Source organism: Hyla sarda, unplaced genomic scaffold, assembly GCF_029499605.1.
Source record: "Hyla sarda isolate aHylSar1 unplaced genomic scaffold, aHylSar1.hap1 scaffold_467, whole genome shotgun sequence".
NCBI lineage: Eukaryota > Metazoa > Chordata > Amphibia > Anura > Hylidae > Hyla > Hyla sarda.
In genome coordinates, this window is record NW_026610480.1 from 1 (window position 1) to 118,478 (window position 118,478).

Genomic DNA, 118,478 nt, shown 5'->3' on the forward strand with positions numbered 1-118,478 from the left:
TCACTCACTTCCACAGGCCTTGCAGAGTGTAAACAACAACAACCCAGCTTTGTTGTGTATGTAACCAAAGGGATTTGTGATGTCACCTAGAACCTTCACAGCAGCGACAGCTTTATGAGGAGCATCAGCACTGCTCTGCCTGAGCAGAACCATCACCGCCATAGGTTGTCAAATAACCCGGATTTAACCCACACAGGTAAGTCCAATGGGGTGCAGGCATGTCCTCTATGCTTACAGCTTCCCGTGGGTGTTGGTTTGATACCGTTTGGGGACAGCCAAGGAGGCATCTGCAGGCAACAAAGGTAGGTGTGTGCTTGTGTGTGTGTTTCCTATGCAGATCCTAAGCCCAGTGTCACATGCAAGTAGGAGGAGTAAGAAGGGTTCCTGGCAAATCCGGGTTATGGATTGCATTTAAAAAGGCCCCGTGGGAGTGCAATGGGCCCCTGTCTTGCTGCTTAGCAATAATGGTATGGGTTTAGGTTCTGCTGTGTGTACTGGTGGTTGACTGCCCCCCAGCCCAGAGTGTGCATGGAAAATTGTCTGGCAGCCTCCCTGACAGCAAGCAGTGATAGTGCCCATGAAGGGGACCTTGTTGGGCCCGCCCCTTTCACGGTTATCGCTTCTCGGCCTTTTGGCTAAGATCAAGTGTAGTATCTGTTCTTATCAGTTTAATATCTGATACGTCCCCTATCTGGGGACCATATATTAAATGGATTTTTGAGAACGGGGGCCGATTTCGAAGCTTGCTTCCGTCGCCCTATGCATTGACCCGATATGGCAGTATCTTCGGGTACAGTGCACCACCCCCTTACAGGGTTAAAAAGAAAGATTCCTACTTTCATTGCTACCTGCTTGCTGGCTAGCCAGCTAGCCAGCCCTGTGGGCCTTGCTGCTGCTGCTGCAGCCAAAAAACAAAAGGTGGTGCTGCTGCTGCTTCTGCTGCTTCTGCTTCTGCTTGTGTCTGGCCCCTGTTGGAGCGTCCAGGCACAGGACTTCTGCTGCTGCTGACTAAATGGCCTCCTTAATTGGATCATTTGAGTAGCCAGCACACCTGTGCAGGTAGGGCATGACATGATAGGCAGCTGCCTTGATAGCGGGTGGGTGCTGAATGTTCCTAATTGACAAAATAAGATTAATGCTTATGAAGAAATATAAAATCTCATCCCTTCCCCAATATCGCGCCACACCCCTACCCCTTAATTCCCTGGTTGAACGTGATGGACATATGTCTTTTTTCGACCGTACTAACTATGTAACTATGTAACATAACATGGGGGGGGGGGGGGGGGTCTCCTGGCTGTTCACACAGGTGTGTCATTGCTGTACATTGACCATGCATTGCTTCTGTGGTATTGCAAAGGCAAAGACAAATGCTTCCAGCCATCCATTGCACTAATGGATTGGTCATCAGCTGGCTGTCTATGTCCCGCATCAATATAGACCAAAGTACAGAGGGTTAGGCTATGCTATTGTGCACCTACCTGATGCATCAGAAGGTGCGAGGCCCTTGCTAAATTCTGTGCACAGACTTTGAGATCTATGCTTTAGACTGTATCTAAACCTGCTCCAACATGGACTGACATTCTGGCCTACTTTCAGCCGATGCGACTTGTCTGTCGCTGAACAGTCGCTTTTTATGTATTCAGCACCTATGTATAATGTTGTAAAAATGCTCTAGAAGCTAAAGTCGCAGAAATGTCACACATATTTGGCCTGCAACTTTCTGTGCGACAAATTCAGACAGGAAAAATCAGTATAAATCCTTAGAAAATTATCCCCCAGTGTCTCCATCTGCTGGCGGTATTGAATAAGCATTGCTGCACTGATGGGGTATGCATTAGACGAAAAAAAAGAAGAAAAAGAAGAATAATACGCCCAGAAAAGAGGCGAAAAGGAGAAAAACGTAAAAAAACGTGAAAAAAAAGTAAGAGGAAGAGAAGGGAAAAAAAGGTGGAAATGGGTTTAAAAGTGATTTCGGCGGAGAAATATATATATATATATATATATATATATATATATATATATATATATATGCGCACACACACACATAGATATAAACGTATTCTCCGTTGAGATATTGCAGCCGCTGCTGTGTCCAGGCCCAGGAGCCTTAGCACTGTGCTGTGATGTCACTCAATACCACTGACATCACTAGGTGTAAACAACATCTCTCCTTTGCTGTGTATGTGACTATGGAGCTGTTTGGTGATGTCGTCTATTACGGCCTTCATAGAAGCAACAGGAGATTGTTGCATCCATCTTGAACCCTCAGAACTACAGTGCTATGATGTCACTCACTTCCACAGGCCTTGCAGAGTGTAAACAACAACAACCCAGCTTTGTTGTGTATGTAACCAAAGGGATTTGTGATGTCACCTAGAACCTTCACAGCAGCGACAGCTTTATGAGGAGCATCAGCACTGCTCTGCCTGAGCAGAACCATCACCGCCATAGGTTGTCAAATAACCCGGATTTAACCCACACAGGTAAGTCCAATGGGGTGCAGGCATGTCCTCTATGCTTACAGCTTCCCGTGGGTGTTGGTTTGATACCGTTTGGGGACAGCCAAGGAGGCATCTGCAGGCAACAAAGGTAGGTGTGTGCTTGTGTGTGTGTTTCCTATGCAGATCCTAAGCCCAGTGTCACATGCAAGTAGGAGGAGTAAGAAGGGTTCCTGGCAAATCCGGGTTATGGATTGCATTTAAAAAGGCCCCGTGGGAGTGCAATGGGCCCCTGTCTTGCTGCTTAGCAATAATGGTATGGGTTTAGGTTCTGCTGTGTGTACTGGTGGTTGACTGCCCCCCAGCCCAGAGTGTGCATGGAAAATTGTCTGGCAGCCTCCCTGACAGCAAGCAGTGATAGTGCCCATGAAGGGGACCTTGTTGGGCCCGCCCCTTTCACGGTTATCGCTTCTCGGCCTTTTGGCTAAGATCAAGTGTAGTATCTGTTCTTATCAGTTTAATATCTGATACGTCCCCTATCTGGGGACCATATATTAAATGGATTTTTGAGAACGGGGGCCGATTTCGAAGCTTGCTTCCGTCGCCCTATGCATTGACCCGATATGGCAGTATCTTCGGGTACAGTGCACCACCCCCTTACAGGGTTAAAAAGAAAGATTCCTACTTTCATTGCTACCTGCTTGCTGGCTAGCCAGCTAGCCAGCCCTGTGGGCCTTGCTGCTGCTGCAGCCAAAAAACAAAAGGTGGTGCTGCTGCTGCTTCTGCTGCTTCTGCTTCTGCTTGTGTCTGGCCCCTGTTGGAGCGTCCAGGCACAGGACTTCTGCTGCTGCTGACTAAATGGCCTCCTTAATTGGATCATTTGAGTAGCCAGCACACCTGTGCAGGTAGGGCATGACATGATAGGCAGCTGCCTTGATAGCGGGTGGGTGCTGAATGTTCCTAATTGACAAAATAAGATTAATGCTTATGAAGAAATATAAAATCTCATCCCTTCCCCAATATCGCGCCACACCCCTACCCCTTAATTCCCTGGTTGAACGTGATGGACATATGTCTTTTTTCGACCGTACTAACTATGTAACTATGTAACATAACATGGGGGGGGGGGGGGGGGGGTCTCCTGGCTGTTCACACAGGTGTGTCATTGCTGTACATTGACCATGCATTGCTTCTGTGGTATTGCAAAGGCAAAGACAAATGCTTCCAGCCATCCATTGCACTAATGGATTGGTCATCAGCTGGCTGTCTATGTCCCGCATCAATATAGACCAAAGTACAGAGGGTTAGGCTATGCTATTGTGCACCTACCTGATGCATCAGAAGGTGCGAGGCCCTTGCTAAATTCTGTGCACAGACTTTGAGATCTATGCTTTAGACTGTATCTAAACCTGCTCCAACATGGACTGACATTCTGGCCTACTTTCAGCCGATGCGACTTGTCTGTCGCTGAACAGTCGCTTTTTATGTATTCAGCACCTATGTATAATGTTGTAAAAATGCTCTAGAAGCTAAAGTCGCAGAAATGTCACACATATTTGGCCTGCAACTTTCTGTGCGACAAATTCAGACAGGAAAAATCAGTATAAATCCTTAGAAAATTATCCCCCAGTGTCTCCATCTGCTGGCGGTATTGAATAAGCATTGCTGCACTGATGGGGTATGCATTAGACGAAAAAAAAGAAGAAAAAGAAGAATAATACGCCCAGAAAAGAGGCGAAAAGGAGAAAAACGTAAAAAAACGTGAAAAAAAAGTAAGAGGAAGAGAAGGGAAAAAAAGGTGGAAATGGGTTTAAAAGTGATTTCGGCGGAGAAATATATATATATATATATATATATATATATATATATATATATATGCGCACACACACACATAGATATAAACGTATTCTCCGTTGAGATATTGCAGCCGCTGCTGTGTCCAGGCCCAGGAGCCTTAGCACTGTGCTGTGATGTCACTCAATACCACTGACATCACTAGGTGTAAACAACATCTCTCCTTTGCTGTGTATGTGACTATGGAGCTGTTTGGTGATGTCGTCTATTACGGCCTTCATAGAAGCAACAGGAGATTGTTGCATCCATCTTGAACCCTCAGAACTACAGTGCTATGATGTCACTCACTTCCACAGGCCTTGCAGAGTGTAAACAACAACAACCCAGCTTTGTTGTGTATGTAACCAAAGGGATTTGTGATGTCACCTAGAACCTTCACAGCAGCGACAGCTTTATGAGGAGCATCAGCACTGCTCTGCCTGAGCAGAACCATCACCGCCATAGGTTGTCAAATAACCCGGATTTAACCCACACAGGTAAGTCCAATGGGGTGCAGGCATGTCCTCTATGCTTACAGCTTCCCGTGGGTGTTGGTTTGATACCGTTTGGGGACAGCCAAGGAGGCATCTGCAGGCAACAAAGGTAGGTGTGTGCTTGTGTGTGTGTTTCCTATGCAGATCCTAAGCCCAGTGTCACATGCAAGTAGGAGGAGTAAGAAGGGTTCCTGGCAAATCCGGGTTATGGATTGCATTTAAAAAGGCCCCGTGGGAGTGCAATGGGCCCCTGTCTTGCTGCTTAGCAATAATGGTATGGGTTTAGGTTCTGCTGTGTGTACTGGTGGTTGACTGCCCCCCAGCCCAGAGTGTGCATGGAAAATTGTCTGGCAGCCTCCCTGACAGCAAGCAGTGATAGTGCCCATGAAGGGGACCTTGTTGGGCCCGCCCCTTTCACGGTTATCGCTTCTCGGCCTTTTGGCTAAGATCAAGTGTAGTATCTGTTCTTATCAGTTTAATATCTGATACGTCCCCTATCTGGGGACCATATATTAAATGGATTTTTGAGAACGGGGGCCGATTTCGAAGCTTGCTTCCGTCGCCCTATGCATTGACCCGATATGGCAGTATCTTCGGGTACAGTGCACCACCCCCTTACAGGGTTAAAAAGAAAGATTCCTACTTTCATTGCTACCTGCTTGCTGGCTAGCCAGCTAGCCAGCCCTGTGGGCCTTGCTGCTGCTGCAGCCAAAAAACAAAAGGTGGTGCTGCTGCTGCTTCTGCTGCTTCTGCTTCTGCTTGTGTCTGGCCCCTGTTGGAGCGTCCAGGCACAGGACTTCTGCTGCTGCTGACTAAATGGCCTCCTTAATTGGATCATTTGAGTAGCCAGCACACCTGTGCAGGTAGGGCATGACATGATAGGCAGCTGCCTTGATAGCGGGTGGGTGCTGAATGTTCCTAATTGACAAAATAAGATTAATGCTTATGAAGAAATATAAAATCTCATCCCTTCCCCAATATCGCGCCACACCCCTACCCCTTAATTCCCTGGTTGAACGTGATGGACATATGTCTTTTTTCGACCGTACTAACTATGTAACTATGTAACATAACATGGGGGGGGGGGGGGGGGGTGTCTCCTGGCTGTTCACACAGGTGTGTCATTGCTGTACATTGACCATGCATTGCTTCTGTGGTATTGCAAAGGCAAAGACAAATGCTTCCAGCCATCCATTGCACTAATGGATTGGTCATCAGCTGGCTGTCTATGTCCCGCATCAATATAGACCAAAGTACAGAGGGTTAGGCTATGCTATTGTGCACCTACCTGATGCATCAGAAGGTGCGAGGCCCTTGCTAAATTCTGTGCACAGACTTTGAGATCTATGCTTTAGACTGTATCTAAACCTGCTCCAACATGGACTGACATTCTGGCCTACTTTCAGCCGATGCGACTTGTCTGTCGCTGAACAGTCGCTTTTTATGTATTCAGCACCTATGTATAATGTTGTAAAAATGCTCTAGAAGCTAAAGTCGCAGAAATGTCACACATATTTGGCCTGCAACTTTCTGTGCGACAAATTCAGACAGGAAAAATCAGTATAAATCCTTAGAAAATTATCCCCCAGTGTCTCCATCTGCTGGCGGTATTGAATAAGCATTGCTGCACTGATGGGGTATGCATTAGGCGAAAAAAAAGAAGAAAAAGAAGAATAATACGCCCAGAAAAGAGGCGAAAAGGAGAAAAACGTAAAAAAACGTGAAAAAAAAGTAAGAGGAAGAGAAGGGAAAAAAAGGTGGAAATGGGTTTAAAAGTGATTTCGGCGGAGAAATATATATATATATATATATATATATATATATATATATATATATGCGCACACACACACATAGATATAAACGTATTCTCCGTTGAGATATTGCAGCCGCTGCTGTGTCCAGGCCCAGGAGCCTTAGCACTGTGCTGTGATGTCACTCAATACCACTGACATCACTAGGTGTAAACAACATCTCTCCTTTGCTGTGTATGTGACTATGGAGCTGTTTGGTGATGTCGTCTATTACGGCCTTCATAGAAGCAACAGGAGATTGTTGCATCCATCTTGAACCCTCAGAACTACAGTGCTATGATGTCACTCACTTCCACAGGCCTTGCAGAGTGTAAACAACAACAACCCAGCTTTGTTGTGTATGTAACCAAAGGGATTTGTGATGTCACCTAGAACCTTCACAGCAGCGACAGCTTTATGAGGAGCATCAGCACTGCTCTGCCTGAGCAGAACCATCACCGCCATAGGTTGTCAAATAACCCGGATTTAACCCACACAGGTAAGTCCAATGGGGTGCAGGCATGTCCTCTATGCTTACAGCTTCCCGTGGGTGTTGGTTTGATACCGTTTGGGGACAGCCAAGGAGGCATCTGCAGGCAACAAAGGTAGGTGTGTGCTTGTGTGTGTGTTTCCTATGCAGATCCTAAGCCCAGTGTCACATGCAAGTAGGAGGAGTAAGAAGGGTTCCTGGCAAATCCGGGTTATGGATTGCATTTAAAAAGGCCCCGTGGGAGTGCAATGGGCCCCTGTCTTGCTGCTTAGCAATAATGGTATGGGTTTAGGTTCTGCTGTGTGTACTGGTGGTTGACTGCCCCCCAGCCCAGAGTGTGCATGGAAAATTGTCTGGCAGCCTCCCTGACAGCAAGCAGTGATAGTGCCCATGAAGGGGACCTTGTTGGGCCCGCCCCTTTCACGGTTATCGCTTCTCGGCCTTTTGGCTAAGATCAAGTGTAGTATCTGTTCTTATCAGTTTAATATCTGATACGTCCCCTATCTGGGGACCATATATTAAATGGATTTTTGAGAACGGGGGCCGATTTCGAAGCTTGCTTCCGTCGCCCTATGCATTGACCCGATATGGCAGTATCTTCGGGTACAGTGCACCACCCCCTTACAGGGTTAAAAAGAAAGATTCCTACTTTCATTGCTACCTGCTTGCTGGCTAGCCAGCTAGCCAGCCCTGTGGGCCTTGCTGCTGCTGCAGCCAAAAAACAAAAGGTGGTGCTGCTGCTGCTTCTGCTGCTTCTGCTTCTGCTTGTGTCTGGCCCCTGTTGGAGCGTCCAGGCACAGGACTTCTGCTGCTGCTGACTAAATGGCCTCCTTAATTGGATCATTTGAGTAGCCAGCACACCTGTGCAGGTAGGGCATGACATGATAGGCAGCTGCCTTGATAGCGGGTGGGTGCTGAATGTTCCTAATTGACAAAATAAGATTAATGCTTATGAAGAAATATAAAATCTCATCCCTTCCCCAATATCGCGCCACACCCCTACCCCTTAATTCCCTGGTTGAACGTGATGGACATATGTCTTTTTTCGACCGTACTAACTATGTAACTATGTAACATAACATGGGGGGGGGGGGGGTGTCTCCTGGCTGTTCACACAGGTGTGTCATTGCTGTACATTGACCATGCATTGCTTCTGTGGTATTGCAAAGGCAAAGACAAATGCTTCCAGCCATCCATTGCACTAATGGATTGGTCATCAGCTGGCTGTCTATGTCCCGCATCAATATAGACCAAAGTACAGAGGGTTAGGCTATGCTATTGTGCACCTACCTGATGCATCAGAAGGTGCGAGGCCCTTGCTAAATTCTGTGCACAGACTTTGAGATCTATGCTTTAGACTGTATCTAAACCTGCTCCAACATGGACTGACATTCTGGCCTACTTTCAGCCGATGCGACTTGTCTGTCGCTGAACAGTCGCTTTTTATGTATTCAGCACCTATGTATAATGTTGTAAAAATGCTCTAGAAGCTAAAGTCGCAGAAATGTCACACATATTTGGCCTGCAACTTTCTGTGCGACAAATTCAGACAGGAAAAATCAGTATAAATCCTTAGAAAATTATCCCCCAGTGTCTCCATCTGCTGGCGGTATTGAATAAGCATTGCTGCACTGATGGGGTATGCATTAGACGAAAAAAAAGAAGAAAAAGAAGAATAATACGCCCAGAAAAGAGGCGAAAAGGAGAAAAACGTAAAAAAACGTGAAAAAAAGTAAGAGGAAGAGAAGGGAAAAAAAGGTGGAAATGGGTTTAAAAGTGATTTCGGCGGAGAAATATATATATATATATATATATATATATATATATATATATATATATATATATATGCGCACACACACACATAGATATAAACGTATTCTCCGTTGAGATATTGCAGCCGCTGCTGTGTCCAGGCCCAGGAGCCTTAGCACTGTGCTGTGATGTCACTCAATACCACTGACATCACTAGGTGTAAACAACATCTCTCCTTTGCTGTGTATGTGACTATGGAGCTGTTTGGTGATGTCGTCTATTACGGCCTTCATAGAAGCAACAGGAGATTGTTGCATCCATCTTGAACCCTCAGAACTACAGTGCTATGATGTCACTCACTTCCACAGGCCTTGCAGAGTGTAAACAACAACAACCCAGCTTTGTTGTGTATGTAACCAAAGGGATTTGTGATGTCACCTAGAACCTTCACAGCAGCGACAGCTTTATGAGGAGCATCAGCACTGCTCTGCCTGAGCAGAACCATCACCGCCATAGGTTGTCAAATAACCCGGATTTAACCCACACAGGTAAGTCCAATGGGGTGCAGGCATGTCCTCTATGCTTACAGCTTCCCGTGGGTGTTGGTTTGATACCGTTTGGGGACAGCCAAGGAGGCATCTGCAGGCAACAAAGGTAGGTGTGTGCTTGTGTGTGTGTTTCCTATGCAGATCCTAAGCCCAGTGTCACATGCAAGTAGGAGGAGTAAGAAGGGTTCCTGGCAAATCCGGGTTATGGATTGCATTTAAAAAGGCCCCGTGGGAGTGCAATGGGCCCCTGTCTTGCTGCTTAGCAATAATGGTATGGGTTTAGGTTCTGCTGTGTGTACTGGTGGTTGACTGCCCCCCAGCCCAGAGTGTGCATGGAAAATTGTCTGGCAGCCTCCCTGACAGCAAGCAGTGATAGTGCCCATGAAGGGGACCTTGTTGGGCCCGCCCCTTTCACGGTTATCGCTTCTCGGCCTTTTGGCTAAGATCAAGTGTAGTATCTGTTCTTATCAGTTTAATATCTGATACGTCCCCTATCTGGGGACCATATGTTAAATGGATTTTTGAGAACGGGGGCCGATTTCGAAGCTTGCTTCCGTCGCCCTATGCATTGACCCGATATGGCAGTATCTTCGGGTACAGTGCACCACCCCCTTACAGGGTTAAAAAGAAAGATTCCTACTTTCATTGCTACCTGCTTGCTGGCTAGCCAGCTAGCCAGCCCTGTGGGCCTTGCTGCTGCTGCAGCCAAAAAACAAAAGGTGGTGCTGCTGCTGCTTCTGCTGCTTCTGCTTCTGCTTGTGTCTGGCCCCTGTTGGAGCGTCCAGGCACAGGACTTCTGCTGCTGCTGACTAAATGGCCTCCTTAATTGGATCATTTGAGTAGCCAGCACACCTGTGCAGGTAGGGCATGACATGATAGGCAGCTGCCTTGATAGCGGGTGGGTGCTGAATGTTCCTAATTGACAAAATAAGATTAATGCTTATGAAGAAATATAAAATCTCATCCCTTCCCCAATATCGCGCCACACCCCTACCCCTTAATTCCCTGGTTGAACGTGATGGACATATGTCTTTTTTCGACCGTACTAACTATGTAACTATGTAACATAACATGGGGGGGGGGGGGGGGGGGTCTCCTGGCTGTTCACACAGGTGTGTCATTGCTGTACATTGACCATGCATTGCTTCTGTGGTATTGCAAAGGCAAAGACAAATGCTTCCAGCCATCCATTGCACTAATGGATTGGTCATCAGCTGGCTGTCTATGTCCCGCATCAATATAGACCAAAGTACAGAGGGTTAGGCTATGCTATTGTGCACCTACCTGATGCATCAGAAGGTGCGAGGCCCTTGCTAAATTCTGTGCACAGACTTTGAGATCTATGCTTTAGACTGTATCTAAACCTGCTCCAACATGGACTGACATTCTGGCCTACTTTCAGCCGATGCGACTTGTCTGTCGCTGAACAGTCGCTTTTTATGTATTCAGCACCTATGTATAATGTTGTAAAAATGCTCTAGAAGCTAAAGTCGCAGAAATGTCACACATATTTGGCCTGCAACTTTCTGTGCGACAAATTCAGACAGGAAAAATCAGTATAAATCCTTAGAAAATTATCCCCCAGTGTCTCCATCTGCTGGCGGTATTGAATAAGCATTGCTGCACTGATGGGGTATGCATTAGACGAAAAAAAAGAAGAAAAAGAAGAATAATACGCCCAGAAAAGAGGCGAAAAGGAGAAAAACGTAAAAAAACGTGAAAAAAAAGTAAGAGGAAGAGAAGGGAAAAAAAGGTGGAAATGGGTTTAAAAGTGATTTCGGCGGAGAAATATATATATATATATATATATATATATATATATATATATATATATGCGCACACACACACATAGATATAAACGTATTCTCCGTTGAGATATTGCAGCCGCTGCTGTGTCCAGGCCCAGGAGCCTTAGCACTGTGCTGTGATGTCACTCAATACCACTGACATCACTAGGTGTAAACAACATCTCTCCTTTGCTGTGTATGTGACTATGGAGCTGTTTGGTGATGTCGTCTATTACGGCCTTCATAGAAGCAACAGGAGATTGTTGCATCCATCTTGAACCCTCAGAACTACAGTGCTATGATGTCACTCACTTCCACAGGCCTTGCAGAGTGTAAACAACAACAACCCAGCTTTGTTGTGTATGTAACCAAAGGGATTTGTGATGTCACCTAGAACCTTCACAGCAGCGACAGCTTTATGAGGAGCATCAGCACTGCTCTGCCTGAGCAGAACCATCACCGCCATAGGTTGTCAAATAACCCGGATTTAACCCACACAGGTAAGTCCAATGGGGTGCAGGCATGTCCTCTATGCTTACAGCTTCCCGTGGGTGTTGGTTTGATACCGTTTGGGGACAGCCAAGGAGGCATCTGCAGGCAACAAAGGTAGGTGTGTGCTTGTGTGTGTGTTTCCTATGCAGATCCTAAGCCCAGTGTCACATGCAAGTAGGAGGAGTAAGAAGGGTTCCTGGCAAATCCGGGTTATGGATTGCATTTAAAAAGGCCCCGTGGGAGTGCAATGGGCCCCTGTCTTGCTGCTTAGCAATAATGGTATGGGTTTAGGTTCTGCTGTGTGTACTGGTGGTTGACTGCCCCCCAGCCCAGAGTGTGCATGGAAAATTGTCTGGCAGCCTCCCTGACAGCAAGCAGTGATAGTGCCCATGAAGGGGACCTTGTTGGGCCCGCCCCTTTCACGGTTATCGCTTCTCGGCCTTTTGGCTAAGATCAAGTGTAGTATCTGCATTTGGTCTGGTCGGAAGGTGTCTGTGGTACCCCGCTTCTCGGCCTTGGGGGATTGTCTCTCCTTACGGAGCGACTTCACCCCCTTGCTGCTATTGGGGAGCGGGCTTAGTCCACAGACAACGGGTTGCGATCCCCCTGTCTCTGGGACCTTGTGTCTCAGAAGGCATTTTCGGTACGTTGAGCGTTACCTGTAGCTTCGGAAGCACCTAGGGTACCCCCGACCTCTGCCTTGGGTAAGGGTTCCGCTTTTATAGCGGGATTCCGAGCCCCTGCTGCTATTGGGGAAGGGGCTTAGTCCCTGGGTGTGGAAGATGCCGTTCTCCTGGGCTTTCCCCTCTGGGGAAATGTCGATGCGAAATACCATCCGCATAGAGGTGTCGGAGAGCCATCGTCAGTTGAAGAACCTCCGCTTCATTGCGGAGGTGATTCTTCTTGACTACTTCCGCCTCAATAGGGAGGACATCCTGTGTCTAAATGACCAGGAAAGCCGTGGCCTGTATACCGTCACCTTCACGGCCACGGCGTGTTGCGATAACATCTATGCAACCTTGTCTGGTGCGGACCAGAGGGACGATCGACTCGACGGTCTTTCGTTCCAGTTCCTCTATGGTGAGGAACATATACCGTTGGTGGTGGCTATGCACAGCCCTCATGTGACCACGGAGGATATAGCCACTTTTCTTCGGCGATACTGCGAAGAGGTGCGGTTCGCAAACAAAATCTTGAACTCCGTGCGGTTCTGGAACGGCAAGAGGAAGTTCTGGGTCAAGCTCCGTAAGGATCCCGGTGGTATTGGGGGTCTTTGCCATCCGCCCCCAAATTTTGCCATCGGGAGAGTTCGGGGCTTCCTGTTCTATCCTCAAATGCCTATGTATTGCCGAAATTGCTTGAGGTTTGGCCACACCCAGGAGACCTGCGGCGCGGAGCGTGTGATTCGCTGCAATAGGTGTGGCCAAGAAGGTCACATAGCCTCAAGATGTAGCCATTCGATAAGGTGCAACCTCTGCGGAGAGGAAAATCACGATTTTAATTCCTGTCCCCATAAAGCAAAAACTACGATGGGTGGGTCAAGGCTGGGCCCACCCAAAGAGGGGACAGGACAAAAGACGTCCTTTTTTAAGATGCCCAAACCCCAGATGGCAGGTACTGATGGGTCCAGGCCCAAGACCTCTGGTGCTCCATCGGGGGGCCCACCGGTGGTAGTGCTAGGGGGAGGCCATGGGGATTCCACGAAGCCCGGGCGGGTGATCGAGTTTACTGCCCGGGAAATTGAAAGACGTCGATCGACTTCCTACCTGGCTCAAGAGCCCGCCGAAACTTCTGAAGGGGGCTCACCTGTGGCGGGTGGCAGCCGACGGGCCTCGGTGGGGGCAAAGGTGGACCCAAAATTACAGCATAAGCCAGGTACTGGCTTGGCCCAGGGTCGCCCTGCTCCGGACGAAGAGGCCCCGGTGAAAGCCCGCCGGAAGGGGAGCCAGGTGGCCAGGTCTGAGCCCGGTCCTGTTACTCCGCCTATACAGGACAGGGCCAAGAAGACAAGTGGCGCCAAACCAGGGTTTGCTGCCCCGCCAGCAGTGGACCCGGTGGGTAAAACTGGCCATCGTCGATCGATGGGGAAGTTGGAGCAACAGTCCTCAGCAACGCTTGCTGGGGAACAAGCGATGAAAACTTCCCAAGGTAGCGGCAAAGGTTCCGGAAAAGAGGCCTCACAGGCCCCTGTGCAGCAGTTCCAGTCGTCAAATGATGAAAGAAGACGCAGATCCATCAGCCGGGGGCCAGAGATTACATCAAGTGAGAGCAACACAGAGGATATGGACAGCAGTGTGACATTTAAAAGACAAAGAGAAGAAGAAGAGGAAGACATTCAAAGGAAAGCGGCGTGCCGTAGTTCGGACGAGAGCGAGCTCAGGGTCGGGGCATCATCGATCTCAAGCTCCGACCCTCAGAACATCAAGGAGCTGATGACCCCGCAGGCGGGGGATGACGGTACGCAGCTTATTATTGACTTTGATTCTCCAAGCACGGACTCTCCATAAACTATGCCTATCCCTGTAAAAATTGCCTCACTCAATGTGAGGTCCTTAAAGAGCCCTGATCGCAGGGCTGCTTTATTTTCTTATCTAGAGACATGTGACTTTGACCTTTGCCTGCTACAAGAATGTGGAATCCCTAGTAAAATGGACTATAAAGACTTAAAAGAAGACTGGAAGCTGGGCCCATCCATATGGTCCGGTGCAAATGACTGTCGTTCTGTGGGTGTTGGGCTGCTCTGCCGAGGCCAGTCCTTTTCTATTCATACAGTAACTGAGATTGTGCCTGGCAGAGCTCTTTTAATTCATCTATATTTTAATGGACTTTTAATTCGTGTTTTAAATGTGTATGCCCCTCCTGATAAACAGGAGCGGGCAGAACTATTTGAAATTTTACCACTGTTTTGTGTTGGGTCTTCCCCCCTGCTGGTGGGAGGTGATTTTAACTGCATACGTGATGGGGAACACCGGCAGGGTGGGGATATTAATCGTAAAGACCGCACTTCTTACCTGCTTAAAAATTTTATTGATGATTTTAATTTGAAAGATTGCTGGAAGGATCTCTTGCCGGAGGACCCGGGCGCCACATGGTCCAATGGAAGAGTGAGCTCCAGAATCGATTTTATTTTTTCCTCTAGAGCTTTTAAACCCCTGAAATGCACGCTCGAGCAGAATATCTTCTCTGATCATAAGCTCCTCTTGGTGGGCCTGGAGCTAGAGGGGGAGCAAAAAGCAAAAAGGGGCCTCTGGAGATTAAACACCACACTCCTAGAGGACCCTGAGATAAAAGAGGAGTTTGTGCGGACCTACCAGTGCTGGCAATCACAAAGAAAACCCCACGAGCCTATGCTGCACTGGTGGGAGGGCACCAAATCTAAAATCAGATTTTTTTTTATCAAAGCAGGTAAGAAGAAGGCAAAAATGGAAAAACAGTGGTTTTATGTTCTTAACATGCGTTTAAATGTACTTTTTAAATTGAAAGAAGCTGGTATGGATGTAGAAAATGATATTTTAAACCTTAAAACTGAAATAAAACATGCCATAGAAAAGAAAGGGAAACAAATCATTTTTAACTCGCATGTGCAGCACCTGGAGGAGGGCGAGAAATGTTCCCGTTTCTTTTTTAAAAAAGTGATGAATAGGAGGGATATCATCCAAAACCTTGAGGGTGAATCCACTCCAAAAGGCATGTTAGATGCAGTTTTTAACTTCTACCAGCTTCTTTTTAATAAGAAAGATCTTAATCCATCCTTTTTAGAACATGTTCTTAATTCCCTTGATTTTAAGCTAGATGTTTTAGACCAGGAGGTTTTATCCCGTGATCTTAACTTAGATGAACTTTTATTTGTTTTTAAAAGTTTTTCTAGTGGGAAGGCCCCTGGGGAAGATGGTTTACCCATCGAATTTTATTTAGCTTTTTGGGATATTTTAAAGGATGATATGGTTTTATTGTATAAAGAAACTTTTATTGTTAATGAACTTCCCCCTTCCTGGAGGAGGGGGATTGTATCATTACTTTTTAAAAAGGGTGAAAAGGATATGCTAAAAAATTGGCGCCCCATCACACTTTTAAATGTCGATTATAAAGTTTTAGCCAAGTTATTAGCTGTCCGTTTTAAACCTTTTATTTATAAATTAATTCACCCAAATCAGGTTTGTGGGGTACCTGGAAGGTCTATAGCTGAATCCCTAAATATTTTAAGAGATGTTTTATGGTATTTTAAGGATAGAAATCAAACTGTAGCAATTTTATCCTTAGACTTTGAAAAAGCCTTTGATAGGGTCTCCCATGAATACCTGTTTTTAGTTCTTAAAAAGATGGCAGTGCCTGAAACGATTTTAAGCCGAATCATGCTTTTATACCGATCCTGTTTTAGTCAAGTCTCTGTTAATGGCTTTTTAACCAGCGGTGTTCCTCTTTTATCAGGTGTCAAACAGGGCTGCCCCCTGTCCCCACTCCTTTTTATTTGCGCAATCGAACCACTGATGGCCCTCCTCAGAAAAGACCGGGTAGTAAGAGGCGTACCGATACCTGGTGGAGGAGGGACCCATCTAAAGGTGTTGGGGTACATGGATGATGTCACCATACTGTGCCCGGACTCTCCATCCATGAGGGGGGCATTGAGGAACACCAGCTATTTCTGCAAGGTCTCTGGTTTTAAGCTAAACACAGATAAATGTGACTGTTTTTATATTGGCTCCTGGGATTCATCCATCACCCCAGGAGTCACAATGCAACAGGATCAAATTAAAGTTTTAGGTATTGTTTTTAACCAGGTCAATGATGGGAGCCCTAACTGGGATTCAGCTATAGCTAAGATGGAGAAGAAGATTTTAATGTGGAATCTTAGAAACCTTACCATGGAGGGGAAGATTTTAATAATAAAGATGGTTTTACTCCCTATTATGCTATACATTGCCATGGTATTTCCTCCATCTATTTTATACATTAAAAAAGTAACTAGAATTGTTTTTACTTTTTTATGGGGTTCAAAAATGGAGAAATTAAAGCGTGATTTTATGTACAAAAGTAAAGATAATGGCGGGAAAGATGTTCCTAACCTTTTTACTTTCTTTTACATAAAGTATTTCTGTTTCTGTTTTAAAATTATTAAATCCGATGGCATTTTTAGCTGCTTTTTAAGGTACGCTGCGGGCATGGTTTTTAAAAGATGGTTGCGCATCCCTCTGAACGCTCCGGTGCTTCTGTGTCCCCCAAAACATTATGTGGTGTTGGAAAAGACAGTCAGGCTCCTAGGTCTCCAAGATTTGGAGCCTGACATACTGGGGGACCAGAGAAAGGTATCAAAGGTCCTCAGGCGGAGTGAGGTTACCCTGGCAGTGTCCAATTTCACACAGGCAAGATCCAAAAAGGTATGGCGGAACGTGTACGGGAAGTTTCTGGCGAATGTACACAGGGATCTTGCCTGGGCAATCGTCCACCAGTGCCTCCCTACTCGTGAGTTCCAGCACAGGCGAGGACTGGTGGCGAGAGCCAAGTGCCCGAGAGATGGCTGCGGAGTGGACGAAACGGTGCTGCACATATTTTGGAACTGCCCTTTTGCACGGGAGCTTTGGAGGAAGGTAGGCCCACTTTTGAAGTGGGCCTGCGGCCTAAAAGATTTTAATCACGAATGTGTCTTTTACGGTCTTTTTAACTGCCCCAATTTTAAACAGCAGATGATCTGCTGGATGATTATTAATTGTTTTAAAAATGCCATCTGGAAAGTTAGGAACATCTTACTTTTTAAACATGATTTTATTGATGTTAAAAACTGTATAAAGCTGGCCCTGAGTGAGATGTACATCTATTACCTAAGAGACAAGAAACAGTTGGGGGCCAGCGAGGCAGCATCCATGTGGTGTCTGCCTCTATGGAACGAAATAACAATATAATCAGGTTTTATGACATTTGTATAATGTTTTATCCTGCCATTTCTATTTTTTCTCCTTTTATTACTGGTTTTATTATTTGTATTTTAAAACTTTTGTGAACCTTTTATTATTTTGCATTTTAAATTCTGTATGGTTTCTTATTTATTCAATAAAAATTTTGTTTTGTTGAAACCTTATCTGTTCTTATCAGTTTAATATCTGATACGTCCCCTATCTGGGGACCATATATTAAATGGATTTTTGAGAACGGGGGCCGATTTCGAAGCTTGCTTCCGTCGCCCTATGCATTGACCCGATATGGCAGTATCTTCGGGTACAGTGCACCACCCCCTTACAGGGTTAAAAAGAAAGATTCCTACTTTCATTGCTACCTGCTTGCTGGCTAGCCAGCTAGCCAGCCCTGTGGGCCTTGCTGCTGCTGCAGCCAAAAAACAAAAGGTGGTGCTGCTGCTGCTTCTGCTGCTTCTGCTTCTGCTTGTGTCTGGCCCCTGTTGGAGCGTCCAGGCACAGGACTTCTGCTGCTGCTGACTAAATGGCCTCCTTAATTGGATCATTTGAGTAGCCAGCACACCTGTGCAGGTAGGGCATGACATGATAGGCAGCTGCCTTGATAGCGGGTGGGTGCTGAATGTTCCTAATTGACAAAATAAGATTAATGCTTATGAAGAAATATAAAATCTCATCCCTTCCCCAATATCGCGCCACACCCCTACCCCCCTTAATTCCCTGGTTGAACGTGATGGACATATGTCTTTTTTCGACCGTACTAACTATGTAACTATGTAACATAACATGGGGGGGGGGGGGGGGGGTCTCCTGGCTGTTCACACAGGTGTGTCATTGCTGTACATTGACCATGCATTGCTTCTGTGGTATTGCAAAGGCAAAGACAAATGCTTCCAGCCATCCATTGCACTAATGGATTGGTCATCAGCTGGCTGTCTATGTCCCGCATCAATATAGACCAAAGTACAGAGGGTTAGGCTATGCTATTGTGCACCTACCTGATGCATCAGAAGGTGCGAGGCCCTTGCTAAATTCTGTGCACAGACTTTGAGATCTATGCTTTAGACTGTATCTAAACCTGCTCCAACATGGACTGACATTCTGGCCTACTTTCAGCCGATGCGACTTGTCTGTCGCTGAACAGTCGCTTTTTATGTATTCAGCACCTATGTATAATGTTGTAAAAATGCTCTAGAAGCTAAAGTCGCAGAAATGTCACACATATTTGGCCTGCAACTTTCTGTGCGACAAATTCAGACAGGAAAAATCAGTATAAATCCTTAGAAAATTATCCCCCAGTGTCTCCATCTGCTGGCGGTATTGAATAAGCATTGCTGCACTGATGGGGTATGCATTAGACGAAAAAAAAGAAGAAAAAGAAGAATAATACGCCCAGAAAAGAGGCGAAAAGGAGAAAAACGTAAAAAAACGTGAAAAAAAAGTAAGAGGAAGAGAAGGGAAAAAAAGGTGGAAATGGGTTTAAAAGTGATTTCGGCGGAGAAATATATATATATATATATATATATATATATATATATATATATATGCGCACACACACACATAGATATAAACGTATTCTCCGTTGAGATAATTGCAGCCGCTGCTGTGTCCAGGCCCAGGAGCCTTAGCACTGTGCTGTGATGTCACTCAATACCACTGACATCACTAGGTGTAAACAACATCTCTCCTTTGCTGTGTATGTGACTATGGAGCTGTTTGGTGATGTCGTCTATTACGGCCTTCATAGAAGCAACAGGAGATTGTTGCATCCATCTTGAACCCTCAGAACTACAGTGCTATGATGTCACTCACTTCCACAGGCCTTGCAGAGTGTAAACAACAACAACCCAGCTTTGTTGTGTATGTAACCAAAGGGATTTGTGATGTCACCTAGAACCTTCACAGCAGCGACAGCTTTATGAGGAGCATCAGCACTGCTCTGCCTGAGCAGAACCATCACCGCCATAGGTTGTCAAATAACCCGGATTTAACCCACACAGGTAAGTCCAATGGGGTGCAGGCATGTCCTCTATGCTTACAGCTTCCCGTGGGTGTTGGTTTGATACCGTTTGGGGACAGCCAAGGAGGCATCTGCAGGCAACAAAGGTAGGTGTGTGCTTGTGTGTGTGTTTCCTATGCAGATCCTAAGCCCAGTGTCACATGCAAGTAGGAGGAGTAAGAAGGGTTCCTGGCAAATCCGGGTTATGGATTGCATTTAAAAAGGCCCCGTGGGAGTGCAATGGGCCCCTGTCTTGCTGCTTAGCAATAATGGTATGGGTTTAGGTTCTGCTGTGTGTACTGGTGGTTGACTGCCCCCCAGCCCAGAGTGTGCATGGAAAATTGTCTGGCAGCCTCCCTGACAGCAAGCAGTGATAGTGCCCATGAAGGGGACCTTGTTGGGCCCGCCCCTTTCACGGTTATCGCTTCTCGGCCTTTTGGCTAAGATCAAGTGTAGTATCTGTTCTTATCAGTTTAATATCTGATACGTCCCCTATCTGGGGACCATATATTAAATGGATTTTTGAGAACGGGGGCCGATTTCGAAGCTTGCTTCCGTCGCCCTATGCATTGACCCGATATGGCAGTATCTTCGGGTACAGTGCACCACCCCCTTACAGGGTTAAAAAGAAAGATTCCTACTTTCATTGCTACCTGCTTGCTGGCTAGCCAGCTAGCCAGCCCTGTGGGCCTTGCTGCTGCTGCAGCCAAAAAACAAAAGGTGGTGCTGCTGCTGCTTCTGCTGCTTCTGCTTCTGCTTGTGTCTGGCCCCTGTTGGAGCGTCCAGGCACAGGACTTCTGCTGCTGCTGACTAAATGGCCTCCTTAATTGGATCATTTGAGTAGCCAGCACACCTGTGCAGGTAGGGCATGACATGATAGGCAGCTGCCTTGATAGCGGGTGGGTGCTGAATGTTCCTATTGACAAAATAAGATTAATGCTTATGAAGAAATATAAAATCTCATCCCTTCCCCAATATCGCGCCACACCCCTACCCCTTAATTCCCTGGTTGAACGTGATGGACATATGTCTTTTTTCGACCGTACTAACTATGTAACTATGTAACATAACATGGGGGGGGGGGGGGGGGGGGTCTCCTGGCTGTTCACACAGGTGTGTCATTGCTGTACATTGACCATGCATTGCTTCTGTGGTATTGCAAAGGCAAAGACAAATGCTTCCAGCCATCCATTGCACTAATGGATTGGTCATCAGCTGGCTGTCTATGTCCCGCATCAATATAGACCAAAGTACAGAGGGTTAGGCTATGCTATTGTGCACCTACCTGATGCATCAGAAGGTGCGAGGCCCTTGCTAAATTCTGTGCACAGACTTTGAGATCTATGCTTTAGACTGTATCTAAACCTGCTCCAACATGGACTGACATTCTGGCCTACTTTCAGCCGATGCGACTTGTCTGTCGCTGAACAGTCGCTTTTTATGTATTCAGCACCTATGTATAATGTTGTAAAAATGCTCTAGAAGCTAAAGTCGCAGAAATGTCACACATATTTGGCCTGCAACTTTCTGTGCGACAAATTCAGACAGGAAAAATCAGTATAAATCCTTAGAAAATTATCCCCCAGTGTCTCCATCTGCTGGCGGTATTGAATAAGCATTCCTGCACTGATGGGGTATGCATTAGTCGAAAAAAAAGAAGAAAAAGAAGAATAATACGCCCAGAAAAGAGGCGAAAAGGAGAAAAACGTAAAAAAACGTGAAAAAAAAGTAAGAGGAAGAGAAGGGAAAAAAAGGTGGAAATGGGTTTAAAAGTGATTTCGGCGGAGAAATATATATATATATATATATATATATATATATATATATATATATATGCGCACACACACACATAGATATAAACGTATTCTCCGTTGAGATATTGCAGCCGCTGCTGTGTCCAGGCCCAGGAGCCTTAGCACTGTGATGTCACTCAATACCACTGACATCACTAGGTGTAAACAACATCTCTCCTTTGCTGTGTATGTGACTATGGAGCTGTTTGGTGATGTCGTCTATTACGGCCTTCATAGAAGCAACAGGAGATTGTTGCATCCATCTTGAACCCTCAGAACTACAGTGCTATGATGTCACTCACTTCCACAGGCCTTGCAGAGTGTAAACAACAACAACCCAGCTTTGTTGTGTATGTAACCAAAGGGATTTGTGATGTCACCTAGAACCTTCACAGCAGCGACAGCTTTATGAGGAGCATCAGCACTGCTCTGCCTGAGCAGAACCATCACCGCCATAGGTTGTCAAATAACCCGGATTTAACCCACACAGGTAAGTCCAATGGGGTGCAGGCATGTCCTCTATGCTTACAGCTTCCCGTGGGTGTTGGTTTGATACCGTTTGGGGACAGCCAAGGAGGCATCTGCAGGCAACAAAGGTAGGTGTGTGCTTGTGTGTGTGTTTCCTATGCAGATCCTAAGCCCAGTGTCACATGCAAGTAGGAGGAGTAAGAAGGGTTCCTGGCAAATCCGGGTTATGGATTGCATTTAAAAAGGCCCCGTGGGAGTGCAATGGGCCCCTGTCTTGCTGCTTAGCAATAATGGTATGGGTTTAGGTTCTGCTGTGTGTACTGGTGGTTGACTGCCCCCCAGCCCAGAGTGTGCATGGAAAATTGTCTGGCAGCCTCCCTGACAGCAAGCAGTGATAGTGCCCATGAAGGGGACCTTGTTGGGCCCGCCCCTTTCACGGTTATCGCTTCTCGGCCTTTTGGCTAAGATCAAGTGTAGTATCTGTTCTTATCAGTTTAATATCTGATACGTCCCCTATCTGGGGACCATATATTAAATGGATTTTTGAGAACGGGGGCCGATTTCGAAGCTTGCTTCCGTCGCCCTATGCATTGACCCGATATGGCAGTATCTTCGGGTACAGTGCACCACCCCCTTACAGGGTTAAAAAGAAAGATTCCTACTTTCATTGCTACCTGCTTGCTGGCTAGCCAGCTAGCCAGCCCTGTGGGCCTTGCTGCTGCTGCAGCCAAAAAACAAAAGGTGGTGCTGCTGCTGCTTCTGCTGCTTCTGCTTCTGCTTGTGTCTGGCCCCTGTTGGAGCGTCCAGGCACAGGACTTCTGCTGCTGCTGACTAAATGGCCTCCTTAATTGGATCATTTGAGTAGCCAGCACACCTGTGCAGGTAGGGCATGACATGATAGGCAGCTGCCTTGATAGCGGGTGGGTGCTGAATGTTCCTAATTGACAAAATAAGATTAATGCTTATGAAGAAATATAAAATCTCATCCCTTCCCCAATATCGCGCCACACCCCTACCCCTTAATTCCCTGGTTGAACGTGATGGACATATGTCTTTTTTCGACCGTACTAACTATGTAACTATGTAACATAACATGGGGGGGGGGGGGGGTCTCCTGGCTGTTCACACAGGTGTGTCATTGCTGTACATTGACCATGCATTGCTTCTGTGGTATTGCAAAGGCAAAGACAAATGCTTCCAGCCATCCATTGCACTAATGGATTGGTCATCAGCTGGCTGTCTATGTCCCGCATCAATATAGACCAAAGTACAGAGGGTTAGGCTATGCTATTGTGCACCTACCTGATGCATCAGAAGGTGCGAGGCCCTTGCTAAATTCTGTGCACAGACTTTGAGATCTATGCTTTAGACTGTATCTAAACCTGCTCCAACATGGACTGACATTCTGGCCTACTTTCAGCCGATGCGACTTGTCTGTCGCTGAACAGTCGCTTTTTATGTATTCAGCACCTATGTATAATGTTGTAAAAATGCTCTAGAAGCTAAAGTCGCAGAAATGTCACACATATTTGGCCTGCAACTTTCTGTGCGACAAATTCAGACAGGAAAAATCAGTATAAATCCTTAGAAAATTATCCCCCAGTGTCTCCATCTGCTGGCGGTATTGAATAAGCATTGCTGCACTGATGGGGTATGCATTAGACGAAAAAAAAGAAGAAAAAGAAGAATAATACGCCCAGAAAAGAGGCGAAAAGGAGAAAAACGTAAAAAAACGTGAAAAAAAAGTAAGAGGAAGAGAAGGGAAAAAAAGGTGGAAATGGGTTTAAAAGTGATTTCGGCGGAGAAATATATATATATATATATATATATATATATATATATATATATATATGCGCACACACACACATAGATATAAACGTATTCTCCGTTGAGATATTGCAGCCACTGCTGTGTCCAGGCCCAGGAGCCTTAGCACTGTGCTGTGATGTCACTCAATACCACTGACATCACTAGGTGTAAACAACATCTCTCCTTTGCTGTGTATGTGACTATGGAGCTGTTTGGTGATGTCGTCTATTACGGCCTTCATAGAAGCAACAGGAGATTGTTGCATCCATCTTGAACCCTCAGAACTACAGTGCTATGATGTCACTCACTTCCACAGGCCTTGCAGAGTGTAAACAACAACAACCCAGCTTTGTTGTGTATGTAACCAAAGGGATTTGTGATGTCACCTAGAACCTTCACAGCAGCGACAGCTTTATGAGGAGCATCAGCACTGCTCTGCCTGAGCAGAACCATCACCGCCATAGGTTGTCAAATAACCCGGATTTAACCCACACAGGTAAGTCCAATGGGGTGCAGGCATGTCCTCTATGCTTACAGCTTCCCGTGGGTGTTGGTTTGATACCGTTTGGGGACAGCCAAGGAGGCATCTGCAGGCAACAAAGGTAGGTGTGTGCTTGTGTGTGTGTTTCCTATGCAGATCCTAAGCCCAGTGTCACATGCAAGTAGGAGGAGTAAGAAGGGTTCCTGGCAAATCCGGGTTATGGATTGCATTTAAAAAGGCCCCGTGGGAGTGCAATGGGCCCCTGTCTTGCTGCTTAGCAATAATGGTATGGGTTTAGGTTCTGCTGTGTGTACTGGTGGTTGACTGCCCCCCAGCCCAGAGTGTGCATGGAAAATTGTCTGGCAGCCTCCCTGACAGCAAGCAGTGATAGTGCCCATGAAGGGGACCTTGTTGGGCCCGCCCCTTTCACGGTTATCGCTTCTCGGCCTTTTGGCTAAGATCAAGTGTAGTATCTGTTCTTATCAGTTTAATATCTGATACGTCCCCTATCTGGGGACCATATATTAAATGGATTTTTGAGAACGGGGGCCGATTTCGAAGCTTGCTTCCGTCGCCCTATGCATTGACCCGATATGGCAGTATCTTCGGGTACAGTGCACCACCCCCTTACAGGGTTAAAAAGAAAGATTCCTACTTTCATTGCTACCTGCTTGCTGGCTAGCCAGCTAGCCAGCCCTGTGGGCCTTGCTGCTGCTGCAGCCAAAAAACAAAAGGTGGTGCTGCTGCTGCTTCTGCTGCTTCTGCTTCTGCTTGTGTCTGGCCCCTGTTGGAGCGTCCAGGCACAGGACTTCTGCTGCTGCTGACTAAATGGCCTCCTTAATTGGATCATTTGAGTAGCCAGCACACCTGTGCAGGTAGGGCATGACATGATAGGCAGCTGCCTTGATAGCGGGTGGGTGCTGAATGTTCCTAATTGACAAAATAAGATTAATGCTTATGAAGAAATATAAAATCTCATCCCTTCCCCAATATCGCGCCACACCCCTACCCCTTAATTCCCTGGTTGAACGTGATGGACATATGTCTTTTTTCGACCGTACTAACTATGTAACTATGTAACATAACATGGGGGGGGGGGGGGGGGGGTCTCCTGGCTGTTCACACAGGTGTGTCATTGCTGTACATTGACCATGCATTGCTTCTGTGGTATTGCAAAGGCAAAGACAAATGCTTCCAGCCATCCATTGCACTAATGGATTGGTCATCAGCTGGCTGTCTATGTCCCGCATCAATATAGACCAAAGTACAGAGGGTTAGGCTATGCTATTGTGCACCTACCTGATGCATCAGAAGGTGCGAGGCCCTTGCTAAATTCTGTGCACAGACTTTGAGATCTATGCTTTAGACTGTATCTAAACCTGCTCCAACATGGACTGACATTCTGGCCTACTTTCAGCCGATGCGACTTGTCTGTCGCTGAACAGTCGCTTTTTATGTATTCAGCACCTATGTATAATGTTGTAAAAATGCTCTAGAAGCTAAAGTCGCAGAAATGTCACACATATTTGGCCTGCAACTTTCTGTGCGACAAATTCAGACAGGAAAAATCAGTATAAATCCTTAGAAAATTATCCCCCAGTGTCTCCATCTGCTGGCGGTATTGAATAAGCATTGCTGCACTGATGGGGTATGCATTAGACGAAAAAAAAGAAGAAAAAGAAGAATAATACGCCCAGAAAAGAGGCGAAAAGGAGAAAAACGTAAAAAAACGTGAAAAAAAAGTAAGAGGAAGAGAAGGGAAAAAAAGGTGGAAATGGGTTTAAAAGTGATTTCGGCGGAGAATATATATATATATATATATATATATATATATATATATATATATATGCGCACACACACACATAGATATAAACGTATTCTCCGTTGAGATATTGCAGCCGCTGCTGTGTCCAGGCCCAGGAGCCTTAGCACTGTGCTGTGATGTCACTCAATACCACTGACATCACTAGGTGTAAACAACATCTCTCCTTTGCTGTGTATGTGACTATGGAGCTGTTTGGTGATGTCGTCTATTACGGCCTTCATAGAAGCAACAGGAGATTGTTGCATCCATCTTGAACCCTCAGAACTACAGTGCTATGATGTCACTCACTTCCACAGGCCTTGCAGAGTGTAAACAACAACAACCCAGCTTTGTTGTGTATGTAACCAAAGGGATTTGTGATGTCACCTAGAACCTTCACAGCAGCGACAGCTTTATGAGGAGCATCAGCACTGCTCTGCCTGAGCAGAACCATCACCGCCATAGGTTGTCAAATAACCCGGATTTAACCCACACAGGTAAGTCCAATGGGGTGCAGGCATGTCCTCTATGCTTACAGCTTCCCGTGGGTGTTGGTTTGATACCGTTTGGGGACAGCCAAGGAGGCATCTGCAGGCAACAAAGGTAGGTGTGTGCTTGTGTGTGTGTTTCCTATGCAGATCCTAAGCCCAGTGTCACATGCAAGTAGGAGGAGTAAGAAGGGTTCCTGGCAAATCCGGGTTATGGATTGCATTTAAAAAGGCCCCGTGGGAGTGCAATGGGCCCCTGTCTTGCTGCTTAGCAATAATGGTATGGGTTTAGGTTCTGCTGTGTGTACTGGTGGTTGACTGCCCCCCAGCCCAGAGTGTGCATGGAAAATTGTCTGGCAGCCTCCCTGACAGCAAGCAGTGATAGTGCCCATGAAGGGGACCTTGTTGGGCCCGCCCCTTTCACGGTTATCGCTTCTCGGCCTTTTGGCTAAGATCAAGTGTAGTATCTGTTCTTATCAGTTTAATATCTGATACGTCCCCTATCTGGGGACCATATATTAAATGGATTTTTGAGAACGGGGGCCGATTTCGAAGCTTGCTTCCGTCGCCCTATGCATTGACCCGATATGGCAGTATCTTCGGGTACAGTGCACCACCCCCTTACAGGGTTAAAAAGAAAGATTCCTACTTTCATTGCTACCTGCTTGCTGAGCTAGCCAGCCCTGTGGGCCTTGCTGCTGCTGCAGCCAAAAAACAAAAGGTGGTGCTGCTGCTGCTTCTGCTGCTTCTGCTTCTGCTTGTGTCTGGCCCCTGTTGGAGCGTCCAGGCACAGGACTTCTGCTGCTGCTGACTAAATGGCCTCCTTAATTGGATCATTTGAGTAGCCAGCACACCTGTGCAGGTAGGGCATGACATGATAGGCAGCTGCCTTGATAGCGGGTGGGTGCTGAATGTTCCTAATTGACAAAATAAGATTAATGCTTATGAAGAAATATAAAATCTCATCCCTTCCCCAATATCGCGCCACACCCCTACCCCTTAATTCCCTGGTTGAACGTGATGGACATATGTCTTTTTTCGACCGTAATAACTATGTAACTATGTAACATAACATGGGGGGGGGGGGGGGGGGGTCTCCTGGCTGTTCACACAGGTGTGTCATTGCTGTACATTGACCATGCATTGCTTCTGTGGTATTGCAAAGGCAAAGACAAATGCTTCCAGCCATCCATTGCACTAATGGATTGGTCATCAGCTGGCTGTCTATGTCCCGCATCAATATAGACCAAAGTACAGAGGGTTAGGCTATGCTATTGTGCACCTACCTGATGCATCAGAAGGTGCGAGGCCCTTGCTAAATTCTGTGCACAGACTTTGAGATCTATGCTTTAGACTGTATCTAAACCTGCTCCAACATGGACTGACATTCTGGCCTACTTTCAGCCGATGCGACTTGTCTGTCGCTGAACAGTCGCTTTTTATGTATTCAGCACCTATGTATAATGTTGTAAAAATGCTCTAGAAGCTAAAGTCGCAGAAATGTCACACATATTTGGCCTGCAACTTTCTGTGCGACAAATTCAGACAGGAAAAATCAGTATAAATCCTTAGAAAATTATCCCCCAGTGTCTCCATCTGCTGGCGGTATTGAATAAGCATTGCTGCACTGATGGGGTATGCATTAGACGAAAAAAAAGAAGAAAAAGAAGAATAATACGCCCAGAAAAGAGGCGAAAAGGAGAAAAACGTAAAAAAACTTGAAAAAAAAGTAAGAGGAAGAGAAGGGAAAAAAAGGTGGAAATGGGTTTAAAAGTGATTTCGGCGGAGAAATATATATATATATATATATATATATATATATATATATATATATATGCGCACACACACACATAGATATAAACGTATTCTCCGTTGAGATATTGCAGCCGCTGCTGTGTCCAGGCCCAGGAGCCTTAGCACTGTGCTGTGATGTCACTCAATACCACTGACATCACTAGGTGTAAACAACATCTCTCCTTTGCTGTGTATGTGACTATGGAGCTGTTTGGTGATGTCGTCTATTACGGCCTTCATAGAAGCAACAGGAGATTGTTGCATCCATCTTGAACCCTCAGAACTACAGTGCTATGATGTCACTCACTTCCACAGGCCTTGCAGAGTGTAAACAACAACAACCCAGCTTTGTTGTGTATGTAACCAAAGGGATTTGTGATGTCACCTAGAACCTTCACAGCAGCGACAGCTTTATGAGGAGCATCAGCACTGCTCTGCCTGAGCAGAACCATCACCGCCATAGGTTGTCAAATAACCCGGATTTAACCCACACAGGTAAGTCCAATGGGGTGCAGGCATGTCCTCTATGCTTACAGCTTCCCGTGGGTGTTGGTTTGATACCGTTTGGGGACAGCCAAGGAGGCATCTGCAGGCAACAAAGGTAGGTGTGTGCTTGTGTGTGTGTTTCCTATGCAGATCCTAAGCCCAGTGTCACATGCAAGTAGGAGGAGTAAGAAGGGTTCCTGGCAAATCCGGGTTATGGATTGCATTTAAAAAGGCCCCGTGGGAGTGCAATGGGCCCCTGTCTTGCTGCTTAGCAATAATGGTATGGGTTTAGGTTCTGCTGTGTGTACTGGTGGTTGACTGCCCCCCAGCCCAGAGTGTGCATGGAAAATTGTCTGGCAGCCTCCCTGACAGCAAGCAGTGATAGTGCCCATGAAGGGGACCTTGTTGGGCCCGCCCCTTTCACGGTTATCGCTTCTCGGCCTTTTGGCTAAGATCAAGTGTAGTATCTGTTCTTATCAGTTTTCATGCTGGTGGGGATGGGTGCTGCATGGAGGATGCAGGTGTACCAGGGCTTTCCGGGGCTGGTTCTGAGGAATCAGCTCGACGGCTGCCCCGATGTGACCTGTTCCCTCCGGGTCTCGCCATGAGGCTGAGAGGGTCTAGAGCCGAGGTACTTTTGTGCCTCGGGGAGTGGTGACCCCGAGGTGCCGAAACTCACTGGGAGAATAGGCTCACTGAGTTGAAGCACGGGCACCATAATCTCTTCACCTTGTGGCACTCACCTCTTGATTCCCGGCCTTCTGGCTAGGATCAGAGAAATTTTTATAGATCCGGCCGGATGTCCGGGCAGTATATCTGCACACATTCACTTATTTATTTATTTTTTGTCTCACTGTGTCACTTTTTGCGTGTTGTGTGTTCACAGGATTTGTCAGGATGCGGTAGCCCTTCTGGGTGTCCCTCCTGGCGGTCTAGGGGAGGTGTGTGTGGCCATTAGGTTCCGCACCTCCCTGCAAACACCCCGGGTACTCCTGCTTCGCAGGGTACCTACCGTAATCGACTCTGCGGGCAGATACCTTGGCTAACGCCAAGGGGGATGCCGGGAGCATTTGTGGTCTCCTAGTAGCTTCGGCGAAAAGGGACATCGAACCTGGAACCTCGCAGGTACCTTTTGGTCCGGAGGCGAAGGGTAAGGTTTGTTGGGGGGCCTCTCTCCTATCGGAGAAGGGCTTGCGATAGACCGCATCCTTTGTGCACGTTTTTTTAGTGTAACACGTTTGCACTTTTTCTTGCACTTTGGGTGAATCGAAAGCACGTTCCTCGGCTTTAGATAAAAAAAAAAAAAAAAATCTGTTCTTATCAGTTTAATATCTGATACGTCCCCTATCTGGGGACCATATATTAAATGGATTTTTGAGAACGGGGGCCGATTTCGAAGCTTGCTTCCGTCGCCCTATGCATTGACCCGATATGGCAGTATCTTCGGGTACAGTGCACCACCCCCTTACAGGGTTAAAAAGAAAGATTCCTACTTTCATTGCTACCTGCTTGCTGGCTAGCCAGCTAGCCAGCCCTGTGGGCCTTGCTGCTGCTGCAGCCAAAAAACAAAAGGTGGTGCTGCTGCTGCTTCTGCTGCTTCTGCTTCTGCTTGTGTCTGGCCCCTGTTGGAGCGTCCAGGCACAGGACTTCTGCTGCTGCTGACTAAATGGCCTCCTTAATTGGATCATTTGAGTAGCCAGCACACCTGTGCAGGTAGGGCATGACATGATAGGCAGCTGCCTTGATAGCGGGTGGGTGCTGAATGTTCCTAATTGACAAAATAAGATTAATGCTTATGAAGAAATATAAAATCTCATCCCTTCCCCAATATCGCGCCACACCCCTACCCCTTAATTCCCTGGTTGAACGTGATGGACATATGTCTTTTTTCGACCGTACTAACTATGTAACTATGTAACATAACATGGGGGGGGGGGGGGGGGGTCTCCTGGCTGTTCACACAGGTGTGTCATTGCTGTACATTGACCATGCATTGCTTCTGTGGTATTGCAAAGGCAAAGACAAATGCTTCCAGCCATCCATTGCACTAATGGATTGGTCATCAGCTGGCTGTCTATGTCCCGCATCAATATAGACCAAAGTACAGAGGGTTAGGCTATGCTATTGTGCACCTACCTGATGCATCAGAAGGTGCGAGGCCCTTGCTAAATTCTGTGCACAGACTTTGAGATCTATGCTTTAGACTGTATCTAAACCTGCTCCAACATGGACTGACATTCTGGCCTACTTTCAGCCGATGCGACTTGTCTGTCGCTGAACAGTCGCTTTTTATGTATTCAGCACCTATGTATAATGTTGTAAAAATGCTCTAGAAGCTAAAGTCGCAGAAATGTCACACATATTTGGCCTGCAACTTTCTGTGCGACAAATTCAGACAGGAAAAATCAGTATAAATCCTTAGAAAATTATCCCCCAGTGTCTCCATCTGCTGGCGGTATTGAATAAGCATTGCTGCACTGATGGGGTATGCATTAGACGAAAAAAAAGAAGAAAAAGAAGAATAATACGCCCAGAAAAGAGGCGAAAAGGAGAAAAACGTAAAAAAACGTGAAAAAAAAGTAAGAGGAAGAGAAGGGAAAAAAAGGTGGAAATGGGTTTAAAAGTGATTTCGGCGGAGAAATATATATATATATATATATATATATATATATATATATATATATATGCGCACACACACACATAGATATAAACGTATTCTCCGTTGAGATATTGCAGCCGCTGCTGTGTCCAGGCCCAGGAGCCTTAGCACTGTGCTGTGATGTCACTCAATACCACTGACATCACTAGGTGTAAACAACATCTCTCCTTTGCTGTGTATGTGACTATGGAGCTGTTTGGTGATGTCGTCTATTACGGCCTTCATAGAAGCAACAGGAGATTGTTGCATCCATCTTGAACCCTCAGAACTACAGTGCTATGATGTCACTCACTTCCACAGGCCTTGCAGAGTGTAAACAACAACAACCCAGCTTTGTTGTGTATGTAACCAAAGGGATTTGTGATGTCACCTAGAACCTTCACAGCAGCGACAGCTTTATGAGGAGCATCAGCACTGCTCTGCCTGAGCAGAACCATCACCGCCATAGGTTGTCAAATAACCCGGATTTAACCCACACAGGTAAGTCCAATGGGGTGCAGGCATGTCCTCTATGCTTACAGCTTCCCGTGGGTGTTGGTTTGATACCGTTTGGGGACAGCCAAGGAGGCATCTGCAGGCAACAAAGGTAGGTGTGTGCTTGTGTGTGTGTTTCCTATGCAGATCCTAAGCCCAGTGTCACATGCAAGTAGGAGGAGTAAGAAGGGTTCCTGGCAAATCCGGGTTATGGATTGCATTTAAAAAGGCCCCGTGGGAGTGCAATGGGCCCCTGTCTTGCTGCTTAGCAATAATGGTATGGGTTTAGGTTCTGCTGTGTGTACTGGTGGTTGACTGCCCCCCAGCCCAGAGTGTGCATGGAAAATTGTCTGGCAGCCTCCCTGACAGCAAGCAGTGATAGTGCCCATGAAGGGGACCTTGTTGGGCCCGCCCCTTTCACGGTTATCGCTTCTCGGCCTTTTGGCTAAGATCAAGTGTAGTATCTGTCTTATCTTATCAGTTTAATATCTGATACGTCCCCTATCTGGGGACCATATATTAAATGGATTTTTGAGAACGGGGGCCGATTTCGAAGCTTGCTTCCGTCGCCCTATGCATTGACCCGATATGGCAGTATCTTCAGGTACAGTGCACCACCCCCTTACAGGGTTAAAAAGAAAGATTCCTACTTTCATTGCTACCTGCTTGCTGGCTAGCCAGCTAGCCAGCCCTGTGGGCCTTGCTGCTGCTGCAGCCAAAAAACAAAAGGTGGTGCTGCTGCTGCTTCTGCTGCTTCTGCTTCTGCTTGTGTCTGGCCCCTGTTGGAGCGTCCAGGCACAGGACTTCTGCTGCTGCTGACTAAATGGCCTCCTTAATTGGATCATTTGAGTAGCCAGCACACCTGTGCAGGTAGGGCATGACATGATAGGCAGCTGCCTTGATAGCGGGTGGGTGCTGAATGTTCCTAATTGACAAAATAAGATTAATGCTTATGAAGAAATATAAAATCTCATCCCTTCCCCAATATCGCGCCACACCCCTACCCCTTAATTCCCTGGTTGAACGTGATGGACATATGTCTTTTTTCGACCGTACTAACTATGTAACTATGTAACATAACATGGGGGGGGGGGGGGGGGGGGGGGTCTCCTGGCTGTTCACACAGGTGTGTCATTGCTGTACATTGACCATGCATTGCTTCTGTGGTATTGCAAAGGCAAAGACAAATGCTTCCAGCCATCCATTGCACTAATGGATTGGTCATCAGCTGGCTGTCTATGTCCCGCATCAATATAGACCAAAGTACAGAGGGTTAGGCTATGCTATTGTGCACCTACCTGATGCATCAGAAGGTGCGAGGCCCTTGCTAAATTCTGTGCACAGACTTTGAGATCTATGCTTTAGACTGTATCTAAACCTGCTCCAACATGGACTGACATTCTGGCCTACTTTCAGCCGATGCGACTTGTCTGTCGCTGAACAGTCGCTTTTTATGTATTCAGCACCTATGTATAATGTTGTAAAAATGCTCTAGAAGCTAAAGTAGCAGAAATGTCACACATATTTGGCCTGCAACTTTCTGTGCGACAAATTCAGACAGGAAAAATCAGTATAAATCCTTAGAAAATTATCCCCCAGTGTCTCCATCTGCTGGCGGTATTGAATAAGCATTGCTGCACTGATGGGGTATGCATTAGACGAAAAAAAAGAAGAAAAAGAAGAATAATACGCCCAGAAAAGAGGCGAAAAGGAGAAAAACGTAAAAAAACGTGAAAAAAAAGTAAGAGGAAGAGAAGGGAAAAAAAGGTGGAAATGGGTTTAAAAGTGATTTCGGCGGAGAAATATATATATATATATATATATATATATATATATATATATATGCGCACACACACACATAGATATAAACGTATTCTCCGTTGAGATATTGCAGCCGCTGCTGTGTCCAGGCCCAGGAGCCTTAGCACTGTGCTGTGATGTCACTCAATACCACTGACATCACTAGGTGTAAACAACTTCTCTCCTTTGCTGTGTATGTGACTATGGAGCTGTTTGGTGATGTCGTCTATTACGGCCTTCATAGAAGCAACAGGAGATTGTTGCATCCATCTTGAACCCTCAGAACTACAGTGCTATGATGTCACTCACTTCCACAGGCCTTGCAGAGTGTAAACAACAACAACCCAGCTTTGTTGTGTATGTAACCAAAGGGATTTGTGATGTCACCTAGAACCTTCACAGCAGCGACAGCTTTATGAGGAGCATCAGCACTGCTCTGCCTGAGCAGAACCATCACCGCCATAGGTTGTCAAATAACCCGGATTTAACCCACACAGGTAAGTCCAATGGGGTGCAGGCATGTCCTCTATGCTTACAGCTTCCCGTGGGTGTTGGTTTGATACCGTTTGGGGACAGCCAAGGAGGCATCTGCAGGCAACAAAGGTAGGTGTGTGCTTGTGTGTGTGTTTCCTATGCAGATCCTAAGCCCAGTGTCACATGCAAGTAGGAGGAGTAAGAAGGGTTCCTGGCAAATCCGGGTTATGGATTGCATTTAAAAAGGCCCCGTGGGAGTGCAATGGGCCCCTGTCTTGCTGCTTAGCAATAATGGTATGGGTTTAGGTTCTGCTGTGTGTACTGGTGGTTGACTGCCCCCCAGCCCAGAGTGTGCATGGAAAATTGTCTGGCAGCCTCCCTGACAGCAAGCAGTGATAGTGCCCATGAAGGGGACCTTGTTGGGCCCGCCCCTTTCACGGTTATCGCTTCTCGGCCTTTTGGCTAAGATCAAGTGTAGTATCTGTTCTTATCAGTTTAATATCTGATACGTCCCCTATCTGGGGACCAAATATTAACCCCTTCATGACCCAGCCCATTTTCACCTTCATGACCTGGGCATTTTTTGAAAATCTGACCACTGTCACTTTAAACATTAATAACTTTGGAATGCTTTTACTTATCATTCTGATTCCGAGATTGTTTTTTCGTGACATATTCTACTTTATTTTATCGGTAAAATTTCACTGATATTTGTATCCTTTCTTGGTAAAAAATCTAAAAATTTCATGAAAATTTTGAAAATTTAGCATTTTTCTAACTTTGAAAGTCTCTGCTTGAAAGGAAAATGGATATTCCAAATATATTACATATTGATTCACATATACAATATGTCTACTTTGTGTTTGCATTAAAAAATTTACAAGTTTTTACTTTTGGAAGACATCAGAGGGCTTCAAAGTTCCGCAGCAATTTTCCAATTTTTCTCAAGATTTTCAAAATCTTAATTTTTCAGGGCCCAGTTCAGGTTGGAAGTGGATTTTAAGGATCTTCATATTAGAAATACCCCATAAATGACCCCATTATAAAAACTGCACCCCCCAAAGTATTCAAAATGACATTCAGTAAGTGTTTTAACCCTTTAGGTGTTTCACAGGAATAGCAGCAAAGTGAAGGAGAAAATTCTAAATCTTCATTTTTTACACTCGCATTTTCTTGTAGACCCAATTTTTTAATTTTTACAAGGGGTAAAAGGAGAGAAATCACCCTAAAATTTGTAACCCAATTTCTCTCGAGTAAGGAAATACCTCATATGCGTATGTAAAATGTTCGGTGGGCGCAGTAGACGGCTCAGAAGGGAAGGAGCGACAATGGGATTTTGGAGAGTGAGTTTTTCTGAAAGGGTTTTTGGGGGGCATGTCCCATTTAGGAAGCCCCTATGGTGCCAGAACAGTGGACCCCCCCACATGTGACCCCATTTTGGAAACTATACCCCTCATGGAATGTAATAAGGGGTGCAGTGAGCATTTACACCCCACTGGCGTTTGACAGATATTTGAAACGGTGGACTGTGCAAATCAAAAATTTTATTTTTCATTTTCACAGACCACTGTTCCAAAAATCTGTCATACACCAGTGGGGTGTAAATGCTCACTGCACCCCTTATTACATTCCGTGAGGGGTGTACTTTCCAAAATGGGGTCACATATGGATATTTATTGTTTTGCGTTTGTCAGAACTGCTGTAACAATCAGCCACCCCTGTGCAAATCGCCTCAAATGTACATGGTGCACTCTCCCTTCTGGGCCTTGTTGTGCGCCCCCAGAGCACTTTGCGCCCACATATGGGGTATCTCCGTACTCAGGAGAAATTGCGTTACAAATTTAGAGGGTCTTTTTTCCCTTTTACCTCTTGTGAAAATGAAAAGTATAGGGCAACACCAGCATGTCAGTGTAAAAAATTTATTTTTTTACACTAACATGCTGGTGTAGACCCCAACTTCACCTTTTCATAAGGGGTTAAAGAAGAAAAAGCCCCCCAAAATTTGTAAGGCAATTTCTCCCGAGTACGGCGATACCCCATATGTGTCCCAAAACTGTTGCCCTGAAATACGACAGGGCTCCAAAGTGAGAGAGCGCCATGCGCATTTGAGGCCTGAATTAGGGATTTGCATAGGGGTGGACATAGGGGTATTCTACGCCAGTGATTCTCAAACAGGGTGCCTCCAGCTGTTACAAAACTCCCAGCATGCCTGGACAGTCAATGGCTGTCCGGCAATACTGGGAGTTATTATTTTGCAACAGCTGGAGGCTCCGTTTTGGAAACAGTAGCGTACCAGACGTTTTTCATTTTTTGGGGGGAGGGGGGCTGTGTAGGGGTATGTGTATATGTAGTGTTTTTTACTTTTTATTTTAGGTTAGTGTCAGTGTAGTGTAGTGTTTTTAGGGTACAGTCACATGGGCAGAGGTTCACAGCAAGTTTGCCGCTGGAAGTTTGAGCTGCAGCGCAAAATTTGCGCCATCTCAAACTTGCAGCACTCACTGTAAACCTCCGCCCATGTGAGTGTACCCTGTACATTCACATTGGGGGGAGGGGGCAAACATCCAGCTGTTGCAAACTCCGAGCATGCCCTTTGGCTGTCCGTGCATGCTGGGAGTTGTAGTTTTGCAACAGCTGGAGGAACACTGGTTTGGAAACACTAAGTTAAGTAATAAACTTTCAAGTGTTTTGCAACCAAACTTAGTGTTTCCAAACCAGTGTGCCTCCAGCTGTTGCAAAACTACAACTCCCAGCATGCATGGTCTGTCAGTGCATGCTGGGAGTTATAGTTTTGCAACAATTGCAACAGCTGGAGGCACTGAGGTAGGAAACGGACAATGTTTCCCAACTAGTGTGCCTCCAGATGTTGCAAAACTACAACTCCCAGCATGCCCAGACTGCCAAGGCATGCTGGAAGTTGTAGTTCGGCAATATCTGAAGGATCAGATGTTGCTGAACTACAACTTCCAGCATGCCTGGGCAGTCTGGGCATGCTGGGAGTTGTAGTTTTGCAACATCTGGAGGTCCACAGTTTGGAGACCACTGTATAATGGTCTCCAATCTGTGCTCTTCCAGATGTTAGAGAACTACAACTCCCAGCATGCCTGGACAGACTGAGCATGCTGAGATTTGTAGTTTTGCAACATCTGGAAGAGCACAGATTGGAGACCATTATACAGTGGTCTCCAAACTGTGGACCTCCAGATGTTGCAAAACTACAACTCCCAGCATGCCCAGAAAGCCAAAGGCTGTCTGGGCATGCTGGGAGTTGCAGTTTTGAAACTCTCAGAGGCAGCAGTGAGATCGCTTTACGGCGATCTCACTGCTGCCAATGAAGATGCCGCCCTGCTGCCGGAAACTCACCTCCGGGACGCAGCGCAGCCAAGACCGCATGGAGGACGCCGGGACCGCACGGAGGACGCCGGGACCGCTCGGGACACCGATCCGACGGGTAAGTGACGCCGGGGGACGGGACAGGGACACTTAGCAGAGCGGTGTGTGTCCCGATCCCCATGATCGGGACTTACACACCGCGCTGCTAAGTATTTTCATAGCGAAACGCTGCTATCAGCTAGTCAGATTTGACCAGCTGATAGCAGCGATCGCTGGGGGGGGGTGGGGGACGAAACCCCCCGTGGTCGCACGGTAAGATGGCTGGCTATCAGTGATAGCCACCATCTTTCCGGGCGCTGCGGGGTGCCGCGAGTAGCGGCAGTAATGTCCATGACGTACCTGTATGTCATGGGTCGGGAACACCTTGCCACCCATGACGTACAGGTATGTCATAGGTCGGGAAGGGGTTAAATGGATTTTTGAGAACGGGGGCCGATTTCGAAGCTTGCTTCCGTCGCCCTATGCATTGACCCGATATGGCAGTATCTTCGGGTACAGTGCACCACCCCCTTACAGGGTTAAAAAGAAAGATTCCTACTTTCATTGCTACCTGCTTGCTGGCTAGCCAGCTAGCCAGCCCTGTGGGCCTTGCTGCTGCTGCAGCCAAAAAACAAAAGGTGGTGCTGCTGCTGCTTCTGCTGCTTCTGCTTCTGCTTGTGTCTGGCCCCTGTTGGAGCGTCCAGGCACAGGACTTCTGCTGCTGCTGACTAAATGGCCTCCTTAATTGGATCATTTGAGTAGCCAGCACACCTGTGCAGGTAGGGCATGACATGATAGGCAGCTGCCTTGATAGCGGGTGGGTGCTGAATGTTCCTAATTGACAAAATAAGATTAATGCTTATGAAGAAATATAAAATCTCATCCCTTCCCCAATATCGCGCCACACCCCTACCCCTTAATTCCCTGGTTGAACGTGATGGACATATGTCTTTTTTCGACCGTACTAACTATGTAACTATGTAACATAACATGGGGGGGGGGGGGGGGGTCTCCTGGCTGTTCACACAGGTGTGTCATTGCTGTACATTGACCATGCATTGCTTCTGTGGTATTGCAAAGGCAAAGACAAATGCTTCCAGCCATCCATTGCACTAATGGATTGGTCATCAGCTGGCTGTCTATGTCCCGCATCAATATAGACCAAAGTACAGAGGGTTAGGCTATGCTATTGTGCACCTACCTGATGCATCAGAAGGTGCGAGGCCCTTGCTAAATTCTGTGCACAGACTTTGAGATCTATGCTTTAGACTGTATCTAAACCTGCTCCAACATGGACTGACATTCTGGCCTACTTTCAGCCGATGCGACTTGTCTGTCGCTGAACAGTCGCTTTTTATGTATTCAGCACCTATGTATAATGTTGTAAAAATGCTCTAGAAGCTAAAGTCGCAGAAATGTCACACATATTTGGCCTGCAACTTTCTGTGCGACAAATTCAGACAGGAAAAATCAGTATAAATCCTTAGAAAATTATCCCCCAGTGTCTCCATCTGCTGGCGGTATTGAATAAGCATTGCTGCACTGATGGGGTATGCATTAGACGAAAAAAAAGAAGAAAAAGAAGAATAATACGCCCAGAAAAGAGGCGAAAAGGAGAAAAACGTAAAAAAACGTGAAAAAAAAGTAAGAGGAAGAGAAGGGAAAAAAAGGTGGAAATGGGTTTAAAAGTGATTTCGGCGGAGAAATATATATATATATATATATATATATATATATATATATATATATGTGCACACACACATATATATAAACGTATTCTCCGTTGAGATATTGCAGCCGCTGCTGTGTCCAGGCCCAGGAGCCTTAGCACTGTGCTGTGATGTCACTCAATACCACTGACATCACTAGGTGTAAACAACATCTCTCCTTTGCTGTGTATGTGACTATGGAGCTGTTTGGTGATGTCGTCTATTACGGCCTTCATAGAAGCAACAGGAGATTGTTGCATCCATCTTGAACCCTCAGAACTACAGTGCTATGATGTCACTCACTTCCACAGGCCTTGCAGAGTGTAAACAACAACAACCCAGCTTTGTTGTGTATGTAACCAAAGGGATTTGTGATGTCACCTAGAACCTTCACAGCAGCGACAGCTTTATGAGGAGCATCAGCACTGCTCTGCCTGAGCAGAACCATCACCGCCATAGGTTGTCAAATAACCCGGATTTAACCCACACAGGTAAGTCCAATGGGGTGCAGGCATGTCCTCTATGCTTACAGCTTCCCGTGGGTGTTGGTTTGATACCGTTTGGGGACAGCCAAGGAGGCATCTGCAGGCAACAAAGGTAGGTGTGTGCTTGTGTGTGTGTTTCCTATGCAGATCCTAAGCCCAGTGTCACATGCAAGTAGGAGGAGTAAGAAGGGTTCCTGGCAAATCCGGGTTATGGATTGCATTTAAAAAGGCCCCGTGGGAGTGCAATGGGCCCCTGTCTTGCTGCTTAGCAATAATGGTATGGGTTTAGGTTCTGCTGTGTGTACTGGTGGTTGACTGCCCCCCAGCCCAGAGTGTGCATGGAAAATTGTCTGGCAGCCTCCCTGACAGCAAGCAGTGATAGTGCCCATGAAGGGGACCTTGTTGGGCCCGCCCCTTTCACGGTTATCGCTTCTCGGCCTTTTGGCTAAGATCAAGTGTAGTATCTGTTCTTATCAGTTTAATATCTGATACGTCCCCTATCTGGGGACCATATATTAAATGGATTTTTGAGAACGGGGGCCGATTTCGAAGCTTGCTTCCGTCGCCCTATGCATTGACCCGATATGGCAGTATCTTCGGGTACAGTGCACCACCCCCTTACAGGGTTAAAAAGAAAGATTCCTACTTTCATTGCTACCTGCTTGCTGGCTAGCCAGCTAGCCAGCCCTGTGGGCCTTGCTGCTGCTGCAGCCAAAAAACAAAAGGTGGTGCTGCTGCTGCTTCTGCTTCTGCTTGTGTCTGGCCCCTGTTGGAGCGTCCAGGCACAGGACTTCTGCTGCTGCTGACTAAATGGCCTCCTTAATTGGATCATTTGAGTAGCCAGCACACCTGTGCAGGTAGGGCATGACATGATAGGCAGCTGCCTTGATAGCGGGTGGGTGCTGAATGTTCCTAATTGACAAAATAAGATTAATGCTTATGAAGAAATATAAAATCTCATCCCTTCCCCAATATCGCGCCACACCCCTACCCCTTAATTCCCTGGTTGAACGTGATGGACATATGTCTTTTTTCGACCGTACTAACTATGTAACTATGTAACATAACATGGGGGGGGGGGGGGGGGTCTCCTGGCTGTTCACACAGGTGTGTCATTGCTGTACATTGACCATGCATTGCTTCTGTGGTATTGCAAAGGCAAAGACAAATGCTTCCAGCCATCCATTGCACTAATGGATTGGTCATCAGCTGGCTGTCTATGTCCCGCATCAATATAGACCAAAGTACAGAGGGTTAGGCTATGCTATTGTGCACCTACCTGATGCATCAGAAGGTGCGAGGCCCTTGCTAAATTCTGTGCACAGACTTTGAGATCTATGCTTTAGACTGTATCTAAACCTGCTCCAACATGGACTGACATTCTGGCCTACTTTCAGCCGATGCGACTTGTCTGTCGCTGAACAGTCGCTTTTTATGTATTCAGCACCTATGTATAATGTTGTAAAAATGCTCTAGAAGCTAAAGTCGCAGAAATGTCACACATATTTGGCCTGCAACTTTCTGTGCGACAAATTCAGACAGGAAAAATCAGTATAAATCCTTAGAAAATTATCCCCCAGTGTCTCCATCTGCTGGCGGTATTGAATAAGCATTGCTGCACTGATGGGGTATGCATTAGACGAAAAAAAAGAAGAAAAAGAAGAATAATACGCCCAGAAAAGAGGCGAAAAGGAGAAAAACGTAAAAAAACGTGAAAAAAAAGTAAGAGGAAGAGAAGGGAAAAAAAGGTGGAAATGGGTTTAAAAGTGATTTCGGCGGAGAAATATATATATATATATATATATATATGCGCACACACACACATAGATATAAACGTATTCTCCGTTGAGATATTGCAGCCGCTGCTGTGTCCAGGCCCAGGAGCCTTAGCACTGTGCTGTGATGTCACTCAATACCACTGACATCACTAGGTGTAAACAACATCTCTCCTTTGCTGTGTATGTGACTATGGAGCTGTTTGGTGATGTCGTCTATTACGGCCTTCATAGAAACAACAGGAGATTGTTGCATCCATCTTGAACCCTCAGAACTACAGTGCTATGATGTCACTCACTTCCACAGGCCTTGCAGAGTGTAAACAACAACAACCCAGCTTTGTTGTGTATGTAACCAAAGGGATTTGTGATGTCACCTAGAACCTTCACAGCAGCGACAGCTTTATGAGGAGCATCAGCACTGCTCTGCCTGAGCAGAACCATCACCGCCATAGGTTGTCAAATAACCCGGATTTAACCCACACAGGTAAGTCCAATGGGGTGCAGGCATGTCCTCTATGCTTACAGCTTCCCGTGGGTGTTGGTTTGATACCGTTTGGGGACAGCCAAGGAGGCATCTGCAGGCAACAAAGGTAGGTGTGTGCTTGTGTGTGTGTTTCCTATGCAGATCCTAAGCCCAGTGTCACATGCAAGTAGGAGGAGTAAGAAGGGTTCCTGGCAAATCCGGGTTATGGATTGCATTTAAAAAGGCCCCGTGGGAGTGCAATGGGCCCCTGTCTTGCTGCTTAGCAATAATGGTATGGGTTTAGGTTCTGCTGTGTGTACTGGTGGTTGACTGCCCCCCAGCCCAGAGTGTGCATGGAAAATTGTCTGGCAGCCTCCCTGACAGCAAGCAGTGATAGTGCCCATGAAGGGGACCTTGTTGGGCCCGCCCCTTTCACGGTTATCGCTTCTCGGCCTTTTGGCTAAGATCAAGTGTAGTATCTGTTCTTATCAGTTTAATATCTGATACGTCCCCTATCTGGGGACCATATATTAAATGGATTTTTGAGAACGGGGGCCGATTTCGAAGCTTGCTTCCGTCGCCCTATGCATTGACCCGATATGGCAGTATCTTCGGGTACAGTGCACCACCCCCTTACAGGGTTAAAAAGAAAGATTCCTACTTTCATTGCTACCTGCTTGCTGGCTAGCCAGCTAGCCAGCCCTGTGGGCCTTGCTGCTGCTGCAGCCAAAAAACAAAAGGTGGTGCTGCTGCTGCTTCTGCTGCTTCTGCTTCTGCTTGTGTCTGGCCCCTGTTGGAGCGTCCAGGCACAGGACTTCTGCTGCTGCTGACTAAATGGCCTCCTTAATTGGATCATTTGAGTAGCCAGCACACCTGTGCAGGTAGGGCATGACATGATAGGCAGCTGCCTTGATAGCGGGTGGGTGCTGAATGTTCCTAATTGACAAAATAAGATTAATGCTTATGAAGAAATATAAAATCTCATCCCTTCCCCAATATCGCGCCACACCCCTACCCCTTAATTCCCTGGTTGAACGTGATGGACATATGTCTTTTTTCGACCGTACTAACTATGTAACTATGTAACATAACATGGGGGGGGGGGGGGGGGGGGGTCTCCTGGCTGTTCACACAGGTGTGTCATTGCTGTACATTGACCATGCATTGCTTCTGTGTTATTGCAAAGGCAAAGACAAATGCTTCCAGCCATCCATTGCACTAATGGATTGGTCATCAGCTGGCTGTCTATGTCCCGCATCAATATAGACCAAAGTACAGAGGGTTAGGCTATGCTATTGTGCACCTACCTGATGCATCAGAAGGTGCGAGGCCCTTGCTAAATTCTGTGCACAGACTTTGAGATCTATGCTTTAGACTGTATCTAAACCTGCTCCAACATGGACTGACATTCTGGCCTACTTTCAGCCGATGCGACTTGTCTGTCGCTGAACAGTCGCTTTTTATGTATTCAGCACCTATGTATAATGTTGTAAAAATGCTCTAGAAGCTAAAGTCGCAGAAATGTCACACATATTTGGCCTGCAACTTTCTGTGCGACAAATTCAGACAGGAAAAATCAGTATAAATCCTTAGAAAATTATCCCCCAGTGTCTCCATCTGCTGGCGGTATTGAATAAGCATTGCTGCACTGATGGGGTATGCATTAGACGAAAAAAAAGAAGAAAAAGAAGAATAATACGCCCAGAAAAGAGGCGAAAAGGAGAAAAACGTAAAAAAACGTGAAAAAAAAGTAAGAGGAAGAGAAGGGAAAAAAAGGTGGAAATGGGTTTAAAAGTGATTTCGGCGGAGAAATATATATATATATATATATATATATATATATATATATATGCGCACACACACACATAGATATAAACGTATTCTCCGTTGAGATATTGCAGCCGCTGCTGTGTCCAGGCCCAGGAGCCTTAGCACTGTGCTGTGATGTCACTCAATACCACTGACATCACTAGGTGTAAACAACATCTCTCCTTTGCTGTGTATGTGACTATGGAGCTGTTTGGTGATGTCGTCTATTACGGCCTTCATAGAAGCAACAGGAGATTGTTGCATCCATCTTGAACCCTCAGAACTACAGTGCTATGATGTCACTCACTTCCACAGGCCTTGCAGAGTGTAAACAACAACAACCCAGCTTTGTTGTGTATGTAACCAAAGGGATTTGTGATGTCACCTAGAACCTTCACAGCAGCGACAGCTTTATGAGGAGCATCAGCACTGCTCTGCCTGAGCAGAACCATCACCGCCATAGGTTGTCAAATAACCCGGATTTAACCCACACAGGTAAGTCCAATGGGGTGCAGGCATGTCCTCTATGCTTACAGCTTCCCGTGGGTGTTGGTTTGATACCGTTTGGGGACAGCCAAGGAGGCATCTGCAGGCAACAAAGGTAGGTGTGTGCTTGTGTGTGTGTTTCCTATGCAGATCCTAAGCCCAGTGTCACATGCAAGTAGGAGGAGTAAGAAGGGTTCCTGGCAAATCCGGGTTATGGATTGCATTTAAAAAGGCCCCGTGGGAGTGCAATGGGCCCCTGTCTTGCTGCTTAGCAATAATGGTATGGGTTTAGGTTCTGCTGTGTGTACTGGTGGTTGACTGCCCCCCAGCCCAGAGTGTGCATGGAAAATTGTCTGGCAGCCTCCCTGACAGCAAGCAGTGATAGTGCCCATGAAGGGGACCTTGTTGGGCCCGCCCCTTTCACGGTTATCGCTTCTCGGCCTTTTGGCTAAGATCAAGTGTAGTATCTGTTCTTATCAGTTTAATATCTGATACGTCCCCTATCTGGGGACCATATATTAAATGGATTTTTGAGAACGGGGGCCGATTTCGAAGCTTGCTTCCGTCGCCCTATGCATTGACCCGATATGGCAGTATCTTCGGGTACAGTGCACCACCCCCTTACAGGGTTAAAAAGAAAGATTCCTACTTTCATTGCTACCTGCTTGCTGGCTAGCCAGCTAGCCAGCCCTGTGGGCCTTGCTGCTGCTGCAGCCAAAAAACAAAAGGTGGTGCTGCTGCTGCTTCTGCTTCTGCTTGTGTCTGGCCCCTGTTGGAGCGTCCAGGCACAGGACTTCTGCTGCTGCTGACTAAATGGCCTCCTTAATTGGATCATTTGAGTAGCCAGCACACCTGTGCAGGTAGGGCATGACATGATAGGCAGCTGCCTTGATAGCGGGTGGGTGCTGAATGTTCCTAATTGACAAAATAAGATTAATGCTTATGAAGAAATATAAAATCTCATCCCTTCCCCAATATCGCGCCACACCCCTACCCCTTAATTCCCTGGTTGAACGTGATGGACATATGTCTTTTTTCGACCGTACTAACTATGTAACTATGTAACATAACATGGGGGGGGGGGGGGGTCTCCTGGCTGTTCACACAGGTGTGTCATTGCTGTACATTGACCATGCATTGCTTCTGTGGTATTGCAAAGGCAAAGACAAATGCTTCCAGCCATCCATTGCACTAATGGATTGGTCATCAGCTGGCTGTCTATGTCCCGCATCAATATAGACCAAAGTACAGAGGGTTAGGCTATGCTATTGTGCACCTACCTGATGCATCAGAAGGTGCGAGGCCCTTGCTAAATTCTGTGCACAGACTTTGAGATCTATGCTTTAGACTGTATCTAAACCTGCTCCAACATGGACTGACATTCTGGCCTACTTTCAGCCGATGCGACTTGTCTGTCGCTGAACAGTCGCTTTTTATGTATTCAGCACCTATGTATAATGTTGTAAAAATGCTCTAGAAGCTAAAGTCGCAGAAATGTCACACATATTTGGCCTGCAACTTTCTGTGCGACAAATTCAGACAGGAAAAATCAGTATAAATCCTTAGAAAATTATCCCCCAGTGTCTCCATCTGCTGGCGGTATTGAATAAGCATTGCTGCACTGATGGGGTATGCATTAGACGAAAAAAAAGAAGAAAAAGAAGAATAATACGCCCAGAAAAGAGGCGAAAAGGAGAAAAACGTAAAAAAAACGTGAAAAAAAAGTAAGAGGAAGAGAAGGGAAAAAAAGGTGGAAATGGGTTTAAAAGTGATTTCGGCGGAGAAATATATATATATATATATATATATATATATATATATGCGCACACACACACATAGATATAAACGTATTCTCCGTTGAGATATTGCAGCCGCTGCTGTGTCCAGGCCCAGGAGCCTTAGCACTGTGCTGTGATGTCACTCAATACCACTGACATCACTAGGTGTAAACAACATCTCTCCTTTGCTGTGTATGTGACTATGGAGCTGTTTGGTGATGTCGTCTATTACGGCCTTCATAGAAGCAACAGGAGATTGTTGCATCCATCTTGAACCCTCAGAACTACAGTGCTATGATGTCACTCACTTCCACAGGCCTTGCAGAGTGTAAACAACAACAACCCAGCTTTGTTGTGTATGTAACCAAAGGGATTTGTGATGTCACCTAGAACCTTCACAGCAGCGACAGCTTTATGAGGAGCATCAGCACTGCTCTGCCTGAGCAGAACCATCACCGCCATAGGTTGTCAAATAACCCGGATTTAACCCACACAGGTAAGTCCAATGGGGTGCAGGCATGTCCTCTATGCTTACAGCTTCCCGTGGGTGTTGGTTTGATACCGTTTGGGGACAGCCAAGGAGGCATCTGCAGGCAACAAAGGTAGGTGTGTGCTTGTGTGTGTGTTTCCTATGCAGATCCTAAGCCCAGTGTCACATGCAAGTAGGAGGAGTAAGAAGGGTTCCTGGCAAATCCGGGTTATGGATTGCATTTAAAAAGGCCCCGTGGGAGTGCAATGGGCCCCTGTCTTGCTGCTTAGCAATAATGGTATGGGTTTAGGTTCTGCTGTGTGTACTGGTGGTTGACTGCCCCCCAGCCCAGAGTGTGCATGGAAAATTGTCTGGCAGCCTCCCTGACAGCAAGCAGTGATAGTGCCCATGAAGGGGACCTTGTTGGGCCCGCCCCTTTCACGGTTATCGCTTCTCGGCCTTTTGGCTAAGATCAAGTGTAGTATCTGTTCTTATCAGTTTAATATCTGATACGTCCCCTATCTGGGGACCATATATTAAATGGATTTTTGAGAACGGGGGCCGATTTCGAAGCTTGCTTCCGTCGCCCTATGCATTGACCCGATATGGCAGTATCTTCGGGTACAGTGCACCACCCCCTTACAGGGTTAAAAAGAAAGATTCCTACTTTCATTGCTACCTGCTTGCTGGCTAGCCAGCTAGCCAGCCCTGTGGGCCTTGCTGCTGCTGCAGCCAAAAAACAAAAGGTGGTGCTGCTGCTGCTTCTGCTGCTTCTGCTTCTGCTTGTGTCTGGCCCCTGTTGGAGCGTCCAGGCACAGGACTTCTGCTGCTGCTGACTAAATGGCCTCCTTAATTGGATCATTTGAGTAGCCAGCACACCTGTGCAGGTAGGGCATGACATGATAGGCAGCTGCCTTGATAGCGGGTGGGTGCTGAATGTTCCTAATTGACAAAATAAGATTAATGCTTATGAAGAAATATAAAATCTCATCCCTTCCCCAATATCGCGCCACACCCCTACCCCTTAATTCCCTGGTTGAACGTGATGGACATATGTCTTTTTTCGACCGTACTAACTATGTAACTATGTAACATAACATGGGGGGGGGGGGGGGGGGTCTCCTGGCTGTTCACACAGGTGTGTCATTGCTGTACATTGACCATGCATTGCTTCTGTGGTATTGCAAAGGCAAAGACAAATGCTTCCAGCCATCCATTGCACTAATGGATTGGTCATCAGCTGGCTGTCTATGTCCCGCATCAATATAGACCAAAGTACAGAGGGTTAGGCTATGCTATTGTGCACCTACCTGATGCATCAGAAGGTGCGAGGCCCTTGCTAAATTCTGTGCACAGACTTTGAGATCTATGCTTTAGACTGTATCTAAACCTGCTCCAACATGGACTGACATTCTGGCCTACTTTCAGCCGATGCGACTTGTCTGTCGCTGAACAGTCGCTTTTTATGTATTCAGCACCTATGTATAATGTTGTAAAAATGCTCTAGAAGCTAAAGTCGCAGAAATGTCACACATATTTGGCCTGCAACTTTCTGTGCGACAAATTCAGACAGGAAAAATCAGTATAAATCCTTAGAAAATTATCCCCCAGTGTCTCCATCTGCTGGCGGTATTGAATAAGCATTGCTGCACTGATGGGGTATGCATTAGACGAAAAAAAAGAAGAAAAAGAAGAATAATACGCCCAGAAAAGAGGCGAAAAGGAGAAAAACGTAAAAAAACGTGAAAAAAAAGTAAGAGGAAGAGAAGGGAAAAAAAGGTGGAAATGGGTTTAAAAGTGATTTCGGCGGAGAAATATATATATATATATATATATATATATATATATATATATATATGCGCACACACACACATAGATATAAACGTATTCTCCGTTGAGATATTGCAGCCGCTGCTGTGTCCAGGCCCAGGAGCCTTAGCACTGTGCTGTGATGTCACTCAATACCACTGACATCACTAGGTGTAAACAACATCTCTCCTTTGCTGTGTATGTGACTATGGAGCTGTTTGGTGATGTCGTCTATTACGGCCTTCATAGAAGCAACAGGAGATTGTTGCATCCATCTTGAACCCTCAGAACTACAGTGCTATGATGTCACTCACTTCCACAGGCCTTGCAGAGTGTAAACAACAACAACCCAGCTTTGTTGTGTATGTAACCAAAGGGATTTGTGATGTCACCTAGAACCTTCACAGCAGCGACAGCTTTATGAGGAGCATCAGCACTGCTCTGCCTGAGCAGAACCATCACCGCCATAGGTTGTCAAATAACCCGGATTTAACCCACACAGGTAAGTCCAATGGGGTGCAGGCATGTCCTCTATGCTTACAGCTTCCCGTGGGTGTTGGTTTGATACCGTTTGGGGACAGCCAAGGAGGCATCTGCAGGCAACAAAGGTAGGTGTGTGCTTGTGTGTGTGTTTCCTATGCAGATCCTAAGCCCAGTGTCACATGCAAGTAGGAGGAGTAAGAAGGGTTCCTGGCAAATCCGGGTTATGGATTGCATTTAAAAAGGCCCCGTGGGAGTGCAATGGGCCCCTGTCTTGCTGCTTAGCAATAATGGTATGGGTTTAGGTTCTGCTGTGTGTACTGGTGGTTGACTGCCCCCCAGCCCAGAGTGTGCATGGAAAATTGTCTGGCAGCCTCCCTGACAGCAAGCAGTGATAGTGCCCATGAAGGGGACCTTGTTGGGCCCGCCCCTTTCACGGTTATCGCTTCTCGGCCTTTTGGCTAAGATCAAGTGTAGTATCTGTTCTTATCAGTTTAATATCTGATACGTCCCCTATCTGGGGACCATATATTAAATGGATTTTTGAGAACGGGGGCCGATTTCGAAGCTTGCTTCCGTCGCCCTATGCATTGACCCGATATGGCAGTATCTTCGGGTACAGTGCACCACCCCCTTACAGGGTTAAAAAGAAAGATTCCTACTTTCATTGCTACCTGCTTGCTGGCTAGCCAGCTAGCCAGCCCTGTGGGCCTTGCTGCTGCTGCAGCCAAAAAACAAAAGGTGGTGCTGCTGCTGCTTCTGCTGCTTCTGCTTCTGCTTGTGTCTGGCCCCTGTTGGAGCGTCCAGGCACAGGACTTCTGCTGCTGCTGACTAAATGGCCTCCTTAATTGGATCATTTGAGTAGCCAGCACACCTGTGCAGGTAGGGCATGACATGATAGGCAGCTGCCTTGATAGCGGGTGGGTGCTGAATGTTCCTAATTGACAAAATAAGATTAATGCTTATGAAGAAATATAAAATCTCATCCCTTCCCCAATATCGCGCCACACCCCTACCCCTTAATTCCCTGGTTGAACGTGATGGACATATGTCTTTTTTCGACCGTACTAACTATGTAACTATGTAACATAACATGGGGGGGGGGGGGGGGGTCTCCTGGCTGTTCACACAGGTGTGTCATTGCTGTACATTGACCATGCATTGCTTCTGTGGTATTGCAAAGGCAAAGACAAATGCTTCCAGCCATCCATTGCACTAATGGATTGGTCATCAGCTGGCTGTCTATGTCCCGCATCAATATAGACCAAAGTACAGAGGGTTAGGCTATGCTATTGTGCACCTACCTGATGCATCAGAAGGTGCGAGGCCCTTGCTAAATTCTGTGCACAGACTTTGAGATCTATGCTTTAGACTGTATCTAAACCTGCTCCAACATGGACTGACATTCTGGCCTACTTTCAGCCGATGCGACTTGTCTGTCGCTGAACAGTCGCTTTTTATGTATTCAGCACCTATGTATAATGTTGTAAAAATGCTCTAGAAGCTAAAGTCGCAGAAATGTCACACATATTTGGCCTGCAACTTTCTGTGCGACAAATTCAGACAGGAAAAATCAGTATAAATCCTTAGAAAATTATCCCCCAGTGTCTCCATCTGCTGGCGGTATTGAATAAGCATTGCTGCACTGATGGGGTATGCATTAGACGAAAAAAAAGAAGAAAAAGAAGAATAATACGCCCAGAAAAGAGGCGAAAAGGAGAAAAACGTAAAAAAACGTGAAAAAAAAGTAAGAGGAAGAGAAGGGATAAAAAGGTGGAAATGGGTTTAAAAGTGATTTCGGCGGAGAAATATATATATATATATATATATATATATATATATATATATATATATATGCGCACACACACACATAGATATAAACGTATTCTCCGTTGAGATATTGCAGCCGCTGCTGTGTCCAGGCCCAGGAGCCTTAGCACTGTGCTGTGATGTCACTCAATACCACTGACATCACTAGGTGTAAACAACATCTCTCCTTTGCTGTGTATGTGACTATGGAGCTGTTTGGTGATGTCGTCTATTACGGCCTTCATAGAAGCAACAGGAGATTGTTGCATCCATCTTGAACCCTCAGAACTACAGTGCTATGATGTCACTCACTTCCACAGGCCTTGCAGAGTGTAAACAACAACAACCCAGCTTTGTTGTGTATGTAACCAAAGGGATTTGTGATGTCACCTAGAACCTTCACAGCAGCGACAGCTTTATGAGGAGCATCAGCACTGCTCTGCCTGAGCAGAACCATCACCGCCATAGGTTGTCAAATAACCCGGATTTAACCCACACAGGTAAGTCCAATGGGGTGCAGGCATGTCCTCTATGCTTACAGCTTCCCGTGGGTGTTGGTTTGATACCGTTTGGGGACAGCCAAGGAGGCATCTGCAGGCAACAAAGGTAGGTGTGTGCTTGTGTGTGTGTTTCCTATGCAGATCCTAAGCCCAGTGTCACATGCAAGTAGGAGGAGTAAGAAGGGTTCCTGGCAAATCCGGGTTATGGATTGCATTTAAAAAGGCCCCGTGGGAGTGCAATGGGCCCCTGTCTTGCTGCTTAGCAATAATGGTATGGGTTTAGGTTCTGCTGTGTGTACTGGTGGTTGACTGCCCCCCAGCCCAGAGTGTGCATGGAAAATTGTCTGGCAGCCTCCCTGACAGCAAGCAGTGATAGTGCCCATGAAGGGGACCTTGTTGGGCCCGCCCCTTTCACGGTTATCGCTTCTCGGCCTTTTGGCTAAGATCAAGTGTAGTATCTGTTCTTATCAGTTTAATATCTGATACGTCCCCTATCTGGGGACCATATATTAAATGGATTTTTGAGAACGGGGGCCGATTTCGAAGCTTGCTTCCGTCGCCCTATGCATTGACCCGATATGGCAGTATCTTCGGGTACAGTGCACCACCCCCTTACAGGGTTAAAAAGAAAGATTCCTACTTTCATTGCTACCTGCTTGCTGGCTAGCCAGCTAGCCAGCCCTGTGGGCCTTGCTGCTGCTGCAGCCAAAAAACAAAAGGTGGTGCTTCTGCTGCTTCTGCTTCTGCTTGTGTCTGGCCCCTGTTGGAGCGTCCAGGCACAGGACTTCTGCTGCTGCTGACTAAATGGCCTCCTTAATTGGATCATTTGAGTAGCCAGCACACCTGTGCAGGTAGGGCATGACATGATAGGCAGCTGCCTTGATAGCGGGTGGGTGCTGAATGTTCCTAATTGACAAAATAAGATTAATGCTTATGAAGAAATATAAAATCTCATCCCTTCCCCAATATCGCGCCACACCCCTACCCCTTAATTCCCTGGTTGAACGTGATGGACATATGTCTTTTTTCGACCGTACTAACTATGTAACTATGTAACATAACATGGGGGGGGGGGGGGGGGGTCTCCTGGCTGTTCACACAGGTGTGTCATTGCTGTACATTGACCATGCATTGCTTCTGTGGTATTGCAAAGGCAAAGACAAATGCTTCCAGCCATCCATTGCACTAATGGATTGGTCATCAGCTGGCTGTCTATGTCCCGCATCAATATAGACCAAAGTACAGAGGGTTAGGCTATGCTATTGTGCACCTACCTGATGCATCAGAAGGTGCGAGGCCCTTGCTAAATTCTGTGCACAGACTTTGAGATCTATGCTTTAGACTGTATCTAAACCTGCTCCAACATGGACTGACATTCTGGCCTACTTTCAGCCGATGCGACTTGTCTGTCGCTGAACAGTCGCTTTTTATGTATTCAGCACCTATGTATAATGTTGTAAAAATGCTCTAGAAGCTAAAGTCGCAGAAATGTCACACATATTTGGCCTGCAACTTTCTGTGCGACAAATTCAGACAGGAAAAATCAGTATAAATCCTTAGAAAATTATCCCCCAGTGTCTCCATCTGCTGGCGGTATTGAATAAGCATTGCTGCACTGATGGGGTATGCATTAGACGAAAAAAAAGAAGAAAAAGAAGAATAATACGCCCAGAAAAGAGGCGAAAAGGAGAAAAACGTAAAAAAACGTGAAAAAAAAGTAAGAGGAAGAGAAGGGAAAAAAAGGTGGAAATGGGTTTAAAAGTGATTTCGGCGGAGAAATATATATATATATATATATATATATATATATATATATATATATATGCGCGCACACACACACATAGATATAAACGTATTCTCCGTTGAGATATTGCAGCCGCTGCTGTGTCCAGGCCCAGGAGCCTTAGCACTGTGCTGTGATGTCACTCAATACCACTGACATCACTAGGTGTAAACAACATCTCTCCTTTGCTGTGTATGTGACTATGGAGCTGTTTGGTGATGTCGTCTATTACGGCCTTCATAGAAGCAACAGGAGATTGTTGCATCCATCTTGAACCCTCAGAACTACAGTGCTATGATGTCACTCACTTCCACAGGCCTTGCAGAGTGTAAACAACAACAACCCAGCTTTGTTGTGTATGTAACCAAAGGGATTTGTGATGTCACCTAGAACCTTCACAGCAGCGACAGCTTTATGAGGAGCATCAGCACTGCTCTGCCTGAGCAGAACCATCACCGCCATAGGTTGTCAAATAACCCGGATTTAACCCACACAGGTAAGTCCAATGGGGTGCAGGCATGTCCTCTATGCTTACAGCTTCCCGTGGGTGTTGGTTTGATACCGTTTGGGGACAGCCAAGGAGGCATCTGCAGGCAACAAAGGTAGGTGTGTGCTTGTGTGTGTGTTTCCTATGCAGATCCTAAGCCCAGTGTCACATGCAAGTAGGAGGAGTAAGAAGGGTTCCTGGCAAATCCGGGTTATGGATTGCATTTAAAAAGGCCCCGTGGGAGTGCAATGGGCCCCTGTCTTGCTGCTTAGCAATAATGGTATGGGTTTAGGTTCTGCTGTGTGTACTGGTGGTTGACTGCCCCCCAGCCCAGAGTGTGCATGGAAAATTGTCTGGCAGCCTCCCTGACAGCAAGCAGTGATAGTGCCCATGAAGGGGACCTTGTTGGGCCCGCCCCTTTCACGGTTATCGCTTCTCGGCCTTTTGGCTAAGATCAAGTGTAGTATCTGTTCTTATCAGTTTAATATCTGATACGTCCCCTATCTGGGGACCATATATTAAATGGATTTTTGAGAACGGGGGCCGATTTCGAAGCTTGCTTCCGTCGCCCTATGCATTGACCCGATATGGCAGTATCTTCGGGTACAGTGCACCACCCCCTTACAGGGTTAAAAAGAAAGATTCCTACTTTCATTGCTACCTGCTTGCTGGCTAGCCAGCTAGCCAGCCCTGTGGGCCTTGCTGCTGCTGCAGCCAAAAAACAAAAGGTGGTGCTGCTGCTGCTTCTGCTGCTTCTGCTTCTTTCTGCTTGTGTCTGGCCCCTGTTGGAGCGTCCAGGCACAGGACTTCTGCTGCTGCTGACTAAATGGCCTCCTTAATTGGATCATTTGAGTAGCCAGCACACCTGTGCAGGTAGGGCATGACATGATAGGCAGCTGCCTTGATAGCGGGTGGGTGCTGAATGTTCCTAATTGACAAAATAAGATTAATGCTTATGAAGAAATATAAAATCTCATCCCTTCCCCAATATCGCGCCACACCCCTACCCCTTAATTCCCTGGTTGAACGTGATGGACATATGTCTTTTTTCGACCGTACTAACTATGTAACTATGTAACATAACATGGGGGGGGGGGGGGGGGTCTCCTGGCTGTTCACACAGGTGTGTCATTGCTGTACATTGACCATGCATTGCTTCTGTGGTATTGCAAAGGCAAAGACAAATGCTTCCAGCCATCCATTGCACTAATGGATTGGTCATCAGCTGGCTGTCTATGTCCCGCATCAATATAGACCAAAGTACAGAGGGTTAGGCTATGCTATTGTGCACCTACCTGATGCATCAGAAGGTGCGAGGCCCTTGCTAAATTCTGTGCACAGACTTTGAGATCTATGCTTTAGACTGTATCTAAACCTGCTCCAACATGGACTGACATTCTGGCCTACTTTCAGCCGATGCGACTTGTCTGTCGCTGAACAGTCGCTTTTTATGTATTCAGCACCTATGTATAATGTTGTAAAAATGCTCTAGAAGCTAAAGTCGCAGAAATGTCACACATATTTGGCCTGCAACTTTCTGTGCGACAAATTCAGACAGGAAAAATCAGTATAAATCCTTAGAAAATTATCCCCCAGTGTCTCCATCTGCTGGCGGTATTGAATAAGCATTGCTGCACTGATGGGGTATGCATTAGACGAAAAAAAAGAAGAAAAAGAAGAATAATACGCCCAGAAAAGAGGCGAAAAGGAGAAAAACGTAAAAAAACGTGAAAAAAAAGTAAGAGGAAGAGAAGGGAAAAAAAGGTGGAAATGGGTTTAAAAGTGATTTCGGCGGAGAAATATATATATATATATATATATATATATATATATATATATATATATGCGCACACACACACATAGATATAAACGTATTCTCCGTTGAGATATTGCAGCCGCTGCTGTGTCCAGGCCCAGGAGCCTTAGCACTGTGCTGTGATGTCACTCAATACCACTGACATCACTAGGTGTAAACAACATCTCTCCTTTGCTGTGTATGTGACTATGGAGCTGTTTGGTGATGTCGTCTATTACGGCCTTCATAGAAGCAACAGGAGATTGTTGCATCCATCTTGAACCCTCAGAACTACAGTGCTATGATGTCACTCACTTCCACAGGCCTTGCAGAGTGTAAACAACAACAACCCAGCTTTGTTGTGTATGTAACCAAAGGGATTTGTGATGTCACCTAGAACCTTCACAGCAGCGACAGCTTTATGAGGAGCATCAGCACTGCTCTGCCTGAGCAGAACCATCACCGCCATAGGTTGTCAAATAACCCGGATTTAACCCACACAGGTAAGTCCAATGGGGTGCAGGCATGTCCTCTATGCTTACAGCTTCCCGTGGGTGTTGGTTTGATACCGTTTGGGGACAGCCAAGGAGGCATCTGCAGGCAACAAAGGTAGGTGTGTGCTTGTGTGTGTGTTTCCTATGCAGATCCTAAGCCCAGTGTCACATGCAAGTAGGAGGAGTAAGAAGGGTTCCTGGCAAATCCGGGTTATGGATTGCATTTAAAAAGGCCCCGTGGGAGTGCAATGGGCCCCTGTCTTGCTGCTTAGCAATAATGGTATGGGTTTAGGTTCTGCTGTGTGTACTGGTGGTTGACTGCCCCCCAGCCCAGAGTGTGCATGGAAAATTGTCTGGCAGCCTCCCTGACAGCAAGCAGTGATAGTGCCCATGAAGGGGACCTTGTTGGGCCCGCCCCTTTCACGGTTATCGCTTCTCGGCCTTTTGGCTAAGATCAAGTGTCTTGCCCTAAGGTATTCGGGTACCCCTCTCCTCGGCCTTGTGGGATCGCCCAGGTTTATTGCCTGGGCTTCACCCACCTGCTGCTATTGGGGAGAGGGCTTAGTCCCAGGATAACGGGAAGGTGATCATCGGAGGACGGGTCTGCCGGAGAGGATGGCTAATGCGCCGAACGCTCCTAATACAGTACGGCTGTTTATCGAGGAGGAAAAGAGGAGTGCCTACGGGATTTTGCATGTCCAGCAGAAGGTCGTGGAAGGAGTGCTGAGGATGCCGCATGCTTCCATCTTCTGTGTCCAGGTCTTTCCCAGCCAAGGATTCTTTGACGTGACCTTCTACAACCTGGATGATCTCCGTACCTGTCTCTACCGGAGTAAGGAGAATGCTTCTCACCCTGACCTACAAGGGATCCGATTCATTTCCTGCGAGGCTCGGCCTAAGAAAGTTCCAGTGGTAGTGCATATGTACAACCCTTTTGTGCGGGATGAGGAGATCCAGACCTTTCTAAGAAGGTATTGTGTGTCTGTTTCTGGTGCGGAGAGGAAAAATAACATCCTGGGGACTTTCACAGGCATGAGACGTTTTTGGGTGGAGTTTAGGCCTGCCCCCGAGGGTGGTGCTGAAGGTTTTTGTCACCCCCCGCAGAACTTTGCGATAGGGAACAACAGGGGGTTTCTGCACTACCCGGGGATGCCAAGTTTTTGCCGGGACTGTTTTTGCTTTGGTCATACCAGAGAGAACTGTACAACCGGGCAGGTTTGCAGGAACTGCCACAAGCCTGATCACCGCACTGCAGACTGTCCCGAGAAACGCAAGTGTCATTTCTGTGGTTCTTCGGATCACCTGGCTAGGAGTTGCCCCACTTACCAGTCCGGGGCACCCCGATCATATGCAATGGCTCTTCGAGGTGGGACAGTTCCTGAGGACTCCAATGCTGCCAGGGCAGGCGATGCAGAGGTTAGCGTGCTGACCAGTGAAGCAGAGTCTGCCCCTGTTTTTCCTTCCATTTCTAGGTCTGTTCCGGATGCTTTGGTGGCAGAGGGGGAGAAGGCGGAGTCTGTTTCGGGGGCATCTGTTTCGGAGGCCTCTGATCCCCCAGAGGAGATGACTGTGGACAAAGAATCCTTGAAGAGAAAGATGCCGGTGGAAGAATCGGAGGATGACTGTCCGACTCCTCAGAGTCAAAGGATTGAGGACTTTCCTAGCCCGGGAAGGGAGGAGGCAGGTGGAGGGTCGTCATGTCAGATTGATTCTGACTCCTCTTTATCCTCCCTGGGCACAGGTTATTTGGAGGAATGTTCAGTCAAAAAATTGACAAAGACTCTTAAGTTTAAGGAAGGGGAGGCAAAAAATAAGGGTAGAGGTCGGGGAAAGGCTAGGCCTCCTTTTGATAATGCTTGATTTTGTATTTCCTTTTTTTCCTTCAAATGTTTGAATGAGTTTAACAATTGGTTCTCTAAATGTCCGCAGTATTAGATCTTTAGAAAGGAGATCCGCCATTTTTGATTTACTTTCTAGATATTCTTTTGATGTTCTAGGTCTCCAGGAGTGCTGCTTGGATGGGGAGCCAAATATCTCCTGGCCTTATGGGCAATCGGTATGGTCTGGTTCAATGGAACGTAATTCGGGGGTGGGGATTTTGTTCAAAAGTAATGAGTTTGTTGTTAAAAAAGTTGTCCATATTGTTCCGGGTAGGGTATTATTAGTGCATTTTATTTTCAGGGGTTTCACATATAAAGTAATTAATGTTTATGCTCCAACTGGGAGGAAGGAAAGAGGGGAGGTGTTTGAGAAATTATATTTCTTTTTGAGTGGGAGGGATGATGTGTTCCTTATAGGGGATTTCAATTGTATAATAACAGAGGGGGATAGGAGTAGTACTACGGTGGGTGGTGGGTCTGGTTTAGACAGTACTAGTAAGCAGCTTAAAGAGATTGTAAATTTATTTGGGTTAAAGGATTCCTTTGTTGCCCATAATGATGGTACTATCGGTTATACATATTTTTCTAACAATACAAGTTCGCGTATTGATTTCATTTTTGTCTCAAAACTAATGTCTGTTTCTAATTTCAGACGGAGGAGGTTACCGTTCACGGATCATGCCTGGATTGAGTGTGTGGTAAAAGGTGGTGGTCTAAGTGAGTATGGAAAGGGTGTTTGGAAGTTGAATGTGTCTTTATTGGATAATGAATGTGTATTACAAGAATATAGGGAGCGTTTTGATGGATGGGTGTTGAGGAAGGATGCATTTTATAGTGTGGTTGAGTGGTGGGAGTGGGTGAAGTTAGAGACTAAAAGGTTTTTTATTAAAAAAGGGTGTGAGAAAGGGAGGAAAGATAGAGAAGAGTATGAGAGATGGCAAAGAAGGTTAGAGTATTTGTATGAATTGAGGCGTTTGGGGATGAGTGTTGAGAAGGAGATTGAGGAAGCTCGTGGAAGTGTGAATGAGTGTCTGGAGAGGAATGGAAGGAAGATTATTGCACAGGCTAGGGTTGAAGTGAAAGAGAAGGATGAGAAATGTAGCAAATTTTTCTTTAAAAAGGCATTCAGTAAAAAAACTGAGATGATGAGTGTTTTTACGAATGATGGGGTAGAGGTCTTTGGTAAGGATGAGGTGTTAGAGGAAGTGTGGAAGTTTTATTCTGATTTATTCACGGAGAAGGAGCGGGACGTGACTCTAGAGAAGGAATGTTTGGGATATGTGGATAAGCGTTTGGATGAAATTGATGGGTTCTTTATGGAAGAGGATGTGAGGAAGAGTGAGGTGGAGGATGCTGTGAATGGGATGAAGAAAGGAAAGGTGGCAGGGAGTGATGGTTTGCCTGTGGAATTTTATCTTGTGTTTTGGGATATGTTAGGGGATTATGTATGGGAGGTGTGTAAGGAAGTACTTAGGAGAGGGAAGTTATCTAAAAGTATGAGTGAGAGTGTGACTGTGTTATTGTTTAAAAAAGGGGATAAGAGGGATCTTAAAAATTGGAGGCCTATAGCGCTCTTGAATTGTGATTACAAAATTATTGCTAAAGTTATTGCGAATAGGTTAAAGGATGTGATTGATTGTATGGTAGGTGAGGAGCAAATGTGTACAGTGCCTGATCGTAGGATTTCTGAATGTCTGTTAGGTCTGAGGGATGTATTGTGGGACTGTAAAACTAGGAAGCAAGGTGTGGCTGTTGTTACGGTGGATTTTGAAAAAGCGTATGATAGGGTGGTGCATGATTTATTGTTTAGGGTTTTGAGGAGGATGAATGTGCCGGACAGAATGGTGAAGTGGATTGAATGTTTGTATAGGGACATTTATAGTAAGATTCAGGTCAATGGTTTTCTGAGTAGGGAGGTGAGTATAAAATCTGGAGTGCGGCAGGGGTGTCCCCTGTCGCCAATTCTTTTTATTTGTATGATTGAGCCTTTGTTGGGGATGATTAGGAGAGATAAGGTGATGCGGGGTATAGAAATACCTGGTAGTCATGGGAAGGATATGCGAGTGATTGGTTACATGGATGATGTTACTGTTGTATGTAAGTCAATGGCAGGGGTAAGGCGTGCTAAGTTATTGATTGAGTGTTTCTGTTTAATGAGTGGGTTTAAGCTTAATGTTGGGAAGAGTGGTTGTAAATTTTTTGAGGGGTGGGGAGAGAGTGGGTTGTGCGAGTGGCCTGTGAGAGAGGGGGGTGTGGAAGTGCTTGGGGTGGTGTTTGATAATGATTTGTATGGGAAAGAAAGTTGGGAGAGGGTTTTGGGGAGGGTGGGGAATAAAATAAACTTCTGGTCTTTAAGGACTTTATCGATTGAGGGAAGGATTCTGGTTATTAAAGCTGTTATAATTCCTATTTTGCTTTATGTTAATTATGTGTTTCCTCCACCGGATAGGTGTCTGGCAAGAATTATCAGGCAGATCTTTGTTTTCTTATGGAATTCAAGGATGGAGAAATTGAGTCGTGGGAAGGTGGTGAAAAGCAGAATGCATGGTGGGAAAGGAATGATGAATGTGGAAGTGTTCCTGGCTGTGAAGTATGTCAGTTTTTGTCTCGCTGTAAGTAAGAAGGAATGTGTGTTTGGGTGCATGGTAAGGTATTTGGCTGGTAATGTGTTGTTGAAATATAAGCTAATGGAAAGGGACTTAAGGGTACCTGTAAGTTTTGAGGTTCCTTGGTTCTATCAGAGAATAGGGCGGTGTGTCAGGAAAAATAATCTGGAATGTGTGACTGAATGGAATGATAGTAAGAAGGTGATGAAAGTATTGGAGCAGAGAGAAACAGTGGAATGTGTGGGAGGTCTGTCTGAGAAGGATTGTAAGGTAGTGTGGAAAAATGTCAGTCACAAGGAACTGACAAATAAACAAAAGGACTTGTCTTGGATGTTAGCTCATGGGTGTCTGCCAACAAGGGAATTTCAGAGGAGAAGGAGATTGGTAGACAGTGAAGTGTGTCCCAGGGATGGTTGCGGTGGATGTGAGAATTATGTACATGTGTTTTGGGAGTGTGGTTATGCGAAGTCTGTGTGGAGAAAAATGTCTGGTCTAATTAAAAATGTTACTGGAATTGAAATCTTATCCTTTAATATGATGATGTTTGGTTTGTGTGCAGTGGAGAGAGAGAAGGCAAGAGTGTTATGGTTCATAGTAAATTGTGTAAAAGAGGTTCTGTGGGATGTAAGGAATATTAGGATTTTCAATCAAACTGAAGTAAGTGTGAAGGAGTGTCTGGGCATGATCCGTGGTAAAATTTACCTTTACGTATTATGTGATAGGAAAAACTATGGTTCTGATGATGCAGAGGGGATCTGGAAACACAAAAAATGGAAGTACTGGTTATGATTGTATTCTTATTTGTCTTTCTTTTTCTTTTCTTACAGATTATATCCTGATATGAAGGGACAGTTGGAGGGACAGAATCCGCTGCAATTTATTTTTTCTGAGGGAAAGTCATGAAGGGAAAGCTTTTTGTTATATGTACATGTAAAGACATGCTTCCTGTATATATTGTATATGTCAAATATGTGTTATTCATGTGTTTTCAGATGAATATGTAATTTTTTGAATGATTTACTTGGTTATGTATTGTATATTTCCTTTTCAATAAAAAAAAAAAAAAAAAAATCTGTTCTTATCAGTTTAATATCTGATACGTCCCCTATCTGGGGACCATATATTAAATGGATTTTTGAGAACGGGGGCCGATTTCGAAGCTTGCTTCCGTCGCCCTATGCATTGACCCGATATGGCAGTATCTTCGGGTACAGTGCACCACCCCCTTACAGGGTTAAAAAGAAAGATTCCTACTTTCATTGCTACCTGCTTGCTGGCTAGCCAGCTAGCCAGCCCTGTGGGCCTTGCTGCTGCTGCAGCCAAAAAACAAAAGGTGGTGCTGCTGCTGCTTCTGCTGCTTCTGCTTCTGCTTGTGTCTGGCCCCTGTTGGAGCGTCCAGGCACAGGACTTCTGCTGCTGCTGACTAAATGGCCTCCTTAATTGGATCATTTGAGTAGCCAGCACACCTGTGCAGGTAGGGCATGACATGATAGGCAGCTGCCTTGATAGCGGGTGGGTGCTGAATGTTCCTAATTGACAAAATAAGATTAATGCTTATGAAGAAATATAAAATCTCATCCCTTCCCCAATATCGCGCCACACCCCTACCCCTTAATTCCCTGGTTGAACGTGATGGACATATGTCTTTTTTCGACCGTACTAACTATGTAACTATGTAACATAACATGGGGGGGGGGGTCTCCTGGCTGTTCACACAGGTGTGTCATTGCTGTACATTGACCATGCATTGCTTCTGTGGTATTGCAAAGGCAAAGACAAATGCTTCCAGCCATCCATTGCACTAATGGATTGGTCATCAGCTGGCTGTCTATGTCCCGCATCAATATAGACCAAAGTACAGAGGGTTAGGCTATGCTATTGTGCACCTACCTGATGCATCAGAAGGTGCGAGGCCCTTGCTAAATTCTGTGCACAGACTTTGAGATCTATGCTTTAGACTGTATCTAAACCTGCTCCAACATGGACTGACATTCTGGCCTACTTTCAGCCGATGCGACTTGTCTGTCGCTGAACAGTCGCTTTTTATGTATTCAGCACCTATGTATAATGTTGTAAAAATGCTCTAGAAGCTAAAGTCGCAGAAATGTCACACATATTTGGCCTGCAACTTTCTGTGCGACAAATTCAGACAGGAAAAATCAGTATAAATCCTTAGAAAATTATCCCCCAGTGTCTCCATCTGCTGGCGGTATTGAATAAGCATTGCTGCACTGATGGGGTATGCATTAGACGAAAAAAAAGAAGAAAAAGAAGAATAATACGCCCAGAAAAGAGGCGAAAAGGAGAAAAACGTAAAAAAACGTGAAAAAAAAGTAAGAGGAAGAGAAGGGAAAAAAAGGTGGAAATGGGTTTAAAAGTGATTTCGGCGGAGAAATATATATATATATATATATATATATATATATATATATATATATATATATATATATATGCGCACACACACACATAGATATAAACGTATTCTCCGTTGAGATATTGCAGCCGCTGCTGTGTCCAGGCCCAGGAGCCTTAGCACTGTGCTGTGATGTCACTCAATACCACTGACATCACTAGGTGTAAACAACATCTCTCCTTTGCTGTGTATGTGACTATGGAGCTGTTTGGTGATGTCGTCTATTACGGCCTTCATAGAAGCAACAGGAGATTGTTGCATCCATCTTGAACCCTCAGAACTACAGTGCTATGATGTCACTCACTTCCACAGGCCTTGCAGAGTGTAAACAACAACAACCCAGCTTTGTTGTGTATGTAACCAAAGGGATTTGTGATGTCACCTAGAACCTTCACAGCAGCGACAGCTTTATGAGGAGCATCAGCACTGCTCTGCCTGAGCAGAACCATCACCGCCATAGGTTGTCAAATAACCCGGATTTAACCCACACAGGTAAGTCCAATGGGGTGCAGGCATGTCCTCTATGCTTACAGCTTCCCGTGGGTGTTGGTTTGATACCGTTTGGGGACAGCCAAGGAGGCATCTGCAGGCAACAAAGGTAGGTGTGTGCTTGTGTGTGTGTTTCCTATGCAGATCCTAAGCCCAGTGTCACATGCAAGTAGGAGGAGTAAGAAGGGTTCCTGGCAAATCCGGGTTATGGATTGCATTTAAAAAGGCCCCGTGGGAGTGCAATGGGCCCCTGTCTTGCTGCTTAGCAATAATGGTATGGGTTTAGGTTCTGCTGTGTGTACTGGTGGTTGACTGCCCCCCAGCCCAGAGTGTGCATGGAAAATTGTCTGGCAGCCTCCCTGACAGCAAGCAGTGATAGTGCCCATGAAGGGGACCTTGTTGGGCCCGCCCCTTTCACGGTTATCGCTTCTCGGCCTTTTGGCTAAGATCAAGTGTAGTATCTGTTCTTATCAGTTTAATATCTGATACGTCCCCTATCTGGGGACCATATATTAAATGGATTTTTGAGAACGGGGGCCGATTTCGAAGCTTGCTTCCGTCGCCCTATGCATTGACCCGATATGGCAGTATCTTCGGGTACAGTGCACCACCCCCTTACAGGGTTAAAAAGAAAGATTCCTACTTTCATTGCTACCTGCTTGCTGGCTAGCCAGCTAGCCAGCCCTGTGGGCCTTGCTGCTGCTGCAGCCAAAAAACAAAAGGTGGTGCTGCTTCTGCTGCTTCTGCTTCTGCTTGTGTCTGGCCCCTGTTGGAGCGTCCAGGCACAGGACTTCTGCTGCTGCTGACTAAATGGCCTCCTTAATTGGATCATTTGAGTAGCCAGCACACCTGTGCAGGTAGGGCATGACATGATAGGCAGCTGCCTTGATAGCGGGTGGGTGCTGAATGTTCCTAATTGACAAAATAAGATTAATGCTTATGAAGAAATATAAAATCTCATCCCTTCCCCAATATCGCGCCACACCCCTACCCCTTAATTCCCTGGTTGAACTTGATGGACATATGTCTTTTTTCGACCGTACTAACTATGTAACTATGTAACATAACATGGGGGGGGGGGGGGGGGGGGGGTCTCCTGGCTGTTCACACAGGTGTGTCATTGCTGTACATTGACCATGCATTGCTTCTGTGGTATTGCAAAGGCAAAGACAAATGCTTCCAGCCATCCATTGCACTAATGGATTGGTCATCAGCTGGCTGTCTATGTCCCGCATCAATATAGACCAAAGTACAGAGGGTTAGGCTATGCTATTGTGCACCTACCTGATGCATCAGAAGGTGCGAGGCCCTTGCTAAATTCTGTGCACAGACTTTGAGATCTATGCTTTAGACTGTATCTAAACCTGCTCCAACATGGACTGACATTCTGGCCTACTTTCAGCCGATGCGACTTGTCTGTCGCTGAACAGTCGCTTTTTATGTATTCAGCACCTATGTATAATGTTGTAAAAATGCTCTAGAAGCTAAAGTCGCAGAAATGTCACACATATTTGGCCTGCAACTTTCTGTGCGACAAATTCAGACAGGAAAAATCAGTATAAATCCTTAGAAAATTATCCCCCAGTGTCTCCATCTGCTGGCGGTATTGAATAAGCATTGCTGCACTGATGGGGTATGCATTAGACGAAAAAAAAGAAGAAAAAGAAGAATAATACGCCCAGAAAAGAGGCGAAAAGGAGAAAAACGTAAAAAAACGTGAAAAAAAAGTAAGAGGAAGAGAAGGGAAAAAAAGGTGGAAATGGGTTTAAAAGTGATTTCGGCGGAGAAATATATATATATATATATATATATATATATATGCGCACACACACACATAGATATAAACGTATTCTCCGTTGAGATATTGCAGCCGCTGCTGTGTCCAGGCCCAGGAGCCTTAGCACTGTGCTGTGATGTCACTCAATACCACTGACATCACTAGGTGTAAACAACATCTCTCCTTTGCTGTGTATGTGACTATGGAGCTGTTTGGTGATGTCGTCTATTACGGCCTTCATAGAAGCAACAGGAGATTGTTGCATCCATCTTGAACCCTCAGAACTACAGTGCTATGATGTCACTCACTTCCACAGGCCTTGCAGAGTGTAAACAACAACAACCCAGCTTTGTTGTGTATGTAACCAAAGGGATTTGTGATGTCACCTAGAACCTTCACAGCAGCGACAGCTTTATGAGGAGCATCAGCACTGCTCTGCCTGAGCAGAACCATCACCGCCATAGGTTGTCAAATAACCCGGATTTAACCCACACAGGTAAGTCCAATGGGGTGCAGGCATGTCCTCTATGCTTACAGCTTCCCGTGGGTGTTGGTTTGATACCGTTTGGGGACAGCCAAGGAGGCATCTGCAGGCAACAAAGGTAGGTGTGTGCTTGTGTGTGTGTTTCCTATGCAGATCCTAAGCCCAGTGTCACATGCAAGTAGGAGGAGTAAGAAGGGTTCCTGGCAAATCCGGGTTATGGATTGCATTTAAAAAGGCCCCGTGGGAGTGCAATGGGCCCCTGTCTTGCTGCTTAGCAATAATGGTATGGGTTTAGGTTCTGCTGTGTGTACTGGTGGTTGACTGCCCCCCAGCCCAGAGTGTGCATGGAAAATTGTCTGGCAGCCTCCCTGACAGCAAGCAGTGATAGTGCCCATGAAGGGGACCTTGTTGGGCCCGCCCCTTTCACGGTTATCGCTTCTCGGCCTTTTGGCTAAGATCAAGTGTAGTATCTGTTCTTATCAGTTTAATATCTGATACGTCCCCTATCTGGGGACCATATATTAAATGGATTTTTGAAAACGGGGGCCGATTTCGAAGCTTGCTTCCGTCGCCCTATGCATTGACCCGATATGGCAGTATCTTCGGGTACAGTGCACCACCCCCTTACAGGGTTAAAAAGAAAGATTCCTACTTTCATTGCTACCTGCTTGCTGGCTAGCCAGCTAGCCAGCCCTGTGGGCCTTGCTGCTGCTGCAGCCAAAAAACAAAAGGTGGTGCTGCTTCTGCTGCTTCTGCTTCTGCTTGTGTCTGGCCCCTGTTGGAGCGTCCAGGCACAGGACTTCTGCTGCTGCTGACTAAATGGCCTCCTTAATTGGATCATTTGAGTAGCCAGCACACCTGTGCAGGTAGGGCATGACATGATAGGCAGCTGCCTTGATAGCGGGTGGGTGCTGAATGTTCCTAATTGACAAAATAAGATTAATGCTTATGAAGAAATATAAAATCTCATCCCTTCCCCAATATCGCGCCACACCCCTACCCCTTAATTCCCTGGTTGAACGTGATGGACATATGTCTTTTTTCGACCGTACTAACTATGTAACTATGTAACATAACATGGGGGGGGGGGGGGGGGGGTCTCCTGGCTGTTCACACAGGTGTGTCATTGCTGTACATTGACCATGCATTGCTTCTGTGGTATTGCAAAGGCAAAGACAAATGCTTCCAGCCATCCATTGCACTAATGGATTGGTCATCAGCTGGCTGTCTATGTCCCGCATCAATATAGACCAAAGTACAGAGGGTTAGGCTATGCTATTGTGCACCTACCTGATGCATCAGAAGGTGCGAGGCCCTTGCTAAATTCTGTGCACAGACTTTGAGATCTATGCTTTAGACTGTATCTAAACCTGCTCCAACATGGACTGACATTCTGGCCTACTTTCAGCCGATGCGACTTGTCTGTCGCTGAACAGTCGCTTTTTATGTATTCAGCACCTATGTATAATGTTGTAAAAATGCTCTAGAAGCTAAAGTCGCAGAAATGTCACACATATTTGGCCTGCAACTTTCTGTGCGACAAATTCAGACAGGAAAAATCAGTATAAATCCTTAGAAAATTATCCCCCAGTGTCTCCATCTGCTGGCGGTATTGAATAAGCATTGCTGCACTGATGGGGTATGCATTAGACGAAAAAAAAGAAGAAAAAGAAGAATAATACGCCCAGAAAAGAGGCGAAAAGGAGAAAAACGTAAAAAAACGTGAAAAAAAAGTAAGAGGAAGAGAAGGGAAAAAAAGGTGGAAATGGGTTTAAAAGTGATTTCGGCGGAGAAATATATATATATATATATATATATATATATATATATATATATATGCGCACACACACACATAGATATAAACGTATTCTCCGTTGAGATATTGCAGCCGCTGCTGTGTCCAGGCCCAGGAGCCTTAGCACTGTGCTGTGATGTCACTCAATACCACTGACATCACTAGGTGTAAACAACATCTCTCCTTTGCTGTGTATGTGACTATGGAGCTGTTTGGTGATGTCGTCTATTACGGCCTTCATAGAAGCAACAGGAGATTGTTGCATCCATCTTGAACCCTCAGAACTACAGTGCTATGATGTCACTCACTTCCACAGGCCTTGCAGAGTGTAAACAACAACAACCCAGCTTTGTTGTGTATGTAACCAAAGGGATTTGTGATGTCACCTAGAACCTTCACAGCAGCGACAGCTTTATGAGGAGCATCAGCACTGCTCTGCCTGAGCAGAACCATCACCGCCATAGGTTGTCAAATAACCCGGATTTAACCCACACAGGTAAGTCCAATGGGGTGCAGGCATGTCCTCTATGCTTACAGCTTCCCGTGGGTGTTGGTTTGATACCGTTTGGGGACAGCCAAGGAGGCATCTGCAGGCAACAAAGGTAGGTGTGTGCTTGTGTGTGTGTTTCCTATGCAGATCCTAAGCCCAGTGTCACATGCAAGTAGGAGGAGTAAGAAGGGTTCCTGGCAAATCCGGGTTATGGATTGCATTTAAAAAGGCCCCGTGGGAGTGCAATGGGCCCCTGTCTTGCTGCTTAGCAATAATGGTATGGGTTTAGGTTCTGCTGTGTGTACTGGTGGTTGACTGCCCCCCAGCCCAGAGTGTGCATGGAAAATTGTCTGGCAGCCTCCCTGACAGCAAGCAGTGATAGTGCCCATGAAGGGGACCTTGTTGGGCCCGCCCCTTTCACGGTTATCGCTTCTCGGCCTTTTGGCTAAGATCAAGTGTAGTATCTGTTCTTATCAGTTTAATATCTGATACGTCCCCTATCTGGGGACCATATATTAAATGGATTTTTGAGAACGGGGGCCGATTTCGAAGCTTGCTTCCGTCGCCCTATGCATTGACCCGATATGGCAATATCTTCGGGTACAGTGCACCACCCCCTTACAGGGTTAAAAAGAAAGATTCCTACTTTCATTGCTACCTGCTTGCTGGCTAGCCAGCTAGCCAGCCCTGTGGGCCTTGCTGCTGCTGCAGCCAAAAAACAAAAGGTGGTGCTGCTGCTGCTTCTGCTGCTTCTGCTTCTGCTTGTGTCTGGCCCCTGTTGGAGCGTCCAGGCACAGGACTTCTGCTGCTGCTGACTAAATGGCCTCCTTAATTGGATCATTTGAGTAGCCAGCACACCTGTGCAGGTAGGGCATGACATGATAGGCAGCTGCCTTGATAGCGGGTGGGTGCTGAATGTTCCTAATTGACAAAATAAGATTAATGCTTATGAAGAAATATAAAATCTCATCCCTTCCCCAATATCGCGCCACACCCCTACCCCTTAATTCCCTGGTTGAACGTGATGGACATATGTCTTTTTTCGACCGTACTAACTATGTAACTATGTAACATAACATGGGGGGGGGGGGGGGTCTCCTGGCTGTTCACACAGGTGTGTCATTGCTGCACATTGACCATGCATTGCTTCTGTGGTATTGCAAAGGCAAAGACAAATGCTTCCAGCCATCCATTGCACTAATGGATTGGTCATCAGCTGGCTGTCTATGTCCCGCATCAATATAGACCAAAGTACAGAGGGTTAGGCTATGCTATTGTGCACCTACCTGATGCATCAGAAGGTGCGAGGCCCTTGCTAAATTCTGTGCACAGACTTTGAGATCTATGCTTTAGACTGTATCTAAACCTGCTCCAACATGGACTGACATTCTGGCCTACTTTCAGCCGATGCGACTTGTCTGTCGCTGAACAGTCGCTTTTTATGTATTCAGCACCTATGTATAATGTTGTAAAAATGCTCTAGAAGCTAAAGTCGCAGAAATGTCACACATATTTGGCCTGCAACTTTCTGTGCGACAAATTCAGACAGGAAAAATCAGTATAAATCCTTAGAAAATTATCCCCCAGTGTCTCCATCTGCTGGCGGTATTGAATAAGCATTGCTGCACTGATGGGGTATGCATTAGACGAAAAAAAAGAAGAAAAAGAAGAATAATACGCCCAGAAAAGAGGCGAAAAGGAGAAAAACGTAAAAAAACGTGAAAAAAAAGTAAGAGGAAGAGAAGGGAAAAAAAGGTGGAAATGGGTTTAAAAGTGATTTCGGCGGAGAAATATATATATATATATATATATATATATATATATATATATATATATGCGCACACACACACATAGATATAAACGTATTCTCCGTTGAGATATTGCAGCCGCTGCTGTGTCCAGGCCCAGGAGCCTTAGCACTGTGCTGTGATGTCACTCAATACCACTGACATCACTAGGTGTAAACAACATCTCTCCTTTGCTGTGTATGTGACTATGGAGCTGTTTGGTGATGTCGTCTATTACGGCCTTCATAGAAGCAACAGGAGATTGTTGCATCCATCTTGAACCCTCAGAACTACAGTGCTATGATGTCACTCACTTCCACAGGCCTTGCAGAGTGTAAACAACAACAACCCAGCTTTGTTGTGTATGTAACCAAAGGGATTTGTGATGTCACCTAGAACCTTCACAGCAGCGACAGCTTTATGAGGAGCATCAGCACTGCTCTGCCTGAGCAGAACCATCACCGCCATAGGTTGTCAAATAACCCGGATTTAACCCACACAGGTAAGTCCAATGGGGTGCAGGCATGTCCTCTATGCTTACAGCTTCCCGTGGGTGTTGGTTTGATACCGTTTGGGGACAGCCAAGGAGGCATCTGCAGGCAACAAAGGTAGGTGTGTGCTTGTGTGTGTGTTTCCTATGCAGATCCTAAGCCCAGTGTCACATGCAAGTAGGAGGAGTAAGAAGGGTTCCTGGCAAATCCGGGTTATGGATTGCATTTAAAAAGGCCCCGTGGGAGTGCAATGGGCCCCTGTCTTGCTGCTTAGCAATAATGGTATGGGTTTAGGTTCTGCTGTGTGTACTGGTGGTTGACTGCCCCCCAGCCCAGAGTGTGCATGGAAAATTGTCTGGCAGCCTCCCTGACAGCAAGCAGTGATAGTGCCCATGAAGGGGACCTTGTTGGGCCCGCCCCTTTCACGGTTATCGCTTCTCGGCCTTTTGGCTAAGATCAAGTGTAGTATCTGTTCTTATCAGTTTAATATCTGATACGTCCCCTATCTGGGGACCATATATTAAATGGATTTTTGAGAACGGGGGCCGATTTCGAAGCTTGCTTCCGTCGCCCTATGCATTGACCCGATATGGCAGTATCTTCGGGTACAGTGCACCACCCCCTTACAGGGTTAAAAAGAAAGATTCCTACTTTCATTGCTACCTGCTTGCTGGCTAGCCAGCTAGCCAGCCCTGTGGGCCTTGCTGCTGCTGCAGCCAAAAAACAAAAGGTGGTGCTGCTGCTGCTTCTGCTGCTTCTGCTTCTGCTTGTGTCTGGCCCCTGTTGGAGCGTCCAGGCACAGGACTTCTGCTGCTGCTGACTAAATGGCCTCCTTAATTGGATCATTTGAGTAGCCAGCACACCTGTGCAGGTAGGGCATGACATGATAGGCAGCTGCCTTGATAGCGGGTGGGTGCTGAATGTTCCTAATTGACAAAATAAGATTAATGCTTATGAAGAAATATAAAATCTCATCCCTTCCCCAATATCGCGCCACACCCCTACCCCTTAATTCCCTGGTTGAACGTGATGGACATATGTCTTTTTTCGACCGTACTAACTATGTAACTATGTAACATAACATGGGGGGGGGGGGGGGGGTCTCCTGGCTGTTCACACAGGTGTGTCATTGCTGTACATTGACCATGCATTGCTTCTGTGGTATTGCAAAGGCAAAGACAAATGCTTCCAGCCATCCATTGCACTAATGGATTGGTCATCAGCTGGCTGTCTATGTCCCGCATCAATATAGACCAAAGTACAGAGGGTTAGGCTATGCTATTGTGCACCTACCTGATGCATCAGAAGGTGCGAGGCCCTTGCTAAATTCTGTGCACAGACTTTGAGATCTATGCTTTAGACTGTATCTAAACCTGCTCCAACATGGACTGACATTCTGGCCTACTTTCAGCCGATGCGACTTGTCTGTCGCTGAACAGTCGCTTTTTATGTATTCAGCACCTATGTATAATGTTGTAAAAATGCTCTAGAAGCTAAAGTCGCAGAAATGTCACACATATTTGGCCTGCAACTTTCTGTGCGACAAATTCAGACAGGAAAAATCAGTATAAATCCTTAGAAAATTATCCCCCAGTGTCTCCATCTGCTGGCGGTATTGAATAAGCATTGCTGCACTGATGGGGTATGCATTAGACGAAAAAAAAGAAGAAAAAGAAGAATAATACGCCCAGAAAAGAGGCGAAAAGGAGAAAAACGTAAAAAAACGTGAAAAAAAAGTAAGAGGAAGAGAAGGGAAAAAAAGGTGGAAATGGGTTTAAAAGTGATTTCGGCGGAGAAATATATATATATATATATATATATATATATATATATATATGCGCACACACACACATAGATATAAACGTATTCTCCGTTGAGATATTGCAGCCGCTGCTGTGTCCAGGCCCAGGAGCCTTAGCACTGTGCTGTGATGTCACTCAATACCACTGACATCACTAGGTGTAAACAACATCTCTCCTTTGCTGTGTATGTGACTATGGAGCTGTTTGGTGATGTCGTCTATTACGGCCTTCATAGAAGCAACAGGAGATTGTTGCATCCATCTTGAACCCTCAGAACTACAGTGCTATGATGTCACTCACTTCCACAGGCCTTGCAGAGTGTAAACAACAACAACCCAGCTTTGTTGTGTATGTAACCAAAGGGATTTGTGATGTCACCTAGAACCTTCACAGCAGCGACAGCTTTATGAGGAGCATCAGCACTGCTCTGCCTGAGCAGAACCATCACCGCCATAGGTTGTCAAATAACCCGGATTTAACCCACACAGGTAAGTCCAATGGGGTGCAGGCATGTCCTCTATGCTTACAGCTTCCCGTGGGTGTTGGTTTGATACCGTTTGGGGACAGCCAAGGAGGCATCTGCAGGCAACAAAGGTAGGTGTGTGCTTGTGTGTGTGTTTCCTATGCAGATCCTAAGCCCAGTGTCACATGCAAGTAGGAGGAGTAAGAAGGGTTCCTGGCAAATCCGGGTTATGGATTGCATTTAAAAAGGCCCCGTGGGAGTGCAATGGGCCCCTGTCTTGCTGCTTAGCAATAATGGTATGGGTTTAGGTTCTGCTGTGTGTACTGGTGGTTGACTGCCCCCCAGCCCAGAGTGTGCATGGAAAATTGTCTGGCAGCCTCCCTGACAGCAAGCAGTGATAGTGCCCATGAAGGGGACCTTGTTGGGCCCGCCCCTTTCACGGTTATCGCTTCTCGGCCTTTTGGCTAAGATCAAGTGTAGTATCTGTTCTTATCAGTTTAATATCTGATACGTCCCCTATCTGGGGACCATATATTAAATGGATTTTTGAGAACGGGGGCCGATTTCGAAGCTTGCTTCCGTCGCCCTATGCATTGACCCGATATGGCAGTATCTTCGGGTACAGTGCACCACCCCCTTACAGGGTTAAAAAGAAAGATTCCTACTTTCATTGCTACCTGCTTGCTGGCTAGCCAGCTAGCCAGCCCTGTGGGCCTTGCTGCTGCTGCAGCCAAAAAACAAAAGGTGGTGCTGCTGCTGCTTCTGCTGCTTCTGCTTCTGCTTGTGTCTGGCCCCTGTTGGAGCGTCCAGGCACAGGACTTCTGCTGCTGCTGACTAAATGGCCTCCTTAATTGGATCATTTGAGTAGCCAGCACACCTGTGCAGGTAGGGCATGACATGATAGGCAGCTGCCTTGATAGCGGGTGGGTGCTGAATGTTCCTAATTGACAAAATAAGATTAATGCTTATGAAGAAATATAAAATCTCATCCCTTCCCCAATATCGCGCCACACCCCTACCCCTTAATTCCCTGGTTGAACGTGATGGACATATGTCTTTTTTCGACCGTACTAACTATGTAACTATGTAACATAACATGGGGGGGGGGGGGGGGGGTCTCCTGGCTGTTCACACAGGTGTGTCATTGCTGTACATTGACCATGCATTGCTTCTGTGGTATTGCAAAGGCAAAGACAAATGCTTCCAGCCATCCATTGCACTAATGGATTGGTCATCAGCTGGCTGTCTATGTCCCGCATCAATATAGACCAAAGTACAGAGGGTTAGGCTATGCTATTGTGCACCTACCTGATGCATCAGAAGGTGCGAGGCCCTTGCTAAATTCTGTGCACAGACTTTGAGATCTATGCTTTAGACTGTATCTAAACCTGCTCCAACATGGACTGACATTCTGGCCTACTTTCAGCCGATGCGACTTGTCTGTCGCTGAACAGTCGCTTTTTATGTATTCAGCACCTATGTATAATGTTGTAAAAATGCTCTAGAAGCTAAAGTCGCAGAAATGTCACACATATTTGGCCTGCAACTTTCTGTGCGACAAATTCAGACAGGAAAAATCAGTATAAATCCTTAGAAAATTATCCCCCAGTGTCTCCATCTGCTGGCGGTATTGAATAAGCATTGCTGCACTGATGGGGTATGCATTAGACGAAAAAAAAGAAGAAAAAGAAGAATAATACGCCCAGAAAAGAGGCGAAAAGGAGAAAAACGTAAAAAAACGTGAAAAAAAAGTAAGAGGAAGAGAAGGGAAAAAAAGGTGGAAATGGGTTTAAAAGTGATTTCGGCGGAGAAATATATATATATATATATATATATATATATATATATATATATATATATATGCGCACACACACACATAGATATAAACGTATTCTCCGTTGAGATATTGCAGCCGCTGCTGTGTCCAGGCCCAGGAGCCTTAGCACTGTGCTGTGATGTCACTCAATACCACTGACATCACTAGGTGTAAACAACATCTCTCCTTTGCTGTGTATGTGACTATGGAGCTGTTTGGTGATGTCGTCTATTACGGCCTTCATAGAAGCAACAGGAGATTGTTGCATCCATCTTGAACCCTCAGAACTACAGTGCTATGATGTCACTCTTCCACAGGCCTTGCAGAGTGTAAACAACAACAACCCAGCTTTGTTGTGTATGTAACCAAAGGGATTTGTGATGTCACCTAGAACCTTCACAGCAGCGACAGCTTTATGAGGAGCATCAGCACTGCTCTGCCTGAGCAGAACCATCACCGCCATAGGTTGTCAAATAACCCGGATTTAACCCACACAGGTAAGTCCAATGGGGTGCAGGCATGTCCTCTATGCTTACAGCTTCCCGTGGGTGTTGGTTTGATACCGTTTGGGGACAGCCAAGGAGGCATCTGCAGGCAACAAAGGTAGGTGTGTGCTTGTGTGTGTGTTTCCTATGCAGATCCTAAGCCCAGTGTCACATGCAAGTAGGAGGAGTAAGAAGGGTTCCTGGCAAATCCGGGTTATGGATTGCATTTAAAAAGGCCCCGTGGGAGTGCAATGGGCCCCTGTCTTGCTGCTTAGCAATAATGGTATGGGTTTAGGTTCTGCTGTGTGTACTGGTGGTTGACTGCCCCCCAGCCCAGAGTGTGCATGGAAAATTGTCTGGCAGCCTCCCTGACAGCAAGCAGTGATAGTGCCCATGAAGGGGACCTTGTTGGGCCCACCCCTTTCACGGTTATCGCTTCTCGGCCTTTTGGCTAAGATCACGTGTGGATTTCTGTGCGTGGTTTGGGTTGAAAGGAGTGGTGATCGGGGCCCTCTTTACGGGGGGCCCTGGATTGTTGCTGAGCTGCGATCGTGGGTTTTACCTGCAAAAATGAGCGAGAAGGCGCGTGGACTTGAGGACACGGTGCGGATCTACGTTCCTGGCGAGCACCGGGGGACGATCGGACTTGACCAAATCGTTGTGGAGATTCTTCGCAAGCTTGATTACCTACAGGTATGGAATGTATTGGCTATACAGGATTTTCCTAGGCAAGGAATTTATGATATTACTTTTTGTGGTTCTGAGATTTGCCAGAGAGTCTATATGGATCTTGAAGAAATGAAGAGGAAAAAGTGAGCCTGCTATAATGAAGAAGATTAAAGTGGAACCGTTATTTATGAATACAACAAAGGTAGTAATTGTCCACATGTATAATCCTAAGGTTTCTGATGAAATGGTTACAAACTTTTTGTTCCGGTATTGCGAGGAAGTGAAATTTATAGGAAGACTTAAGAACAAGTTTGGGTACTTTAATTGTAAGAGAAAGTTTATTGTAAAATTTAAAAAAGATGAAGGAATGCAAGATGGAAGGAAGAGCATACCACAAGTGTTTTCTATCGGAGGAGAGAGAGGTTTCTGCTTTTATGAAGGCCAGTTGCAATATTGTAGAAAGTGCCATGCCTATGGCCATGTGCAGGATTATTGCCCTGAGAAAGGAGAATGTTGCAGAAATTGTGGGAAAACTGGTCATGAAGCAAGTATCTGTACAGAGAAGAAGACATGTGATATCTGTGGAAGTGAGGAACATTTGGCAAGAGGCTGTGATATGTGGTATAAAAAGAAGAGAAGTTATGCTGATGCAGCTGGGAATAGAGGAGAACAAAGAGAAAAAGGGGGAGGGAGGTTTGTTCCTGGAGTTGGTGAGAGTGTGAGTGTGAGTGTTAATGTGGCACAGGTGGCTGAGGAAAGTTCTGTGATAGTGGAGCACATTAGCACTCAGGAGAGGTCAGGGGAGGAGGGTGTTTCCACTGCTGTGACTGGTGAGGAGACAGGTGTGGGAGGTGAATTTACCTTGGTGAAAAAGAAAAAAGCAAAAAAAGTGAAAGTGGTGGAGAAAATTGAGACAGTGTATGGTGATGTTCTTTCTAGTGAAGAGGCTATGGATGATATTGAATGTCCAAACCCAATTGTGGGGGAGGAGGAGGGAATGGAAGTTGTTGGGTCATCTCAGAGATCTCTAACACCTGGTCAGAGAGTTTCTCGCAGTAAGGAAGAAGAGGAGGAGGAAGATGAGGATGTGCAGGTTGTGAATAAAAGGTGTAAGACAGGGAGCTGGTCTGAGGATCAGGAAGCCCTTGTTCTTGGTAGTGATAATGAAATAGACAGGGACTCTAACATAGGGTCGCCTGATTGTTTTGCAAGTTTACATAGGAAAGTTGAAGGCCAAAATGTTAATTTCTAAGTTAAGATGGATTTTAAAGCATTTGGTTTTCTTTTCCTAGTTATTATGACTTTGGTTGTAACAACTATTAATGTAAGAAGTATTGAGTCTGAAATTAGGAGAGCTGCAATTTTTGATATTCTTGAGAATGTTAGAAGTGATGTGATATGTTTACAGGAGTGTGCAATAAAGTCAGCACCTTATGCAAATGAGTGGAAGTGTGGGCAGTCCTTCTGGTCCACATGTGCAGAAAACAAAAATGAAGGTGTTGGGATTTTATTGCGAAACAGGGACATTAAAGTTTTAAATTGCCAAACTTTAGTACCTGGTCGTTGTATGGTTTTAATTTTTGAGGTTTTGGGCCAGAGGATGAGAATTTTTAATGTGTATGCTCCAGCAGAAAAACAAGCACGTTTGTCTTTTTTAGAGTCCCTTAAGTTTTTTATCCCTGGTCGTGAAGATACTATTATTGTTGGCGATTTTAACTGCATTAGATCCGTCAATGATCGTGAGAGCTCTGCTGAGGTTAGAACTGATATTACTTCCAATGTTTTAAATCAAATTATTCAAGACTTGCATTTTACTGATGTTGGACTGATGGTTAGCACTGATGAAAGATATACGTACATATCAGATAGTGGCCGCTGTAAATCCCGGATCGATTACATCCTGGTCTCTGATGGGATTAAGGTGGTCCGGTGCAATCAAATGATGTCAACTTTCTCAGACCACAAGATGGTGTCGGCTGAGATAAGTGTCACAGAGTCCCTTAATTTTGGGAGGGGGCTCTGGAAATTAAATGTAAGTCTATTGGAAGATGAGGAAGTAATGGCTGGTTTTAATCATGTGTTTTTATCCTGTGTTTCTAAACAACCTGATTTTAGTAATGTCTTAGTGTGGTGGGAATGGGCTAAAGGAGAGTTTTCTAATTTCTTTAAGATGTTTTGCATAAAGAGAGCACAAGAGAAGAGGAGGAGTGATGAAAGGCTTGTATCCCGGTTAGAGACTCTCTATAAGTTTAAACGTGTTGGTGTGGAGGTGGAGGATGAGATTGTTAAGGTGAAGGGGGAGATGAAAAAAAGGTTGTTGGAAAAGGGAAGGAATATTGTATATAAGTCTAAAGTGCAGCACCTAGAAGAAAATGAGCAGTGTACACGGTATTTCTTTAAAAAATGTTTTAATGCTAAAGGTGTTTTTAAATCTGTTTTTACCCCTACGGGGGAAGTTTTTGGAGAGGAGATGGTGAAGGAGATTGGCAGATTTTATGAGACACTCTTTAGTAATAAGAGCAGAGCCAGTGAGACGGAGATGAATGATTATTGTAATATTTTGGAGAATAATGTTCCTGTTGAAAAAGTAGATTTTTTGATTGATGATGTTAGTGAAGGGGAGATCAAGCAGGCCCTGGATAAGATGGCCAAAGGGAAGACACCAGGCTGTGATGGTCTCCCCGCTGAGTTTTATTCCGCGTTCTGGAATATTTTAAATAAAGAGTTTACACGGGTGGTGCAATATGTTTTTAACTCAGGTGTTTTAGCTGAATCTATGAAGAAAGGGGTCATAACATTAATTCATAAAAAAGGTGATGGCAGAGATCTTAAAAATTGGAGACCTATAACTTTATTAAATTGTGACTACAAGATAATTGCTAAGATTGTGGCTAATAGACTGAGTGATGTAGTGGACCACCTTGTGGGAGAATACCAAGTTTGTGCAGTACCGAAAAGAAAAATAACAGATAATTTATTGCTTTTAAGAGACTCTATTTATTACAGTAACTTTAACAAGAATGCACTGTTTGTTGAGTCCATAGATTTCGAAAAGGCTTATGATAAGGTTGCACATGATTTTATGTTCATTGCTTTAAAACACTTAGGTATTCCAGAAAAGTTATTATCTGTTATTATGAGTTTTTATCATGGGGTGACAAGTCAGATTTTAGTAAATGGGCATGTGGGGCCTGCTTTTAATGTCTTGTCTGGAGTCAGACAGGGATGCCCACTCTCCCCAATTCTGTTTATATGCGTTATAGAGGGCCTGTTGAAGAATGTGCAGAAAGATAAATGTGTGAGTGGTGTTTTTATTCCAGGTAGTGATGGTAGTAAGTTAAAGGTTTTAAGTTATATGGACGATGTGGTTTTTACTTGTACATCCCAAGCAGATCTCAACAGAGTAAATTTGCATGTGAGGATTTTTTGTTGTGTGGCTGGGATGAATGTGAACTGGGGGAAGTGCCAATTATGCAGTTTTGGGAACCAAGAGAATATAGTAGTGGATGGTGTTAAGGAAAAAGAAGACATTGAAGTGCTAGGAGTAATATTTGACAAAGACCTCAAAGGAAAGAAAAGTTATGAGACTTTGGACAGTAAAATTGAGAAGAAGCTATCCTTCTGGAGGTTAAGGAACTTGTCACTTAAAGGGAAAGTTCTTATCATTAAGTCTGTAATCCTACCGCTTCTCTTGTATACGGCTATGGTGCTTCCTCCAGGGAAGTTATGGACTAGGAGAGTTACAAGGAAGCTTTTTGTGTTCTTCTGGGGGTCTAAGATGGAGAAAATGAAAAGAGAAGAAGTGATGAAGAGTATGAATTTGGGCGGATATAACTTTCCAAATATTGATCTGTTTTTAAAGGTGCACTATTTTCTTTTAATTTTTAAATTGATACAGTGCAATATTAGGGCGGCAGACATGAGTAAATACCTTGCAGGATGGTTGTTTTCCAAATGGGGCTGGTGTGAGAGGGATTTGAGGAGACCCATAGCACATGTGATACCTACCTTCTATGTGCTCCTCAGGTCTTTCAATGATCAATTTGGTTTGAGCTCTTTAGGTGAACCTGATAAAAACAAAATAGAACAGGAAATAAGGAAAAATGAGAGATTATATGAAGTACCATTCTGCACTAATGCTCAGTCTGTGAAGATTTGGAAGTTTTTTAAAGTTATTGGACTATCAAACAGACAAAAAGACGTTAGTTGGATGTCCTTTCATGGCTGCCTCCCAACCCGATCTTTTTTAAATGGAAGAGGTTTGAGAATAAGTGACAGATGCCCAAGAGAGGGTTGTGGAGGTAGAGAAGACTTAGTGCACCTTTATTGGGACTGTTTTTATGCAAAAGAATTTTTTATGTTTTTAAAGAGGTTTTTAATCCAACTCACTGGATATAATAGTTTTTCTTTTGAGAAAGTTTTTATTGGTCAAGATCTTAGTAAAAAGGAAGATACACGTACTAATTGGATTCTTTTTTCTGTTTTTAAAGAGGTTTTATGGGACTCACGCAATTTGCTTGTTTTTAAAAATGTTGTTATTTCTCCGAGGGAATTGAAAAGATTGTTTTTAGGGAATATTTTTACTATCTTTCTACTGGACAAAAAGAGAATTGGTGAAGAAGAAGCGGAGAAAATCTGGATGCATACACGATGGAAGAATTTATAAGAAGTACGTAAAGGAGAAAGCTGTAAGTTTTTGACCAATTTCTGTGATTGTTTTTGACATGTTTTTTTTGTTTTGTTGTTTGGTCACTTTTTCTTGGCACTCGGTTCCCTTAGTTAGTTTTTTCCGTATGATGTTTTTTCAGATATTGTTTTAAGTGACGAGTCTTGGTAGGTGACCTGATGATCGTCCAAACAATAGTCTGTAACTGAGGAAAAAAAAAAAAAAAAAAAAAAAAAAAAAAAAATCTGTTCTTATCAGTTTAATATCTGATACGTCCCCTATCTGGGGACCATATATTAAATGGATTTTTGAGAACGGGGGCCGATTTCGAAGCTTGCTTCCGTCGCCCTATGCATTGACCCGATATGGCAGTATCTTCGGGTACAGTGCACCACCCCCTTACAGGGTTAAAAAGAAAGATTCCTACTTTCATTGCTACCTGCTTGCTGGCTAGCCAGCTAGCCAGCCCTGTGGGCCTTGCTGCTGCTGCAGCCAAAAAACAAAAGGTGGTGCTGCTGCTGCTTCTGCTGCTTCTGCTTCTGCTTGTGTCTGGCCGCTGTTGGAGCGTCCAGGCACAGGACTTCTGCTGCTGCTGACTAAATGGCCTCCTTAATTGGATCATTTGAGTAGCCAGCACACCTGTGCAGGTAGGGCATGACATGATAGGCAGCTGCCTTGATAGCGGGTGGGTGCTGAATGTTCCTAATTGACAAAATAAGATTAATGCTTATGAAGAAATATAAAATCTCATCCCTTCCCCAATATCGCGCCACACCCCTACCCCTTAATTCCCTGGTTGAACTTGATGGACATATGTCTTTTTTCGACCGTACTAACTATGTAACTATGTAACATAACATGGGGGGGGGGGGGGGGGTGTCTCCTGGCTGTTCACACAGGTGTGTCATTGCTGTACATTGACCATGCATTGCTTCTGTGGTATTGCAAAGGCAAAGACAAATGCTTCCAGCCATCCATTGCACTAATGGATTGGTCATCAGCTGGCTGTCTATGTCCCGCATCAATATAGACCAAAGTACAGAGGGTTAGGCTATGCTATTGTGCACCTACCTGATGCATCAGAAGGTGCGAGGCCCTTGCTAAATTCTGTGCACAGACTTTGAGATCTATACTTTAGACTGTATCTAAACCTGCTCCAACATGGACTGACATTCTGGCCTACTTTCAGCCGATGCGACTTGTCTGTCGCTGAACAGTCGCTTTTTATGTATTCAGCACCTATGTATAATGTTGTAAAAATGCTCTAGAAGCTAAAGTCGCAGAAATGTCACACATATTTGGCCTGCAACTTTCTGTGCGACAAATTCAGACAGGAAAAATCAGTATAAATCCTTAGAAAATTATCCCCCAGTGTCTCCATCTGCTGGCGGTATTGAATAAGCATTGCTGCACTGATGGGGTATGCATTAGACGAAAAAAAAGAAGAAAAAGAAGAATAATACGCCCAGAAAAGAGGCGAAAAGGAGAAAAACGTAAAAAAACGTGAAAAAAAAGTAAGAGGAAGAGAAGGGAAAAAAAGGTGGAAATGGGTTTAAAAGTGATTTCGGCGGAGAAATATATATATATATATATATATATATATATATATATATATATACGCGCACACACACACATATATATAAACGTATTCTCCGTTGAGATATTGCAGCCGCTGCTGTGTCCAGGCCCAGGAGCCTTAGCACTGTGCTGTGATGTCACTCAATACCACTGACATCACTAGGTGTAAACAACATCTCTCCTTTGCTGTGTATGTGACTATGGAGCTGTTTGGTGATGTCGTCTATTATGGCCTTCATAGAAGCAACAGGAGATTGTTGCATCCATCTAGAACCCTCAGAACTACAGTGCTATGATGTCACTCACTTCCACAGGCCTTGCAGAGTGTAAACAACAACAACCCAGCTTTGTTGTGTATGTAACCATAGGGATTTGTGATGTCACCTAGAACCTTCACAGCAGCGACAGCTTTATGAGGAGCATCAGCACTGCTCTGCCTGAGCAGAACCATCACCGGATTTAACCCACACAGGTAAGTCCAATGGGGTGCAGGCATGTCCTCTATGCTTACAGCTTCCCGTGGGTGTTGGTTTGATACCGTTTGGGGACAGCCAAGGAGGCATCTGCAGGCAACAAAGGTAGGTGTGTGCTTGTGCGTGTGTTTCCTATGCAGATCCTAAGCCCAGTGTCACATGCAAGTAGGAGGAGTAAGAAGGGTTCCTGGCAAATCCGGGTTATGGATTGCATTTAAAAAGGCCCCGTGGGAGTGCAATGGGCCCCTGTCTTGCTGCTTAGCAATAATGGTATGGGTTTAGGTTCTGCTGTGTGTACTGGTGGTTGACTGCCCCCCAGCCCAGAGTGTGCATGGAAAATTGTCTGGCAGCCTCCCTGACAGCAAGCAGTGATAGTGCCCATAAAGGGCACCTTGTTGGGCCCGCCCCTTTCACGGTTATCGCTTCTCGGCCTTTTGGCTAAGATCAAGTGTAGTATCTGTTCTTATCAGTTTAATATCTGATACGTCCCCTATCTGGGGACCATATATTAAATGGATTTTTGAGAACGGGGGCCGATTTCGAAGCTTGCTTCCGTCGCCCTATGCATTGACCCGATATGGCAGTATCTTCGGGTACAGTGCACCACCCCCTTACAGGGTTAAAAAGAAAGATTCCTACTTTCATTGCTACCTGCTTGCTGGCTAGCCAGCTAGCCAGCCCTGTGGGCCTTGCTGCTGCTGCAGCCAAAAAACAAAAGGTGGTGCTGCTGCTGCTTCTGCTGCTTCTGCTTCTGCTTGTGTCTGGCCGCTGTTGGAGCGTCCAGGCACAGGACTTCTGCTGCTGCTGACTAAATGGCCTCCTTAATTGGATCATTTGAGTAGCCAGCACACCTGTGCAGGTAGGGCATGACATGATAGGCAGCTGCCTTGATAGCGGGTGGGTGCTGAATGTTCCTAATTGACAAAATAAGATTAATGCTTATGAAGAAATATAAAATCTCATCCCTTCCCCAATATCGCGCCACACCCCTACCCCTTAATTCCCTGGTTGAACTTGATGGACATATGTCTTTTTTCGACCGTACTAACTATGTAACTATGTAACATAACATGGGGGGGGGGGGGGGTCTCCTGGCTGTTCACACAGGTGTGTCATTGCTGTACATTGACCATGCATTGCTTCTGTGGTATTGCAAAGGCAAAGACAAATGCTTCCAGCCATCCATTGCACTAATGGATTGGTCATCAGCTGGCTGTCTATGTCCCGCATCAATATAGACCAAAGTACAGAGGGTTAGGCTATGCTATTGTGCACCTACCTGATGCATCAGAAGGTGCGAGGCCCTTGCTAAATTCTGTGCACAGACTTTGAGATCTATACTTTAGACTGTATCTAAACCTGCTCCAACATGGACTGACATTCTGGCCTACTTTCAGCCGATGCGACTTGTCTGTCGCTGAACAGTCGCTTTTTATGTATTCAGCACCTATGTATAATGTTGTAAAAATGCTCTAGAAGCTAAAGTCGCAGAAATGTCACACATATTTGGCCTGCAACTTTCTGTGCGACAAATTCAGACAGGAAAAATCAGTATAAATCCTTAGAAAATTATCCCCCAGTGTCTCCATCTGCTGGCGGTATTGAATAAGCATTGCTGCACTGATGGGGTATGCATTAGACGAAAAAAAAGAAGAAAAAGAAGAATAATACGCCCAGAAAAGAGGCGAAAAGGAGAAAAACGTAAAAAAACGTGAAAAAAAAGTAAGAGGAAGAGAAGGGAAAAAAAGGTGGAAATGGGTTTAAAAGTGATTTCGGCGGAGAAATATATATATATATATATATATATATATATATATATATATATACGCGCACACACACACATATATATATAAACGTATTCTCCGTTGAGATATTGCAGCCGCTGCTGTGTCCAGGCCCAGGAGCCTTAGCACTGTGCTGTGATGTCACTCAATACCACTGACATCACTAGGTGTAAACAACATCTCTCCTTTGCTGTGTATGTGACTATGGAGCTGTTTGGTGATGTCGTCTATTATGGCCTTCATAGAAGCAACAGGAGATTGTTGCATCCATCTAGAACCCTCAGAACTACAGTACTATGATGTCACTCACTTCCACAGGCCTTGCAGAGTGTAAACAACAACAACCCAGCTTTGTTGTGTATGTAACCATAGGGATTTGTGATGTCACCTAGAACCTTCACAGCAGCGACAGCTTTATGAGGAGCATCAGCACTGCTCTGCCTGAGCAGAACCATCACCGCCATAGGTTGTCAAATAACCCGGATTTAACCCACACAGGTAAGTCCAATGGGGTGCAGGCATGTCCTCTATGCTTACAGCTTCCCGTGGGTGTTGGTTTGATACCGTTTGGGGACAGCCAAGGAGGCATCTGCAGGCAACAAAGGTAGGTGTGTGCTTGTGTGTGTGTTTCCTATGCAGATCCTAAGCCCAGTGTCACATGCAAGTAGGAGGAGTAAGAAGGGTTCCTGGCAAATCCGGGTTATGGATTGCATTTAAAAAGGCCCCGTGGGAGTGCAATGGGCCCCTGTCTTGCTGCTTAGCAATAATGGTATGGGTTTAGGTTCTGCTGTGTGTACTGGTGGTTGACTGCCCCCCAGCCCAGAGTGTGCATGGAAAATTGTCTGGCAGCCTCCCTGACAGCAAGCAGTGATAGTGCCCATGAAGGGCACCTTGTTGGGCCCGCCCCTTTCACGGTTATCGCTTCTCGGCCTTTTGGCTAAGATCAAGTGTAGTATCTGTTCTTATCAGTTTAATATCTGATACGTCCCCTATCTGGGGACCATATATTAAATGGATTTTTGAGAACGGGGGCCGATTTCGAAGCTTGCTTCCGTCGCCCTATGCATTGACCCGATATGGCAGTATCTTCGGGTACAGTGCACCACCCCCTTACAGGGTTAAAAAGAAAGATTCCTACTTTCATTGCTACCTGCTTGCTGGCTAGCCAGCTAGCCAGCCCTGTGGGCCTTGCTGCTGCTGCAGCCAAAAAACAAAAGGTGGTGCTGCTGCTGCTTCTGCTGCTTCTGCTTCTGCTTGTGTCTGGCCGCTGTTGGAGCGTCCAGGCACAGGACTTCTGCTGCTGCTGACTAAATGGCCTCCTTAATTGGATCATTTGAGTAGCCAGCACACCTGTGCAGGTAGGGCATGACATGATAGGCAGCTGCCTTGATAGCGGGTGGGTGCTGAATGTTCCTAATTGACAAAATAAGATTAATGCTTATGAAGAAATATAAAATCTCATCCCTTCCCCAATATCGCGCCACACCCCTACCCCTTAATTCCCTGGTTGAACTTGATGGACATATGTCTTTTTTCGACCGTACTAACTATGTAACTATGTAACATAACATGGGGGGGGGGGGGGGGGGGTCTCCTGGCTGTTCACACAGGTGTGTCATTGCTGTACATTGACCATGCATTGCTTCTGTGGTATTGCAAAGGCAAAGACAAATGCTTCCAGCCATCCATTGCACTAATGGATTGGTCATCAGCTGGCTGTCTATGTCCCGCATCAATATAGACCAAAGTACAGAGGGTTAGGCTATGCTATTGTGCACCTACCTGATGCATCAGAAGGTGCGAGGCCCTTGCTAAATTCTGTGCACAGACTTTGAGATCTATACTTTAGACTGTATCTAAACCTGCTCCAACATGGACTGACATTCTGGCCTACTTTCAGCCGATGCGACTTGTCTGTCGCTGAACAGTCGCTTTTTATGTATTCAGCACCTATGTATAATGTTGTAAAAATGCTCTAGAAGCTAAAGTCGCAGAAATGTCACACATATTTGGCCTGCAACTTTCTGTGCGACAAATTCAGACAGGAAAAATCAGTATAAATCCTTAGAAAATTATCCCCCAGTGTCTCCATCTGCTGGCGGTATTGAATAAGCATTGCTGCACTGATGGGGTATGCATTAGACGAAAAAAAAGAAGAAAAAGAAGAATAATACGCCCAGAAAAGAGGCGAAAAGGAGAAAAACGTAAAAAAACGTGAAAAAAAAGTAAGAGGAAGAGAAGGGAAAAAAAGGTGGAAATGGGTTTAAAAGTGATTTCGGCGGAGAAATATATATATATATATATATATATATATATATATATATATATATATATATACGCGCACACACACACATATATATAAACGTATTCTCCGTTGAGATATTGCAGCCGCTGCTGTGTCCAGGCCCAGGAGCCTTAGCACTGTGCTGTGATGTCACTCAATACCACTGACATCACTAGGTGTAAACAACATCTCTCCTTTGCTGTGTATGTGACTATGGAGCTGTTTGGTGATGTCGTCTATTATGGCCTTCATAGAAGCAACAGGAGATTGTTGCATCCATCTAGAACCCTCAGAACTACAGTGCTATGATGTCACTCACTTCCACAGGCCTTGCAGAGTGTAAACAACAACAACCCAGCTTTGTTGTGTATGTAACCATAGGGATTTGTGATGTCACCTAGAACCTTCACAGCAGCGACAGCTTTATGAGGAGCATCAGCACTGCTCTGCCTGAGCAGAACCATCACCGCCATAGGTTGTCAAATAACCCGGATTTAACCCACACAGGTAAGTCCAATGGGGTGCAGGCATGTCCTCTATGCTTACAGCTTCCCGTGGGTGTTGGTTTGATACCGTTTGTGGACAGCCAAGGAGGCATCTGCAGGCAACAAAGGTAGGTGTGTGCTTGTGTGTGTGTTTCCTATGCAGATCCTAAGCCCAGTGTCACATGCAAGTAGGAGGAGTAAGAAGGGTTCCTGGCAAATCCGGGTTATGGATTGCATTTAAAAAGGCCCCGTGGGAGTGCAATGGGCCCCTGTCTTGCTGCTTAGCAATAATGGTATGGGTTTAGGTTCTGCTGTGTGTACTGGTGGTTGACTGCCCCCCAGCCCAGAGTGTGCATGGAAAATTGTCTGGCAGCCTCCCTGACAGCAAGCAGTGATAGTGCCCATGAAGGGCACCTTGTTGGGCCCGCCCCTTTCACGGTTATCGCTTCTCGGCCTTTTGGCTAAGATCAAGTGTAGTATCTGTTCTTATCAGTTTTTCATGCCGGTGGACAGTAACGCCGGTATGGGGCTGGTGGGGATGGGTGCTGCATGGAGGATGCAGGTGTACCAGGGCTTTCCGGGGCTGGTTCTGAGGAATCAGCTCGACGGCTGCCCCGATGTGACCTGTTCCCTCCGGGTCTCGCCACGAGGCTGAGAGGGTCTAGAGCCGAGGTACTTTGTGCCTCGGGGAGTGGTGACCCCGAGGTGCCGAAACTCACTGGGAGAATAGGCTCACTGAGTTGAAGCACGGGCACCATAATCTCTTCACCTTGTGGCACTCACCTCTTGATTCCCGGCCTTCTGGCTAGGATCAGAGAAATTTTTTATAGATCCGGCCGGATGTCCGGGCAGTATATCTGCACACATTCACTTATTTATTTCTTTTTTGTCTCACTGTGTCACTTTTTGCGTGTTGTGTGTTCACAGGATTGGTCAGGATGCGGTAGCCCTTCTGGGTGTCCCTCCTGGCGGTCTAGGGGAGGTGTGTGTGGCCATTAGGTTCCGCACCTCCCTGCAAACACCCCGGGTACTCCTGCTTTGGCAGGGTACCTACCGTAATCGGCTCTGCGGGCAGATACCTTGGCTAACGCCAAGGGGGATGCCGGGAGCATTTGTGGTCCCCTAGTAGCTTCGGCGAAAAGGGACATCGAACCTGGAACCTCGCAGGTACCTTTTGGTCCGGAGGCGAAGGGTAAGGTTTGTTGGGGGGCCTCTCTCCTATCGGAGAAGGGCTTGTGATAGACCGCATCCTTTGTGCACGTTTTTTTAGTGTAACACGTTTGCACTTTTTCTTGCACTTTGGGTGAATCGAAAGCACGTTCCTCGGCTTTAGATAAAAAAAAAAAAATCTGTTCTTATCAGTTTAATATCTGATACGTCCCCTATCTGGGGACCATATATTAAATGGATTTTTGAGAACGGGGGCCGATTTCGAAGCTTGCTTCCGTCGCCCTATGCATTGACCCGATATGGCAGTATCTTCGGGTACAGTGCACCACCCCCTTACAGGGTTAAAAAGAAAGATTCCTACTTTCATTGCTACCTGCTTGCTGGCTAGCCAGCTAGCCAGCCCTGTGGGCCTTGCTGCTGCTGCAGCCAAAAAACAAAAGGTGGTGCTGCTGCTGCTTCTGCTGCTTCTGCTTCTGCTTGTGTCTGGCCGCTGTTGGAGCGTCCAGGCACAGGACTTCTGCTGCTGCTGACTAAATGGCCTCCTTAATTGGATCATTTGAGTAGCCAGCACACCTGTGCAGGTAGGGCATGACATGATAGGCAGCTGCCTTGATAGCGGGTGGGTGCTGAATGTTCCTAATTGACAAAATAAGATTAATGCTTATGAAGAAATATAAAATCTCATCCCTTCCCCAATATCGCGCCACACCCCTACCCCTTAATTCCCTGGTTGAACTTGATGGACATATGTCTTTTTTCGACCGTACTAACTATGTAACTATGTAACATAACATGGGGGGGGGGGGGGGGTCTCCTGGCTGTTCACACAGGTGTGTCATTGCTGTACATTGACCATGCATTGCTTCTGTGGTATTGCAAAGGCAAAGACAAATGCTTCCAGCCATCCATTGCACTAATGGATTGGTCATCAGCTGGCTGTCTATGTCCCGCATCAATATAGACCAAAGTACAGAGGGTTAGGCTATGCTATTGTGCACCTACCTGATGCATCAGAAGGTGCGAGGCCCTTGCTTAATTCTGTGCACAGACTTTGAGATCTATACTTTAGACTGTATCTAAACCTGCTCCAACATGGACTGACATTCTGGCCTACTTTCAGCCGATGCGACTTGTCTGTCGCTGAACAGTCGCTTTTTATGTATTCAGCACCTATGTATAATGTTGTAAAAATGCTCTAGAAGCTAAAGTCGCAGAAATGTCACACATATTTGGCCTGCAACTTTCTGTGCGACAAATTCAGACAGGAAAAATCAGTATAAATCCTTAGAAAATTATCCCCCAGTGTCTCCATCTGCTGGCGGTATTGAATAAGCATTGCTGCACTGATGGGGTATGCATTAGACGAAAAAAAAGAAGAAAAAGAAGAATAATACGCCCAGAAAAGAGGCGAAAAGGAGAAAAACGTAAAAAAAACGTGAAAAAAAAGTAAGAGGAAGAGAAGGGAAAAAAAGGTGGAAATGGGTTTAAAAGTGATTTCGGCGGAGAAATATATATATATATATATATATATATATATATATATATATATATATACGCGCACACACACACATATATATAAACGTATTCTCCGTTGAGATATTGCAGCCGCTGCTGTGTCCAGGCCCAGGAGCCTTAGCACTGTGCTGTGATGTCACTCAATACCACTGACATCACTAGGTGTAAACAACATCTCTCCTTTGCTGTGTATGTGACTATGGAGCTGTTTGGTGATGTCGTCTATTATGGCCTTCATAGAAGCAACAGGAGATTGTTGCATCCATCTAGAACCCTCAGAACTACAGTGCTATGATGTCACTCACTTCCACAGGCCTTGCAGAGTGTAAACAACAACAACCCAGCTTTGTTGTGTATGTAACCATAGGGATTTGTGATGTCACCTAGAACCTTCACAGCAGCGACAGCTTTATGAGGAGCATCAGCACTGCTCTGCCTGAGCAGAACCATCACCGCCATAGGTTGTCAAATAACCCGGATTTAACCCACACAGGTAAGTCCAATGGGGTGCAGGCATGTCCTCTATGCTTACAGCTTCCCGTGGGTGTTGGTTTGATACCGTTTGGGGACATCCAAGGAGGCATCTGCAGGCAACAAAGGTAGGTGTGTGCTTGTGTGTGTGTTTCCTATGCAGATCCTAAGCCCAGTGTCACATGCAAGTAGGAGGAGTAAGAAGGGTTCCTGGCAAATCCGGGTTATGGATTGCATTTAAAAAGGCCCCGTGGGAGTGCAATGGGCCCCTGTCTTGCTGCTTAGCAATAATGGTATGGGTTTAGGTTCTGCTGTGTGTACTGGTGGTTGACTGCCCCCCAGCCCAGAGTGTGCATGGAAAATTGTCTGGCAGCCTCCCTGACAGCAAGCAGTGATAGTGCCCATGAAGGGCACCTTGTTGGGCCCGCCCCTTTCACGGTTATCGCTTCTCGGCCTTTTGGCTAAGATCAAGTGTAGTATCTGTTCTTATCAGTTTAATATCTGATACGTCCCCTATCTGGGGACCATATATTAAATGGATTTTTGAGAACGGGGGCCGATTTCGAAGCTTGCTTCCGTCGCCCTATGCATTGACCCGATATGGCAGTATCTTCGGGTACAGTGCACCACCCCCTTACAGGGTTAAAAAGAAAGATTCCTACTTTCATTGCTACCTGCTTGCTGGCTAGCCAGCTAGCCAGCCCTGTGGGCCTTGCTGCTGCTGCAGCCAAAAAACAAAAGGTGGTGCTGCTGCTGCTTCTGCTGCTTCTGCTTCTGCTTGTGTCTGGCCGCTGTTGGAGCGTCCAGGCACAGGACTTCTGCTGCTGCTGACTAAATGGCCTCCTTAATTGGATCATTTGAGTAGCCAGCACACCTGTGCAGGTAGGGCATGACATGATAGGCAGCTGCCTTGATAGCGGGTGGGTGCTGAATGTTCCTAATTGACAAAATAAGATTAATGCTTATGAAGAAATATAAAATCTCATCCCTTCCCCAATATCGCGCCACACCCCTACCCCTTAATTCCCTGGTTGAACTTGATGGACATATGTCTTTTTTCGACCGTACTAACTATGTAACTATGTAACATAACATGGGGGGGGGGGGTCTCCTGGCTGTTCACACAGGTGTGTCATTGCTGTACATTGACCATGCATTGCTTCTGTGGTATTGCAAAGGCAAAGACAAATGCTTCCAGCCATCCATTGCACTAATGGATTGGTCATCAGCTGGCTGTCTATGTCCCGCATCAATATAGACCAAAGTACAGAGGGTTAGGCTATGCTATTGTGCACCTACCTGATGCATCAGAAGGTGCGAGGCCCTTGCTAAATTCTGTGCACAGACTTTGAGATCTATACTTTAGACTGTATCTAAACCTGCTCCAACATGGACTGACATTCTGGCCTACTTTCAGCCGATGCGACTTGTCTGTCGCTGAACAGTCGCTTTTTATGTATTCAGCACCTATGTATAATGTTGTAAAAATGCTCTAGAAGCTAAAGTCGCAGAAATGTCACACATATTTGGCCTGCAACTTTCTGTGCGACAAATTCAGACAGGAAAAATCAGTATAAATCCTTAGAAAATTATCCCCCAGTGTCTCCATCTGCTGGCGGTATTGAATAAGCATTGCTGCACTGATGGGGTATGCATTAGACGAAAAAAAAGAAGAAAAAGAAGAATAATACGCCCAGAAAAGAGGCGAAAAGGAGAAAAACGTAAAAAAACGTGAAAAAAAAGTAAGAGGAAGAGAAGGGAAAAAAAGGTGGAAATGGGTTTAAAAGTGATTTCGGCGGAGAAATATATATATATATATATATATATATATATATATATATATATATACGCGCACACACACACATATATATAAACGTATTCTCCGTTGAGATATTGCAGCCGCTGCTGTGTCCAGGCCCAGGAGCCTTAGCACTGTGCTGTGATGTCACTCAATACCACTGACATCACTAGGTGTAAACAACATCTCTCCTTTGCTGTGTATGTGACTATGGAGCTGTTTGGTGATGTCGTCTATTATGGCCTTCATAGAAGCAACAGGAGATTGTTGCATCCATCTAGAACCCTCAGAACTACAGTGCTATGATGTCACTCACTTCCACAGGCCTTGCAGAGTGTAAACAACAACAACCCAGCTTTGTTGTGTATGTAACCATAGGGATTTGTGATGTCACCTAGAACCTTCACAGCAGCGACAGCTTTATGAGGAGCATCAGCACTGCTCTGCCTGAGCAGAACCATCACCGCCATAGGTTGTCAAATAACCCGGATTTAACCCACACAGGTAAGTCCAATGGGGTGCAGGCATGTCCTCTATGCTTACAGCTTCCCGTGGGTGTTGGTTTGATACCGTTTGGGGACAGCCAAGGAGGCATCTGCAGGCAACAAAGGTAGGTGTGTGCTTGTGTGTGTGTTTCCTATGCAGATCCTAAGCCCAGTGTCACATGCAAGTAGGAGGAGTAAGAAGGGTTCCTGGCAAATCCGGGTTATGGATTGCATTTAAAAAGGCCCCGTGGGAGTGCAATGGGCCCCTGTCTTGCTGCTTAGCAATAATGGTATGGGTTTAGGTTCTGCTGTGTGTACTGGTGGTTGACTGCCCCCCAGCCCAGAGTGTGCATGGAAAATTGTCTGGCAGCCTCCCTGACAGCAAGCAGTGATAGTGCCCATGAAGGGCACCTTGTTGGGCCCGCCCCTTTCACGGTTATCGCTTCTCGGCCTTTTGGCTAAGATCAAGTGTAGTATCTGTTCTTATCAGTTTAATATCTGATACGTCCCCTATCTGGGGACCATATATTAAATGGATTTTTGAGAACGGGGGCCGATTTCGAAGCTTGCTTCCGTCGCCCTATGCATTGACCCGATATGGCAGTATCTTCGGGTACAGTGCACCACCCCCTTACAGGGTTAAAAAGAAAGATTCCTACTTTCATTGCTACCTGCTTGCTGGCTAGCCAGCTAGCCAGCCCTGTGGGCCTTGCTGCTGCTGCAGCCAAAAAACAAAAGGTGGTGCTGCTGCTGCTTCTGCTGCTTCTGCTTCTGCTTGTGTCTGGCCGCTGTTGGAGCGTCCAGGCACAGGACTTCTGCTGCTGCTGACTAAATGGCCTCCTTAATTGGATCATTTGAGTAGCCAGCACACCTGTGCAGGTAGGGCATGACATGATAGGCAGCTGCCTTGATAGCGGGTGGGTGCTGAATGTTCCTAATTGACAAAATAAGATTAATGCTTATGAAGAAATATAAAATCTCATCCCTTCCCCAATATCGCGCCACACCCCTACCCCTTAATTCCCTGGTTGAACTTGATGGACATATGTCTTTTTTCGACTGTACTAACTATGTAACTATGTAACATAACATGGGGGGGGGGGGGTCTCCTGGCTGTTCACACAGGTGTGTCATTGCTGTACATTGACCATGCATTGCTTCTGTGGTATTGCAAAGGCAAAGACAAATGCTTCCAGCCATCCACTGCACTAATGGATTGGTCATCAGCTGGCTGTCTATGTCCCGCATCAATATAGACCAAAGTACAGAGGGTTAGGCTATGCTATTGTGCACCTACCTGATGCATCAGAAGGTGCGAGGCCCTTGCTAAATTCTGTGCACAGACTTTGAGATCTATACTTTAGACTGTATCTAAACCTGCTCCAACATGGACTGACATTCTGGCCTACTTTCAGCCGATGTGACTTGTCTGTCGCTGAACAGTCGCTTTTTATGTATTCAGCACCTATGTATAATGTTGTAAAAATGCTCTAGAAGCTAAAGTCGCAGAAATGTCACACATATTTGGCCTGCAACTTTCTGTGCGACAAATTCAGACAGGAAAAATCAGTATAAATCCTTAGAAAATTATCCCCCAGTGTCTCCATCTGCTGGCGGTATTGAATAAGCATTGCTGCACTGATGGGGTATGCATTAGACGAAAAAAAAGAAGAAAAAGAAGAATAATACGCCCAGAAAAGAGGCGAAAAGGAGAAAAACGTAAAAAAACGTGAAAAAAAAGTAAGAGGAAGAGAAGGGAAAAAAAGGTGGAAATGGGTTTAAAAGTGATTTCGGCGGAGAAATATATATATATATATATATATATATATATATATACGCGCACACACACACATATATATAAACGTATTCTCCTTTGAGATATTGCAGCCGCTGCTGTGTCCAGGCCCAGGAGCCTTAGCACTGTGCTGTGATGTCACTCAATACCACTGACATCACTAGGTGTAAACAACATCTCTCCTTTGCTGTGTATGTGACTATGGAGCTGTTTGGTGATGTCGTCTATTATGGCCTTCATAGAAGCAACAGGAGATTGTTGCATCCATCTAGAACCCTCAGAACTACAGTGCTATGATGTCACTCACTTCCACAGGCCTTGCAGAGTGTAAACAACAACAACCCAGCTTTGTTGTGTATGTAACCATAGGGATTTGTGATGTCACCTAGAACCTTCACAGCAGCGACAGCTTTATGAGGAGCATCAGCACTGCTCTGCCTGAGCAGAACCATCACCGCCATAGGTTGTCAAATAACCCGGATTTAACCCACACAGGTAAGTCCAATGGGGTGCAGGCATGTCCTCTATGCTTACAGCTTCCCGTGGGTGTTGGTTTGATACCGTTTGGGGACAGCCAAGGAGGCATCTGCAGGCAACAAAGGTAGGTGTGTGCTTGTGTGTGTGTTTCCTATGCAGATCCTAAGCCCAGTGTCACATGCAAGTAGGAGGAGTAAGAAGGGTTCCTGGCAAATCCGGGTTATGGATTGCATTTAAAAAGGCCCCGTGGGAGTGCAATGGGCCCCTGTCTTGCTGCTTAGCAATAATGGTATGGGTTTAGGTTCTGCTGTGTGTACTGGTGGTTGACTGCCCCCCAGCCCAGAGTGTGCATGGAAAATTGTCTGGCAGCCTCCCTGACAGCAAGCAGTGATAGTGCCCATGAAGGGCACCTTGTTGGGCCCGCCCCTTTCACGGTTATCGCTTCTCGGCCTTTTGGCTAAGATCAAGTGTAGTATCTGTTCTTATCAGTTTTCATGCTGGTGGGGATGGGTGCTGCATGGAGGATGCAGGTGTACCAGGGCTTTCCGGGGCTGGTTCTGAGGAATCAGCTCGACGGCTGCCCCGATGTGACCTGTTCCCTTCGGGTCTCGCCATGAGGCTGAGAGGGTCTAGAGCCGAGGTACTTTTGTGCCTCGGGGAGTGGTGACCCCGAGGTGCCGAAACTCACTGGGAGAATAGACTCACTGAGTTGAAGCACGGGCACCATAATCTCTTCACCTTGTGGCACTCACCTCTTGATTCCCGGCCTTCTGGCTAGGATCAGAGAAATTTTTATAGATCCGGCCGGATGTCCGGGCAGTATATCTGCACACATTCACTTATTTATTTCTTTTTTGTCTCACTGTGTCACTTTTTGCGTGTTGTGTGTTCACAGGATTTGTCAGGATGCGGTAGCCCTTCTGGGTGTCCCTCCTGGCGGTCTAAGGGAGGTGTGTGTGGCCATTAGGTTCCGCACCTCCCTGCAAACACCCCGGGTACTCCTGCTTTGGCAGGGTACCTACCGTAATCGGCTCTGCGGGCAGATACCTTGGCTAACGCCAAGGGGGATGCCGGGAGCATTTGTGGTCCCCTAGTAGCTTCGGCGAAAAGGGACATCGAACCTGGAACCTCGCAGGTACCTTTTGGTCCGGAGGCGAAGGGTAAGGTTTGTTGGGGGGCCTCTCTCCTATCGGAGAAGGGCTTGCGATAGACCGCATCCTTTGTGCACGTTTTTTTTAGTGTAACACGTTTGCACTTTTTCTTGCACTTTGGGTGAATCGAAAGCACGTTCCTCGGCTTTAGATAAAAAAAAAAAAAAAATCTGTTCTTATCAGTTTAATATCTGATACGTCCCCTATCTGGGGACCATATATTAAATGGATTTTTGAGAACGGGGGCCGATTTCGAAGCTTGCTTCCGTCGCCCTATGCATTGACCCGATATGGCAGTATCTTCGGGTACAGTGCACCACCCCCTTACAGGGTTAAAAAGAAAGATTCCTACTTTCATTGCTACCTGCTTGCTGGCTAGCCAGCTAGCCAGCCCTGTGGGCCTTGCTGCTGCTGCAGCCAAAAAACAAAAGGTGGTGCTGCTGCTGCTTCTGCTGCTTCTGCTTCTGCTTGTGTCTGGCCGCTGTTGGAGCGTCCAGGCACAGGACTTCTGCTGCTGCTGACTAAATGGCCTCCTTAATTGGATCATTTGAGTAGCCAGCACACCTGTGCAGGTAGGGCATGACATGATAGGCAGCTGCCTTGATAGCGGGTGGGTGCTGAATGTTCCTAATTGACAAAATAAGATTAATGCTTATGAAGAAATATAAAATCTCATCCCTTCCCCAATATCGCGCCACACCCCTACCCCTTAATTCCCTGGTTGAACTTGATGGACATATGTCTTTTTTCGACCGTACTAACTATGTAACTATGTAACATAACATGGGGGGGGGGGGGGGGGGTCTCCTGGCTGTTCACACAGGTGTGTCATTGCTGTACATTGACCATGCATTGCTTCTGTGGTATTTGCAAAGGCAAAGACAAATGCTTCCAGCCATCCATTGCACTAATGGATTGGTCATCAGCTGGCTGTCTATGTCCCGCATCAATATAGACCAAAGTACAGAGGGTTAGGCTATGCTATTGTGCACCTACCTGATGCATCAGAAGGTGCGAGGCCCTTGCTAAATTCTGTGCACAGACTTTGAGATCTATACTTTAGACTGTATCTAAACCTGCTCCAACATGGACTGACATTCTGGCCTACTTTCAGCCGATGCGACTTGTCTGTCGCTGAACAGTCGCTTTTTATGTATTCAGCACCTATGTATAATGTTGTAAAAATGCTCTAGAAGCTAAAGTCGCAGAAATGTCACACATATTTGGCCTGCAACTTTCTGTGCGACAAATTCAGACAGGAAAAATCAGTATAAATCCTTAGAAAATTATCCCCCAGTGTCTCCATCTGCTGGCGGTATTGAATAAGCATTGCTGCACTGATGGGGTATGCATTAGACGAAAAAAAAGAAGAAAAAGAAGAATAATACGCCCAGAAAAGAGGCGAAAAGGAGAAAAACGTAAAAAAACGTGAAAAAAAAGTAAGAGGAAGAGAAGGGAAAAAAAGGTGGAAATGGGTTTAAAAGTGATTTCGGGCGGAGAAATATATATATATATTATATATATAGTATATATTATATATATATATACGCGCACACACACACATATATATAAACGTATTCTCCGTTGAGATATTACAGCCGCTGCTGTGTCCAGGCCTAGGAGCCTTAGCACTGTGCTGTGATGTCACTCAATACCACTGACATCACTAGGTGTAAACAACATCTCTCCTTTGCTGTGTATGTGACTATGGAGCTGTTTGGTGATGTCGTCTATTATGGCCTTCATAGAAGCAACAGGAGATTGTTGCATCCATCTAGAACCCTCAGAACTACAGTGCTATGATGTCACTCACTTCCACAGGCCTTGCAGAGTGTAAACAACAACAACCCAGCTTTGTTGTGTATGTAACCATAGGGATTTGTGATGTCACCTAGAACCTTCACAGCAGCGACAGCTTTATGAGGAGCATCAGCACTGCTCTGCCTGAGCAGAACCATCACCGCCATAGGTTGTCAAATAACCCGGATTTAACCCACACAGGTAAGTCCAATGGGGTGCAGGCATGTCCTCTATGCTTACAGCTTCCCGTGGGTGTTGGTTTGATACCGTTTGGGGACAGCCAAGGAGGCATCTGCAGGCAACAAAGGTAGGTGTGTGCTTGTGTGTGTGTTTCCTATGCAGATCCTAAGCCCAGTGTCACATGCAAGTAGGAGGAGTAAGAAGGGTTCCTGGCAAATCCGGGTTATGGATTGCATTTAAAAAGGCCCCGTGGGAGTGCAATGGGCCCCTGTCTTGCTGCTTAGCAATAATGGTATGGGTTTAGGTTCTGCTGTGTGTACTGGTGGTTGACTGCCCCCCAGCCCAGAGTGTGCATGGAAAATTGTCTGGCAGCCTCCCTGACAGCAAGCAGTGATAGTGCCCATGAAGGGCACCTTGTTGGGCCCGCCCCTTTCACGGTTATCGCTTCTCGGCCTTTTGGCTAAGATCAAGTGTAGTATCTGTTCTTATCAGTTTAATATCTGATACGTCCCCTATCTGGGGACCATATATTAAATGGATTTTTGAGAACGGGGGCCGATTTCGAAGCTTGCTTCCGTCGCCCTATGCATTGACCCGATATGGCAGTATCTTCGGGTACAGTGCACCACCCCCTTACAGGGTTAAAAAGAAAGATTCCTACTTTCATTGCTACCTGCTTGCTGGCTAGCCAGCTAGCCAGCCCTGTGGGCCTTGCTGCTGCTGCAGCCAAAAAACAAAAGGTGGTGCTGCTGCTGCTTCTGCTGCTTCTGCTTCTGCTTGTGTCTGGCCGCTGTTGGAGCGTCCAGGCACAGGACTTCTGCTGCTGCTGACTAAATGGCCTCCTTAATTGGATCATTTGAGTAGCCAGCACACCTGTGCAGGTAGGGCATGACATGATAGGCAGCTGCCTTGATAGCGGGTGGGTGCTGAATGTTCCTAATTGACAAAATAAGATTAATGCTTATGAAGAAATATAAAATCTCATCCCTTCCCCAATATCGCGCCACACCCCTACCCCTTAATTCCCTGGTTGAACTTGATGGACATATGTCTTTTTTCGACCGTACTAACTATGTAACTATGTAACATAACATGGGGGGGGGGGGGGGTCTCCTGGCTGTTCACACAGGTGTGTCATTGCTGTACATTGACCATGCATTGCTTCTGTGGTATTGCAAAGGCAAAGACAAATGCTTCCAGCCATCCACTGCACTAATGGATTGGTCATCAGCTGGCTGTCTATGTCCCGCATCAATATAGACCAAAGTACAGAGGGTTAGGCTATGCTATTGTGCACCTACCTGATGCATCAGAAGGTGCGAGGCCCTTGCTAAATTCTGTGCACAGACTTTGAGATCTATACTTTAGACTGTATCTAAACCTGCTCCAACATGGACTGACATTCTGGCCTACTTTCAGCCGATGCGACTTGTCTGTCGCTGAACAGTCGCTTTTTATGTATTCAGCACCTATGTATAATGTTGTAAAAATGCTCTAGAAGCTAAAGTCGCAGAAATGTCACACATATTTGGCCTGCAACTTTCTGTGCGACAAATTCAGACAGGAAAAATCAGTATAAATCCTTAGAAAATTATCCCCCAGTGTCTCCATCTGCTGGCGGTATTGAATAAGCATTGCTGCACTGATGGGGTATGCATTAGACGAAAAAAAAGAAGAAAAAGAAGAATAATACGCCCAGAAAAGAGGCGAAAAGGAGAAAAACGTAAAAAAACGTGAAAAAAAAGTAAGAGGAAGAGAAGGGAAAAAAAGGTGGAAATGGGTTTAAAAGTGATTTCGGCGGAGAAATATATATATATATATATATATATATATATATATATATATATATATACGCGCACACACACACATATATATAAACGTATTCTCCGTTGAGATATTGCAGCCGCTGCTGTGTCCAGGCCCAGGAGCCTTAGCACTGTGCTGTGATGTCACTCAATACCACTGACATCACTAGGTGTAAACAACATCTCTCCTTTGCTGTGTATGTGACTATGGAGCTGTTTGGTGATGTCGTCTATTATGGCCTTCATAGAAGCAACAGGAGATTGTTGCATCCATCTAGAACCCTCAGAACTACAGTGCTATGATGTCACTCACTTCCACAGGCCTTGCAGAGTGTAAACAACAACAACCCAGCTTTGTTGTGTATGTAACCATAGGGATTTGTGATGTCACCTAGAACCTTCACAGCAGCGACAGCTTTATGAGGAGCATCAGCACTGCTCTGCCTGAGCAGAACCATCACCGCCATAGGTTGTCAAATAACCCGGATTTAACCCACACAGGTAAGTCCAATGGGGTGCAGGCATGTCCTCTATGCTTACAGCTTCCCGTGGGTGTTGGTTTGATACCGTTTGGGGACAGCCAAGGAGGCATCTGCAGGCAACAAAGGTAGGTGTGTGCTTGTGTGTGTGTTTCCTATGCAGATCCTAAGCCCAGTGTCACATGCAAGTAGGAGGAGTAAGAAGGGTTCCTGGCAAATCCGGGTTATGGATTGCATTTAAAAAGGCCCCGTGGGAGTGCAATGGGCCCCTGTCTTGCTGCTTAGCAATAATGGTATGGGTTTAGGTTCTGCTGTGTGTACTGGTGGTTGACTGCCCCCCAGCCCAGAGTGTGCATGGAAAATTGTCTGGCAGCCTCCCTGACAGCAAGCAGTGATAGTGCCCATGAAGGGCACCTTGTTGGGCCCGCCCCTTTCACGGTTATCGCTTCTCGGCCTTTTGGCTAAGATCAAGTGTAGTATCTGTTCTTATCAGTTTAATATCTGATACGTCCCCTATCTGGGGACCATATATTAAATGGATTTTTGAGAACGGGGGCCGATTTCGAAGCTTGCTTCCGTCGCCCTATGCATTGACCCGATATGGCAGTATCTTCGGGTACAGTGCACCACCCCCTTACAGGGTTAAAAAGAAAGATTCCTACTTTCATTGCTACCTGCTTGCTGGCTAGCCAGCTAGCCAGCCCTGTGGGCCTTGCTGCTGCTGCAGCCAAAAAACAAAAGGTGGTGCTGCTGCTGCTTCTGCTGCTTCTGCTTGTGTCTGGCCGCTGTTGGAGCGTCCAGGCACAGGACTTCTGCTGCTGCTGACTAAATGGCCTCCTTAATTGGATCATTTGAGTAGCCAGCACACCTGTGCAGGTAGGGCATGACATGATAGGCAGCTGCCTTGATAGCGGGTGGGTGCTGAATGTTCCTAATTGACAAAATAAGATTAATGCTTATGAAGAAATATAAAATCTCATCCCTTCCCCAATATCCCGCCACACCCCTACCCCTTAATTCCCTGGTTGAACTTGATGGACATATGTCTTTTTTCGACCGTACTAACTATGTAACTATGTAACATAACATGGGGGGGGGGGGGTCTCCTGGCTGTTCACACAGGTGTGTCATTGCTGTACATTGACCATGCATTGCTTCTGTGGTATTGCAAAGGCAAAGACAAATGCTTCCAGCCATCCATTGCACTAATGGATTGGTCATCAGCTGGCTGTCTATGTCCCGCATCAATATAGACCAAAGTACAGAGGGTTAGGCTATGCTATTGTGCACCTACCTGATGCATCAGAAGGTGCGAGGCCCTTGCTAAATTCTGTGCACAGACTTTGAGATCTATACTTTAGACTGTATCTAAACCTGCTCCAACATGGACTGACATTCTGGCCTACTTTCAGCCGATGCGACTTGTCTGTCGCTGAACAGTCGCTTTTTATGTATTCAGCACCTATGTATAATGTTGTAAAAATGCTCTAGAAGCTAAAGTCGCAGAAATGTCACACATATTTGGCCTGCAACTTTCTGTGCGACAAATTCAGACAGGAAAAATCAGTATAAATCCTTAGAAAATTATCCCCCAGTGTCTCCATCTGCTGGCGGTATTGAATAAGCATTGCTGCACTGATGGGGTATGCATTAGACGAAAAAAAAGAAGAAAAAGAAGAATAATACGCCCAGAAAAGAGGCGAAAAGGAGAAAAACGTAAAAAAAACGTGAAAAAAAAGTAAGAGGAAGAGAAGGGAAAAAAAGGTGGAAATGGGTTTAAAAGTGATTTCGGCGGAGAAATATATATATATATATATATATATATATATATATATACGCGCACACACACACATATATATAAACGTATTCTCCGTTGAGATATTGCAGCCGCTGCTGTGTCCAGGCCCAGGAGCCTTAGCACTGTGCTGTGATGTCACTCAATACCACTGACATCACTAGGTGTAAACAACATCTCTCCTTTGCTGTGTATGTGACTATGGAGCTGTTTGGTGATGTCGTCTATTATGGCCTTCATAGAAGCAACAGGAGATTGTTGCATCCATCTAGAACCCTCAGAACTACAGTGCTATGATGTCACTCACTTCCACAGGCCTTGCAGAGTGTAAACAACAACAACCCAGCTTTGTTGTGTATGTAACCATAGGGATTTGTGATGTCACCTAGAACCTTCACAGCAGCGACAGCTTTATGAGGAGCATCAGCACTGCTCTGCCTGAGCAGAACCATCACCGCCATAGGTTGTCAAATAACCCGGATTTAACCCACACAGGTAAGTCCAATGGGGTGCAGGCATGTCCTCTATGCTTACAGCTTCCCGTGGGTGTTGGTTTGATACCGTTTGGGGACAGCCAAGGAGGCATCTGCAGGCAACAAAGGTAGGTGTGTGCTTGTGTGTGTGTTTCCTATGCAGATCCTAAGCCCAGTGTCACATGCAAGTAGGAGGAGTAAGAAGGGTTCCTGGCAAATCCGGGTTATGGATTGCATTTAAAAAGGCCCCGTGGGAGTGCAATGGGCCCCTGTCTTGCTGCTTAGCAATAATGGTATGGGTTTAGGTTCTGCTGTGTGTACTGGTGGTTGACTGCCCCCCAGCCCAGAGTGTGCATGGAAAATTGTCTGGCAGCCTCCCTGACAGCAAGCAGTGATAGTGCCCATGAAGGGCACCTTGTTGGGCCCGCCCCTTTCACGGTTATCGCTTCTCGGCCTTTTGGCTAAGATCAAGTGTAGTATCTGTTCTTATCAGTTTAATATCTGATACGTCCCCTATCTGGGGACCATATATTAAATGGATTTTTGAGAACGGGGGCCGATTTCGAAGCTTGCTTCCGTCGCCCTATGCATTGACCCGATATGGCAGTATCTTCGGGTACAGTGCACCACCCCCTTACAGGGTTAAAAAGAAAGATTCCTACTTTCATTGCTACCTGCTTGCTGGCTAGCCAGCTAGCCAGCCCTGTGGGCCTTGCTGCTGCTGCAGCCAAAAAACAAAAGGTGGTGCTGCTGCTGCTTCTGCTGCTTCTGCTTTTGCTTGTGTCTGGCCGCTGTTGGAGCGTCCAGGCACAGGACTTCTGCTGCTGCTGACTAAATGGCCTCCTTAATTGGATCATTTGAGTAGCCAGCACACCTGTGCAGGTAGGGCATGACATGATAGGCAGCTGCCTTGATAGCGGGTGGGTGCTGAATGTTCCTAATTGACAAAATAAGATTAATGCTTATGAAGAAATATAAAATCTCATCCCTTCCCCAATATCGCGCCACACCCCTACCCCTTAATTCCCTGGTTGAACTTGATGGACATATGTCTTTTTTCGACCGTACTAACTATGTAACTATGTAACATAACATGGGGGGGGGGGGGGGGGGGTCTCCTGGCTGTTCACACAGGTGTGTCATTGCTGTACATTGACCATGCATTGCTTCTGTGGTATTGCAAAGGCAAAGACAAATGCTTCCAGCCATCCATTGCACTAATGGATTGGTCATCAGCTGGCTGTCTATGTCCCGCATCAATATAGACCAAAGTACAGAGGGTTAGGCTATGCTATTGTGCACCTACCTGATGCATCAGAAGGTGCGAGGCCCTTGCTAAATTCTGTGCACAGACTTTGAGATCTATACTTTAGACTGTATCTAAACCTGCTCCAACATGGACTGACATTCTGGCCTACTTTCAGCCGATGCGACTTGTCTGTCGCTGAACAGTCGCTTTTTATGTATTCAGCACCTATGTATAATGTTGTAAAAATGCTCTAGAAGCTAAAGTCGCAGAAATGTCACACATATTTGGCCTGCAACTTTCTGTGCGACAAATTCAGACAGGAAAAATCAGTATAAATCCTTAGAAAATTATCCCCCAGTGTCTCCATCTGCTGGCGGTATTGAATAAGCATTGCTGCACTGATGGGGTATGCATTAGACGAAAAAAAAGAAGAAAAAGAAGAATAATACGCCCAGAAAAGAGGCGAAAAGGAGAAAAACGTAAAAAAAACGTGAAAAAAAAGTAAGAGGAAGAGAAGGGAAAAAAAGGTGGAAATGGGTTTAAAAGTGATTTCGGCGGAGAATATATATATATATATATATATATATATATATATATATATATACGCGCACACACACACATATATATAAACGTATTCTCCGTTGAGATATTGCAGCCGCTGCTGTGTCCAGGCCCAGGAGCCTTAGCACTGTGCTGTGATGTCACTCAATACCACTGACATCACTAGGTGTAAACAACATCTCTCCTTTGCTGTGTATGTGACTATGGAGCTGTTTGGTGATGTCGTCTATTATGGCCTTCATAGAAGCAACAGGAGATTGTTGCATCCATCTAGAACCCTCAGAACTACAGTGCTATGATGTCACTCACTTCCACAGGCCTTGCAGAGTGTAAACAACAACAACCCAGCTTTGTTGTGTATGTAACCATAGGGATTTGTGATGTCACCTAGAACCTTCACAGCAGCGACAGCTTTATGAGGAGCATCAGCACTGCTCTGCCTGAGCAGAACCATCACCGCCATAGGTTGTCAAATAACCCGGATTTAACCCACACAGGTAAGTCCAATGGGGTGCAGGCATGTCCTCTATGCTTACAGCTTCCCGTGGGTGTTGGTTTGATACCGTTTGGGGACAGCCAAGGAGGCATCTGCAGGCAACAAAGGTAGGTGTGTGCTTGTGTGTGTGTTTCCTATGCAGATCCTAAGCCCAGTGTCACATGCAAGTAGGAGGAGTAAGAAGGGTTCCTGGCAAATCCGGGTTATGGATTGCATTTAAAAAGGCCCCGTGGGAGTGCAATGGGCCCCTGTCTTGCTGCTTAGCAATAATGGTATGGGTTTAGGTTCTGCTGTGTGTACTGGTGGTTGACTGCCCCCCAGCCCAGAGTGTGCATGGAAAATTGTCTGGCAGCCTCCCTGACAGCAAGCAGTGATAGTGCCCATGAAGGGCACCTTGTTGGGCCCGCCCCTTTCACGGTTATCGCTTCTCGGCCTTTTGGCTAAGATCAAGTGTAGTATCTGTTCTTATCAGTTTAATATCTGATACGTCCCCTATTTGGGGACCATATATTAAATGGATTTTTGAGAACGGGGGCCGATTTCGAAGCTTGCTTCCGTCGCCCTATGCATTGACCCGATATGGCAGTATCTTCGGGTACAGTGCACCACCCCCTTACAGGGTTAAAAAGAAAGATTCCTACTTTCATTGCTACCTGCTTGCTGGCTAGCCAGCTAGCCAGCCCTGTGGGCCTTGCTGCTGCTGCAGCCAAAAAACAAAAGGTGGTGCTGCTGCTGCTTCTGCTGCTTCTGCTTCTGCTTGTGTCTGGCCGCTGTTGGAGCGTCCAGGCACAGGACTTCTGCTGCTGCTGACTAAATGGCCTCCTTAATTGGATCATTTGAGTAGCCAGCACACCTGTGCAGGTAGGGCATGACATGATAGGCAGCTGCCTTGATAGCGGGTGGGTGCTGAATGTTCCTAATTGACAAAATAAGATTAATGCTTATGAAGAAATATAAAATCTCATCCCTTCCCCAATATCGCGCCACACCCCTACCCCTTAATTCCCTGGTTGAACTTGATGGACATATGTCTTTTTTCGACCGTACTAACTATGTAACTATGTAACATAACATGGGGGGGGGGGGGGGGGGTCTCCTGGCTGTTCACACAGGTGTGTCATTGCTGTACATTGACCATGCATTGCTTCTGTGGTATTGCAAAGGCAAAGACAAATGCTTCCAGCCATCCATTGCACTAATGGATTGGTCATCAGCTGGCTGTCTATGTCCCGCATCAATATAGACCAAAGTACAGAGGGTTAGGCTATGCTATTGTGCACCTACCTGATGCATCAGAAGGTGCGAGGCCCTTGCTAAATTCTGTGCACAGACTTTGAGATCTATACTTTAGACTGTATCTAAACCTGCTCCAACATGGACTGACATTCTGGCCTACTTTCAGCCGATGCGACTTGTCTGTCGCTGAACAGTCGCTTTTTATGTATTCAGCACCTATGTATAATGTTGTAAAAATGCTCTAGAAGCTAAAGTCGCAGAAATGTCACACATATTTGGCCTGCAACTTTCTGTGCGACAAATTCAGACAGGAAAAATCAGTATAAATCCTTAGAAAATTATCCCCCAGTGTCTCCATCTGCTGGCGGTATTGAATAAGCATTGCTGCACTGATGGGGTATGCATTAGACGAAAAAAAAGAAGAAAAAGAAGAATAATACGCCCAGAAAAGAGGCGAAAAGGAGAAAAACGTAAAAAAACGTGAAAAAAAAGTAAGAGGAAGAGAAGGGAAAAAAAGGTGGAAATGGGTTTAAAAGTGATTTCGGCGGAGAAATATATATATATATATATATATATATATATATATATATATATATATATACGCGCACACACACACATATATATAAACGTATTCTCCGTTGAGATATTGCAGCCGCTGCTGTGTCCAGGCCCAGGAGCCTTAGCACTGTGCTGTGATGTCACTCAATACCACTGACATCACTAGGTGTAAACAACATCTCTCCTTTGCTGTGTATGTGACTATGGAGCTGTTTGGTGATGTCGTCTATTATGGCCTTCATAGAAGCAACAGGAGATTGTTGCATCCATCTAGAACCCTCAGAACTACAGTGCTATGATGTCACTCACTTCCACAGGCCTTGCAGAGTGTAAACAACAACAACCCAGCTTTGTTGTGTATGTAACCATAGGGATTTGTGATGTCACCTAGAACCTTCACAGCAGCGACAGCTTTATGAGGAGCATCAGCACTGCTCTGCCTGAGCAGAACCATCACCGCCATAGGTTGTCAAATAACCCGGATTTAACCCACACAGGTAAGTCCAATGGGGTGCAGGCATGTCCTCTATGCTTACAGCTTCCCGTGGGTGTTGGTTTGATACCGTTTGGGGACAGCCAAGGAGGCATCTGCAGGCAACAAAGGTAGGTGTGTGCTTGTGTGTGTGTTTCCTATGCAGATCCTAAGCCCAGTGTCACATGCAAGTAGGAGGAGTAAGAAGGGTTCCTGGCAAATCCGGGTTATGGATTGCATTTAAAAAGGCCCCGTGGGAGTGCAATGGGCCCCTGTCTTGCTGCTTAGCAATAATGGTATGGGTTTAGGTTCTGCTGTGTGTACTGGTGGTTGACTGCCCCCCAGCCCAGAGTGTGCATGGAAAATTGTCTGGCAGCCTCCCTGACAGCAAGCAGTGATAGTGCCCATGAAGGGCACCTTGTTGGGCCCGCCCCTTTCACGGTTATCGCTTCTCGGCCTTTTGGCTAGATCAAGTGTTTGGTCAGGAGGATCCTGGGAGTTTGTCCTACCTTTTTCAAGGGGGGCTGCTACGAGGAACCGAAAAGGCGATCGACAAGATGGGTGTTCGCATCCGTTACCTTACATCCGGTGAAACGCGGATTCGTTTTTCCTTTCGCTTTGATGTTGATGAAGACAAGCAAGAACTCGTCCAACTTTCTTATTTTGTGAAAGAAACTCTCTACAAGCTTCTTGGGGTGAAGAAAGAGAACATCGTCTGTCTCAGAGATCCTCGGAAGGGCAGCTTCATCCTAACTCTGGACTCTGCTTATGCATGCCAGAATCTTTTTGAGAAGCTGAAAAGCAATCAAGACCTTGCTGAGCTTGATGGGATCACGGTCACAGTGTTGTATACTGGAGGCGATATTCCTCTAGTTGTGTGTATGCACAATCCCTTTGTGACTGTGTCCCATATTGAGCTCTTTTTGGGGAAATACTGCAGTGCTGTTAAGTATTCCCATAAGGTGATGAATTCAGAAGACCTATGGACGGGGAAACATAAGTTTTTTGTGAAAATGAAGGAGGATGCTACTGGCATTGGAGGGTTGTGTCATCCACCCTCCAACTTTTCTATCGGTCGGGATAAGGGCTATTTGTTTTATCCCGAGATGCCTACTTTTTGTAGGAAATGTAAGAAATTCGGACATACTATGGAAGTTTGCACGGACACTACAGTTCGCTGTGGTCGGTGCAATCAAGAAGGCCATGTTTCTAAGGACTGTGCTAAAATCGTCTGCAACATTTGTGGTGAAGAAGGCCATGCCTTTAAAGATTGCAGTCTCCGTTCCAGTGTAGCTAGATCGTGGGCTGACCGTGTAGCGGGGAGAGTGGGTGTAGTGCAAGCTGAAATACCACCTGCGAAAGCACCCCAGCGGTCTGAGGCGCCTTCAGAAAAGCCGGCTGTAACTTCTGATGTCGTGGCGGAGCTTATGGACCTTTCTGCTGCTGTGCCTGAGACAGAGGGGAGACCTTCTGTGGAGGGTTCTGGCGGTGGAGGGTCACTAGTGAGCAGTGAAGCCATGGAGGTTGGCGTGAAGGAGATCAAGCGGAAGAAGGAACTCGGAGATGAGCCACAACTTGGCATTAAACGGCCTGTCAAAAAAAGCTCAGACGAATGTGAGGACAGTCAACATGCATGGAGGCCTTCTATAAGATCAGCGTCCGATCCAAAAAATATCAAAGAGTTCGAAAGCCCGGAGTCACCTGTGGGTTTCATATCGGACTCAAACTCCAGTAGCGAATAGCTTCCTTAAAGTGCTCCTCTCTTAATGTGAGAGGTCTAAAGAGCCCTACGAGAAGGGCTGCTTTGTTTAGTTTTTTAGAGACCTTGGACTGTTCTCTGTTCTTTTTACAAGAATGTGGAATTGAACATAGTCCAAATTATGAGGACCTTTGTCGTGGCTGGACTTTGGGACCATCGGTCTGGTCGGGTGACAATATGAACAGATCTTCAGGTGTTGGGATCTTGTTTAGAGGTTCAGATGTACAAGTTTTGTCCTTCTTAGAAATTATACCTGGTAGAGCGCTATTAGTTAATATTAAGTACAATGGCTCGGAGATTAAGCTTTTTAACATCTATGCTTCTCCTGAAAAAAATGAGAGAGCCGACTTGATTAATGATATTCAGGCTTTTATCCCAGGTTCAACACCTATTTTAATGGCTGGAGATTTTAATTGTTGTATGAGTGGTGATCATCGTGAGAGTGGAAGTGTGCATGTCAGAGTGGATAAAACAGAGAAACAGATTAAGAGTATGACTGAGGATTTTAACTTTACCGATGTCTGGAGGAGAAAATACCCAGACAACCCTGGTTACACATGGGAAAATAATGTCTGCAAATCCAGGATTGATTTTATTTTTTTATCGGAAAGTTTTAATCTAGTTGATGTTTCTCTTTTATCAAATATTTTCTCTGATCATAAGTTATTATATGCACATGTCACTTTACCTGGCCTAGAGAAAGGTAGAGGCGTTTGGAAGCTCAACACTACTTTATTAGAGGACATGAAAACAAAAAATGATTTTATTGCTGCTTATAACAAATGGAGATTGCGTCAATCCCAATATAAAAATATTTTGGATTGGTGGGAGGATGTTAAAAAGTGGACTAAAAAGTTTTTTATCCGTGTGGGCATCCAAAAGGCTAAGGAGAAAAAGTTATGGTTTAAAATGTTAAACACTAAAATCCAAACATATTATAAACTAAAGCAAGCCGGGCTTGAGATGGATGATGTTATTGCTCAGACAAAGAATGAAATAAAAAATGCCATTAGTCAAAAAGGAAAAGAAATGATTTTTAACAGCAAGGTGCAATGTCTGGAGAATGATGAAAAGTGTTCGAGATTCTTTTTTAAGAAGGTGGTGGGAAAGAAAGAAATGATATCTGTTATAGAAGGGAAGATAACTAATGAAGAGATGTTGCGAGAAGCACAAGTATTTTATCAGGAGCTTTTTAATAAAAAAGATATTGATATTTCCTTTACTAATGATGTTTTAAATACCTTGGATTCAAAACTTGACAAAACTGACCAAGAGAGCCTTTGTGATGAAATCTTTTTACCTGAACTTTTAAGCACCTTTAAGAGTTTTTTAAATGGTAAAACACCTGGTTCGGATGGGTTGCCAGTTGAATTTTATCTGTGTTTTTGGTCCATTTTAAAAGATGATCTTTTAGGTATTTTTAACTGTGCTTTTAAATCTGAGATTTTACCTGCGTCCTGGAGAGATGGTGTTGTTACTCTGATTTTTAAAAAAGGAGACATCTCTAAATTAGAAAATTGGAGGCCTATTACCCTGCTAAATACAGACTATAAGGTTTTAGCAAAAATTTTAGCAAATAGGCTCAAGCAGGTAATTGCTAAGGTTATACACAGTGACCAAGTATGCGGAGTACCTGGAAGGAAAATAAGTGATCATCTAAACCTTGTAAAAGATGTTTTATGGTATCAGAAACAATGTGATCAGAAATTGGCAATTTTATCCTTGGATTTTCAAAAGGCTTATGACCGTGTTTCTCATGATTTTTTATGGTTGGTTTTAAAGAAAATGAATTTTCCTGATTTTATTGTTGGAAAAATTGCACTTTTATATAAAAACTGTTTTAGTCGTATTTTAATTAACGGTTTTTTATCCCAAGAGGTATTTTTACAGTCTGGGGTGAAACAGGGGTGCCCCCTATCACCCATTCTTTTCATATGTGCAATAGAACCTCTGTTGAATGTTTTGAGAAAAGATAAGCTCATTAGAGGAGTGCCAATCCCTGGAAGTGGAGGACAGAGCGTAAAGACGATAGCATACATGGATGATGTTAATATTCTATGTTCAGATGAACCATCCCTGAAACGTGCTATCAGACAGACAGAATTTTTTAGTGAGGGCTCTGGCTTCAAATTAAATAAAAATAAATGTGATTGCTTTGCAATAGGGAATTGGGGCAATACGGAGGTGAATGTGCAATATGATAAAATCAAAATCTTGGGTGTCATCTTTGACAATGAAAATAATGGAGAGGAAAGCTGGTCCATCGTCAAAGAGAAAGTGCATAAGAAAATAAGTTTTTGGAAAATGAGGAAATTAACAATAGAAGGAAAAGTACTGATAATGAAAGCTTTGTTGCTACCTATCATGCTATATTTAAGCTTGGTTTTCCCACCGAGTGAACGCACCTTAAAGTTTTTAAACAAGATTTGCTTTCATTTTTTATGGGGGTCTAAAATGGATAAACTCAGGAGAGATGTAATGATGAAGACAAAGAAATTGGGGGGTAAGGATGTGCCTGATTTAAAAAGGTTTTTATATATTCACTTTTTTTCTATGTGTTTTAATGGCTTGCAAAGAAACTGTTATTGGTCTTATTTTTTAAAATATGCTGCAGGTCACATTTTTAGAAAAAGAAAGTGGATAACCTTACCTTTAACGTCCCCAATCTTATTTATTCCCCCAGCGCACTATGTGGTTTTAGAAAAGATTATTCGTATTTATGGCATTGCTAATTTTAGTCAAGAAATTTGTAGTAATGCACGAAAATTAGTTCCTGAAATCAGGAAGATAGAACAGATTTGCTTAATATCTAATTATTCCACTGAGAAATCTCTAAGAGTTTGGAGGATGGTGAATATGGGATTCTTATCTAATGACTTAAAAGATCTGGCCTGGCAGATAGCACATCAGTGTTTGCCTACCAGAGAATTCCAACACAGAAGAGGATTGTGTCGTAGTGCAAAGTGCCCGAGAATGGGGTGTCCTAGTGAGGAAACAGTTTTACACATTTTTTGGAACTGTTTTTACGCCCAAGAGATATGGCATTTGATAGGACCCTTACTAAAATTCATTTCTGATCTTAATTTTTTAAATCATGAAGTTATTTTATATGGATTTTATAATGTTTTATCTGTGGAGAAGTCTCGGGTTTTGTGGATTAGTATAAATTGTATTAAAATTGCACTATGGAAGACGAGGAATATTCTTCTTTTTAAAAGAGACACTATTACCTCTAAAGATTGTGTTCGCCTAGCTCTTAGTGAGATGTATGTTTTCTATTTATTGGATAAAAAAAGATTAGGTCACAAAGTGGCTAAAAGTCTTTGGAATCTACATCTGTGGAATATGCTTTTAGCAGACTAAGTGTAATCTGGACTGCGTAAGGTCTTTTAGTCTAAGAATATTATATCTAAAAGTAAAAAATCTGTTCTTATCAGTTTAATATCTGATACGTCCCCTATCTGGGGACCATATATTAAATGGATTTTTGAGAACGGGGGCCGATTTCGAAGCTTGCTTCCGTCGCCCTATGCATTGACCCGATATGGCAGTATCTTCGGGTACAGTGCACCACCCCCTTACAGGGTTAAAAAGAAAGATTCCTACTTTCATTGCTACCTGCTTGCTGGCTAGCCAGCTAGCCAGCCCTGTGGGCCTTGCTGCTGCTGCAGCCAAAAAACAAAAGGTGGTGCTGCTGCTGCTTCTGCTGCTTCTGCTTCTGCTTGTGTCTGGCCGCTGTTGGAGCGTCCAGGCACAGGACTTCTGCTGCTGCTGACTAAATGGCCTCCTTAATTGGATCATTTGAGTAGCCAGCACACCTGTGCAGGTAGGGCATGACATGATAGGCAGCTGCCTTGATAGCGGGCGGGTGCTGAATGTTCCTAATTGACAAAATAAGATTAATGCTTATGAAGAAATATAAAATCTCATCCCTTCCCCAATATCGCGCCACACCCCTACCCCTTAATTCCCTGGTTGAACTTGATGGACATATGTCTTTTTTCGACCGTACTAACTATGTAACTATGTAACATAACATGGGGGGGGGGGGGGGTCTCCTGGCTGTTCACACAGGTGTGTCATTGCTGTACATTGACCATGCATTGCTTCTGTGGTATTGCAAAGGCAAAGACAAATGCTTCCAGCCATCCATTGCACTAATGGATTGGTCATCAGCTGGCTGTCTATGTCCCGCATCAATATAGACCAAAGTACAGAGGGTTAGGCTATGCTATTGTGCACCTACCTGATGCATCAGAAGGTGCGAGGCCCTTGCTAAATTCTGTGCACAGACTTTGAGATCTATACTTTAGACTGTATCTAAACCTGCTCCAACATGGACTGACATTCTGGCCTACTTTCAGCCGATGCGACTTGTCTGTCGCTGAACAGTCGCTTTTTATGTATTCAGCACCTATGTATAATGTTGTAAAAATGCTCTAGAAGCTAAAGTCGCAGAAATGTCACACATATTTGGCCTGCAACTTTCTGTGCGACAAATTCAGACAGGAAAAATCAGTATAAATCCTTAGAAAATTATCCCCCAGTGTCTCCATCTGCTGGCGGTATTGAATAAGCATTGCTGCACTGATGGGGTATGCATTAGACGAAAAAAAAGAAGAAAAAGAAGAATAATACGCCCAGAAAAGAGGCGAAAAGGAGAAAAACGTAAAAAAACGTGAAAAAAAAGTAAGAGGAAGAGAAGGGAAAAAAAGGTGGAAATGGGTTTAAAAGTGATTTCGGCGGAGAAATATATATATATATATATATATATATATATATATATATATATATATATATACGCGCACACACACACATATATATAAACGTATTCTCCGTTGAGATATTGCAGCCGCTGCTGTGTCCAGGCCCAGGAGCCTTAGCACTGTGCTGTGATGTCACTCAATACCACTGACATCACTAGGTGTAAACAACATCTCTCCTTTGCTGTGTATGTGACTATGGAGCTGTTTGGTGATGTCGTCTATTATGGCCTTCATAGAAGCAACAGGAGATTGTTGCATCCATCTAGAACCCTCAGAACTACAGTGCTATGATGTCACTCACTTCCACAGGCCTTGCAGAGTGTAAACAACAACAACCCAGCTTTGTTGTGTATGTAACCATAGGGATTTGTGATGTCACCTAGAACCTTCACAGCAGCGACAGCTTTATGAGGAGCATCAGCACTGCTCTGCCTGAGCAGAACCATCACCGCCATAGGTTGTCAAATAACCCGGATTTAACCCACACAGGTAAGTCCAATGGGGTGCAGGCATGTCCTCTATGCTTACAGCTTCCCGTGGGTGTTGGTTTGATACCGTTTGGGGACAGCCAAGGAGGCATCTGCAGGCAACAAAGGTAGGTGTGTGCTTGTGTGTGTGTTTCCTATGCAGATCCTAAGCCCAGTGTCACATGCAAGTAGGAGGAGTAAGAAGGGTTCCTGGCAAATCCGGGTTATGGATTGCATTTAAAAAGGCCCCGTGGGAGTGCAATGGGCCCCTGTCTTGCTGCTTAGCAATAATGGTATGGGTTTAGGTTCTGCTGTGTGTACTGGTGGTTGACTGCCCCCCAGCCCAGAGTGTGCATGGAAAATTGTCTGGCAGCCTCCCTGACAGCAAGCAGTGATAGTGCCCATGAAGGGGACCTTGTTGGGCCCGCCCCTTTCACGGTTATCGCTTCTCGGCCTTTTGGCTAAGATCAAGTGTAGTATCTGTTCTTATCAGAACAGATTACCTGGCAGGGGAGATACCATGATCGCTACGGTCTGAAGAACTCCAAGCATTGTGGTAGAGATTTTGCGTAGTACGATTGCAGTACTTTTCGTTCTTATTAGAACCGCATTTCTCTAGAGCATACCACCTGAAGATCGTCTCCTGCCTGCCTCGGAACATCTGAAGAAGGAGAAGATCTTGAAGACTGCAGCTCCGGAAGAAGCCGACGAAGAACCTGGAAGAAGGGAATCGGCGGTGAATTCCGGAACAGCGGCGAAGAGGAAGGCGGCGCAGAATCTTTTCGAAGAAACTCGCTGCCTCTGGAGAAGGATTTGCATAGCTCCTCCCACCGGGACCGGATCTGCATAGCTCCTCCCACCCGGGAAAGAAGACTTTGCGAAGCCTCTCTCCACAAGCAAGCAAGGAAGCGGAAAAGAGCCTGCTGGAAGAAGCCATGGCCTCAACCAGCAAGTCCACCCAGGAGGCTGCAGGGCAAGGCCTGGAGGTCCAGCCCCAACCACAGCAAGCTTCAACCTCCACCACGGCAAGGCAGAAGGGCGGCAGAATTCCTAACCTGGAAGCTCCAACCCTGGAGCCCTGGATGAGGCAGACTGTTGCCTTGAAGCTCAAGCCCGTGGACGGAAGGGTGCCGGACATGTCCCACGACGTGTTCTGCAAGAAGATGCTGGCGGATCAAGGCTTCCCCACGGCTGACACCCTGGGAATAGCAACCTTCTTTTCGGGAATCTTCTACATCACCTTTGCCACCATTGGGACCTGTAGAAGATACTGGGAGGTGGTGAAAGCGGCGAGTCCCGAATCCCCTTTCTCTCGCTTTGTGGGCAACTGCCTTATTCAAAGAGAGGAGAGGCGGGTGACGGTCTCAATGCGGAACCCACACACCCCAGGCACGGACATCTCGACCTTCCTGAAGCGCTTCTGCACCGTGGTGAGGGAGCCCACCCGCATCCTGAACTCACTCGGATACTGGACCTGCAAGTGGTCTGTGGTCGTCAGACTCAACAAGAACCCTGCTTCTCCAGACGGACTACAGCACCTGCCAACGACATTTTCCTTGGGCAACTCCACAGGACTTATCTTCTACCCGGACATGCCGCAGACCTGCAGGAGATGTGGCAAGATGGGCCACGAGGGCAAGGACTGTACGGAGGATGCCTGCAGGTATTGCCGTGTGACAGGTCACACGACCAAGGACTGCCCCAAGAGCAAGACCTGCAACCTCTGCGGACTGGCAGCCCACAGCTACAAGGACTGCCCCCAGAGGGAGAGAACATGGGCATCTGTGGCAGCGAGAGCACCGAAGCCAGCCCCAGCTCCGGAGCCAACACCACGGATGGCCAAGCCGACCAAGGAGGGTAAGAAGGCGAAAGCCACCACCCCTGCCCCGTCCCGCCCCTCCCCTGCACCTCCCGCCCCATCCCCTGCCCCTCCCGCCCCATCTCCTGCCCCATCCCGCCCCACCCCTGCCCCATCCCGTCCCACCCCTGCCCCTCCTGCCCCATCCCGTCCCACCCCTGCCCCTCCTGCCCCATCCCGTCCCACCCCCACCCCTCCTGCCCCATCCCGCCCCACCCCTGCCCCCCGTACCCCACCCCGGCCCACCCCTGCCCCCCGTACCCCACCCCGGCCCACCCCTGCCCCGTCCTCCCCTGCCCGGCCCACCCCTGCCCCGTCCTCCCCTGCCCGGCCCACCCCTGCCCCGTCCTCCCCTGCCCGGGCACTCTCTCCTGCCCCCCCGCCCCACCCAGCCTCCTTTCTCTCCTGGCCCAGCAGCACCTAACCCCCCTCCAGCTGCTGGTGCCCGCCCTTCGGAGGACTTTCCTGTGCTTCCTCCCCCAGGTACCATACAGAGGAAGAGGAAAGGAAGGGACAACGTATCAGAAGAGTCCCACAAAAGAAAGATAATCGAGACCTGCGAAACCCCTCAAGCTTCAGATGAGGAGGAGGAGATGGAGCAGGTCTGCGAGAGCCCTGAGGCTTCAGAAGGAGAGGAGGTGATGGAGCAGGCCCAAGTGGAGCAGGTCCAAGCAGAGCCAGTCCAAGCTCAATCTATGGAGGAGCTGCTGCAGGACCCAGAGGTTAAGAAAATCCTGGACACTCCGTCCAACACGGTCTACGACGAGTTCTTGGAAGGGCGCTACGAGAAGCCACACGAGCCGACAGGCGCCAGAGAAGAGGACCCGTCCGACCAGACTGGTAACTAGTATCAGAACTAACCTCTCTTTTTTATTCCCATGGCTGATCTCAACATCTTCTGCATTAATGTGAGGAGTATTAGAGCTTGGTTTAGATTCCAGACTGTTCTTACGTTCTTAGATTCCCAGAGGTGTGATGTTTACATGTTGCAGGAATGTGCTTTGTCTGCTTCTAGGTCTTACAACCATCTGGCCAGGCAGTGGCCTCACGGCCCTTCCTACTGGTCTGGTGGGGGCGACAATAGGTCTGCGGGGGTGGCCATCCTGATCAGGGGAGGTAACTTTGCACTTGATTCCGTCCGGGAGCTCGTCTGTGGCAGACTTCTTGTCGCAGACGGTTCCTGGGCGGGTGAGCCCGTGCGGCTCATCAACGTGTACGCCTCCCCTGAGAGGGATGTCCGACTGGAGGTTCTCCAGGCCCTGCGGGCTGAACTCGCCACCACTAGGGCAGTAGTGTTGGGTGGTGACTTCAACTGCCCCATTGAGGTGGACGGGCGCAGTTCTGGCACATCCGCCAACCTGGACGTGACGTCTAAACTGCTGATTGAGATGGTGACGGAGGCATCCTTGCAGGACGTTGTCGGGTCCATCGGGAACGGCTCCGTAAACTATACGTGGAGCCGCCCCGATGGCTCGCTCCGTTCTCGGATAGACTTCATCTTCACTTCGAGAGCAGTCAGAAAGGTGTCGTACTCTATGGTCCCCTGCTTCTTCTCTGACCACAGGGCCATTCGATTCCGGGGGACTCTGGGCCATGGATTCCCACCTGGCCCAGGCTCCTGGAAGTTGAATTGTGCCCTGTTGGAGCAGAGGGAGGTCATGGAGGAACTTAGGGATGCGTACCTTGTATGGCGAAATGACAAATGTCTGTTCAAGTGCATCAGCGACTGGTGGGAATATGTTAAAGTCGAATTCCGTTGTTTCTTTCAGGCAAAAGGCAGACAACAGGCGTGTGCGAAGAAGTGGGACTTGAGGAAACTGCAGCGCGAGCTGCGGTCCCTGCAGGACCTGCTCCAGTGTGGCTGGGACGTCAGGGAGGAGCTGGAGGAGACCAAAAAGAGCTTGAAAAGGCACTTTGAGGAGGAATCCAAGCGAATCGTCTTTCGTTCCAAGGTGGAGAACCTGGAGAAGGGTGAGAAATGTAACTCTTTCTTTTTCAGGAAGCTCCATGCCGGCCACACGCCCCTGACTGAGCTACGAGATGAGACCGGACACATGAGGAGCGGCAAGGAGGAAGTGATGGGGGTCGTCCACGACTTCTACAGCAACCTCTACGCCCCCAAGTCATCCGACCCCGAAGCCGCCGAGAGGTTCCTGTCAGGTGTCACTAACGTTGTTGATCCCGCAGGTGCGGCGGCTATGGACGATCCCTTGACGGTGGGGGAGCTGCTCTCTGCCGCTAAATCCTTTAAGCCCGGCAGGACCCCGGGCAGTGACGGTCTCCCGGCCGAGCTCTACGTAGCGCTGGGTGACCTGACCTGTCCGGACCTGTTGGAGGTGTACGAGGAGATGGTGGTGGGGGGCAGAATGCCTCCGTCGTTGAGGGAAGGGATGATCACGATCTTGTATAAGCGGAAGGGGGAGAGATGTGACCTGAAAAACTGGCGTCCCATCTCTCTCCTGAACGTGGACTACAAGATCCTCGCCAAGGTGCTGGCCAACAGGCTGAAACCTGTCATGGGGCAGATCGTCCATCCGGACCAGACCTGCAGCATTCCTGGCCGCAGGATTGCCGACAGCCTTGCCCTTGTGAGAGACACGGTCCATTACATCCAGGACCGCGGGGGCCGCGCCGCCCTGGTCAGCTTAGATCAGGAGAAGGCGTTCGACCGTGTCTCCCACGCATTCATGGACAGGGTTTTGCGCAGGCTGGGTCTGGGGAAGATGTTTTGCTCTTTTGTTAACGTTATGTATTTTGACATTTACAGCACGGTGTTGGTGAACGGCTGGAAGACTGACCCCTTTTCCATTCTTTCAGGGGTTAGACAAGGCTGCCCTCTTTCACCTCTCCTTTTTGTTTGTGTTATAGAGCTCTTCGCTGAGACTATCCGGCAGAGTGGAGAGATCAGAGGGATCACCGCACCAGGACCAGATCGCCACGAGGTCAAGTGCTCGCTCTACATGGACGACGTGACCGTCTTCTGCGCTGACCAGCGTTCGGTGACTGCACTCGTCCAGACCTGCGAGGACTTCGGCAGAGCTTCGGGGGCAAAAGTCAACTGCGGGAAGTCGGAGGCCATGCTCTTCGGGGAGTGGCACCTGGCTTCTTCCGCCCCCTTCCCCTTTACTATTAAGCCGGACTTCATTCAAATTCTTGGAGTCTGGTTCGGGAAGGAAGGAGCGGCCCTTAAGTCTTGGCAAGACCGACTAGGAAGGATAAACTCAAAGATCGGACTGTGGAGCTCCAGAAAGCTCACGATGGAAGGCAAGGCACTTGTCCTGCGGAGTGAAGTTTTGCCTGTGCTCCAATATACCGCACAGGCCTGGCCTCCCCATACCACCGTTTGCAAGGCCATCACCCGGACAGTATTTGGCTTCGTCTGG

At 46.0% G+C, this 118,478-nt stretch overlaps 34 non-coding genes and 10 pseudogenes across 34 annotated transcripts; all 44 read left to right on the plus strand.

Moving 5' to 3' along the window:
* Positions 1 to 615: 615 nt before the first annotated feature.
* Positions 616 to 806, plus strand: LOC130336130 (U2 spliceosomal RNA). The gene has a single exon (XR_008877607.1). It is a non-coding gene; the product is annotated as a U2 spliceosomal RNA (small nuclear RNA).
* A 2,099-nt stretch (positions 807 to 2,905) lies between these two features.
* On the plus strand, positions 2,906 to 3,096 carry LOC130336142 (U2 spliceosomal RNA). Its single transcript, XR_008877618.1, has one exon. It is a non-coding gene; the product is annotated as a U2 spliceosomal RNA (small nuclear RNA).
* A 2,094-nt stretch (positions 3,097 to 5,190) lies between these two features.
* Positions 5,191 to 5,381, plus strand: LOC130336154 (U2 spliceosomal RNA). The gene has a single exon (XR_008877629.1). It is a non-coding gene; the product is annotated as a U2 spliceosomal RNA (small nuclear RNA).
* A 2,095-nt stretch (positions 5,382 to 7,476) lies between these two features.
* Positions 7,477 to 7,667, plus strand: LOC130336062 (U2 spliceosomal RNA). The gene has a single exon (XR_008877559.1). It is a non-coding gene; the product is annotated as a U2 spliceosomal RNA (small nuclear RNA).
* A 2,100-nt stretch (positions 7,668 to 9,767) lies between these two features.
* LOC130336076 (U2 spliceosomal RNA) lies at positions 9,768 to 9,958 on the plus strand. Its single transcript, XR_008877572.1, has one exon. It is a non-coding gene; the product is annotated as a U2 spliceosomal RNA (small nuclear RNA).
* Positions 9,959 to 12,054: 2,096 nt separating this feature from the next.
* On the plus strand, positions 12,055 to 12,203 carry LOC130336109 (U2 spliceosomal RNA; annotated as a pseudogene).
* A 5,469-nt stretch (positions 12,204 to 17,672) lies between these two features.
* On the plus strand, positions 17,673 to 17,853 carry LOC130336093 (U2 spliceosomal RNA; annotated as a pseudogene).
* A 2,096-nt stretch (positions 17,854 to 19,949) lies between these two features.
* LOC130336074 (U2 spliceosomal RNA) lies at positions 19,950 to 20,140 on the plus strand. Its single transcript, XR_008877570.1, has one exon. It is a non-coding gene; the product is annotated as a U2 spliceosomal RNA (small nuclear RNA).
* A 2,091-nt stretch (positions 20,141 to 22,231) lies between these two features.
* LOC130336087 (U2 spliceosomal RNA) lies at positions 22,232 to 22,422 on the plus strand. The gene has a single exon (XR_008877581.1). It is a non-coding gene; the product is annotated as a U2 spliceosomal RNA (small nuclear RNA).
* Positions 22,423 to 24,514: 2,092 nt separating this feature from the next.
* Positions 24,515 to 24,705, plus strand: LOC130336099 (U2 spliceosomal RNA). The gene has a single exon (XR_008877587.1). It is a non-coding gene; the product is annotated as a U2 spliceosomal RNA (small nuclear RNA).
* Positions 24,706 to 26,800: 2,095 nt separating this feature from the next.
* Positions 26,801 to 26,991, plus strand: LOC130336111 (U2 spliceosomal RNA). Its single transcript, XR_008877590.1, has one exon. It is a non-coding gene; the product is annotated as a U2 spliceosomal RNA (small nuclear RNA).
* A 2,089-nt stretch (positions 26,992 to 29,080) lies between these two features.
* LOC130336105 (U2 spliceosomal RNA) lies at positions 29,081 to 29,240 on the plus strand (annotated as a pseudogene).
* Positions 29,241 to 29,932: 692 nt separating this feature from the next.
* Positions 29,933 to 30,115, plus strand: LOC130336100 (U2 spliceosomal RNA). The gene has a single exon (XR_008877588.1). It is a non-coding gene; the product is annotated as a U2 spliceosomal RNA (small nuclear RNA).
* Positions 30,116 to 32,210: 2,095 nt separating this feature from the next.
* LOC130336085 (U2 spliceosomal RNA) lies at positions 32,211 to 32,405 on the plus strand. Its single transcript, XR_008877580.1, has one exon. It is a non-coding gene; the product is annotated as a U2 spliceosomal RNA (small nuclear RNA).
* Positions 32,406 to 34,501: 2,096 nt separating this feature from the next.
* Positions 34,502 to 34,601, plus strand: LOC130336088 (U2 spliceosomal RNA; annotated as a pseudogene).
* Positions 34,602 to 37,840: 3,239 nt separating this feature from the next.
* LOC130336110 (U2 spliceosomal RNA) lies at positions 37,841 to 37,957 on the plus strand (annotated as a pseudogene).
* A 2,090-nt stretch (positions 37,958 to 40,047) lies between these two features.
* LOC130336112 (U2 spliceosomal RNA) lies at positions 40,048 to 40,238 on the plus strand. The gene has a single exon (XR_008877591.1). It is a non-coding gene; the product is annotated as a U2 spliceosomal RNA (small nuclear RNA).
* Positions 40,239 to 42,303: 2,065 nt separating this feature from the next.
* Positions 42,304 to 42,494, plus strand: LOC130336113 (U2 spliceosomal RNA). Its single transcript, XR_008877592.1, has one exon. It is a non-coding gene; the product is annotated as a U2 spliceosomal RNA (small nuclear RNA).
* Positions 42,495 to 44,586: 2,092 nt separating this feature from the next.
* LOC130336115 (U2 spliceosomal RNA) lies at positions 44,587 to 44,777 on the plus strand. Its single transcript, XR_008877593.1, has one exon. It is a non-coding gene; the product is annotated as a U2 spliceosomal RNA (small nuclear RNA).
* A 2,074-nt stretch (positions 44,778 to 46,851) lies between these two features.
* Positions 46,852 to 47,042, plus strand: LOC130336116 (U2 spliceosomal RNA). The gene has a single exon (XR_008877594.1). It is a non-coding gene; the product is annotated as a U2 spliceosomal RNA (small nuclear RNA).
* A 2,093-nt stretch (positions 47,043 to 49,135) lies between these two features.
* Positions 49,136 to 49,326, plus strand: LOC130336117 (U2 spliceosomal RNA). The gene has a single exon (XR_008877595.1). It is a non-coding gene; the product is annotated as a U2 spliceosomal RNA (small nuclear RNA).
* A 2,096-nt stretch (positions 49,327 to 51,422) lies between these two features.
* Positions 51,423 to 51,613, plus strand: LOC130336119 (U2 spliceosomal RNA). Its single transcript, XR_008877597.1, has one exon. It is a non-coding gene; the product is annotated as a U2 spliceosomal RNA (small nuclear RNA).
* Positions 51,614 to 53,701: 2,088 nt separating this feature from the next.
* On the plus strand, positions 53,702 to 53,892 carry LOC130336120 (U2 spliceosomal RNA). The gene has a single exon (XR_008877598.1). It is a non-coding gene; the product is annotated as a U2 spliceosomal RNA (small nuclear RNA).
* Positions 53,893 to 61,087: 7,195 nt separating this feature from the next.
* Positions 61,088 to 61,272, plus strand: LOC130336089 (U2 spliceosomal RNA). The gene has a single exon (XR_008877582.1). It is a non-coding gene; the product is annotated as a U2 spliceosomal RNA (small nuclear RNA).
* Positions 61,273 to 63,372: 2,100 nt separating this feature from the next.
* Positions 63,373 to 63,563, plus strand: LOC130336121 (U2 spliceosomal RNA). The gene has a single exon (XR_008877599.1). It is a non-coding gene; the product is annotated as a U2 spliceosomal RNA (small nuclear RNA).
* Positions 63,564 to 65,642: 2,079 nt separating this feature from the next.
* On the plus strand, positions 65,643 to 65,833 carry LOC130336055 (U2 spliceosomal RNA). Its single transcript, XR_008877553.1, has one exon. It is a non-coding gene; the product is annotated as a U2 spliceosomal RNA (small nuclear RNA).
* Positions 65,834 to 67,921: 2,088 nt separating this feature from the next.
* LOC130336075 (U2 spliceosomal RNA) lies at positions 67,922 to 68,112 on the plus strand. The gene has a single exon (XR_008877571.1). It is a non-coding gene; the product is annotated as a U2 spliceosomal RNA (small nuclear RNA).
* A 2,092-nt stretch (positions 68,113 to 70,204) lies between these two features.
* On the plus strand, positions 70,205 to 70,395 carry LOC130336122 (U2 spliceosomal RNA). Its single transcript, XR_008877600.1, has one exon. It is a non-coding gene; the product is annotated as a U2 spliceosomal RNA (small nuclear RNA).
* A 2,088-nt stretch (positions 70,396 to 72,483) lies between these two features.
* On the plus strand, positions 72,484 to 72,674 carry LOC130336123 (U2 spliceosomal RNA). The gene has a single exon (XR_008877601.1). It is a non-coding gene; the product is annotated as a U2 spliceosomal RNA (small nuclear RNA).
* A 7,195-nt stretch (positions 72,675 to 79,869) lies between these two features.
* LOC130336102 (U2 spliceosomal RNA) lies at positions 79,870 to 80,072 on the plus strand (annotated as a pseudogene).
* Positions 80,073 to 82,144: 2,072 nt separating this feature from the next.
* Positions 82,145 to 82,335, plus strand: LOC130336124 (U2 spliceosomal RNA). The gene has a single exon (XR_008877602.1). It is a non-coding gene; the product is annotated as a U2 spliceosomal RNA (small nuclear RNA).
* Positions 82,336 to 84,427: 2,092 nt separating this feature from the next.
* Positions 84,428 to 84,618, plus strand: LOC130336126 (U2 spliceosomal RNA). Its single transcript, XR_008877603.1, has one exon. It is a non-coding gene; the product is annotated as a U2 spliceosomal RNA (small nuclear RNA).
* Positions 84,619 to 86,720: 2,102 nt separating this feature from the next.
* Positions 86,721 to 86,908, plus strand: LOC130336108 (U2 spliceosomal RNA). Its single transcript, XR_008877589.1, has one exon. It is a non-coding gene; the product is annotated as a U2 spliceosomal RNA (small nuclear RNA).
* Positions 86,909 to 87,601: 693 nt separating this feature from the next.
* LOC130336098 (U2 spliceosomal RNA) lies at positions 87,602 to 87,780 on the plus strand (annotated as a pseudogene).
* A 2,096-nt stretch (positions 87,781 to 89,876) lies between these two features.
* On the plus strand, positions 89,877 to 90,067 carry LOC130336127 (U2 spliceosomal RNA). Its single transcript, XR_008877604.1, has one exon. It is a non-coding gene; the product is annotated as a U2 spliceosomal RNA (small nuclear RNA).
* A 2,089-nt stretch (positions 90,068 to 92,156) lies between these two features.
* Positions 92,157 to 92,347, plus strand: LOC130336128 (U2 spliceosomal RNA). Its single transcript, XR_008877605.1, has one exon. It is a non-coding gene; the product is annotated as a U2 spliceosomal RNA (small nuclear RNA).
* Positions 92,348 to 94,427: 2,080 nt separating this feature from the next.
* On the plus strand, positions 94,428 to 94,587 carry LOC130336104 (U2 spliceosomal RNA; annotated as a pseudogene).
* A 694-nt stretch (positions 94,588 to 95,281) lies between these two features.
* Positions 95,282 to 95,463, plus strand: LOC130336097 (U2 spliceosomal RNA). The gene has a single exon (XR_008877586.1). It is a non-coding gene; the product is annotated as a U2 spliceosomal RNA (small nuclear RNA).
* A 2,098-nt stretch (positions 95,464 to 97,561) lies between these two features.
* Positions 97,562 to 97,752, plus strand: LOC130336129 (U2 spliceosomal RNA). The gene has a single exon (XR_008877606.1). It is a non-coding gene; the product is annotated as a U2 spliceosomal RNA (small nuclear RNA).
* Positions 97,753 to 99,846: 2,094 nt separating this feature from the next.
* Positions 99,847 to 100,037, plus strand: LOC130336131 (U2 spliceosomal RNA). Its single transcript, XR_008877608.1, has one exon. It is a non-coding gene; the product is annotated as a U2 spliceosomal RNA (small nuclear RNA).
* Positions 100,038 to 102,114: 2,077 nt separating this feature from the next.
* On the plus strand, positions 102,115 to 102,305 carry LOC130336132 (U2 spliceosomal RNA). The gene has a single exon (XR_008877609.1). It is a non-coding gene; the product is annotated as a U2 spliceosomal RNA (small nuclear RNA).
* Positions 102,306 to 104,399: 2,094 nt separating this feature from the next.
* On the plus strand, positions 104,400 to 104,590 carry LOC130336118 (U2 spliceosomal RNA). The gene has a single exon (XR_008877596.1). It is a non-coding gene; the product is annotated as a U2 spliceosomal RNA (small nuclear RNA).
* A 6,814-nt stretch (positions 104,591 to 111,404) lies between these two features.
* LOC130336090 (U2 spliceosomal RNA) lies at positions 111,405 to 111,580 on the plus strand (annotated as a pseudogene).
* A 2,098-nt stretch (positions 111,581 to 113,678) lies between these two features.
* On the plus strand, positions 113,679 to 113,848 carry LOC130336107 (U2 spliceosomal RNA; annotated as a pseudogene).
* Positions 113,849 to 118,478: the final 4,630 nt, after the last annotated feature.